This window comes from Myotis myotis, unplaced genomic scaffold (genome assembly GCF_014108235.1).
Source record: "Myotis myotis isolate mMyoMyo1 unplaced genomic scaffold, mMyoMyo1.p scaffold_m19_p_3, whole genome shotgun sequence".
NCBI classification, from domain to species: domain Eukaryota; kingdom Metazoa; phylum Chordata; class Mammalia; order Chiroptera; family Vespertilionidae; genus Myotis; species Myotis myotis.
In genome coordinates, this window is record NW_023416335.1 from 189,826,906 (window position 1) to 189,971,084 (window position 144,179).

The 144,179-nt window shown below is 40.7% G+C and overlaps 4 protein-coding genes and 2 pseudogenes across 17 annotated transcripts; 4 read left to right on the forward strand and 2 right to left on the reverse strand.

Annotated features, from left to right (window-relative positions):
- Window positions 1-2,732: 2,732 nt before the first annotated feature.
- YBX3 (Y-box binding protein 3) lies at window positions 2,733-29,715 on the forward strand. Of its 3 annotated transcripts, XM_036296843.1 has the most exons (10): window positions 2,741-3,232; window positions 6,988-7,051; window positions 8,246-8,279; window positions 11,564-11,653; window positions 15,813-15,935; window positions 19,097-19,300; window positions 25,657-25,754; window positions 27,380-27,551; window positions 28,066-28,165; window positions 29,142-29,715. In XM_036296843.1, the coding sequence occupies exons 1-9, from the start codon at window positions 2,971-2,973 to the stop codon at window positions 28,129-28,131; spliced, it is 1,113 nt and encodes a 370-aa protein (XP_036152736.1). In that variant the 5' UTR covers window positions 2,741-2,970; the 3' UTR covers window positions 28,132-28,165; window positions 29,142-29,715. The 3 variants fall into 3 exon arrangements, with proteins under 3 accessions (XP_036152738.1, XP_036152736.1, XP_036152737.1); XM_036296844.1 differs by lacking the exon at window positions 19,097-19,300 and having other exon boundaries at window positions 2,743-3,232; XM_036296845.1 differs by lacking the exons at window positions 27,380-27,551; window positions 28,066-28,165; window positions 29,142-29,715 and adding an exon at window positions 26,534-26,620 and having other exon boundaries at window positions 2,733-3,232.
- Window positions 29,716-35,913: 6,198 nt separating this feature from the next.
- STYK1 (serine/threonine/tyrosine kinase 1) lies at window positions 35,914-80,057 on the forward strand. Of its 9 annotated transcripts, none has more exons than XM_036302144.1 (13): window positions 35,914-36,262; window positions 37,157-38,327; window positions 50,359-50,417; window positions 53,200-53,339; window positions 62,898-63,046; window positions 63,475-63,609; window positions 66,880-67,146; window positions 67,871-68,052; window positions 69,747-69,830; window positions 73,646-73,854; window positions 75,434-75,474; window positions 75,783-75,879; window positions 78,668-80,057. In XM_036302144.1, the coding sequence occupies exons 5-13, from the start codon at window positions 62,983-62,985 to the stop codon at window positions 78,870-78,872; spliced, it is 1,284 nt and encodes a 427-aa protein (XP_036158037.1). In that variant the 5' UTR covers window positions 35,914-36,262; window positions 37,157-38,327; window positions 50,359-50,417; window positions 53,200-53,339; window positions 62,898-62,982; the 3' UTR covers window positions 78,873-80,057. The 9 variants fall into 9 exon arrangements, with proteins under 9 accessions (XP_036158037.1, XP_036158042.1, XP_036158046.1 ...); XM_036302153.1 differs by lacking the exon at window positions 35,914-36,262 and adding an exon at window positions 76,349-76,446 and having other exon boundaries at window positions 36,633-38,327; window positions 78,668-78,832; XM_036302145.1 differs by lacking the exon at window positions 35,914-36,262 and having other exon boundaries at window positions 36,636-37,530; window positions 37,668-38,327.
- Window positions 43,578-43,877, reverse strand: LOC118652162 (annotated as a pseudogene).
- LOC118652160 lies at window positions 72,517-73,268 on the reverse strand (annotated as a pseudogene).
- An 864-nt stretch (window positions 80,058-80,921) lies between the features above and the next one.
- Window positions 80,922-91,375, forward strand: MAGOHB (mago homolog B, exon junction complex subunit). 4 transcript variants are annotated; one of them, XM_036302154.1, is made up of 5 exons: window positions 80,922-82,295; window positions 85,379-85,437; window positions 86,368-86,478; window positions 88,615-88,697; window positions 91,007-91,375. In XM_036302154.1, exons 1-5 carry the CDS (start codon window positions 82,202-82,204, stop codon window positions 91,104-91,106), a joined length of 447 nt encoding a protein of 148 aa, XP_036158047.1. In that variant the 5' UTR covers window positions 80,922-82,201; the 3' UTR covers window positions 91,107-91,375. The 4 variants fall into 4 exon arrangements, with proteins under 4 accessions (XP_036158047.1, XP_036158050.1, XP_036158049.1 ...); XM_036302157.1 differs by lacking the exon at window positions 80,922-82,295 and adding an exon at window positions 82,424-82,534; XM_036302156.1 differs by lacking the exon at window positions 80,922-82,295 and adding an exon at window positions 82,560-82,611.
- A 13,645-nt stretch (window positions 91,376-105,020) lies between these two features.
- Window positions 105,021-119,239, forward strand: LOC118652116 (killer cell lectin-like receptor 2). The gene is made up of 7 exons (XM_036302045.1): window positions 105,021-105,309; window positions 106,630-106,746; window positions 108,393-108,482; window positions 109,679-109,921; window positions 111,867-112,009; window positions 114,348-114,451; window positions 117,044-119,239. Exons 2-7 carry the CDS (start codon window positions 106,632-106,634, stop codon window positions 117,180-117,182), a joined length of 834 nt encoding a protein of 277 aa, XP_036157938.1. The 5' UTR covers window positions 105,021-105,309; window positions 106,630-106,631; the 3' UTR covers window positions 117,183-119,239.
- Window positions 119,240-144,179: the final 24,940 nt, after the last annotated feature.

Genomic DNA, 144,179 nt, shown 5'->3' on the forward strand with positions numbered 1-144,179 from the left:
GGAACTGAGTGGCTTTGTTTTCATGACCAAACCAGTCAGTGCTTAAAAATGACTGCTGTCAACAACTAGATGACGATTCTTCTCTTGTTCCACTTAATCTCCAATATAATAAATACCATTTCTTTACACTAGAAATAATAGGAAAACAATTCTTTAACATCACTTGGAAAAAGCCTTAGTGTAAGCTCCATCTTGATCAACACTGGATACTCAGTGTAGTGCTTTGTCTAGCACACAGTGTGTGTTTAGTAAATGTGTGCTAATGAGTGTGTGAATGAGTGAGTGAAGGAATGGATGACTTTATGAGCATTTGTATCCAAGTTGGTCTCTTCTTATGATTATTAAAACAATATAGATTGTGTTTGCTCTAACTAATTCTCTCTAGATTTATTTAGCCCAGTATCAAGAACTCCCAGCTGCTCAACTGCTTTTTTTGGGATGAAAATAAGTAGATTCGGGAGCCAGTCCAGCACAAATTCTAGGAAATTCCAGGATGCATCTGTAATTATGTTAGTGTCTTCCAGAGGTTGGAGGCCACACCTGTTAGTTATGAATTATTTTCCAAGGGTGAATATATACATACATACACACACACACACACACACATATATATCCTATATAATAAAACCCTAATATGCAAATCGACCAAATGGCAGAATGACCAGTCGCTATGACATGCACTGACCACCAGGGGGCAGATACTCAATGCAGGAGCTGCCCCCTGGTGGTCAGTGCACTCCCACACCGGGACTGCTCAGCCAGAAGCCGGGCAGCAGTGGTGGCAGCAGCCTCTCCCACCTCCGCTGCAGGTGGGCGGTAAGGAGCGAGGGGTCCAGGGCTACAAGAGCCCTGGACTGCAAGAGGGATGTCTGACTGCCAGCTTAGGTGTGATCCTGGGGGGGGGGGGGGCGGAATTGGGCCAAAGCCGGCAGGTGGACATCCCCCAAGGGATCCTGGACTATGAGAGGGCACAGGCCGGGCTGAGGGCCCCTCCCCCCTCCAGTGCACAAATGTTGTGCACCAGGCCTCTAATATATATATTTTTTCACATACCCTCTCTTTGTTTTTCCTGCAATCCAATTCTGCATAGTAAATAGTAATGATAATTATTTTGTTGGATAGGAAAGTCAATGGCCAGTCCTCAGGAGAATAAATCATGCTTTATAATTCAAATTAATGACTATAATCTTAAAAAAAATTAAGAAGTAATTTAATCATGCTTAGAATTAGACCAGCATTTTAAAATTATTTTGAGTCCAGCATTTTTTAAGCACCCACATATATATAACATTCTGTATACTCTAGATTGAAGTCAAACTAAAATATGACTTTAACATGTAGGAGTTTGTAATTTTAAAACTATTGAAGTACATGGAAAAGTAAAAAATACTATATTTTTCTATTCTTTTCTAAGAATTAATTTAATTAGTATTTTCCATGGCTGGAGTAAGAAAGTAATAATGCAGATGATTTCATAATTATTGATAATGAATGTATTGATAAGTAATTAAGTTTAGAACAATTTGGTCTTTTTGTTTGTTTTCATTTAGTAAGCATTTACTGTGCTCCAGCTCTATGCTAGATTCTGTGCTAACCAGTGGAAACATAATGAATTACACCTCCTGAGGTAGGGCAGACAGCCACAGATAATTCCGGGGGGGAAAATAGGTAAATGGTTTGGGGAAATAGGGAAGGGGAAAAAAAAGGAGGTTTTGTGAGACCAGACACTGGAGTTACATATGATTATCTCATCTACTTTCCATAGCACCTTTCAGAAACTCCCATGGAGGAAACCGACTTTTGAATACCTAGCCCAAGTTAACTCCGTTAATAAAGAGCAGCACTAGAAATGTATACCTACGTTTCCCCGGCCCTAGAGGCAAAGGCCAAATCGTTCTGTATTCCAGATAGTGCTTGGGTACAAGTCATAGTCCCTCTGGCATGTACATGGTTTAGCATAACCCAGTCCACTCTCTAAAGGCCATGTTGCCTCTTTCAACTGAGATATCGTTTATTGGGTGATTTGTCTCTGGACCTGCCATCCCTGAGGCTGAGGGCTCAGCTGCTTAAACTTTCACCAGATGGCCCAGGCAATGGGAGCCGAAGGGAGGATGTGGATTTATTCAGGTTTTTTTTTTTTTTTAAAACTACATTATTTAAAACACATTAACAACTCATTATTTGTCTGTTAAGTGGGTGTAAATTAATTCTCCGAGGGCTGGACTTCCATTTCCTCACCTGTGGGTAGTAGGTGAAATGATCGGTAAATGATCTTTCAGGAGTAAGTTGTCAGATAGTCTTAAGATTTTATCCCGTCAGCTCTTAATTGCTGTAACCAAATAGTTTCCGGTGCCCGATCAACGTTGAGTAAAAACAAGTGTTTGGGGGAGACAAGCGCGGCGTAATTTGGTTGCCCTGTTTTCCCCTCCCAAAGGTCAGTCTCAGGTGGCCCCGAGGTCGTGGGGAAGAGAGCCCTCCGGCCTCTCCAACAAAGGGACAGCAGGACGCGCTCCTCCGACGCCCTCAGCGCGCCGTGCAAGCCTCAGCCCGCCCCGCGCGCCCCTGTCCTCCCCGCCCCGGCCCCTGCGCCCCAGCCCCGAGCGGCCGGGTGGGGAGCCAAGCGCACCAGGCGCCTTTAAATGCTAATGAGAGTCGGTGCCCAACTCCGGAGCCAACTTTCCCCACCCTCTTCCCTCGCCCGCCCTTCCCTCCCCGGCCCGTGCGCCGCCTAGAAAAACTTGTGCGGGGCCATTTTTGGGGCAGTAAGATCGAGCGAGGAGCCCAAGAGCGAGCGCGCAGCCCGAGAGCTCGAGCCGCCTCCGCCGCGAGACCCCACCCCGGCCGCCGCCGCCTGCGCCGCGAGATCCGCACCGGCCTCCCCGAGAGCGAGCCCGGCCGCCGCGACCACCAGCCGCGCTAACCGCCGACCAACCGCCACCGAGGTGCCCGAGTGAGAGCCCAGGAGGCGGCATGAGCGAGGCGGGCGAGGCCACCACCACCACCACCACCCCCGCCCTCCCGCAGGCTCCGGCGGAGGCGGCCGCCGCGGTCCCCCAAGACCCCGCGCCCAAGAGCCCGGGGGGCGGCGGCGCGCCCCAGGCCGCGGCCACGGCGCCCGCGGTGCTCGTCGCAGGGAACCCGGGTGGGGACGCGACCCCCGCCCCCACGGGCCCCGCGGCCCCCGCCTCTTCAGCCCCCACCGGCAACGAAGACGCGGAGAAAAAAGTTCTCGGTGAGTCAGTCCCGGGAGCGGAGGGGCTGCCCTGGGCGGGGCGGGCGGCAGCCGGCCGCCGAGCACGTGTGGGCATCTCCGTCTGCGTGTCCTCCCACCCCTTCCCCGGGGAGGGGACGCCGGACGGGGTTTCCAGGGCGTCGCACGGGGTTCCCGGGACGTGGGGTCCCTGCGCAGGTGGCTGCAGCAGCCGGTCCTGCGGGCGCTCCCAGGTGAGCGCGTGGCGCTCTGCGCTCCCGGCCGGCCGGTGCGCGTCCCCCTGGGTCCTGGGCCGGCCAGTGGCGTCCCCACTTCGGTCACGGCCGCGCATTCCTGCAGCGGCGAAGGCTTCCGTCCCGGGAGAACGGGGGCGGCGGGGAGGGCGAGGACCCAGGGCGGGGATGGAGGTGGATGGAGGGTCGGGACGGACCCGCGGGGCGGCCACTTTGGAGTGGACCCTGCGGCTCCGGGTGGGGAAAGGATTTCCTTTGGGGAAGAGCGGGGCGCTGGTTGGAGACGGAAGGGAAAAAGGTGAACAGGCTTCCTGCCGGGAGGCTCAGGTGTCTGTCCCGGACGCCCTTCCCACTTTGGCTCGGGAAAGGCGCCATGCTTCCGCGGGCCACATGCTGGGAAGGGGAGGGGGGGTGTCGCAATCCTCTTGGGTCTTGGTTTCGTGTCTTCCTCTCTCCCCGGTGCCCACTGCTGCAAAAACAAAACAAAACAAAACAAAAAACCTGTTTACCAGTCGCTACCCCGTTTTCTTCTTCCCGGGCGCATTTGGTGTAGCAGCTGGAAAAACTTGGTGGGAAGTGTGGGTATGACGTCTGCTCGGTACCTCCTTATCTTAGGACTGGTAACAACCTAGGGAAGGAAGTTGGCAGATAAGACGTTCGGGTTCAAGGGGGGCCGAGCACCAGAAAGGGTTTCTGTGGTCGTCGTCGGGGTGGGGTGTGCCACACACATTTCAGCCTTCTCTCCAGTTGGGCCCCGTGTGGGGCCCTCAACGGGCTTGCAGAACAGGTGGGTCACGGTGGAAAGCTTTCTCAGGGGTGTGTGCCTGTCTCATGCGCGCCCTTCCAGACAGGAGAGTTAAGAGACGATGTAGGAGCCTTCGGAGACCTTTTCAGAATTGTGGGTGGGGTGTGTGTGGATCCCTCCTCGCCTTCCCAGGTTTCTAGGAAGAAAAAGGAAGGGAATAAGGTGACGGAAGTAATATGGATTCCATGCCACTCATCGAGGGGCCTGTTTTCCCGTTTGATTCCCAGGGCTTTCTCAGTCACTGCCAAAACCACGTGCCAAATGCAACCTGTGTAGGTTAAGACATAAAATAGCCCTCACGTTGCCCAACTAAAAGTCGCCGAAGCCTCGTCAGGGTGGAACGTGATGTTTCCCACGTGTGTTTCTTGGAACACTTTATGCCAAATATCTGAGAGCGTCAACCATGGGTTATCCAAAGTGGGTGTGCAGATACCTCCTCTTTTTTCTTTTTTCCTTTTCTGTTGTAGAAAGGGAATTTTGAGGTTTTTCACTTAATCCATCTACCCTTTTGGATGTGAACTAACCCTTTGGATTGTTAAAGATGAAGGAAACAGATAAAGTTAATTTTGTCAACCACCAATTGCTATTAGCCTCTATCTACCGCATCCTGGTGACCAGTCTGGAAGTCTGTCATCTTTCCACTATAACTCCAGCTCTCAAAATGACGTTTTCACCGTTTGTCTCCGTCCACTGTGTTCTGCCTTCCCCTTTCCTTTGCCAGGCAAACACGTGGATGCCTGAAATGTGCCAGGCACAGGGCTGACTGAGATGGAATTTGGGGTTTGGGGTCTCCCATTCTAGTTTTTACAGTCAGTCTTTAACTTCAGCGGACATACAGCCCACCATCGGCCAGGAAAAGCAGTTTACCTGAGTGAGACAATACTCCCTTCTGATGAAAAGCCGTACGGTCTTCCTCTGCCTCCTCTTCACCCTGTGTGTGTGTGAGTGAGTTTGTGGTGTTAAAGCAAGAAGTGTATATGAATGTGTTTGGCCATATGGAGCCGTTAGAAATATTTGTGGAATTAGGAAGCATTTTTAAAACTACATTGGGGAGTAAAATAACCTTCGGCCTTGATTGACGTTAGACTTGGAAATCATTTTTTTTTTATCTTTTCCCCTATTATATTAGTGTTGGCTTTCTCGTCAAGGTTTTTCCTTTGACAATGGTAAACATTTACTTACATGAAAATGAGTCAGAAGCGGGTTTCCTTATATTTTCCTAGGTCGCTAGGGCAAATGAAAGGAGGCACAATGACAAATCATTTGAAATAATGTATGGCTGAAAAGCATATGGTGTATCAAAAACAGGCCACTTCTGTGCACATTTGGGTCTAAAACATAATTTTTTTCCTCCTTGGCCCTACTGCTCTAGTTAGAATGGCCTAAAACGGAAGCTTTAATGGTTTAATCTCTTCATTGGGAGATCTTTCTTGCTCAGTCAGTAGTGGGCTGAATGACTCTAGAGGCGTAAAGAATATAGTTTTTTTTTGTTTTTTCTTTTTACAAAGAGAGCTAAAGTATTTCCTCAAGCATATCAATCTAGCAACACTCAGAATTAACCCTGCCCACAACAAAGCAAGTCCCAATTACTGTTTTAGATTTGGGTTAAAAGAACTGAATCCTTATTGTTTATCCTTGCAAGTTAATCTCATAGAGAGGCAGCATGAATTAATGTTAATTGTTACTTTGATTCTCTGCTAAGTTTTTTTTTTTTTTCTTAACGTACTTTATTCCCAGGGCTTTCTCAGTTACTGCCAAATGATTGTCACATTTCCTGTTTCACTGAGTCTTGATAATTGCTTTATACATTTTTCTGAATTTAGGCATAGGCATTTCCTAGAGATGCTGAATTTGACATTCACGGTTGATTTAAAGGAGTCATCTCAAATTATACTTGATGGCTGAAATAATTATGAATCTGCAGAGTACAACTTATGTGTCCATACTATTGGGTTTTCTCTTAAATTCTGCTGAAATCTGGGGTACAGAAATGGTCCTACCCTTGTTGCAAAGTAAAACCCATAATCAAGTTTAAGAGGGAATTTTATAGAAAATTCTGGGTTTTGATTCCCACCAACTGCAGAGAGTAGGGTAAACAGAAGCCCAAATTCATCACTGTGGTTTGAAAAGGCCTGTTACATCATGTCTCAGGGTGGTGAGTACAGAACCAGGTTGAGACAGCACCAGTTCTATTATTACTCTTGACTCTGATAGGCCCCAACTGGCAACTAGACAGGCTACTTTATGTTATATCTTTGTAGATTAACTAGGAGCTACTATTTCACTTACGGAAGTTTGCCAGTATTTCAAAGTGTGAAAGCCATGTGTTAAGGTCACTTGTACTTACCTTGTTCATCTACCTGCATTCTCTTTCATTGTGACCCTTGTTTTGCACTAATAACATTTTTCAGTGTTAAAACTTTAAAGGCCCCCCCACCCCTCTTAAACAGTGTTTCTCAATTTTAATTATTGCAGAAGTAAATAGACTTATGACCACCCTTATCTTATGACTCTACTGAAAAGTTTAACAGGGAAGAAAGGTTTATCCTGCTGAAAAGTATTTCCCCTTGATATCTTCACTTGCTCCCTTTTCTTTTTCTATTATATTGTGGACGTAAGCTTTTCGTGGTTTCCTCAGGTATGTTTAGGCTTTGTATAATGCTGTCAAGACCTTAAGCGATATGAGCTTTATCTCTGGGTAGGTCGGCTACTAATTTATCTGCCTAATCCTATTTCAGCCACCAAAGTCCTTGGCACTGTCAAATGGTTCAACGTCAGAAATGGATATGGGTTTATAAATCGGTATGTATGTCTTGCCATGTTTTAAATACATACTTATGTTATGGTACCGATTGTTATAAATTTTTTTTTTTTACCATGCTTTATTAGTGACTTGTATAAGTTTTAAGATTTGTAAGCACTGTCAATATTCTCATTTCTAAGCTACTGGTCGTTATCAGAACACTGATTAGGAACTTATTTTTATAAAATCTAGTCATTAAAAGAAACAAGGGTGGGGGGCGATAAGTCAGAAGTGGGAAGAGCCTAGGGTGATGGAGTCATATCCATAATCCCAGATGGAGCAGCAGAGGCTTAGACTGGTCAGGCAGCTTTCCTAAGGTCACACAGCTAGCGCGTAATTGAGCTGCAACTATTACCCAGGTCTAGGCCAAGTGCTGTGTAGGAACTGGAGTGTTTTCTTTTTTTTTTTTTTTTATTGCTTAAAGTATTACAAAGGGTATTACATATGTGTCCATTTTATCCCCCCGCCCTAGACAGTCCCCTAGCCTCCCCTATCCCCCCATGTCTTATGTCCACTGGTTATGCTTCTATGCATGCATACAAGTCCTTTAGTTGATCTCTTACCCCCCTACCTCCTGCCCCGCAACCGTGGTAACTCCTAACCATATAGGAAGGAGAAGGTAAGTACAGGCTGTTGGGGGCATTACGTTTTCACATGATACTGTCGTTTGCTTTGCTCCCTCTCCTACCTCGCTCCCCAATTCTGGAATCCTCCGCCCCCCCCCCCCAATTTCTGTTTTGGTGAGAGTGGGGGGATGAGTTAGGGTGGGGTGATGTTGGGGCGGGTGGGGGGGGGCGGTGACTGTTTTTGGTTTCAGTGTAAGGAGAGCCTAGATCACAGCTGTGCCTTGTCCTTTTGACTGTCTTGCTATGCTTTTGCCGGGAGGGAAATCTGGGGCTCTGATTACATCCCACGTGACTTAGCAGGAGATGGGAGGGGAGGGATAGTTCAGTGTGTGGCCTCTGTACACTCGCATCTGAGCGCTGTGGTGATGTGGAGGAGCAAGGTGGGCGCCTTGGGGGATTAGAAGCTCTCGGTGAGGGTTGAGTCCAGGCATCTGAGTTGAGTTTAAAGGATAAACAAAAGTCTGTGGTATGTTTTGATATCTGAACTCTTATAAAACATTTGTTCTTTTTAAGTTTTTCTTCTCATACCTAGTACCTATTAATTGTGTCCTTTTTCTCTTCCAACAGAAATGACACCAAAGAAGATGTATTTGTGCATCAGGTAAGAGGGGTAATAAATGTTACATTTTATATGTGAAAAGTGGGGTGTCGGTAATGTGCTGTTTCCCATTCCCAAAGGTAGTCATGGACATCATCATTCTACCCTAAACTCTTTGTTTAAATTTTTTGTTTTGAGAGTATGTGTATTAGAACTGGGAACAGTGAAACAAGGAAGGGCCTAGGATGATAGAAGCAGCAACAGGAGAGCCTGGGCTGGGCTGCTTTGGCTCTGCCGAAATGTTATGGGAAAGAAGTGAGCCAAGGTGGGGCTGCTGTCAGCTCACTGGAGAGTCGGGAAAAAGGGTGCCTTGGAGACAGGTTCGGGTTGGCCCAGGACGAGCTGCTGCCGCCCATTGCTCCCCTGGTTGCAAATGTCCTGGGGTCCCTTAGGGTTTAGGACAGCAGTTATCAGCCTGTGGGTTGTGACCCCTTTGGGGGTCGAACAACCCTTTCACAGGGGTCACCTAAGACCATCAGAGAACACATATAATTAATTACATACTGTTTTTGTGATTAATCACTATGCTTTAATTATGTTCAATTTGTAACAATGAAATTGGTGGTCACAACATGAGGAACTAACTGTATTAAAGGGTCGCGGCATTAGGAAGGCTGAGAACCACTGGTTTAGGAGATGCATGCCTGTGGGGGAGGGGCAGGGAGAGGCGTGGGTGTGCTCCTGGGAGGAGAATGCACACTGCCCTAAACCCTTTCTGTGATTCTCATTTTGGCAGGAGAGCTCAATCCCACATGTTAAGATGGGCAGATTAGCGCTTCTGTGCCATCATAGTAGCTGTTTTCAAACAGTTTTTATTTTCGAATGGCATGAAGTAATATTTAGTTAGGCCACTTTTTAATTTTTGAGCCCTTGGAGTCCTTAGCAAAAACGTTGTTTCTGTGGTTGGGTGTTCCACCCTCCGGACTGTGTGGTTCCCCCTAGCGTTTGGCCAGAACCCGTTTGGCTTTTGCCTGGGTGGGTGTTGGTTAAAGCTCCTCTATCAGAGCAGCTCTGACTTGAAGTAAACAGCACAGCAGCAAAGCGGACGGTTAGGGCGTGTGTGTGAGACGTGAGGAAACTCCCCATTCCCAGGACTCGTCCTCACCCCTGTGAAAGGTAGGCATGGCTAGCACATGGCCAGGTCAGAAGGCCCGCGCTGCCCTAGGAGCGAAGCAAATGTAGAAAATGGGTAACATGGGAAACACGGGCGTCTCTGCTCCAGGATCTCAGTCTCCTTCACATCAGTAGCCTAGGATGTTCTTCATCCTATTACCACGTATCCTGGACTGACTTTACAAAAGAGGCGAAAAGAAAAAAACACCCACCCTTACTGTTCTTTGTATAGTCAGTTTCCAATGAATTGCCCCAAATATGTGTGTAGTTCTGAGTGTATAGCAGGGAAGCAGAGAGGCATGTACTACCACCAGCGTATTTACCTGCAGGGCTCTGTCAGGCATCTGGTTTTCAGTGTTTTTGTTCCCTTCTGTTTAGGGGTGTGTGTGTATTGTGTGCACGTATGTGTGTTGGGGTGTGGTGACTGGAGGTAGTGATAGTTAAGAAGAAGCTCTCTGGTTGTGGTTTTTATTGTTTACATGTCCACTTGTCTGGATATATTTCAGTTGTACCTAGATAACTTGGGTAGATTTTTTGTTGTTGTTCACATACATTGACTTTTAAAGTCATAGCAGGCTGACAGGCAGTGTTGCTTATAATACCAAGAGGTTAATAGACCTGTTGGGGAAAGAACTCTGCGCTGGGTGACTGCTGGAGTGAAAGGACCTCACAAGTGTCTGTGCTGGTGGCCAGCTCTGTGGGCCTGTGAGTGAGCGTGTGACCTGATTCCTGCCCCTGTGAGGCTGTGTGGTGAGTCACCTCCCTGTGTTGAGGCCTGCCTAGTCTAACAGGAAAAGGGGAAGGAGCCGGCAGGGAGGGGCTGGCTTTGGAATGGCTGAGTGTTCGGGCGGCAGGCTGCGTGCGCACATATCCTGTCCTGAACTGCCTTTTTCCTCTGTGGGTGAAGTCTCTGCTCTATTGGCTCATTCTTTTTATTTTTTTTCCCCTCCCTCCTACTCAAGAGTAAGGGAAGGGCTGGATTACACATGCCTAATCGCTTTATAAAATAAGGTTGACCTAGTTCCATAGAAACTCAGAGCCCCTTTAACTATTTAGAGATACCAGCTAGAGAAATGGAAATTCATTGCAGGAGTCATTCCACTTCCCTCTACTGGTTGAAAAAGAAAGGTCTGTTCACGAGCAGATGTGTAGGTGCAGATGTTTAATGCAGGGCAACATCTTTATCAACCTCTTACTGTGTTGTCAGGGACACAGCGTGGTGTGGTGGGGAAAATATTGAACACATATGTAGATGCAGTACCGGTATATGAGTTCCGCCACTTACCCCCATCCACCCTCTCCCCTGCTGCATCTTGAATATGACCGTGGATACATCACTTTTAGCCTCATGTTTCCTCATCCATAAAATTGGGGGCAGGTTGGGGGAAAGGCCAGATTATCAGCAATGTTCTGATTCCTGAGGTAACTTTGCATATTTTATCAGAAATATTTACACCTTGCCATTTTCTGATTCATTTTTCCTGTTCATCATTCCTCCCCGCCTGCCCCTTCACACACATTCTTTAATATTTTTTTAAAATATATTTTTTATTGATTTCAGAGAGGAAGGGAGAAGGGAGAGATAGAAACATCAATGAAGAGAGAGAATCTTTGATTGGCTGCCTCCTGCATGCCCCCCACTGGGGATCAAGCCTACAACCCGGGCATGTGTCCTGACTGGGAATCCACCTGTGACCTCCTGGTTCATAGGTCGATGTTCAACCACTGAACCACACCAGCTGGGCTCTTTAGTACTTTTTGAGGTTAGCAGTTTCTCTTGTCTGCAGAAACCTTTATCCCTAAAATGTGTGCGTGTGTGTGTGTGTGTGTGTGTGTGTGTGTGTGTGTAAGATTTCATAAAGGCATCCCCACTCCTACTCCCACTCCCACTGATAGAGCCTACAGTCTGAATCTCCAATGATTACTAGTTTGAGGGAACTAATATATCCAGCATCACGACTAAGTGTTCAGGCTGTAACAGAGTACAACTACACATTCTGTTTTTTATAGTGTTTTTTGTTTTATTGTTATTTTAGAGATTCAGGTTAGTAGGAGAATGATAATTTAAAAAGTGTAATAGGTCACCTGTGTCTTCAGTATACCCTGTAAACTTGAAAGCAGTGAAATGTTACCAGTACTGACATACACTTTATTTCGAATTTCTCTTCTTACAGACTGCCATCAAGAAGAATAACCCACGAAAATACCTGCGCAGTGTAGGAGATGGAGAAACTGTAGAGTTTGATGTGGTCGAAGGAGAGAAGGTGAGAGGGTTGTGGTTGGGTCTCAGAGTGTGGGCACTTAGTTTTCTTGCAGAGTAAATGCTCTCTCAGCCCCTTTATGAACTCTCATTACTTTGGATGTTTTTGTGTTAACAGGAAGAAGTGACTTTTAAGTAGAAATATTTTTGATTATTGGATGTCATTATAAGCATTCTTTGATATATATTATAAAAGGATGTTTTAATTTCTCATTGAATAAATGATGAATCCTATTTAATTATGGAAGGAAAAGCAAATTTTAAATGGGGTGAAATTTGACTTGTTTTATACAAATAAAATTTTTCAGGCTGTGATTTTTAATAATACAAGTAATACACAGTGAAGAATGTTTTAATCTCCATAAAAGAAGATTTCAATTGAATCTTTGAGTTAGATTTTGGAAAGCTGGAGGCTTTTTGATAGACTGTATAACAACTTTATTCTGATGAAGCTAATTGATCATCTTGAAATGTACTTGGATTTTTTTTTAATGCTGTTATATTATTTAATTCCAATATTAGTAATGTGCTTTCTGTTTTGCTTTTAGACAGCAGTCTATTATAGATATCAATAAAACACCATAGCATTAAAAAAACATCCTAAAGGCATATATGTTAGAACCACCGTGGCATTTAATCGTGCCAGCTGAATTATAAACTAATAATGGAGTGAATTGCTAGTTAACTCCCTGCATGTGCTTTTCCCACACACACGCATACATACATACCATTCCATACTCTGTATTTTTAGTCGCTCCCAACCTGTTCTGTTTTAAAAGGAAAACTTTATTTCATTTAATATAGCAATTTAAATGATGTCTGTACTGATTTGATCCCCATGGTATCTTGCAAATCTCTTGGAGTTTTGAATCATCCACCAACAAATGCTGGCCTGTAATGATCTTTAAAATTTTGCTTTGTCAGGTTTATTTTATTTTACCTCTGTATGTTCTGTCAGGTAATTTTACCTCTGTTTTCAGAACTTGAGGTTTTACAAATTGATACAGTGTGAAATAGACTCTTTTGAGGCTTTAATTTTTTATATGCTTGCAGCATTATTTTATTCATTTGTCTGTAAGAGAATAAGAATGCTAAGTCTGCTCTGAGGAGAACAGGAAGGTCTAAAGAGGGACGACATGTATGGAAACTATTACTAAATCCAGGGCCCTTCTTTCCCGTTGCTCCCAAGTTTCGCTCTTGTTCATCGCTGGACAGAGACACATGAGTCCGTGAATGGGAATTCTCTTGGTACCTCCAGGGTCACATAGGTATCAACATTTTCTAGCAAGATACCATTATCTCAGTTGTTTTCCACTGAGGAATCTTCCTTCCTGGTCTAGCATTCTTTCTTTTACAGTTGTGTTATATTGACCAGTTTGTGTTCGTCAAAGAGGTACACACTGCTCTTGAACCTAGTATGACCAGCCGTGAAGGCAGAGTGTAGGCCGCGTGAGCAAACAAGCTGTGTACATTTCAATCAGAACGTCAGTGACCTTGCTCACCTTATTAAAACTTGGGTGCCGGGGTCCTGCCCCAGCAGGTCCAGGGGTCCCCAAAGGTGTGGACGGAGTCGGCGAAGAAGGAATGACATGGAGACAGCGTTCAGTTGATCCGCAGGCTAGCCAGGATCTCCAGCCAGGATCTCCAGCCAAGTTCTGGTCTGGATCTCCAGAGAGGTTCTGCTTAGGATCTCCAGCCAGGGTCTGTGTCCATGTTCTCTTGCTAGGTTCTCCAGCCAGGTTCTGTCCAGGTTCTCCAGCCAGGGTCAGTCACCAGGTTCCAGTCAGGTTCTCTTGCCAATTTCTGTAGTCAGGTTCAGTCTAGGATCTTTTGCCATGTTCTCTCCAGCGAAGTTCTTCTGTCTCTAGAGAACGTTCTGTGTAGGTTCTGTGCCTAGGTTCCGTCTCTCCCTTCTGTGTTCTAAGTTCTGTGTTCTAAGTTCTGTGTCTTTCTGTCTTGTTACATCTGTATTTATACCAGTTAATTCAATCCTATCAATCTCTATTACAAAGGTTAGGGCGTTTCTTATCTCCATTCCAGGGAGTAAAGATTATGTAGCTTAAGCATGATTGTTTGTAGTTAAAGTGATTAATTACCCGCCTGGCACTTAGTTGAGGGGTTTTATTCCCTCCCTAACTTCAGGGGAAAATCCCTACCTGGGGAAACAACCTTTCTCAGAGAGGAGACCTTGGTTAAAACACATAGTGCCAAGAAGGTGAGCAAACATATTAAGAACAGTATGCTATATATGCCAGGTCCCTTGAAACAGCAAGCATGGACCGGCTCCCGGCAAATTCCCCCTTTTTTATTTTTTTAAAAGCAGGCATTAAAAAGAAAAACCTGAAATGCTCTCTTGTATCCATTTTAAGAGTAGGATTGGCGCTTTCCGCTATTACCTGAGTCCTGATCTATCACCCCAGGGAGAGCTTGCCAATCCTGCACTTTCCCAGGGTGGAAAGGCTGCAGTGGGGTTAAGGATAAGGCTCCTTGGGCCTACCTCCTCCCATGCCTTTACATTTACCTTTCCTTCCTCAGAAAAGCATGGACATACTTCTTGTATAAAACGTTCTGTCTGACTGGGAGTAACCTTAATTCCTCTGCTAGCAAGCATATGTGTTAAAAGATCAATACAGAGTCTTATTTCTTTAGACTCAGTATGGCACATCTTCTTAATCTAAAGATCAATACAGAGTCTTCTTTCTTTGGACTCAGTATGGCACATCTTCTCAATCTAAGTTCTGTACTATCCACCTTCTTACCCTACTTATCCTCTATAGGGGGGTCTGCAGTACCCTGGTGGAGTCCTATCCGTCCTGAGTGTGGGGTTCTCAATGGGGAGGGCTTACCTAGGGGAATCCTGTTCCAGGGCTTCCCAAAGGTGTGGACGGAGTCGGCGAAGACTATCCACCCTCTTCCTACGGTGGAGTCCTATCCATCCTGAGAGTGGGGCTTACCTAGGGGTCCCTGTTCGGGCGCCATATGCTGGGGTCCAACCCCAGCAGGTCCAGGGGTCCCCAAAGGTGTGGACAGAGTAGGCAAAGAAGAAGGAATGACACGGAGACAGCGTTCAGTTGATCAGCAGCCTCGCCAGGATCTCTAGCCAGGATCTCCAGCCAAGTTCTGGTCTGGATCTCCAGCGAAGTTCTGGTTAGGATCTCCAGCCAGGTTCTGTGTCCATGTTCCCTCACTAGGTTCTCCAGGTTCTCCAGTCACGTTCTGTAGCCAGGTTCTGTCTAGGTTCTTTTGCCAGGTTCTGTAGCCAAGTTCCCTCACTAGATTCTCCAGCCAGGTTCTGTCCAGGTTCTCCAGCCAGGTTCAGTCACCAGGTTCTAGTCAGGTTCTCTTGCCAATTTCTGTAGTCAGGTTCAGTCTAGGATCTTTTGCCATGTTCTCTCCAGCGAAGTTCTTCTGTCTCTAGAGAACGTTCTGTGTAGGTTCTGTGCCTAGGTTCCGTCTCTCCCTTCTGTGTTCTAAGTTCTGTGTTCTAAGTTCTGTGTCTTTCTGTCTTGTTACATCTGTATTTATACCAGTTAATTCAATCCTATCAATCTCTATTACAAAGGTTAGGGCGTTTCTTATCTCCATTCCAGGGAGTAAAGATTATGTAGCTTAAGCATGATTGTTTGTAGTTAAAGTGATTAATTACCCGCCTGGCACTTAGTTGAGGGGTTTTATTCCCTCCCTAACTTCAGGGGAAAATCCCTACCTGGGGAAACAACCTTTCTCAGAGAGGAGACCTTGGTTAAAACACATAGTGCCAAGAAGGTGAGCAAACATATTAAGAACAGTATGCTATATATGCCAGGTCCCTTGAAACAGCAAGCATGGACCGGCTCCCGGCACTTGGGCATATTTTTGATGTCTGGCAACAGGAATTGAGAGTGTAGTCTGTCTGTCTGTTGTCTAAGGCTGTTTTGGGGGGGTTTAGCTTCTTTTTAAAAATTTTTTAAAATCTGTTTTTATTGATTTTTAGAGAGAGGAATGGAGAGAGAGATTGAAACATCAATTGGCTGCCTCCTGCACACCCCCTACTGGGGATCGAGCCCATAACCCACCTGGTCATTTGCCCTGACGGGAATCGAACTAGCAAATGGATGCCCAACCACTGAGCCACACTGGCCTAGCTTCTTGTAAATTTTGAGGGTGTCTTTGTTCTGTCTCAGGGTGCCGAAGCAGCCAATGTGACCGGCCCAGATGGAGTTCCTGTGGAAGGGAGCCGTTATGCTGCTGATCGGCGCCGTTACCGACGCGGTTACTATGGCAGACGCCGTGGACCTCCCCGTAATGTATGTTGGCCTTTCTTCCCGATTGGTGATTGCAAAGATGTTCACATCTGAAACTGAGTGTACATACTTAGAGCAGATGAATGCTGTGTCTTCTCCTGGCAACCTAAACACAAAATGGTGGTTGTTTTTTTGTTTGTTTGTTTTGATGGGAAATTTTCATACCCAGAATGTATCCATAAGCACTGGTCTCATTAGAAACTTGCCATTGAAAAGTTACATCAGTTTGTATGTACTTGGCTGCATATAACAGACATTTAACCATCTTATAACAAGAAAAGTTAACTAAGGCAGGCTGTGCCAAGGTTGTCAAAAAGGCGTTTTCTTCATTGGGCTCTTTCCCGGGACCAGAACCTGGCCTTAGGCATTCACTGGTGAAGGGGAATGGGATTTCTGGGATTGGCTCAAACCTGTGGCTCATCTCTTGCTGCTGACACTGGCACTGCTGGTCTCTAAGAGAATCAGCATTTGGTTGGCAAGGAAGAGTAGGGATAGCTTGGGAAGAGGCAGTAAACAGTGTTGGCTGCAGAAATATTAAATTTGCCTCAAGTAAGTGGCTGTTTTATTTAGCATAGCATTTACTTGATATTAAAGTGTAGAAGTAGTAATTGTCTGGATGTATAGTTCTTCAGATTGGTTATCAATCCAGGTGAAAGGCTTACAACCAAGTCTGGCTAGAGCTTTCTTAGGAGGCGCAGTATCAATACTTTCAAAGCACCCAAAAAGAATCCCATTTATGTGTGGCATGAGGATTCTATAAATTTGAGTCACTTTTCGATGTTTCTAGAATTAGTATCTGGGACTGGCACCATAGAATAAAACTCCAGATGTTTTGTGAGCACAGGGTTGTGGCTATGCCGGTCACCCAAGAAAAACTTGAAAAAAATCTCACCAGAATAAAATATATGCAGGTTGAGAATGATTTATCCCCATGCTTTGATAAGCTTACATCTTTCTGCGTAGCAGATGCTTTCCCCTTCATTCTGTCATCTTCTCACCCTGCCCAAATTGATTTTTATCAGATTGCTTATGGCATCTTATTTTCCTGTTTCTATATTTTTCTTACCCACATTTTGCTTATTCTGTTGTGTTTTTTTCCCCAATAAGCTGTGCAGAGGGTAGAGGTAGGAATGAGCATTTACTATGTCAGGTTAACGCAAGTTCATCAGATTCATGGAGCTGTAGTTGTAATTATTTTGACTCCTAGAAATACAGTGGTAGAACCTTTAGTGAAAATTTTCCCTTTAGAGCAGGGGTGGGCAAACTTTTTGACTCGAGGGCCACAATGAGGTTCTTAAACTGGACCGGAGGGCCGGAACAAAAGCATGGATGGAGTGTTTGTGTGAACTAATATAAATTCAAAGTAAACATCATTACATAAAAGGGTACCATCTTTTTTTTTTTTTAGTTTTATTCATTTCAAACGGACCGGATCCGGCCCGTGGACCGTAGTTTGCCCACGGCTGCTTTAGAGACTATTCTCAGCTGGAAATTTGAAGTCATGCATGTAAAAGATATTTAGAAATGTCAAAATTCTGAAAGTGTACCTAAATGTTTTTCTGTTATAATGTTTTAAGTCCTTAGAGTTCAAGAGCATGTTTGTTAATGATGCTGCCATTATTCTCATTTTGTAAAAATGAGAGATTGTCTGTCTACAGCTCAAAAAGATACAAAAAGCCTAAAAGAAAAAAAATGTATGAAGTCTCACACGTAATATTTTGGTGAACATTTTTTCTGCTAATACATCATTACATAATTGAGGATCACATCTGATTCAGGTTATACGAAGTTTATAATGGCTTGATTTGTCTGAAATTGGATGAGCTCAGGCTATCATTGAAGCGTTTCCTGTTGGGGAATTTAGTTGCCCATGTTGGCTTGAACTGGACAGTTCTAAAACTTAAAAATCCTCACCCTCCAGAAGAAATGGGTCATTATGTTAAATTTTAATTTAGCTATTTTTAATAACTATAGTTACTTCCCATAAGACTACTTTGGTATCTGCATATCCCACTTTAAGATTTTAAATAAGTTTTTTAAGGGATGTTTGGCTATTAGCTTTTATTTTTAAATATAAACTACAAGTATATGATATGGTAGTTGAAATACAGGAAAAGTTACATAATGGGTCAATAATTTCCTTTGCTAATAAGACCTACATTTAAAAAAATATATTTTTATTGATTTCAGAGACGAAGGGAGAGAGAGAAACATTCATCAGCTGCTTCCTGCATGCCTCCCCACTGGGGATCGAGCCTATAACCCAGGCATGTGCCCTGACCGGTGATTGAACCTTGATCTCCTGGTTCTTAGGTTGACACTTAACCACTAAGCCATGCTGGCTGGGCAGTAAGATCTATATTTAGAAACTACCTGTATCTTTTACTTATTACTATCTGTTAATGTACAATTAAAACTTTATTCTTGAACATATAAAGAAAATCTAACTTTCTCCCTGAAAAGTATATATTTCAAAATTGAGTGAGAAGAGTGGGGTTGCTTGATGTTTTCTGCAAATCTCTGATGTTTGATTTAGTAGAAGACAGCTGAGTTCTCATATCTCCCGCATTCAGTCTGCTGAGACCACATGTCTTTATTGTTCTGGGAGACCCCACCACACACTCATGAGATGATGAGATGGGAACAGACAAATAGCATCCTCATAGCATTATGAGAATAGTTGGACCTTGATAACCCCCCGAAGGGTTATAAAATAGCTGTAGGAAGTATACTATGTGGAACAAACTGTTCATAACACTACAAAATATATTTTTTCTTGACTGCCCTGACTTTGCCCCTGTGAATGGCAAATGTTGGGAGACACACATGTGGCCAAGGTAAATATTGTAAACATTGTAGATGTTCTTTGGGTGGTTGGTCAACTGATACTTATCAATCCTAATTAGATGACTTAACATTATTATAGAGTGATTGCTTTTGCTTTTCTGCTTCTTGGTATTTTATCTGCATAGATCTACTTTAATCTGAATGTAGTTTATCCCAGGTTATCACATAATGATCTGGGTTAAATGCACTTCGTATAAAAAAAGGATTATTCCTTTTGGGAAGATATTTTTCTTTTGGTGATATTCACCCTAAGTGGTATTCTTTGGTTCTTTCCTTGCTGAAACTTCTTCTGAATCTCTGTTTCTTTGCTTCGCTAGTACGCTGGGGAGGAGGAGGAGGAAGGGAGCGGCAGCAGTGAAGGATTTGACCCCCCTGCCACTGACGGGCAGTTCTCTGGGGCCAGGAGTCAGCTGCGCCGCCCCCAGTATCGCCCTCAGTACCGGCGGCGGTTCCCGCCTTACCACGTGGGACAGACCTTTGACCGTCGCTCACGGGTCTATCCCCATCCCAACAGAATGCAGGTAAAATTGCACCTGGGACTTCTCTTCAGCAATCCTCACCCTTCCGTCCTTCCTCTGCCTCTTCCTCCTCCTCCTCCTCCTCCTCCAACACCAGCCGCTGGAAACAAAACCTTGCTTGGGGCTTCCTGGTGCTGCAAAAGCTGAGGCAAGGCCTTGAGTCTTTCATTCTAGGAACATTTCTGAGAGCACAACCACATGAGCTATGCCTGTACTTGCCTTACTAGTGGATAGATGACAGTTTCTAGTTTATGGAAGAATAAAAGTAGAGAGACCAGTGATATGCTTAAGAGCTTAAACTCTGAAGTCAGACAGACCTGGATTTAAATCTTGTCTCTGCTACTTACTTTCTGTGAAATTTTGAGAAAACCAAACTTTAGAGAGATTAACTTATTCATACATTAAAAGGTAATAATAATGTGCCTCCACCGTGGGGCTCACTATGAGTAAATCGAAGGTAAAGACTTTAGTGTGATGCCTCAGGATAGCTAACATCTGTAAAGTCCTTAATTTAGGTGAGATGGTGTTGCTTAAGAAACCCTACCAGAGGGTGGGGATTGTTGGTTATTGATTTACTCCTCTTTTTTTAATCACAAAATATTGATACAACTATTGTGAACTTGACTTGTAATTATTGAGCCTTATAGCAACTTCCCAGTCGCTGGGAACTTGGAAAACTTAGGACAGGGCATCATTTTTGTTATCACTAGCTACAAATACTGCCTCTTAGTGTCCTTGGGTTGTTTTTCCACGAAGTGTTTTGACTGAACACTATGTTCAGTCTGTTCTTTGCTACCCTTCTCCTGTCTCATCATGCATGACTGTGTTCTTTCTACATTGCTTCTTGTTTTTTCTCTTCCACTCTTTAACAGCTGTCCCTGACAAACGTGCTAAAAATAACAAGTAGACTTGCGTATATGGAGAGATTGGGTACATGAGGCACAGGCATAGTAGGTTCCTGTAGGGCAGCACTTGGAGCTCCTAGGAGGACAGGAAGAGTCAGTGAGATTGTAATGCACATTTATTTTCAGTGTTGATGGTACTTTCCTGAAGTAACCATTTTTAGTATTTAGCATATATACATGATGATTCTTTTCTGTATTTGAAATAAAGTATATTTCACCTTAGGATTTAAAGGTTGAGAGTAAAGTGAGTCTGGAGTGCCATGTAGAACATTTTTTGCAGATGCTGGTTGAAAACTAATTTTTGAAATATATGCTTATTCTGATAACTGCATATAGTTTTTTAAACGTGGCCTGGATTTTTTTACTTTACGTTTCATATCTGAAGTAAAAACTGTCTTACACTTTTTTTCTTTTTCTTTTTTTTTTTTTTTCTTTTTTAAATATATTTTATTGATTTTTTACAGAGAGGAAGGGAGGGGGACAGAGAGTCAGAAACATCGATGAGAGAGAAGCATCGATCAGCTGCCTCCTGCACACCCTCTACTGGGGATGTGCCTGCAACCAAGGTACATGCCCTTGACTGGAATCGAACCTGGGACCCTTCAGTCCCCAGGCCGACGCTCCATCCAGTGAGCCAAACCAGCTAGGGCACACTTTTTTTCAACAGTTTTCCTTATACTCTTTCTAATATACATGTTTGGATGTTCACTGAATGAGTTAAACAATAGCATCAAGTGAAAATTCCTGAAACTGCCTTCCATAAAACTAGGCTACTTCTAGGTTGTCAGTGTAATGACTTACAAGTACTGAGAGATCTCTAGATGGTAAAAATTACTGAGGTCATATAGAAAAATCTTTCTAAGATTTTCTACAATATACAAAAACTATGACATTTATTGGACACAACAGGGAAAACTAACACTATGCAGGCCAATAGTGTTTCCCTTATGTACCAAGAACATAATATAGCATGGTCAGTGACCAAATGACTTCCAGGTTCTTAAAGATAATCAGTGTGTTTGAAAATTAAGTGGAATTGGTTACTGAGCTAATGTCAAGTATTTGTAGTCTTTGAGAAAATATATGATAGAGGAAAGGGTGTAACATTGTTTGGCATCTGCCAAATGGTTGGCATTTGAAATCAGTTCTTACTCAGTTTTCCCTGCAGATTTAAGCTGGTGTTGGGTTGCATACGGTTGTTGTGGTTGTTACAAATGAAGGGATTTGAGTACTTTAAAAAGTTAGCAAGTTTTGCCTAAGGTTACATGGGCAAGAAGTAGTAGAGCTTCAATCCATCTATGCATGCTTTTCCCACTTTCTCATTCTAGTCAGCTTTCATTCTCTATATGTGTTGCTCTTTCTGTCCCCCCCCCCCCCCCCCCAAAATCAAAGTTCCCGAGGAAGAACCAGGTTTGCGTGTTCAGAGAACGGAGGGGAAACTCATGTGGCTGGGCTGGGATGAGTCAAGAGAAGAGGGCTAGGGGCTCAGGGCAGACCAAGCATGCCTGATAGACCATGATAGGGACTGTTAACATACTCTAAATGTGATAAAAAACCAATAAAGGAATCTAAACAGGGAAGAAATATATTTAAGCGATCATTGGACGGTTTTTAGAGGCTGGACCACGGGAGGCAACAAGTAGGAATATCAGCGACTATGGAGAGGTCATCCCTGTGGAGAGATGATCATGCATGGATTAGAGTGCTTGCAGTGGAGGTGTGGTAGGTGGTCAGATTCAGAAAATGTGTTCACCATGAAAGTGACAGCATTTGATGCTGGAGTGCATGTGTGCTTTTAGGAGTAGAGGATACCTCCAAGTTTTTTATTTAAACAAATACAGGAAGGCTGAAGAAAGATAACGCTTAGGAGAGAGGTGGGAGTCATTTGGAGGTCTTTTCTTCACATTATATTTTACCTCCAAGTGGAGATGTCAGGTAGGCAAGAAAATAAATAAATAAAATAAAACAGAGTCAAGAGGTAGAAAGTGGCTCGAGTTAAGAGGGTTTCATTTTAAAGAAGTTGGTTGACAAAGTCTTTGGTGCTGTATTTGGGAAGAGACCTAGGGGAGCAAGGCAGCGAGTTATTGGGGTACTGGTAATGGCATGCATGGCAAAGGGATTGGCAAGTACAAAGGCTGAAGGGAACCTGAAAAAGAGAAATGAGATTGTAGATAAACTTTGGAGTCACAAAACATTGAAAGGCATATAGGACGATATCCTATATAATAAAACCCTAATATGCAAATTGACTGAACGATGGAATGACTGTTCCCTATGATGCACACTGACCACCAGGGGACAGGTGCTCAATGCAGGAGCTGCCCCCGGTGGTCAGTGTGCTCCCACAGGGGGAGTGCCACTCAGCCAGAAGCCGGACTCATGGCTGGCGAGTGCAGTGGCGGTGTCGGGTGCCTGTCCCACTTCCACAGCAGCGCTAAGGACCCCTCAAGGGTGTCCTCGTGCCGGCTTAGGGTGGAGATCCCCTGAGGGGTCCCGGACTGCGAGAGGGCACAGGCCAGGCTGAGAACTGACCACCACCACCGCCCCCCCCCCCCGCCCCCCCGCAGTGCACGAATGTCGTGCACCTGGCCTCTAGTTAACTATAAATGAGCATAGGTAGAGAATTGACCCTGGGAACGAGTTCTGAGGCATACCAATGGAAGATTAAGAAGATGAGCCTAGCAAATGACATGAGAAGGAGCAGGTAGGGGGAAAAAAAAAGTATTTTAAGAAGGAAGTGCCGCCAAAAAATAGAGGAAGTTAGGTTGAGAATTGATTACTAGGTTTGGTAACTTGGGAGGTTAGTGATATGGTGAGAACAAAAATCTAGTCAGAGTGAATTCAAGAGTGAGCCAAGCGGGGGTGGGGGAGAAGAGGTATTTTCTTCCCCTTTGAGGAGGTTTCTGTGGTGGTGATGGGTTTCCTTTAGCATATATTTCTGTAAAGGAGCTCAGAGAAATGGGGCAGTATCTGGAGGAGGATCTGAGGTTAGGGCAAGGTTTGGGGTTGATTTTATTTTCACATTGAGTTCTGTCCTGGTTTCCCTTAGCCCTTCCCTCACCAACTACTTACCCATGATGCATTAGATGGGCAGATCAAATGCCACACACACACACACACACACTCATACATTCATTCATACACTCATTTATATATGTATAGTTTATAGAGTATGTGCATATATATTTGTATGTGGTGGTCCTTATTTCTGTTCACTGAAATCAGTGACACCTTGATAGCACTGAGCTTCCTAAACACCATTCTCCAATGAAAGGAAGCTCCTTTCGAGAAATGGCTGATTTCAGATCTGAACCAGAGAAAGGACAATATGAACCTGGAACATCTTGTCGTGCCAGAAAGCAAGGAAGTACTCAGAGAATGTTGGAGACATGTCAAAAGGACATGAGGAGCTTGAATGGGTTCCCATTGGCCAGTAATGATAGTAACAGATTATAACCCATTGAATAAAATAGGAAACCATGAGTCTGTATAGATATAAATGAATGTATTGAGAATTTGATGAGGAATGAAATATTTATAGACTTTGAAATTACTTCACAAACTTCTTAATTACAAAGGAGAAAAGAGTAAACCTAGCCCTGGCCAGTGTGGCTCAGTTGCTTGAGCGTAGTCCTGTGCACCAAAAGGTTGCTGGTTCGATTCCAGGTCAGGCACATACCTAGGTTGCGGGCTCAATCCCTGGTCTGGGTGCATGTGGGAAGCAGCCAATCAGTGTTTTCCTCTCACATTGATGTCTCTCTCCCTTCCCTTCTCTCTAAAAAAACAAATCTATAAAAACATATTTAGAAAAATAAAAAGAGTAAACCTAAAGCAGAGGAGTCTTAGAAGATAGATACCACCTCATCGACCGCTCAACACTGCCACTGTCAGTTGGGTGCAAATTGAAGCCAGACTCCACCTGGCAGGAGGCAGTGAGAAGAAAGGTGTCGCTTTTGTGGCTTCCCTGCCATCCACACATACACTAGAGCATGGGAAATACCAGCAACCCACACTGAGGTGTATTTTACAGAATATCTGGCTTGTAATCTTTTTTTTTTTTTTTTAAACAATTTTATTATTTTTATATATTTTTGTTGATTTCAGAAAGGAAGGGGGAGAGAGCTAGAAACATCAAGGATGAGAGAGAGAATCATTGACCGGCTGCCTCCTGCACACCCCCCACTGGGGATCGCGCCTGCAACCCAGGCACGCGCCCTTGACCTGAATAGAACCCAGGACCCTTCAATCCATAGGCCTACGCTCTATCCACTGAGCCAGACCAGCTAGGGCTGGCCTGTGAGCTTTAAAAGTGTCCTTCACAGTCATGGAAACCAAGTAGAAATTGAAGAACTATGTCAGAAAGAGAGACAACTAAATTCAAGGCATGGTGCTAAGTGAGTCTTTTTGCTAAAAAGGACATTATTGGTGAGACTTGAATGGGGTCTGAGGATTAGATTCTACAAGTTTGATTATTTCAAAATAAAGTAATTGAAAACTATGGGTGTTATTTCTGCATGCTCATGGGCTGGGTGGGAATGATGGAGCAGGAAGGGGAGAAAATACATAGTGAAGGGGGATAAAGAGTAAAACTCCTCTAGGATAAAGAGAGGGGTTGGCCATGGATATGAGCTTGGACCACTTAGCCAGTGTAATGAGAGAGAAGACAATTATTATAAATTCTAGTATAGGTAACTTAGTAGATTCTGTAGTGAAAGAATGTAGACGATATTTTCTGATTGCTTCTTAGTGAAATATGGAGAAGGAAGGGATGTTAGTTTTGAGGGGGGAAGATGATTGACATTGTGACTATTGTAATGAATTTCAGAGATTGATGGCATTTCAGAGGTTGGTAGGCGGGCTTTTTTATTTTAGCTTTTAGTTATTCTTCCTCTAGAAGTTCTACAATACAATTTTTTCCCACAGCTTACAATAAATTTATCATCAAGAAAGTGTACTTTATTTTTTAAATGTTATACTTAAATAGTGCAAATAGATACACGGAAGAAATTGTGAAAGGAAGAAATCAGAGGTGAAAGCATGGTTATAAGGTGTGAGAGAAACTTCGACTGTAGAAACCATTAGTGATACTGAAGGGATACCCAGTTTGTAGAATTAGTGAGTCTGAGTTTGAACAGATCCTCATTGCTCAAAAGTAGCAGGTTTTCTTTGAAGAGATGAATGGAGCACTCTAAATGTTAAATTAACATTGTGAAATGACTTTAATTGCTCTGGAACAAGGCGGAATACAGCCCTAGTGGGAGCGAGTTTTTCTTTCTTTTCTATCCTTCACAAAGATCTAGTCAGTAAAAAGTTCACTGTTAGAGTTGAGTGTTCTCGCAGCTTTGTAAGGAAGCATTTTTATTTCTTTTCAAAAAAATTCTGAATACAACCGTGTGCTCTGTGTTTCCTGTGTCCTGTAGCACGACACTCATTTTCAGCCCTGTTCCCTTCTAGGCTGGTGAGATTGGAGAGATCAAGGATGGAGTCCCAGAGGGAGCTCAACTTCAGGGACCGGTTCATCGAAATCCAACTTACCGTCCAAGGTACCGTAGGTACGTCACGTTTCACTAAGGCATGATCAGCTGAAGGACTCGGGAGTGACGGTAGAATGTGTGAGGATGTTGTGGGTCTGTTCTGGGGATTTATTATGTCATAGAAGATGTGCCTCCTTTCACTATGTGTCCAAGTTTAGGGGAGACTCTGCAGTATATGTTTTCAGATGGCCTGTGACACTTCCCCCTTACTTAAATAATTATAACTTTTAGTTACCCCAAAGCATTATTTGTATCTGATAGCATTCTTATTTTTTAATTATAAATTAATACTTATTTTTAAATTACATTTAACGAAATAAGCAGAAATTAATTGATGAGTAATTCACTGGTAGTGCTACAAATGGAGGGAGATTGAGTGCCAGAGAGTATTTGGGATACTACATATTCTGTTAACTGAGCCAGTCTAGAGTAAGGGTTAAATCAGGCTACAGATCACACTGTCTGTTTCAATTCCCACCCTGCAGGTGGTAGCTATAACTCCTTTGACAAGTTTGCGAACTCTCTAAGACTTAGTACTAGGCCTATAAAATGGACATTAAGGACTATCTACAGTTGTCATTAGGGTTAAATGTATAAAGAAGCGACTACCTAAGATAATTAGTATGTGGCCTGGTATGGTAAGTGCTCAGTAAATGTTACTACCCGTGATGTTAAAGTTAGCGAAGGAGCGGGTTATTTTATTTGTGCTCTGTCCCTGTAAAGACTGCAAGTTGAACTAGATTCCCTGAGATCCTTTCAGCTTTTTGTATTATAAGCCTTCCTGTTTGTTTACTTAGCCTGCCCTTGAGGTAAGTGAAGAAGCATCTTCATTCCTGAATCACACGTAGACCACCGTGAAGTTCGGCACTAGGGGTTTATTGAAAGGAGAGAACTAGTAAGTGTGGTATTGGGGAAAGGATTTGTGCCACTCGGCACCCTTTTTTCTCCCAGGTCGTTCCAGTTTTAGGCATAATCACTCTAAGGATTGATTGCTAAGGACTTTCAAATAAGAGAGACTTCAGAGAAATGTCTTCATGAAAACTGAGGAGACGGGACAGTATTTGAGTCCAGCTCTGTCAATTCCTAGCTGTGTGATCCTGGCAGAGTTACCGTTGACCTTTTTGACCTATAAAAGCAGCCATCCCATGTGATTCAAACAAGCACTTACTCTCTCTCAACCTGTTGGTTTCTCACTGTGAATCTGACTCACAGAATTGGTGTTGAAATTAAATCACTTAACGTGTAAACACTCCGGCACAGGCTCTGGCACGTGGTGCGTGCTTTCTTCCCTTGTTTAATCCATAGTCTCCACGGAGCTCTGTTCCTGGAGGGCAGACACCAGACCACTTTTCTCCTTTGGTTTTCCTCTCCTTAGTGCCTATCGGAGTGCCCGGTAGGAATTTAGCATGTGTTCAGGACATGTTTATTCACTACAAATAGGTGTCAGATGAAAGGGGGGAAATGGTGGGGGTTTTTCCCACCAAAACTTTGTTCCATTTGCTGCGTTAGCCTGCGCATACTTCCAGTAACAAGTACCCGGTCACTCTGACTCTCTAATCTCTAAGCATGAATGAAACCTGTGTTCTTGAGAGTCCCTGTCTCGTTGGACTTTTTCTCTCTTTGTTTTGTGATCTCTGTTCTAGGGGACCTCCTCGCCCAAGACCTGCCCCAGCTGTGGGAGAAGCTGAAGATAAAGAGAATCAACAAGCGGCCAATGGTCCAAACCAGCCATCCGTTCGCCGCGGGTACCGGCGCCCGTACAACTATCGGCGCCGTCCCCGTCCTCCTAATGCTCCTTCACAAGATGGCAAAGAGGTAAATCCAGCCAGCCGGAGCGGGTGGTACCAGGTCATTCTTAATCCTGTCAAACTTCAGTGTCTATTCTAAGAGTGGTTTTCTAGTCTGATAGCCTATACTTAAATATATGTAATATATAAAAATATGTATATTTACATATAATCGTTTATGTAAAATGTTATTTATAAATAACATATATAATTATTTACACATAACATTTTATATATAAGTAGTATCTATTCACATATATTTTCTATGTATCTATATGTATATTAACATTTTGCTTAAGGTCCATACATATATATAGAGAGAGTATATTCTGCACATAACACAAAAACCAAATATTTGAGTTTAACTAAATTGACATTCTTTGAAAGAATTATCCATCCTGGTGGGGATTCAGAGCCAGAAGATTTAGGGCTGTGCAAATAAAGGACCGCATTTAGAGAGGAACCCGCCTCTAGGTGTGTGGAAAGTAATTACTGTCACCTGAATTGCTTCATTTCTGGTTTGTGATTTTGTTCTGTTTTAGACCAAGGCAGGTGACGTGCCATCTGAGAACCCTGCTCCGGCCACCGAGCAGAGCAGTGCTGAGTAACACCAGGCTCCCCAGGCACCTTCACCATCACTAGGTAAGAGCTTGGGCAGCTCAGGCTTATGTTGGGGTGTGTGTGTGTGTGTGTGTATATTATTTTTGAGTCATTGATTTCTCAACCAGAGCACAAATCAGTCTAAACTAGTTCTGTGATTTACCTGGACCATCCCCTCCTCTCCATTGGAATTTTGAAGAGTGGTTTTTGAGATGTACTTTTTTTTTTTTTTTGCTAAGCTTTAGGGACATAAGCATTCAGAAAGTTAATGAGAGCCAAATTTTTTTCTAGACAGTTTTTTTTGTTTGTTGTTTGTTTTTAGACAGACAGTTTTAAACTATTATAGTATTAATATGGTATACCAATAAGAAAGTTTTTGGAAGTTTTACTTTTGTGACACCTAGTGGCCAGTTTGATCAGTTTCAAGTGCCTGACCAGGCCTTATTTTAATATCTGGAGACTGATTTGTAGAATAAATTAGAGGGTTTTTTCCTTCCCTTTTCCCTTTGACAAGCAACATTACTCATTTGGAGGCAGTGGGGACAGTGTGTAGGAGCCAGAGGCCTGTACAATCCAGTGCGGGATCTGCTGCTCATCTGCTAGGTGATCTGGAGCAGTTCGTGCACCCTCTGCCTCGGCAGTGTCTGCTGCTGGGAAAACGGGAACACCAACAGACTATCCACCAAGGTCCTTGCAAAGACTTAATGAGATAACACCTCTGAAGTGGTTAAACAGAGCGGTAAAGAATAACCTCTGTGTACAGGTTAGCTTGTTAGTCTTCATTGGTTTCATTATTATGTCCTGACTGTTCTCGTTTATAAAAATATTTTATAAAAGAGTTTCCATTAAATCAATGTACAGTTTACAAATCTAGAGAAGATAAACATGTACATTTTGCTTAGAGCTTTTGAAATACTGTTTTTTTATGTTCAAGAAAACAGGCTGTTTTTTGTCTTCTTATTCTTTAACTCTTGGTCATTTTGCCACTTTTTCAAAGTTTGACTTTAATTTTTTCCAGGTGACCTAAAGAATTAATGACCATTCAAAAAAATGAAACAAAAAGCAGACACGACCTTACCAACACCAAAGAAACATCCAAGCAATAAAGTGGAAGACTAATAACCAAGATGTGGACATTGGAATGTTTACGATTATTCTTTACGAAACAAGTACAAAACGAGAATGTCAGCCAATGTTTCCAGCAATTTTTCTGGAATGCCTGCACAGAAGACAAGAGAGCAACCTCCCCAGTTTCGGCAACCACTAGGTTTATATTTTTTTCCTGGTTTTTACTGTTTTGGTAATATGAATTGAAAGAAGAAATATTAATACCACATGGGGAGTACCCCAACCAAAGAAATCTGAAATATATAGTAAATGCTTTTTTGTTCCCTTTTCTAGTTCATTTTGGATGCTGGTGCTAAACTTCCAAGTGTCGTGATTTAAAAAGAAATTTTATGCTCTTCTTATTTATTTCTAGATGAGGGGAGGATAACATTTTTGCTTTCTTATGCGACTCTCTGAAAATGTGCAGCATGAAGTTCCTCAAAAATAAAATTTTTACCCTTGAAAGGAGAAGGTGTATAACTAGAGTATGTTTTCCTGTCTCAGCGTATGTTTTGTCTTTTCCCCCCACTTAATTCATTTGACTTAATAGTAAGCTCAAAACCAAACGTAAAGGTGCACTCGTGCTATTTAATAAATGTAGGCATATGCGTTTGAGATGGTGGTAGATGCATTTGGAATGTGCGTCTGGGAATGAAAAGTGGTGTCTGAGTTCAGCACTTAGGCATCCTTTTGTTTTTCTGGTCCTCTGTATCTCTTGAGTAATCTTCACTGAGGTGAGTGGATGGCATGCAGGTTAAACTGCTTCCTTTAGATTGATGGAAGAGTTAGTTCTGACATCCTTCAGCTTCTAGCCTGAGGTTGTATTGTATGTTTATATGTGTATCTTTCAGAAAGAGGAACGGAGGCTCTTTGCCACCACATTAGAAATTTCTTCCCCCAGAGGGTAGATGGTACCTCCAAGTTGAGAAACCAAGGCATATATCAGTGCTGTGTAGATAATGTCTCAGACCCACTGCACCTTCAAATTACTTGTACTTATCTCAGTACATATTGAGCCTAGGGTTATGCCAGGCACCATTTAGTGGCTAGGAGGGAAAAAATGAACAAAAGATTCTAGTTGCAATGAACTTACTATATTTTAGTGAGTGATATAGAGAAAAAGCAAATATGTAAACAAATGTGTAATGTCAAATGACAAATGTTGTAAGGGAAAAATCAAAAGTAAAGGGATAGAAATTGGCATAATTTCAGGAAGTATGTTTAACTAGAGGGAGAGGGGTCTTTTCTAAACAATAATAGAATATATACACGGAAGATCAATAACCACTTGAATATCTTGAGAGAAGAGCATTCTGGGTGGGGAGGGGGCATTTAGGGGGGAGGGTAACTCTGAGGGACCATATGGGCCTGTTGAAAAAACAGCCAGCAGGAGAAAGTGGATTGCTCAAGAGTATTGCCTTGCAAGCTTAAAAAGAAATCAAAATTGGTAATATGTACAAGGCAAAAATATTCAAAGGTATAAAAAATACTTCATAGAAAAGTCTTCAATTTCAGTCCTGATTCCCTCAAGGCAACCAATTAGCGTGTGCGTGTGCGTGTGCGTGTGCGTGTGTGTGTGTGTGTGTGTGTGTGTTTAAATACTTCTGTTTCAGATACTATGGGAATGTGGCAAAAGATTGGTAAACATTCAAAAACTGACCCAAATTCAGGGAGAGGGAAGAGGTTTTAACTGAGGTGACCCTAACCATTTAATAATCATTAGAAATAACTTTTTAAAATTCTGTGGATCTCTGCACTCCAACTGGTCCTTGTTTAAATGTCTTAACAATGTGCCATATACTGTACTTTTGGCACTGAGTTTTGTTTTCACCCAATATTTTTACTGCTTTTCTATTAATGTGTGTAGCATGCATTCATCATTGTACTGGCTATATACCATTTAATTACAGCTTTCTATAATTTTTTTCTCTTACTCTTGGATATTGAGGGCTTTTTAAATTGCAGTTATAAACACTTTATCTCATGTAATTCCAAGACCTTTGCTTCTAAATACCATCTGCTTCAGGGTTACAGCTATTTCTACAGAAAAAAAATAACGCACAGTTGGGCATAATAGTCTTGGCTTAGGTCGTTGACATGAGTACAAACTGAAACACGTTGAAAATACACAAGAAATCACATGATCTCACTTATTTGTAGAATCTGATGAACAAAATGAATTGCCCAACAAAATAAGACCTGAAGCAGGGAGGCATGGAACAGACTGACATACCTCAATGTGGGGTTGGGGTGGGTGGACGAGAAGAGATAAACCAAAGAACTTATACTTACATGCATAGCCCATGGACCTGGGTAATTGGGTAGTAAAGACCTGGAGGAATGGGTAGGGGCTGTGAGCAGGGTGGGTAAAGGGGGAAAATGGGAGATAACAGTAATACTATCAACAATAAAAATACACAAGAAAGAAGACAATTGGATATGATTTGAGGATGGGTGTGAAATAAGTTCTTTCACAGCAGGGGATCAGGGACTTGAACTGTTTACCAAGAGACACAGGCTACTTGGGTGATAGCATAGCCAGAGATGAGCTAGAAGACTGGCATACCATGGTCACACATTAGCTGTGATTGATATTTGAAGCTCATGAATTTTGCATATGTGTTGGAACAGCGCCTATTCAGAAAGTAGCCATGTACCACTGAAATATTTGCCTATTATTTGCCATGAATGATCTGGGAGCTTTCATATCACAAATACCTCAGCCAGATCAGTATCATAGGGGCTCCAGTGTTGAATGCATAGAGGCAATTTTTGAAAGTACTATTGCTCCATATGGAGTGTGAAAATGTATTTATAAAGGCTAATACTTTGAGATTTGAAGTAATGAAGTTCTTTAAGGCTTAGAGTTGACACAGATTAAAGCTTCTGGGAGCTAATAGTACTTGGTTTCAACTGAAAAGAGGAAAAATCTAGACTCCAGAGGGGTGATTTTTGCATATCCTATCTAATAATAGAGAAACAATGGTAATTAACCATAACTTTGCTACCCTTCCCATTGGCTAATCAGTGAGATACGCAAATTAACTGCCAACCAAGATGGAGGCCAGCAGCCAGGCAAGCTGAAGAGAACAGGAGGCTTGCTTGCTCCAGTGATAGAGGAAGTCAAGGTTCCCCGCCGGCCTCTGAGCTTGCACTCTAAGCAACTATGTTGCAGTTATAGAAGTTAAACAAGCTCCAGAGACCTGCTTTCAGTCATCAGAGCTGGAGTGAGCAGGACCACAACAGTGTTACAATTATAGAACCCAAACAAACCCAGATACCTGCTTTCAGCAGCCGAGGTCTCAGAGCTGGAGCCGAGCCTCAGAGCTAAAGCCGGCTCTCAGCTCCAGTGACAGCCATAGAAGGTAAATAAGTCCCAGAATAAAAGAAAAAAGGAGAGATTGGGAGCTTCAGTCACCCGCCAGCCTGAAAACGGCCCTCAGCCCCTCACCCAGACTGGCCAGGCACCCCAGTGGGGACCCCCACCCTGAAGGGGGTGTGACCAGCTGCAAACAGCCATCAGCCCCTCACCCAGGCTGGCCAGGCACCCAAGCAGGACCCTTACCCTGATCCAGGACACGCTTCAGGGCAAACAGCCGGCCCCCACCCGTGCACCAGGCCTCTATCCTATATAGTAAAAGGGTACTATGCAAACTGAACCTAACAGCAGAAAGACTGGGAATGACTGGTCACTATGACACACACTGACCACCAGGGGGCAGACGCTCAATGCAGAAGCTGCCCTCTGGTGGTCATTGTGCTCCCACATTTTCTACTTAGTATGAGGAAAATTTTTGACAATGCAATGAGCTATTTGGTAGCAGGTCCTCAGCACTGATAAGGTTGAAACAGAGCTGGACTACCTGCCAGAGATGTTCTGCTGTGGTAAATGGCTCGGGGAGGCAAGAATTTGGACCAGATGAGTTTGTGTGTGTTCAAGGATTAGAGAATCCTGGGATGTGAAAATTGACAAGGATTTGGGGCTAATTTACTCCAACCTCTTCATTTTACAAGTGAGAAAACTTGTGGCCCAGAAAGGTCAACCTGTCCATGTTGATATAAGCTATGGAAACTAGCTGTAGGCCAATAATCTCTAAATTACACTGAAGGATTCTGAGAATCTTAGGGAAGCGGGGGAAAATGGAAGAAGAAATGAGTGGAGCATATGGTTGGCATAATGTCCCGAAATGTGACATTTTTTTATAATAATTTTGTATTGTTTAGGTCACCAAGTTTGTAGTAATTTGTTTCATCAGCAACAGAAAACCAATACACAATGTAAAAAAGGAACAAGTATACATGGAAAGTTGTATACCTATAATCAACAATCCCTAGGACACACCAAGCTGGGGTAAACATGAGGGCTTACTGAGAGTGATAGTCCATGTTCTCTTGTGTTTGCCTTTAGTTGGTTGCAGAACCTCTGGTTTATCTTAAAAACCCTTTTCTCAACTGTCCCTGGGGGTCCTCAAGGTCGTGGAATGCCTCATAAATTTCACCCACTCAAATCCCACCTACAATAGAGTCCACCATTTTCCTGCTCTGACTTAGATCCCCTCTGTTGCTGTCTACTGTTCTCTCAGTGCCTTAGAAGTCCCATACAGGTGCCGGGCATTGCTGCTGACTCTACTTACAGCTTCCATCATGGTCGCTCAGTTTCCTTGTGCAGGAAGCCTTGCAGGTAGGCCCCAGCACCTTGTGGAGCCCCTGTTGCCTACCTATAGTGAAGCTGAGCCATGTTTTCAGGTAAAGTTGGAAGAATCTGTCTCCCTCCCTTGTGTGTCAAATTCCTTTGGAACAGTTCCAAAGCAATGCTAACCAAGGTCTAATGTAATTTGTTTTGTTGGTTTATTGTTTTGTGTGTGTGTGTGTTTTTATGTGTGTGTGTGAAATAACTCTATCAATTATACTTACAGTTTTGTTTCCCTAGGACTCAATTGTAAATCATGAGGTCTTGGCCAAAGGAATTTAAGATACAGACATAATGCTGAACACCAAGCTATTCTTGTTATTAAGCAAAGCTTTCATGCTCTATTTTTCTTTATAATGAACTAGAGGCCCAGTGCATGAAATTTGTGCACTTGGGGGGAGTCCCTCAGCCTGGCCTGTGCCTTCTCGCAGTCTGGGAACCCTAGGGGGATGTCTGACTGATGGCTTAGTGGGCCTAAGCATTGCCCTTAGCATTGCCATGGAGGTGGGAGAGGCTCGTACCACTGCCGCTGTGCTCGTCAGCCGTGAGCCTGGCTTCTGGCTGAGCAGCGCTCTCCCTGTGGGAGCACACTGACCACCAGGGGGCAGCTCCTGCATTGAGTGTCTGCCCCCTGGTGGTCAGTGCGATCATAGTGACCCGGTCATTCCACCATTCGGTCATTTGTATATTAGCCTTTTATTAGGTAGGATGATTTCCCAGGGATTTCTACATGCCCCATATAAATAGGTTTCGGGACTATCCACCTCACCAGACTTCGAGCAGAATTGTACAAGAGAGAATACACTAAATAACGTGACTAAATGGCTGTTAGGAGATTAGAGGAAAACAGGATCTAGTAAAGGTTCATGTGGAGGAAACTGTAGAATGAAGAGGTTCCCCAGTGTAAATCTCAGTATGACTTCCTACTGTTCAGTACTTAACGTGAGCAGAGCAGAGAACAAGCACTTTTAAATGCTTATTGAATTAATACTGAGGCAGAAATAACCACTGACAGGATGGTGGAACTGAAGCATTGCTGAAAATGAGTTAGAGGTAATAATTGAAATTATAAGGTAATGAACACTTGGAGAGAAAAGAGACAACAGATTTCTAACCACCTTATTCATTAGTATAATGTGTGGGACCTCCTGTTTATGTCTTCTGTTGAACTAGCACTGCATTTAGTACGTACTTAGGTGTTTCTGTGTCTTGCTATTTCCAGGGTTTTCTCTATTTCAGAAATTTAAAAATTCATCATTTGTTTGAATTGCCCAATAACATTTAGGGAGTAAGAAAATTTTTGCCTGTCCCTCTTTGTTAAATATGTATATTTTTAAAAGTCCTTATGTCTTAGAGGTTATAACTTCTATCATTATAATGGCTCCTTGACAATATCAAGATTTTTGAATATTTTGTGTATCAGAATGGCTATCTAGCAATATGCTAGGGCACTGTGGGAATTACAAAAATGAGTAAGCCACAATCTCTGCCCTCAAGATTAGGGTCCTTGGGGAAGTAGAGTGGGAGATTACATAATATAGAGCTTCTACCAGTTCATCTGGCTTTTATTAATCAATTATGACATAAACGATGGGAAGAACAATTGACCGATGAGACTTCATCCTTTAAAAAAAATTGAGGTAAAATTTATGTAACAGAAAATTAACCAATAACCATTTTAATTGTACAAGTCAATGACAATTAGAACAGTTCATCCCGTTTTAAAAGAGCTCTAACGGAAATAAATATTTTGATAGGGAAGACTAGAGCACTGAAGTATCTGAGTCTCTACATACTCCCCATTACGGTGTACCCTAACCCTTTCCCTTCTAGTGGATGCCCCTTTCTGCTTGGTATGCTATCAATGCTGAATCAAGTTACCAATGACCTGTATTTCTTAAATTGAACTTGTTTTAGGTGTTAATATCTAACTTGGAATTCCTTCTTTTTTTTTTTTTTTTTTTTTTTTTTTTTTTTTTTTTTTTTTTTTTTTTGGTGTTTCCTGTGATTGTAAATTCTATGTGGGCAGGTAACGTAACTACCTTGCTCACCTCTGCATTCCCTGGCATGGAGAGTATTTCAAAAGCATATGTTAATAACGAGTTACCTAACTGTGGGATTTTTATTTCCACTTATTCCTCGATTCCCTCCTGCCATAGCAGTGGTCAGACTATTTGGTACACCCAGCAACAACTCGGTTGCGATTGTCCCCGATGGGATTAATCAAGCTGAACCTCAAATCCTGACTATTTTCAGCACCAACGAAGGCAGCTGCGTTGGGGGCGGACCTGAGGTGGCACTGTTGCGCTTCATCAGGATTGAGCAGTTTCACGCGGAAGGAGGTTTGCTTTTATACCTATCAATCAATCACTCGGGAAGGAAATGAGTATGGAGGTCAGCAACAAGGCCAGCTTTCACAGTTTCAGCAGAGGTTTCCCGCAGGCTAGTGTGTGGTGAGCCCCAGAAACCTCAGTGCCCACAGACTTCCCTTGTGGGAAGCCCGCCCAAACTCCATCCTTCGCCGGCAGCCACGCCCCACAGGGAAGGAGGGACTGAAAAGCATTTCCTTGAGGCTGGCACACCTTGCCCTACCCAAACCGGTCAATTTTTTTCTTTCTTTCTTCCTGGCCGGGCCAGTTCATCTGAAACCAGAGTGACCGAAGGAGGGACACGGTAGAGAATAGGGGCTTGGGGGTACAAGGGTGCGGGGTGGAGGAAGCAGTGATGCAGGTAGGGGTGGACTTTGGCATTCGGAAAGAAAAAGAGGGAGGAGGCCAGAGTGGGATGGTTGTGAGCGGCTGCATTGCATGTGAGCAAACAATAATCACCAGGTGAATGAATCTGTATTTCTTTGGAACAAGCATCTTGCGGGCTTTGCTTTCAATGCTTTTATGACAAGAGACTAAACTTGCCTTAGCGATTTTGGCAAAGAGCAGCAGCAGCCAGAAAGCCCAGTGATGAGGGGCCTCGGTGTATTCCTGGAGAGGGGGAGTCAGAGAGGGGAGGTAGAGAGAAGCAGGGGACAGGAATTACTTGTCACAAGACTATATAGTCACGCATGTGTGGCCTTGGGCAAACCGCTCTCAGCTTCAGCTTTCTCATCTGTAAAGTAGGGTCATTGTGATGATGACTGTGAGATAATACCTGTGCAGTGTGATAGGCTGTTCCCTGTTGACTGAACTGTTTTCTCTTCATCCGTCTTCTCTTTCTCTATCTCTTTCCTTTTTCATCATCAGCCCTTCAATCTCAGCCCCATTTTGTCTCCTTTAATTTCTGTGATTGTGGCCTCTTTCTGCTGCGAGTCCTTTCCCCATCAGAGTTTCTCCTATATTTCAGCCCAAGCTTCCTTCCCACTACTTAGTGAGAGCCATCAGGGGTTGTGGAAATAAAGCTACAGTAACGTGGAGCACACCGACCCTGAACTGCAGCTGGAAACGGCTCTGTGCTGTCCCCCTCAGTCACCCTCCTCGGTACAGCAGGCGCTCCACTCACTGCCCGCGAGGGGCCATCCATCTCTTTCAAAGAGACCTGACAAAGTATTGGCTTCAGTGAGCATCATAGACTCCGTTGAGCGGCTTGAACAATGGAAATTTATCTCACAGTTCTGGAGGTGAGAAGCCCTTGATCAAGGTTTTGTCAGGGTTGTGAGGGAAGGATCTGCCTCAGGCCTCTTTCTTTAGTTTGTTGATGACTATTTTTATGTTCAGCTGGTATGCGTCTATCTTCGTATTTCTCCCCCTTTTCAAGGACACCAGTCATATTAGATGAAGGCCCACCCTGATGAAGTAGTTATGATGACCTCCATTATCTCCCAATGAACAACAAGGTCACATTCAGAGGTACTGGAAGCTAGGACTTCCAACATAGGAATTTTGGGTCAGCACGTTTCAACCCATAACAATGCCTAGTTCTCTAATTATGCACATGCTGAAAGTCAGTTGAGCATCACATCTATTTGAGTTTTCTTCTGCAGAAACTTGGTTTTCCCACCTTTTGCAACTCTTCCCAACCAGCTCCTGCAAGTATGTGCTCCAAACGCCTACCGGGAGTTACATGATTCTGCAGCTCTGTTTTGTTCTAACTTGAGTGAGCTATTTTCCTGTTCTTGCGTTAACAAATTACCACAAACGTGATGGCTTCCAACAACATGGATTTTGTCTTACATTTCTGGAGGTCGGAAGTCTGAGAGGGGTAGGCAGGTCTGTGTTCCTTCTGTAGGCTGGAGGGAAGAATCTGAAGCTGCCTGCATTCCTTGGTTCATGACTCCCTTCCTCCATCTTCAAGCCACATCAAGTCTTTCTCACATCCCTACGCTGACACCAACACTTCTGCCTTCTTCCACATTTCAGGATCCTTGTGGTGACATTGGACTCAATGGGGAATCCAAGATAACCTTCCTATTTTAAGGTCAGTTCATGAATCCATCTGCAATCTTAATTTCCCGGTGCTAGTTTAACACTATTAAAAACTAACGGATTCACAGTTCTGAAGATTTGGACATCTTTGGGGGCCATTATCTGCCTGCCACACTGAGCTGTCAATGCCTAGGTTTTCTTTGTTGGGTTTATTGTTCTGTTTTCACTCTGAAGAGTCACTATTTTGCTTGCTATGTGTAGTAAAAAACTTTATATTCCTTTTATAGAGAAAAATAGCATCCTGCCTAATGGTAGAACTAAAAATGTTTCCCCACTGAGCAGAAACCTGGGTACCATGATCTTCCCATGTAACACTTCAAAATTACTCCCCAACCCCACTTGTACTTTTAGTAATACCTAATGAATTTGTTTACATTATTTTCTGATAAAATTTATGTTATTTTTTATTTATTTAATTTTTTGAGGACAGCTAAACAGTTTAAGCTGAAATATTGAGGAAGAAAAATCTAAAGATTAGAACAGTAAAATTCTTTTTTTCCTAACTTCTTTTTTTCTTTATTGATTAAGGCATTACATATATGTCCTTATCCCCCTGTTGCCCCCCCCCTTAATGCCCTCATCCTTACCCCCTGTTGTCTGTGTCCATTGGTTATACTTATATGCATGCATACAAGTCCTTTGGTTGATCTCTCCCCCTTACCCCCACCCGGAGGTTTGAGCATCTGATCGATGTTTCTCTGTCTCTGGATCTATTTTTGTTCATCAGTTTATGTTGTCCATTATAATCCACAAATGAGTGAGATCATGTGATATTTGTCTTTCTCTGACTGACTTATTTCGCTTAGCATAATGCTCTCCAGCTCCATCTATGCTGTTGCAAATGGTTATTTTAGATCCAATGCTATTTTTATAGGTGAATTTAGTGATTTATTTATTGAACAAGCATATTAATATTTTTAAAAATATGTTTTTATTGATTTCAGAGAGATAAGGAGAGGGAGAGAGATAGAAACATCAATGATGAAAGAAAATCATTGATTGGCTGTCTCCTACATGCCCCCTACTGGGGATCGAGCCCTGACCAGGAATCCAACCATGACCTCCTGGTTCATAGGTTGATTGCTCAACCACTGAGGCACACAGGCCAGGTAAGCGTATGAATCTTGATATGTGCCTGACACTAGTCACCCTAGGTGCTAGGGGATATAGCAATGAGTAAAGAGTACAGTGATGAAGAAAATAGCCTAAGTCCCTAAATTCTTTCTTTTTTTATGTTCCTAAATTCCTGTTGTCATGAAGGTTTCATGGTTTTTCTTCTAACTCTGTCACTTCATTTTGTTTTCCCTACCAACCTAGTTTGAGTGGTTTAGTTTCCAAAATGCCATGACTTTAGATGTGGCTATTGCTCTGTGCCTACTTCTTGGCTCTGCTCATAAAGGACCTAAAGAAGCTGACTGGGCCCTTAAGGAAATTACTGTCTGGTTGGGAAGAAACAGATAATAAAAGTCAAACTAATTAAGTGCAGATTAAATAGGCTGGGTATTCAATGATTACACTAGCATATCATTTCTTGGACAAAGTTCCTAACCGGGGAAAATGAAAGTTGAAGGGAATGAATGTACACAAAGAAAAAGCAGCTAATTGCACAGACATCAGTGTAGCGTGGAAAGAGTCCTGTCTTGAGTCCAAGGGCCCGCATTCTGTTTTAAGCTCTGACTCTCTTTTTGTGAGCACAGAACAAGGCACTTACCTCAGTGTTCTGAGTTTTTTTTTTAAAAAAATGTGTTTTTATTGATTTTAGAGAGGAAAAGAGGGAGGGAGGGAGGTGAGGAGGGAGGGAGGGAGGGAGGGAGAGAGACAGAGAGAGAGAGAGAAAGAAACATCAATGAGAGAGTAACATTGATTCTGTCCCCTATTGGGAATGAGCCCACTACCTGGGCATGTTCCCTGACCAGGAATTTAAGCAGTGACCTCTTGGTGCATGGCACGATGCTCAATCCACTAGTCATACCAGCTGGGCCTGAGTTATTTTATTCTTATTACTTTCTTCTCTTGGAAAATGAAGGGTTGATGTAGATTGGGAAATCTCAGGGGATTCTTTCAGGCTTAAGAAAGACACAAAATTCTTTTAATTTTTAACTTCTCATAATGTCTCTGAATTTCCTAACCAGAATAGTCGTGAGGAGATAGGTTAGAGTTTAATCACTTCTGCATATGGGAAGGAAAATGGGGTGGAGTGAAGGAGTTCCTATCCATCCCTTGACTCGAGCTTTTCCTGAATTTACTCTTACCCTCTTAACTCACTATCCATCTCCACTACTTTCCCTTCCTACAACTCCAGCTGAATTGGGCAGCGCAGATCCCAGCTTTATTATGCTGTGAATGCCACTCCCTAAGGCAGTGGTTCTCAACCTTCCTAATGCCGCGACCCTTTAATACAGTCCCTCATGTTGTGGTGACCCCCAACCATAAAGTTATTTTTGTTGCTACTTCATAACTGTCATTTTGCTACTGTTATGAGTTGTAATGTAAATATCTGATATGCAGGATGTATTTTCATTGTTACAAATTGAACATAAAGCATAGTGATTAATCACAAAAACAATATGTAATTATATATGTGTTTTCCAATGGTCTTAGGTGACCCCTGTGAAAGGGTCATTCGACCCCCAAAGGGGTCTCGACCCACAGGTTGGCAACCCACAGGTTGAGAACTGCTGCCCTAAGGGTTAGTCTTCAGGCAACAGAATGATTTCCTGATGTTTCCACTTTCTATAGCCCTCAGCTACATCTCAGCTTCTAAGCATTGTCTGCCTTTCAACTCAACCTGTTTTCTCATGTATAATAATAAGCCTTCTAGACACTGCAGTAGCAAGGTATATGGACAGCCAATTGCTAACAATGCCATGGTCAAAGCAACTTGAAGATAATGATTGCTTTTTTTTTTTAAATCCTCATCCAAGGATATTTTTCCATTGATTTTTAGAATCAATTGGTTGCCTCCTGCACAAGCCCTGACCAGGACCTGGGCCAGAGAGGAGCCTGCAAACGAGGTATGTGCCCTTGACTGGAATCGAACCGGGGACCCTTCGGGTCAGCAGGTCGACACTCTATCTACTGAGCTAAACCAGCTATGGTATGATTGCATTTTTCAGTCCTTCTCTTTCATACTTTTGCGGACTAAATTACTGGCAAGAATTATAAATGAAAAGGAAACCCATTTTAATGTTTCATTCTACAGCAGTTAACATGTTATAGCCTCAGCTACAGTAAACAGGCCCATCTTTATATATTTAACAGTGATTCTTGAAGTTGTCTGGTAACAAAATACATAGAAATATGGTGCTATTTTTAGAACACTGATCTAAATGAGAATTATCATATGTATACACTAGTAATTGTAGGCTGTGTGAGAATTCTACTAAGAACAAATTGTAGCAGATGCTAAAGGTTAAGGGGAAACATATGTGTTTCAAAAGGTACATTGTGGCCACAAGAAAATCTCAATAATACACATATAATACTCAGAATTTAAGCCAGGTAGCTTTCTGGAGAAAGCTTCAAAATTATTAGTTTTTGTCTTATAATCAGTTGTTGAATGATTTAACCAGATATACTATATTATTAGGTAAATGCAGGGTATTATGTTGAGTGACTCCAGGAGATGTAATTTATGTTATATTCATATGCTAGCAACTGAATGATGAAAAATATTTGCCCAAGATGATAATTTGGACTTCAGAGAAGATGATCCTATGCACCTTTTATTCTGATAATAATCAGCTATGAGAACCAAATGTATGTTGAAGCCATGCCTAGAAGTGTGTGTCATTAGAATCAACTTCTTCAGAGTCCCTTTTAAGGCAGCTGGGCCTGGCGGGGCCCAGACAGGAAAGCTCCAGTTGATCCTTGTCTGAGTGCTCACTGATGCCCCTTCCACCGGCTCCAAATTAGTGCTGCCTCTGGCCAGTTAGAGGGAAGGACTTGCTTATCTGAATCTTGGAAGTCACAGTCTTGGCTTGTTTCAGGAAGGAGCGGGGCGGGGAGGGGATGAAGGGAATGCTGACAATCTATCTGGCCTGTCTGGTTTTCCCTCAGATTTATAAGCAGATGCAGCAAATCTAGTCAGTCTGATCTGAACCTGCCCTGCCTCCTACATCTGTGATTTCTCCGTCGGTCTCACTGACTGACCCCTTTAGTGTTCTTTGGGGATGATATCTGACTATGAGTCAAAATGAGTTCTGATGGAGGAAGAAGAATGAAGCAGAGTAGTTACTCGAATATTCTTAAAGCCCTGCAATGCCACCAGTGAATATACAACTGGAATGTATACTAGTAGTCTCTGGTCTTCAGCCTTGGAGGTATGTGGGGAAGATTTCCAGAGGCTAGTCCAGATGCATTTACAGCCCAAAGGCCTGGCAGGCAGAAGAAGCTATGAAAGTCTACGCACATGAGAAATTTCAAGAGCTAGGGTCTTCCTCCTTATCCTCACCCCCACAAAACTTAACTGAATAAAAAGAAATCAAATATCCAGTCAAATATCCTGAGTAATGGAAAATGATAGTGAAAGAGCATAAGATGGCCATTCAAGACACACAATACTAGTCTCAGCTTAGGTGCTAATTAGCTGTTGGAAGACACCTAAATTCTGTGGCTGTTTCCTCATCAGTAAGTTATGGAGGTTAGGTATTTTGGTTGCTTTCAAAGGGCTCTCTGGTTGTGCGCATTCAGAATTCTACGGAATCTGTGGAACACGCATTGCATTCCATAGTGTGCTTGCCAGGCAGAATAAGAAATGGAGCCAGGGTTGCTGTTTTTATTGCTTCTTTAGCAGGGAGATATGACTATAGTGGCACAGAAGATATAGCTACTTCATTTAGAGTGTGGGGAAAAAACTGATTTTTTCTGGAAGGCCACTAACTTTATTGATTTAAAAAACTTTATATGGACAGTGACTGTTTTGCCAAAAGAGAAGCCAAATGTCATTAAACAGACCAGAGGTGAGAGTGGGGGTGAGGGAAGGGGCCAGAAATCCACTCAGAAAAGCTGATTATTGGCCTGAAACTGGCAGAGGAAAGAGAAGGGAGATGCATGCAAGAGTGAGAATTCCAAAAAAGTTGAAATGATGAGGGGAGAGAACTCCCCCAAAGACCCGGAGGACATCGGTGGTGAGTAGACAGCAATCCTTTCCTTTGTAGAGGACAAGGGAGTAACCCCCACTCAGCTGCAAACTCTGAAGACTCAAGGCTGGGGTTTGGGATTGGGGGCTCCCCAGAGAGCATCACAAGAAGGTGTCACACCACTCTCGAAGGCACCCAAAGCAGTCCTGGGACTGCCTGGCATTGGGGCCACATGTGTCCTTTAGCCATTCCCAGAAGAGTTCTTCATCTTCTTTAGCACCAGAAACTGGCCAAGGACCACATAAGCCTTGTCAAAGCACCTTTCCTCCAGCTTCTTGCCCAGGACTTCACCAATCCCGGCCAGGCTCCCCACTGGCTTTTCCCCCATGGGCTCTGCCACGAAGTCTCCGTGCTTTTGGGAGGCTGTCATCTTGATCAGGATTAATTGGCAGTTCCAGCTCCCGTAATGGCTCCTCCAAAGAATGGCTTTTTGCCACTAAGTTGAACTTGCTGTCTTTGCATGCCTTCTTGGAGCCTAAGCAGTTTCCATAATACCAAGTGTCCTCAATTTCACTCCCTGTCTTTCATGTCCTCACCCATGTTCTACTCTTAAGATGAATGGATTCATAATCAGGAGGTCCCACATCTGATTAGATCTCTGATTTATTTTCCTGACCCAAGGCCAGTCACCTTTTCACTTAGATCTTAGTCTCACATGCAATATGAGGTTGTTAAAGCAGCCACAAATTATTCTGAAGTGGCTTTCTATTATAAATTTGAAGATACCAGTAGCTTTGAAGGCTAATTCAATTTTTGTGGGATTAAGAAAAAAGAAATGCAGGTGAACCAAATGTGATTTTATTTTATTTTTTCAAATGTAATTTTATAATGATCCATAAATCATCTCCTCTTCACCATCACCACTTTTATCTTTCTAAGTCTACTCTTCTTGGGCTGATATTAAAATTGATTATTTTTAATTCACTGAGTTAACATGGATTGAGAAACAGACACACTGACTTAAAAATGAAAGTATGAGCTTAGGTTATCTACAAACTGATTAGCAATAAAGATTTGATAATATCAGCAAGGCCACAGGTTGTGAGTTCATAGATATTCAGATCATGTGTGAGATAAATCACTCACAAAAAGAAGTTCAGTGAACCCTGGATAGATCTTTCTGTGCCAGCTGGAAATCCCCATATCTTCATACCTGAGTTACGGGGTTCAAAAATGATATTGGGGACTGCACCTTTATGGCTTTTATTTAAACCTCAATCAAACATATTTTGGGTACCCAGAGAGCCGTGCTCTCTGTAGGTTAGATATGTAGAAGCATTTATGTTGATAGGAATTTAGAGATGTGATACTTTGGATATTCTCTCTAGTTCCACCATTTCATGGCAACCTGAGACATGTAGACCAACTCAAGGCTATCGAAGAAAATAAACTAGGTCTGACAGTCAGAGCTACAAAACGTAGGGCTCTGTGTACTTAATCGGATATGAGAAGATCAGTGGTGGCCTATGTTATGCCGCGGTGCTAGACGAAGATGGCGTGTCTGGCCAGTAATTAGGAGGCATGTGCTGCCCAACCTGATCTAGAACTGATTTTCTTAGAGACAGGACAGACCTTGGTATCACCAAATTGCACACAAATTCTTTTTTAATCTTTAGAGGACATGGAACTGTAAATGTTATCATCAACAACAAATGAGACTTGTACACTTGAAACTGAAAACTATCATGGAAAGAAATTAAAGAAAATCTAAATAACTGGAAAGGCAATCTGTGTTCTTATGTAGAAAGACAATATTTGTAAGATGGCAGTACTCCCAGAATTTATATATATATAACTGCCAAAATTCCAGATGGATTTTTTTTCTGAAAAAGGTCAAGCTGATTATAACATTCACATAGGGAACAAAGGGATTTAGACTATCTAAAACAGTCTTCAAAAAGAGAACAAAGTTGGAAGACTCATACTGAACGATTTTAAAACTTACTGCAAGCTCAGTAATTAAGGCTGTGCTCTTGGCATAAGGATACACATATGGACCAACAGAATAGAATTGAGTCCTGAAATAAACCCATATGCCTATGGCTGTTTGATTTTTGAGAGGGTGCCAAAATAATTCATTAGGGGAAGAAGTGTCTTTTGACAAACTGCTAAAACAACTGGATATCCACATGCAAAAAATGATGGTGAATCCCTGCCTCACACCATATGCAGAACTTAACTCAAAATTGATCAAAGACCTATATCTATAAATTTCTTAAAAAAACATAGGTATAAATCTTCATGATTTAAGTTAAGCAAGTTTCTTAACTATGACACCAAAAGCACAAGCAACCCCCCAAAAATAGATAAATTGGACTTTATCAAAATTAGAAATTATTGTGCTTCAAAGGACACTATCAAAAGTAAAAAAAACCCAAAAAAAACAACAGCAACCCAAAACACACAAACAGACAAAATGGGAGGAAATATTGCAAATCATATATCACATAATGGTTTAGTATTCAGAATATATAAAGAACACTTACAGCTCAACAATAATAGACAAATAGCCCAATTTAAAAATGGGTAAAGGATTTGAATAGACATTTCTCCAAAGTATATATATAAATGGCCAATGAGTACATTAAAGGATGCTCAGTATTATTAATCATCAGGGAAATGCAAATCAAAACCACAATGAGATACCCATTTCACATCAGTTAGAGAGGCTATTATAAAAAAAGAAGTTTTGAATAGGACAAAAAGGCAACCTGTGATGTCCATCTTTAAAATATATATCTATATATCTATGTGTCTATATGCCTATATATCTACATATCTATATACCTATATATCTATAGATATATCTATATCTATCTATATATATTATATATATAATACATATATATATATATATATATATATATATATATATATATAGAGAGAGAGAGAGAGAGAGAGAGAGAGAGAGAAACTTTAGAGAGGCAGGGAGAGGGGGAGAAAGAGATAGAAACATCAATGATGAGAGAGAATTGTTGATGGATTATCTCCTGCACTCCCCACACTGGGAATCAAGCCCACAACCTGTGTATATGCCCTGACTGGGAATTGAACTGTGGCCTCCTGGTTCATAGGTTGACACTCTGCCACTGAGCCACTCTGGCCAAGCGTGATATCCATCTTTATTTCCCTCTAACATTGGAGCCCCTGTTTCTCTGACCTTCTGACTTTAGGACTTAAATAGTGACCCCTGGTTCTCAGACCTTTAACCTTGGACTGAATTATGCCACCTGTTTTCTTGGTTTGGCAGATAATGGGGCGTCTTGGCCTCCAGAACCTCATGAGCCAATCCCTATAATAAATCTCCTCATGACACATATGTATATCCTATTGGCTGGGTTTTTCTAGAGAACCCTTACTAACACAATAGATGAATCTTCAAAACAGGTGAATGTTAAAGAAGCTAGATACAAAAGGCCACAAATTGTGTGATTCAATTTACATGAAATGTCCAAAATAGGCAAATCCATAAAGACAGAAAATAAAGTAGTGATTGCCAGGGATTGGGCATTGGGGAGTGATTGCTATTGGTACTAGTTTCTTTTTGGGGCTGATGAAAATATTCTAAAATTAGATAGGAGTGATGGTTACAAAACTTTGTGAATACACTACAAATCACCAAATTGTACATTTTAAAAGGGTAAATTTCATGGTACGTGAATTATATCTCAATAAACAAAAACCTAAAGCAATGTTAAAGATAATTCTAATTTGAAAAAAAAAAAGTTTATGAGAATCTACCTGGGAAGCAGATTTTAAAGCCACAGGACCTGCCTGAAGATCCAAATCCCTGTTTACTAGCTCTGGGATCTGGAGCAAGTTACTTCTCTGTGACCCATTTTCTTAGATGTGAAATACTTAGAACAGTGCCTAACACATGGTGAGTGTTATATAAATGTTTGTCACTTTAACTATATGCCATAAAATGTACTAAGCCATAGTGGAAAGCAAAATCCAGTATCAAGGAAGCAGGGCTGGGCATAAATGTCAGTTAAGGAGGAGCAGAGCAAGGGTGGAGTTTAACACTCCATTTGATTTATTGCCTGAACTCTGCCCCATCTGACACATGGAAAGAGACGAGGTTAGTGGAAAAGAAGGGAGAAATAATGCGGATTGAGGACACAATACCTTCTTACCAGGACACTGGAGAAAAGGTCCAAGAATATGTTAGGGGAGACATACAGAAGAGGAAACCAGAGCAAGAGGTGGTGACCAGCATTTAATATGTTTTTGTTCAGTTTAAATAAATATTAAGCAATGACTTTTGAGGGTTTTCTTCTGGAATTTAGACACTAAACTCATTATCTTTGTTCTGTCCTGTCTTTATTGGGATCCTTGTTGCCTCTTCATTTCAAAAGATAAGATCAAACAAACCTTTAAAGTTCACGTTACTGTCACAGTTTTGTTTCCCAGGACAAATCAAGAACCCAGAAGAACCCAGGGAGGTGGCAGGTTTTTTGTTTTGTTTTGCGATGCTCATATCCCTTTGCTTTGAGCTGCTTTCTGCGTCTTTGTAGGGATACATCTACAATTCTTGATCTCTTTTTGTAGCTCTTGCTCTTCCTGTTAACAGCAAATACAGATTCTATTAGAAGGACTGGGTTACATACCCACGTTGAGGGATGGATATAAGGTACTAAATTCCTCACTTAAAATGATAGAGAAAAACTGTTGTCCACCCTTCCTCTTGTTTTACACTTCTGAATCCTCTTGTATGTAAATATGTTTTTTATGTTTTTGGTTTCATCATAGTTGTGCTTTCTGAGATATTCTGCACTGGATAGCGATAGATGCCTTGTCTTTTTACTCTTTATATGTTTCATAATCCTTTACATACAACCCTCTGACAGAGATGTTAATTAGCTCACGGTCACACACAGGAAGTTGTTGACCCAGGGCCATAACAGACCTCATGATTCCTTTGCATGTATTGGGACAGAATTACTCCCTTTCACTGTACATTTCTTCTAGAACCTTCTTTTTTCTTTTTAAAAAAATTTTATAAGAGTTTATTTGAACCAAACTGATGATATATGCCAGGAAGCAAGATCTCAAATGCCCCTGAGAATAACAGTTGCAGTTTCCTTTATGTGTCTGAAATTACGTGGAGGTGGAGGAAAACAAATCAGGGATTAGTTTATAGGATAGTTAACAAGACTATGTTCTCTCTTGAGTGTAGTTATTTCAATAGTGTATTAACTCAGATGCATAGAAACAATGGACAAGGCTTGCTTAAGGCAATGATAAACTTTTTTACTAAAGAAGTTATGTGCCTGGGACATGCATGACTACCTACCATTACCTGCCTAGTTAGGGATTTATGATCAGATTACCCTGCGAGGTTGCTTTCCATAGAACCCCTCCCCCACCCCCAACCATCACTTTATTTCATTCAGTTCCATTTTTTTTTGGTCATAAATCAACCTAAAGAATGAATTTAAATTCAAAAACTCTGAAGTAATTTATATAAAAAAAGAACAGGGTAGTTGAAAATTTAAGATTTGAAAGAAGCAGATACTTTACAGAGGAAGATGAGAAAATTATAGTAGAAGCCCAGGTAAGATTTACTGTAAGGATGCATTAATCTTAGATCTCAGGAAATAATTATCTTATTCCTATGTGATATGTAGACATATGAGTATCTTAATTATGGTGTTATGTCATCATAGTTATGCTGCATAGTATGAAGTTCTTATCCAAAAAAAGGAGAGGTCATTTGAAGATGTCATAATTAGAAAAGTGATAATAATAATTATTACAGGAATATTTTTATTCCTATACTTATACTACTATGCACTAGCTATTGTTCTAAGTATCATTTACTTTTTACACTGGCTCTTCATGAGATAATATTGTAAACCCAGTTTAACGGATGAGAAAACTGAGGCTTAGGAGAGCTGAATTTGCTCAAGAGTACACAGCTAATTAGTAGTAGAGATGGGTTTACTGGATTTCAGAAATGGACTGGGCTATGCTTCTGAAACTGGTAACAAAAATGAAAGTGAACTGGATCCTAGAAATATGCCCTTTGGCCTTTATTGTGGAAGATGTACTAGTAAAAAGACCTTAAGGAAAGAAGTGCCTGAAAACAGCATCTTATGCATACACTAGTAAATTCAGGAGCACTAAGTAAGGGATTAAGGCAGATGGCTGAGGGTGGCAGCTGTTGGGCTGCAGTGTGGTTAATGAAAGTGTAATATGCAAATTGACCAAATGGCCAGACAGCAGAATGACCTTCCAGATGACCTGACGGACGAAGCTGAGGCTGCGAGGGCCTACCCTTACACGAATTTTGTGCATTGGCCTCTTGTATGAAGATAAGAAGTCAGTTATAGTAGAATTGCAATTTTCTACTTAAGAAAATACATGCTTACACACCTCACACACCCACATCCACATCCATGCACATCCACACTGGTTCTGCACTTTTAGCTCATTGAATTTGTTTTCCAACTATTCTCTCAATATTTAGTTAGTCTTTTGACACTTTCATTGCATTACACCAATATTAAGAGGAAAGGGATTTTACCCACATTTATGCCAATGCTTTGCAAGAAAGCCACATCCCCTGGAGACCATTGTGGTGGGGTAGTCATAGTTAAAGTTAGAGAACCTCCAGTACAACATAATATTCAGAAACACTGAGCTGGAACCCTTGGTCTGAAAAGTAATTATGGTACACTAAAGAATTCTTGCTAGAACAGGAATATGTAACTGTTACCACTGAAGAACATGTTTATGTTCTCATTAATTCTCAATAGAATCCTTTCAGGCAAGTGAGCATAATTATCTTAGTTGTAAAAATTAGGAAACTAAGGCTTTACAAGGTTAAGATACATCCATTCATCTCTGACACTGGCCCCTGTGTTTTCTCTACCACAGTTTCCTGGAGGTGATACATTAACTTTGTTCCTGGAAGTTCCAACTTGGCTCTCTCCCAGGTAGGAAGGATAATGCCTTTACCAAGCAACAAGAAGAACTTAACTCCAGGTCTTCACCTTGACTTTAGGACAACAGAACCTTCTAAGAAGCCACAAATCTTGATTTAGTGCTTCTCCCTCATCTTTAATTCTGATCACCAGGTCTTTGGGAAGGTTCCCTCCCCTACCTTCTGCGTTTTCTGTCACCCTCAGCCAATTTTCTTCTTTGATGTCTCTGCTTTCAAACACTAAGTTGGAGCCCTTGGTCTGAAAAGTAATTACAGTACACAAATGAATTCTTGCTAGAACAGAAACATGTTCCTGTTCTGCCTTCCAGCCTTTCTACCTTTCCATTTCCTTATTATGAAATACTAGTGACCCAGTGCATGGATTCGTGCACATTGAAAGGAAATTAATTAGAAAGTGGCCAGTGGGGCAGGACTGGGCTAGATGGGCTGGACACGCCCTGGAGCCAACCTCCTGAGGTCCCTCCCCGGCATCTGTGGAGTGAGCAGGGTCCCTCCAGCAGGTAGGGTCCCTCTGCCTAGCCTGCGGGGATCAGGTCGAAACCGGCTCTCCGACATCCCCTGAGGGGTCCCAGAGTGCAAGAGGGCGCTCTGTAAAGTTGCTGTTGTACAGGGTGTGGAACACAAACGCAAGTGTGCAGTAAACCAGATTCAGGGCCGACAGTGCCTCAGCAACAACATCACCCATTGCAGAAGGTGGAATCATACGGCCCCCATGAGGAATCGGGCTCCCTCCTCTCTGGTTTCAGGGTGCATTACCTGAGAACAGCTGCTGCCAAGTCACTGCAGCTCAGCAGCTCCTGTATTGAGCATCTGCCCCCTGGTGGTCAGTGCACATCATAGTGACCAGTTGAACTGTAGGAGACTTTGCATATTTGCCTTTTATATACATAGATTAAGACTTAATTCAACCATTCCTGACTGGTACAGCTATATGACTGCCTCTCAGTATGGGAGACAGGTGAAGAAGGGAGGGAGGACGGGAGAGACTGGTGCATATTGATTGTAATCGGCCTGGCACTGTGTTAGGTACTTTACATGAATTATCCTATATAACTTTTGTAGATTAAAAAAAGGGGGGGAGGGGTTTCTATGGAAAGTAACCTTACAGGGTGATTTGAGCATAAATTCCTAACTGGGCAGGTCATGATGAGTAGTTATGCCCCAGGTAAAACTTTTTAGTAAAAGGTTTATCTTTGCCTCAATCAAGCCCTCTCCATTGTTTTTGTGTATCTAGGTTAACACACTTTTGAAATAACCACCCACAGGAGAGCACATAATCTTAACTATTTTGTAATCCAACCCCCGCTTTGCTTTCTCCCTTTTCCTTCATTTCAAATGCATAAAAGAAACGGCAAAACTGTTATTTCCTGGAGCATCTTAGATCTTGCTCCCTGGCATGTGTCAGTTTGACCCATATAAACTCATAACAATTCTCTATAGGTTTGGACTTTTTTATGTCAACACTTTTAACAGTCTTGGATGGTGGATTTTTTGTTGTTGTTGTTAATCCTCACCTGAGGATCTTTTTATCATTGCTTTTCAGAGAGAGTGGAAGGGAGAGAGGGGGAGAGAAACAGAAATGTGAGAGACACATTGACTGGTTGCCTCCCACAGGCGCCCCAACCAAGGGCGGGGAGCAAACCCACAACAAAGGTACGTGCCCTTAACCAGGAGTCAAACTTGTGACTCTTTGGGCAACACTCTAACCACTAAGCTACACTTGCCAGGACTTGGATGGTAGATATTCTTGTCTCCACTTTTCAGAGGCTCAGACAGTTAGAATACCTCGTACACAGTCATGATGGCTGGTAGAACTCAGCTTTCAAATAGAAGCCCGACTCCAAAGCTTCTTCTCTTACTACTACCTCTTAGGAAATTATAGGCAGAGTAGGAATAGGAACAAACACTTGTGAGATTCTGGGGCTGCCATGACATGGATAGGAAGATGAAGAATTTGAGAGAGGCAAGGTGGAATAACTGGTTGAGGGGCCTTGTTGGTTGGCCAGCCCTGTTCCGGTGTGATTCACTTCCTGCTGCTCTCTAATGCTTCTTCACTGCCCGCAGGAGGGCCCTGGTCCTTAAACTAGGAAGGGAAGGAATGGCAAGGTCAGGCCTCCAGACATTCAACGAATTACTTACCAAACCAGAACTAGAACTCTGAACCTCCAACTCGGTTATCTTAGCACCAGGTCAGCGCCCAGAGGCACCCAGCTCTGAAGCAAGCACACCCACTCCTGAGGGGACATCTGCTGTTCGCTCCTGGCTGTGTAGAATGAGCTGGTTAAGTGTTCCCAGAAGTGTCTTTTTTATCTTGCCAGGTATTTGTTTTTGTTTACCTGGGATTACATTTCATGTTTGGAATCTTTACAGTGACACACCCTGTTTGACAGCAGACTGAGTGAAACAGCAGCTGAGTGGATTTCCTGATTGTGAAATCCCCTGGCCATTTGTGCCTCTGCCTGCCTGGGTCTGGGATGCGTTTACCAGAGAATGAGAAACTGTGTGCACGCACTGTGGGACACGTGCCTGTGAGTGTGTGCTGTGTGTGTGTGTGAGTGTGTGTGTGAGTGTGTGTGTGTGTGTGTGTGTGTGTGTGTGTGTTCCTGAAATCATTTGCAGGCTGTCTTTCCATCCTCCTCAGCTGGGGCCTCCTCTCTGCCAGAGGGCAGTGTGCTAGAACAGGCTGGAGTAGAGGCCAGAAAACAGAATTGGTCTCCTTACTTAAGAGGGGAAACACCAAAAGATTTCGAATGTACCAGAAATCCTTCTTTTAGAAGGAAAAGCCGAGCGGGATGAGTTGCAAAGAGGGAGGCTGATCCCTGAAAATACAATGTGACCGACAACAGTAGGAACAAGGTGTCTGAAAGAAGCCAGGAGAGCAGCACACCCAGGTGTCTTCTGGAGAGTTACCCAGGTAGGAGGAAGGAGACACAGATGGGTCAGGGGCAAATCTGTGTTTAGAGGGGGGTGCTCTTTGTGTGTTCTTGACTTTTTCCTCTTCTTTTTAAAATTTTTTTAAATTAATTTCAGAGAGGGAGGGAGCGAGAGAGGGAGATCAAAACATCAATGATGAGAGAGAATCAGTGATCAGCTGCCTCCTGATCATGCCCCACACTGGAGGATTGAGCCCGCAACCTGGGCGTGTGCCCTGACTGGGAGTCAAACCATGACCTCCTGGTTCATAGGTCGACGCTCAACCAGTGGGCCACACCGGTCGGGCTTCCCTCTTCTTTCTTTAAATTTATTTTTATTGTTGAGAGTATTACAGATGTCCCCCTTTTCCTCCCCTTTGCTCCCCTCCATCTGGCTCCTACCTCACCCCCGGCCTTCACCTCACTATTGTACGTGCCCATGGGCTATGCGTACAGGTATATAGGTTCTTTGGTTAATCTCTTCCTGTTGCCTCTCCCACCTTCCCTCTGAGATCTGTCAGTTCCATGTTTCTATGTCTCTGGATCTATTTTGTTCGTCAGTTTATTTTATTCTTTAGATTCCACATATAAGTGAGATCATGTGATAGTTGTCTTTCTCTGACTGGCTTGTTTCACTTAGAATAATACTCTCCAGGTCCATCCATGAGGTCTCAAAGAGACCCTTCATGTTTGCAGCTGCATAGTATTCCACAGTATAAATGTACCACAGCTTTTTTATCCACTCATCTATTGAAGAGTACTTGGGCTCTTTCCAGATCTTAGATATTGTAAATAATGCTGCTATGAACATATGGGTGCATATATTCTTTCTGATTGGTACTTGGGATTCTTTTTATATATATATATATATTTTATTGATTTTTTTACAGAGAGGAAGGGAGAGAGATAGAGAGTTAGAAACATCGATGAGAGAGAAACATCGGTCAGCTGCCTCCTGCACAGCTCCTACTGGGGATGTGCCCGCAACCCAGGTACATGTCCCTGACCGGAATTGAACCTGGGACCCTTCAGTCCACAAGCCGACGCTCTATCCACTGAGCCAAACCAGTTTCGGCTACTTGGGATTCTTAAGATATATTCACAGAAGTGGAATCACTGGCTCAAAAGGCAGTTCCATTTTTAATTTTTTTTAGAAACTCCATACTGTTCCCCCCACCCCCCACTGTGGCTGCACCAGTCTGCATTCCCAACAGCAGTGCATTAGGGTTTCCTTTTCTTCATATCCTCTCCAACCCTTGTTATTTGTTAAGCATTTTTTTTCATATGTCTATTGTCTATCTATATGTCCTCTTTGGAGAAGTGTCCATTTTTTTTAAAAAAATTGGATTGTTTGTCTTCTTCTTGTTGAGTTGTACGAGTTCTTTATATATTTTTTAAATTAACCCCTTATCAGGTATATCATTGACAAATATGTTTTCCCACACCTGGCTTCCCTTTGCATTTTAAGGACGGTTTCTTTTGCTGTGGAGAAGCTTTTTGACTTTTTCTTCTTCTGGACATCCCTTATTCTGGGCTGGGGAAATTGCTATCGATTAGTAATCCTAGGAATAGAAAATAATCAGAGGGAGAATGTCTAATTTAAGATATATTATTTCTGAGTCAGAGAAAGACAAATCCCATCTGATTTCCTTATATGTAGAATCTAAGAAAACAAAATAAAAAAACATAATACCTGATATATATATACATATAGTAGTTGTTCAGTATATGTTTGCTGGATCTGAAAAAAGGAAGGACAGCTTACCTTCAGAATGTTGGAGATAATTCTGGAATCCTCTAGATCTGAGCAGTTCTCTATTTTTCCCCTAATTTAATATGCTCATTCCACCTGAGTTTTTTGCTTGTTTGTTGTTTCTTTTGCTAGAGAGCTCACGGGTAAGGATGAAAAGGGGAGGAGAAGGGAAGACTGAGTGACGGAGCTAGAAGGCAGACTCTCAGTCTGGGGGCTGCTATCTCCATATATTTTACCTCCCCTCACTTTAGGTCCTTGTGTCCTTTGCCCCATAGCCCATAGCTTTTAATAACTACCTTAACCCAGGGTGGCATCCATCCAGAAAGGTCTGTCACTTATCTAGGTAAAAAGATATGGCTGGCAGGTCTACTTGTGTGGATATGCAGGCTGTAAGGTTAAGGGTGAGGCCAGCATAACAGATTTAATCACACCTTATGGGGATGGGACCAGATGTTATACAGCGGTCAGTCAAGGGATTTCTCACAACACATAGGCAGATAGTGTACAGGAGAATGGATCATTTTTTAAAAGTTTTATCTGTAGGTATATTTTGGTAAGAAGAATTTCTTCTGGACACTCATGGGTAAACTGTTGATTATGTCTGGGAGACTAGATGTGCTAACTGAAGAGAAATGTCACTATGAGAGTTGTGTTATAGTTGCAGATAAAATGCTCTGTGTGTGTAAAACAGATGTAGAGATGCATCGTAGCATTGTGCTGACATTGTGAGCAGGTGTAAGAGTTTGGAGAGTTAACATTACTATTTAGCTCAATTCTAGTTATAATTATTAACTTCTATGGTCTCTAGACTATACGTTTGCAAAGATTTGGGGTGAATTTCACTTCCCATTTTACTCTTATTCTCTTCTTATTAAATTTATCTTAGTAAATTTTGAGTTAGCCAGGATTAGAAAAAAAAAAAGCAAGTAAATGGCAGAGCAAGGTTCCATATTCCAGTTGTTTAACTACAAACCCAATACTCCATAAACTACTTTACTACACACATGTCCTTGTCACTCAGATGGACAAGATCAGTAGTGTCAAAAAGAATTTATGTCAGAATCCAAAAGAAACATGGAAACCATAATGTTGAAACCAAACTTCATCAATGAAAATACCATAAATTGGAAAGAACAGATGAGTCAAGTCTGCCTGCAAGTCATAGGGGGGCAGATGATGTCTGCATGTCTGCCTTCAAAATGTATTCTGAAGATAAGGGTGGAATCAGAAATTTTTCCCAGTACTCACTAGATTATGGGATCTCAGATCATTTTCTTTGCTCACTTCCCTGGTTCTGGTCCCAATTCTATTTCTAACTTCTGCTTTTTGAAGGGAAAAGCCTCGTTTCTAGGACTAGCAATGTTTTGCTGTGAGCCTGAAGGGTGGGAAGGGGCCAGAACACCCGGAGGATGAAGCATTAGCCTAAGAATCAGGGTCTCCATGCTGGATCACACAGTGGCCCAGGCTCAACCTTCCCAAGGAAGCAAACTTGTGAGAGGAAGAATGAATGGAAGGGCACTTGAAAGAGGTGACCTTCTTTAAACCCAGAGAATCAGACTTGTGTAGATAACTTGCTTTATGACTGGTGATATCTACTAATGTGCATGAGGCAAAAAGGGAGGCGATTACCCAGAGGGATTGTTCTAATCTCCACCCTCCACTATTTTCCCAGGGACCCCGACCCTGAAATGCACGTTGAATGGGTTGGGAAACAAGCTCTCCCATGGTGGTTGTAGTCCTGACGCTGTTCAAAGAGATCTTTTGACACTAAGACTCAGCGTCATCCTTTTTTCTTGCTTCTTATTGTTAGCTGTCTGCAGGCAGCCCTGCAGCAAAGGTGATCTACAGGACAGATGAGGAAGACTAATTTGTATCTTGGTTCCTCCTGAAAAGTTGGCTTATGTAAAGGAGCAGAGTGATTGCAGGACACACAGGCCCCATAACATAAAAGTGCAGTGCCCACTAATGCTACAAGTCACCTAGGATTTTAAGTATGATCACATAGATGAACACACTTTATTTCCTTTGAAGTGTTACACAAATTTAAGACATTTATTTGTTTTTAAGCATATTTTTGTTGATTTTAGAGAGGAAGGGAGAAGGAGAGAGAGATAGAAACATCAATGATGAGAGAGAATCATTGTCCGGCCACCTCCTGCCCACCCCACACTGAGGATCGGGCTTTTGACATAGACCAGAAAGGAAAAACAAAAGTCCAAACTGCTAGGGGAGACTAGCATAGGGTCTCTGGTGGGGTCCTTAGAATGAACAGATCCAACTGTAAACGGCAGGGACCTGGCAGGTGGGGGTGGGTGGGCTAACTTCAGATCCTAGACCAGTGATGGCAAACGTTTTGAGCTCGGCGTGCCAGCATTTTGAAAAACCCTAACTTGGGGAAAACCAAGATGGCGGCATAGGTAAACACCGGAGTTAGCTGCCTCGAACAACCACTTCACAAATACAAGTAAAAGACGGAACGGACATCACCCAGAACCATGGGAAAGCTGGCTGAGGGGAAATTCTTCAACTAGAAGGAAAGAGAACAGCATACGAGACTCAGAGGAGGCGCAGTGCGGAAAATACAAAAGTGCTGAGGTGCGTGCAGAGCAGGCTGGTAGCTGAGGGCGCGGTTGTCTGTTTCAATCGGGATGGAGGCTCAGGCTCGGAGCTCCAGTTCTGGGTGAGTCTCTAGGGACCCAGACTCAAACGGGAGAAGCGGGGCTGTCTAGCATCGGTCGGAACGCGAGGGCAGCTTTCTCTCCGAGGTTTGCAGAGGGTGCTGGGACTCTGAGAGGCAGAGCCTCTGGGGACGGGACTGAGAGCAACCATAACTGCTCCCTCCGCCCGCTCTGTTGATCCCCTGGCACCCGCCCCGCCCAAGCCCTGCACAGAGCCATTTGCCGGATAGCCTCAGGCAAAGGCTAGATTAGCACCTCCCTAGAGGACAGAAGTTTTCCCACTGCAGACACAGCTGATTCTCACAGCCAGTTGGCCTGGAGGTCAAATCCCCCCAGTATTAGCTACAACAATCAAGGCTTAACTACAACAAGACTGCGCACAAAGACCACTAGGGGGTGCACCAAGAAAGCATAAAAAATGCGGAGACAAAGAAACAGGACAAAACTGTCAATGGAGGATATTGAGTTCAGAACCACACTTTTAAGGTCTCTCAAGAACTGTCTAGAAGCTGCCGATAAAGTTACTGAGATTCTCCAGAAATCTAATGAGACCCTCGATGTTATGATAAAGAACCAACTAGAAATTAAGCATGCACGGACTGAAATAACGAATATTATACAGACTCCCAACAGCAGACCAGAGGAGCACAAGAATCAAGGCAAAGATTTGAAATGCGAAGAAGCAAAAAACACCCAACCAGAAAAGCAAAATGAAAAAAGAATCCGAAAATACGAAGATAGTGTAAGGAGCCTCTGGGACAGCTTCAAGCCTACCAACATCAGAATTATAGGGGTGCCAGAAGATGAGAGAGAGCAAGATATTGAAAACCTATTTGAAGAAATAATGACAGAAAACTTCCCCTACCTGGTGAAAGAAATAGACTTCCAAGTCCAGGAAGCTCAGAGAACCCCAAACAAAAGGAATCCAAAGAGGACCACACCAAGACACATCATAATTAAAATGCCAAGAGCAAAAGACAAAGAGAGAATCTTAAAAGCAGCAAGACAAAGAAACTCAGTTACCTACAAGGGACTACCCATATGACTGTCAGCTGATTTCTCAGCAGAAACTTTGCAGGCCAGAAGGGAATGGCAAGAAATAGTCAAAGTGATGAATACCAAGAACCTACAACCAAGATTACTTTATCCAGCAAAGCTATCATTCAGAATTGAAGGTCAGATAAAGAGCTTCACAGATAAGGAAAAGCTAAAGGAGTTCATCACCACCAAACCAGTATTATATGAAATGCTGAAAGGTATCCTTTAAGAAGAGGAAGAAGAAGAAAATGTAAAGATACTAATTATGAACAACAAATATGCATCTATCAACAAGTGAATCTAAGAATCAAGTGAATAAATAATCTGATGAACAGAATGAACTGGTGATTATAATAGAATCAGGGACATAGAAAGGGAATGGACTCATTATTCTTGGTGGGGAAAGGGGTGTGGGAGATGCGGGAAGAGACTGGACAAAAATTGTGCACCTAGGGATGAGGACAGTGGGAGGGTAAGGGCAGAGGGTGGGGTGGGAACTGGGTGGAGGGGAGCTATGGGGGGAAAAAAAGAGGAACAAATGTAATAATCTGAACAATAAAGATTTAGTAAAAGAAAAAAAAAAAAAAAGAAAAACCCTAACTTAACTCTGGTGCCGATTCACATATAGAAATTTTTTGATATTTGCAACCATAGTAAAACAAAGACTTATATTTTTGATATTTTATATATTTAAATGCCACTTAACAAAGAAAAATCAACCAAAAAAATGAGTTCGTGTGTCACCTCTGACACGCGTGTCATAGGTTCACCATCACTGTCCTAGACCTATGCCCCCAGTCTCCCAAGCTCTATCTCTGGCAAAGTATGAACTAAAGCTTGGTTTGACTATTACCTATTGGATGCTGCTATGTTGCTAATATAGTGTGTCTCCTTGGCTGTGATTTTGATGGCTTGTTGAGGAATCTCTTTTCAGTATAATTTTTGGTTAAAGCATTTTATCAATAACCACAGCCTTTCAATTGCTCTCTTGGTGGATGTTCTATGAGGAAGATGCTGATGTTCTGCTTTTTGTAATTGTGAAATCTAAACCTAATCTCTGGATTAGAATACCAGTTGTCAAGTATAAATACTGGAATTGTAGCTAAGTATGTGGTGACTGGGCTGCTTTTCTGTATCATATAAACATCATTCTGGAAATTAAAGAAATTTAACCACAACAAAATTTTTTAAAAAGGACTAACCTCTTTAAACTACCTATGCACAAATAAAAGTGAGGTTGAGAATGTTTTTCAGTAAATGCATATTGTATCCAAAGGTGGGTGCTCTGTAATGCATGTGCTCCAGGTACAGGGGTAGAAACATGAGTGTGAGACTTTGGGTGTAGGTATGTTGGGCCATGTGCCTATAGTTGAGAGTGGCCCACCATGAGCAGTTCTGTGTGGAGATATGTGTGCACACTGGGCTTTAAATAGCTTCCTTCAGTATGTATTAGTGGGTGTGTTTGGTTTCTGGGCAGAGTACGTGCGTTTGAACTGGCTGCTGACTGACCTATCTTTCGCTTGTACTCTGGTAAGACAGATTATGCTCACAAAAGCTATTCCTCAGAGAGCCAAACTCACTAAACTGGCTGCTCCCTGAATGAAAATAATTACTTTTGATAATGCACTGAAAAGGAAGTAAGAGGCAAGGGAAATAAGAATGAGAATGGCAGTGAGAAATTTTCAAATAGCTTTTGAATTTTCCTGGTTGAACATGTTCATTTTTAAGAACTTCTTCTTCATTTCATCCTCACAAGGCTCTCTATTTTTTGCCCTATTTTTTTTATATTTTTCCTTCCATGTGGTCTTATGGAATTGTGGAAACTTTCTCAACTACCTTTCACCTTGCCTTTTGGGCTTACAAACTCAATGAGATGGACTTTGCTGTCTTATTACTCATTGACTTCACAGATCCCTTGTTATATACAAACCCACGGGTAATAATTTACTTTTCTTCTCTGCCAATTTTCTTCTGTGGGTTACTCCTCTGTTTACCTGGGCTTCTGTCAACCAGCTACACACCTGTCTGTCTTTTTTTAAAAATATATATATTTTATTGATTTTTTTTACAGAGAGGAAGGGAGAGGGATAGAGAGAAACATCGGTGAGAGAGGAACATCGATCAGCTGCCTCTTGCACACCCCCTTCTGGGGATGTGCCCTCAACCAAGGTACATGCCCTTGACCGGAATTGAACCTGGAACCTTCAGTCTGCAGGCTGACGCTCTATCCACTGAGCCAAACTGGTTAGGGCACACCTGTCTGTTTTATAAGTTATAAGGAAATTGTTTAACTGTCATCCCCCCATACAAGGTCACGGGGCTGCAGGAATAGTGAAAAGGTGGTTTGGCTGGAGCTGAGAAACTTCTTTACCTAAAAGACTCTGCCTTAGTAGATAGCACTGTGGTTATTAATATCAATAATAAAACAACATGTAATTAGGCTAATGTAACATGTATAATATCATATAAGCTACAATTCTAGTTTTTTAAAAAAATATATTTTATTGATTTTTTACAGAGAGGAGGGGAGAGGGATAGAGAGTTAGAAACATCGATGAGAGAGAAACATTGATCAGCTGCCTCCTGCACACCCCCCACTGGGGATGTGCCCACAACCAAGGTACATGCCCTTGACCGGAATCGAACCTGGGACCCTTCAGTCCGCAGGCTGAAACTCTATCCACTGAGCCAAACCAGTTAGGGCTACAATTCTAGTTTTTAAAATTCTGCCTTGTTATCAAATGACTACAAAAGTAGACCACACACTTAGGATTACCTAAACAGTGGAAAATAAGCATATTTTCTTTCATATCAATCAGAATTAAATAAGAAGGCTTTGCCGACCATAGAGCCAGGGGAGATTCTTGTTAACAAAAATAAAGTTTGTAGATATATGGGAGGGTGGTAACTGCCAGTTCTTTTCAGAAAGAAAGATCCAGGATACTGGAGGAGTCATTTCAAATATATACTTGTTATACAGAATTAAAAGTGATTCACATGAAGAATCTCTATTGTAACTATGATGTACTTGGAGGAGAACTGGGAACTGTACAAATGGAGAAGGATGAGTTGAGAGAAAGATTTTTATGTTATATTATTTTATATTTTTACTTTTGAACAATGGAGATATATTTCCTTTTTGTTTAAAAGGGAAAGAAAGAGAAGTTGGCTTCATACTGACACTCTCTTGAATCTATATAAGAATGAATGTCTGTGTTTATCTGCATATGGTGGGCAGGGGAAGCTCTTTGGAGCTTGGAGAGTTGCAGAATTGAATAGCTTTTATTGATAAATGCTGATTGTTCATTGGTTGTGAAGGAAAGCAAATGCACAACTCTTCTCTCTTGAAATCTGCTAACTGTTTATTCATTGCCTTCATTAGCATTGTATAAAAATGAAGTGAAATACAGGGTGGGGCAAAGGTAGGTTTACAGTTTTGAGTACACAAAACACAGTTTATTCTTGTACTGTTATTTATTAATTATTGTATCATTTTCCATATGAACAATTGTAAACCTACTTTTGCCACACCCTGTATTTTATTTTAAAATTAAATGAAAAAGAACATTAGACCTGCTTGAGGACTATAGAGGAGGTAGATCTTCCCCTCATAACTCATGTACTTGAGCACTGGAGCAGGGTCTTGGGTAGGAAGGGAGCCTTCAAAAACATTTTGAGAAACAATGACATGAAAAGGTAAGAGATCAGCGTTGTACTTGGTATATAAAAGAGAACAATGCTGGGAAAAGAATAAAATTCTTGCTCTGGCTGGATAGCTCAGTTGGTTAGAGTGTTGTCCCCATATGCCAAGATTGAGGTCCCTGCGCACACAAGAATCTACCAATGAATGCACAAATAAGTGGAACGTCAAATCAATGTCTTCTCTCTCTCTCTCTCTCTCTCTCTTTCTCGCCTTCCCCCATCTGTATAAAAATAAATAAATAAAATAAAAGAATTAAATTCTTCCTGCCTGAATATCAGGGACACTGACAGAGATGAATGTATGGCTCAGAGAGTTCCAGGTAGCCATGTATTTAATATCTAGTGATCTGTTTTAAAGTTCTCTGTGTGCTCCATTTTATTTATTTCAGAACGACTCAATCCTTGTGAATTATTCTCAGCCATGTTCTGTGCATTCTCTGTGGATCAAGCGTAGGAGTGGACAGCTGTGTGGCAATGGGAGAGGAGAAGGCCATGACACAAATGCTAAAGGAATGCAGTCTCAGTGACAAATTGTGTAGTAAGTACACATGTTTATATTCTTCTCTTAGAATAATGAAGACAAAATCTGGATAGATTCTAGGAGGAGAATAATTTGATTTGTAGTAGAAATGAAGACGGTATTGATAAAGAAATGGACAATAGGGGCCATTGTTTAAAAAAAAAAGGCAAGGGCCAATCAGAGATGCAGATGCTGCATTCTTCATCTCAGTAGGAAAAATAAGAGAAGAGGCACAGAGCACACTTGCTGGGCTAAGAAAGAGGGACATGGGCGGTTCTGATGAGAGAGTTGCTCCCAATAGGGTTTCCATTGAGAAAGTGGAGTGGAAGAAAGAGATCACCATTTATGTCTGATGAGCTGAGGACTGGTGGGTAGGGGAACTTGTGTAGACATCAGGCTAGGCTTTTTCTTTAATCTCTTTTCTTTCTGTTTAATTTCCTACCCAGTTGTCTGGCACCAGCAGTATGAAATCATCATCATCCCAGCCTTTCTGGTTGGTGCCACCCTCATCATTCTTGGGGTCATCCTGTGGCTTTTTATCAGAGAAAAAAGAGCTCAACAACAGTCTCCTGGACTCCAAGGTAAAGCTAAAACTGGGGCTGGACAGAAGCTCAGGGAAGATAGAGATTGCAGAAAAATAAAACCCAAGTCTCAATGGGTCCAAGTCTAGAGGTCTCGGTTCCTGCAATGGAAAAGGAGGCCGGGTCCCCTCCTGTGGAGTTGAGAGACAGGAGGAAGTAGAGGACTCACGAGTAGAAACTCCACATATGCTTGTTAGCTGAAAGCAGAACAGGCAAGAGAGGCCTCATGTGAACTGTTTCCGTCCTCTTGGTCTTATTCAGCCGTGGGCAAACTACGGCCCACGGGCCGGATCCGGCCCGTTTGAAATGAATAAAACTAAAAAAAAAAAGACCGTACCCTTTTATGTAATGATGTTTACTTTGAATTTATATTAGTTCACACAAACACTCCATCCATGCTTTTGTTCCGGTCCTCCGGTCCAGTTTAAGAACCCATTGTGGCCCTCGAGTCAAAAAGTTTGCCCACCCCTGGTTATTGCACTATCAAATGACCACATGAATGTCTAAGGATCTGGGAGAAAAACCTAGTAGGTTTTGTTACCAGCTTTGAAGGATGACATCTTACTCTCTTATACATTCCAGCCCTACTCTGTGCCCCTGGAATATATGATGAAAAGGGGTAGCTTTCACAATAGTCTTTGAAGTGCTAGGCAGGAGATGATATCATGCAGTTCTGGAGTACCACTGAGCATATAATGAAAAATAATCAGCTAGTACATGAAACTAAGAGTAAAAATAAGGGGAAAATCTGACAGCAATATGAAACTTCATAGTGGCTGGTCCCTAATCCCGCTCCAAATTTTACCCCAAGGCTCTTATAATTCATTCTTGTAGAAAACCTTTTCAAAGAAATTGTTTGAGTTCACTCTCGAGAAGGCCAGTTACCCTTCAATTCCCAGTCAGGGCACATGCCCAGTTTGCGGGCTCAATCCCCAATAGGGGGCCTACAGGAGGCAGCTGCAAAATGATTCTCTCTCTCATCATTGATGTTTCTCTCTCTCTGTGAAATCAATAGAAAACATACAAAAAACCCTACCATATATTGCCCTGGCTGTTGCTGCTCAGTGGATAGAGTGTCAGCCCGCACACCAAAGGGTTGTGAGTTTGATTCCTAGTCAAGGACATATACCTGGGTTGCAGGTTCAATCCCTGACCTCAGTCAGGGTGCATGTGGGAGGCAACCAATCGATGTGTGTCCCCCTTCATTGATGTTTCTCTCTCCCCCCCTCTCCCTCCAAACCTCCTTTTTCTCTAAAAATCAATGGGAAAAATATCCTTGGGTGAGGATATTTTAACCAAAAATAAAACAAAAAATCCTAAACTCACTCTCACTAACACTTGTTGCATTCTCTTTTGAATATACGAAAATATGGCTTTCAACCACACCACTCCACCAAAACAACTCTTTCCAAGATCACCAGTGACTGCTGTGTTGAGTCCTCATCTTATTTGACCTGCTGAAAACATTTGAAACAATTTTGTACTCCTGTCTTCTTGAAACACTTTTTTTCTTTAAATCTCCAGTCACTTTCTAAATGATCTAATTTTAAGTCTATAGATTCAAATGCTTTCTCTATTTAATTATAGTCCCCCTTGAATCCGGATTCGTATATCAAATCACCCATCTTGCAGTTGGACTCTAATACACATCTCAGATGTAATATGTCCAAAGCAAAGGTTCTGAAATTCCCTCACAAAATATCCTCTGCCAATAGTCTTCCCCTATCTTAGTAAAAGGCAATCCCAGATTTCTCCGCGTTCAGTCTAAAATATTAAAGGTTTTCATCCAGTCCATTAGTAATTCCTTTAACTCTATCTTCAAAATAACTTATACCACTCTCACCTCTCATAGACCATTGTAATACATGCCTAACTGGTTTCCTTGCTTCTAATCGTATCCCTTTATGGTGTATTCTCGTCGGAGTAGCAGAATGATTCTTTTACAGTGTAAGTCAGTCCAGTCAATTCTCTGCTTGGAAACTCCCCAATAGCTTCCCATCTTAGAATGAAAAAAGACAAAATTCTTTCAATAGTCCTACATGATCTGGGCCCTCTCTGGCCTTTTCTCCTATAATTCTCCAGTTATTCCACTTGATTTCGCTGCACTGACTTCATTCCTCTTCCTCCAGTATGCCATATGCTCCTTCTTCAATACCTTTGTACTTCCTGATCCCTTTGTCTATAATACCCTTCCTGATACTGGGATATAGTTTACTCTCTTATTGCTTCCAGGTTATTTCACATACATCATCACAAAGGCCTTTTCTGACCTTTAAACATGAAACAGACTCCTTGAGGCTCTGTTTTCTCCATAGCACTCAAAACCTGGTATGTTATTATCTGCTTCCTCTCTCCTACCACTAGATAATAATCTTCATAAGAATCTGGACTTTATCCCAAAGCTACAACAGTGCTTGGCATGTAGGAGGTGATATTTGTTGAATGAATGAATGAATGAATGAATGAATAAAGATTTAATACAAAGAATGTATCTCTCTATTCCAATAGAGAAAAGTTGACTAAGGAAGGGAGAAAGTACCAGAATACTTTTTGAATAAAACTAAGAAGTATGGAATAACATGACCCTGGGCACAATATGAAGGTGGAAGAATAGCCATAACTTAGAGTTAAGTAGTTATTCATACCTCCCCTTTACCTTTGGGAGCCATTTGATTGACTTAAATGATATTCCCCACTGGCAGTTACCACCACCTTTAGGTATCTGTGGTTTTAAATATGTTTTTTATTGACTTCAGAGAGAGGAAGGGAGAGGGAGAGAGAGATAAAAACATCAATTGATAATCATCAATTGGCTACCTCCTGCATGCCTCACACTGGGGATGGAACTTGCAATTGGGGCATGTGCCCTGACTGGGAATCTAATGGTGACCTCCTGGTTCATGGATTGATGCTTAACCACTGAGCAACACCAGCTGGGTTAGGTATCTGTGGTTTTAATACCTATTCAGGAACTTCCTCAATTGTCTCCATATTACATTTATATTGAACTGTGATCCTGAGAAACACAGAAAAGAAATGCCATTACCACTTTCAAGAGGACATCTGGGTTGTCTTAGAAGTAATAGAATTACTATAAAAGTTCTAAAGGTTGATATTGATGCTGGTTCACAGAGAAGCATCAGAAAATATCCCCACAATGGGTGGCAAAAAAATTATTAAAGGAACTTTCTTTCCAGTTTGTTCCAAGCTCTGCTTTCCTGGAGTTTGGAGGGTAGGAAAAAGCTGGTTGGTATCATCTCTTTGTTCTAGGCATTGCTCCTGTGCCTCCATTTAGGGGCCAAAACGGGGAAGCAGGAGGACATGAAGGAAGTGTATTTGTTCCACTTAAGGAGACATCAGTGGAAAGCCTTCTACAAACATCCACACATGCCCTGGCTAAGCTGCAGATACCCCGGGAGCAACTCTCTGAAGTTCTGGAGTGGATCTACAATGGTAGTTGTGGGGCCATCTATCGAACCAAGTTGTACCCTGGGGACCCAGCTAAGTCCAAGGACATTGTCCTCAAGGTTTTAAAAGGTAAAAGGAGAAGTGTTAGACTTCTTATTTCCCTTTTTAACTTTCTCCTGTGAGCACCCCTAACAGTAAATGTTAATGGGCTTTGCAGACATTGAGATGTTAATCAATAGATAGTTGTGATCACAATTGTGTGCAGAAGAAGAAGAGGTGAGTTGAGAAGAAATTCAGCTTTCAAGCTTTTGTACCTCAAACTCAAGAAGGGATTAGAAAGTGAAAACCCAAGACATGTTTTCTTGGGGCCTTTCTTTCCCATAGCTCAACCTTGCCTATCAAGACTGTTACTTGGATGAAGATGTTGAGGTTGATTCTTCATTTTTCTCCACTATATCTCTTACCCTGACAGCACTGTATTTATTTTCTTTATTCCTTTTTTTTTCCTGATGCTCATAATATGGACACGTAATGGTGGATGCATAGAACAAGGATAGAATAAACAAAATTATTAATCCAAAGGCCTAGACTGTGATAACATTTTAATGTGAACACACTTGCCCATTTAGGGAGATGAAAGCCTACCTAGTTGTAATACCTGTAATTCTGTTACCTTTGACAAAAGATCAGTGAGAATCATCGTCTAATTGATTCCCTTTCTGTTTACTTTTTGTCTATAGTCACTCCCCTTTAGATCCTTGAGAATTATCATCTCAGGTTGCTTCCTGCCGCAAACTTCCCATTTTCTCTGAAATGTTGTGACCACTGCCCATGGCTCTTCTGTTCTCCACAGAACCAGCCAGGCTCCATGAGATACAGGATTTCTTAGGGCGAATCGAATTCTATCAGTACCTGGGGAAGCACCAAAATCTGGTACAGCTGGAAGGCTGCTGCACAGAAAGAGAGCCGCTCTATATGGTGTTGGAGGATGTCGCCCAGGGGGACCTGCTCAGCTTTCTCTGGACCTGTCGCCGGGTGAGCGGTAGGGTAGACGTGTTAGAAAGGAAAGGCTTTACCTGGCTGATTAGCTGTTCACATGGCAATGAGCCTGACATGTGACAAAGTAAAGAGACATTATAATAGCATAACAGAGTGATTGAGTATCACCATCCAATGGAACGTTTTATGATAGCTATGTTTTATATCTGCCCTGTCCAATATGGTAGCCCCTAATCACGTATGGCTATGGAACACTTGAAATGTGACTGATGTGACTGAGAAACTGAATTTTTAGTTTTATTTCATTTAAAGTGATACACATGTAAATAGCCACAGGTGTCCAATGGCTACCATATTGGGTATTGGGGATTTAGAGTATGGACTTTAGGTTCCACTTCCTACCAGCTATGTGAATTTGGGCAAGCCACCTCTCTCAGCCTGAGTTTTCTGAATCTGAATCTGTAAAATGGGAGTAATAATAAAAGAAATTATGTATATAAAAACACAGCAGTGATTGGTATATAGCAAACACTCAAAATGGTAGCTGTTAATAGCGATAATTGCATAACAACATAACTGTCTAGCACTGATTGTAATTTTGTTGTTGTTATTGTTAAGTGTGTTTTCCATAACATTCCATAACATCATCCTAGTATGCCAGGGCTGAGTTGAGGAGAAATTCAGCTTGTAAGTTTTTGAACCTCAAACTCATATTTTAAAAAATTAATTTCCAGACTAAAGTGCAAACCATTTTCTTTAGTTTTCCTACTTGTCTATGTATTCCTCTTTCTCAAGCACTATACGTTTCCGTGGTTAGTTCTTTACTTGCCAATGAGCAAGTTCAATATTAAATAAGCCTCCTCAATGTGCTTATTTTACTACTAAATGTGTATGAAAAAGGACCCTGGTGGCATCTTTCATCCAGTGAATACAAATAGGACAATGTGCAGGTCTCTAGGTATTTAAAACCATTTAAAGAACTTATCCAAATGTAACTTGTTTTATGCTCTAACCTCACTAGCTCTTTTGTTTTTCAAAATTGCTCTGCTTCTCTATTTTAGATCACCTCCCATGCTTTTCTCATTACACCAAACTTCTCCCTTCTTTGCGTAGTCAATGGCCACTCATCCTTCAGATTTCATAAAAAAATGTCCTTGTCCCCCAACTGAATCAGCTCTCTTTCCCCCACCATCATATGCTTTCTTTTACATTTCCTTCATGGTGCTTATAGATATGTAATTACACATTTATATATGATTATTTTATTCTGATTCATATGTGTTTGCCATGCTATAAACTCCAGAAGGCAACAGACATGTTTATTTTGTTCACTCTTATATGCTGTGTCCCTAAGATGAAATCTGGCACATAGTAGGCATTCAATAAAAATGTGTTGAGTTAATATGCTTAATTAACCACACACACACACACACACACACACACACACACACGAAAATTGATGCTTTATCCATTGTCTTTCTTACCTGCTATTCTGTTCTTCCTTCATTCTTCTATTTATCTACATTCTTTATTATTTTTTTCCAGTCCAATAAATCATTGTATTTCTCTTCATATTTGAGAATCTCTAATATCATTCTATCCTTGAATCTTACAGTTCTATGTTTGTTTTCTTAGCTTTGCTATCTGCATTTAAGAATATCTCTGCTCATATATTTTTTTCAAATCTGTTCATGTCATTTTGACATAATGCTTTTTTTCTGTCTCTGTAGGATGTGATGACCATGGATGGCCTTCTCTATGATCTCACTGAAAAACAAGTATATCACATTGGGAAGCAGGTTCTCTTGGCTTTGGTAAGCTGAGCAAAATGATAACAGATAGTAGGGATTTTCTTGTTAACTTGGTATTTGATGTCATATTTTTTAATATTTATATTTCTAAAGGGTATACATTATAAAGAAAATCAGATGGAAGTTAGGGGGCAGAAACTCAAGCACTGAAAAATTATTTTCAGTTCTTTATGAAAGAATTTAGATTATATACTACAGGACTGGTAATTCTGGGCAGAAATTAGTGAATTTAGGGTTTTTAAACATAACAGTAAGGGTTTTAAAGGATTTCTCAGAATTCAAAAGCCAGGGCTAAGAGCTTTATGTCCGGTTGCTTAATACTTTTATTTCCCCGTATATACTAATATTAATAGATGTAAAAGGGGAAAATAGGGAAGCAAATTGGGAGAAGAAATGAGAAGATTAAACTGAATGGGTAAAAGGCTACAGAACCAGAAAGAAGTATACCATTTTATACCTGAAAAACAAGAAATACTAGTTCAGAACATGTTTTGTTGGAGACTTGCTTTGATACTGAATGTGATAGGAAATACATATACTTTAAAAAGAAGGAACAAGTGGAAGAGGAGGAATAAAAAGGGGACAATAATGAGATCATTCCTTTATTTTAAACCAACTCAAAGAGGTGAGACAATAAATATTTTAAAAATTAATACATAATAATAAAGAATTTAAAAAACAGGTAAGAGAAAGAACTCAGGGTTTAAGAGAAAAAATTTATCTTTACCATAATTACTCAGGGAAATTTAGATGACTATGTCTATGAAATTATTTAAATAATTTTATTTAAATTAGCATTTGTTATAGAAAACCAGGCTCTGTGAAGCTTCCACTTTCAGTTTTTTTTTAATGTATCTTGCCATCCAGATGTGTGAAATATACCAGGTATCTAAATGGAATAAGGGAAAGCTTAGAAAAAAAGTAGTGAGATGAAAAAAGAGCAGAGTTAAAATTGAAGTTCCTATGGGGCAGGGGAGAGAGAACATCACATTAATGAATATTATCTCTGGTTTTGGAGGGCCTAGTTGGTATAGTTCCTTGATAAAATTAGGGTGTCAGGATACAGCCTACCTTGTATTCTAAGCCATAATTGCAGAGGTGCCCCAGTGAGATGCATTGATTCTATGGCTGCATTCATCAGGGCTCTAGGTTACCAGTTATAAGATAATAAAAATTACTTTTCACAATCTCAAAGTTACTACATTCTTTAATTCTTGTCATTATAGTTTAACTTATTTGTTCTAAAACTCTACCAGAGAGGGGGTAGGGGGTAGATGGAGGTGGAAAATGATACAGCGGGGCGGGGTAAGTGACTATGGAAAAGAAATAAAACTCCACCAAAGACAGAACAATTGCTAGTCACTATTTCCTTCATCATCAATGATTGGGAATTACCACCTTAATGTTTTATTTTTTCATACCATCTCGTTTGATAGTGATATACCTCAATCTCCAGCTTTTCGGTCATGTATTTTTTCAACTTCTTCATAAGCCTTGAATACCTTGTTATTGGGGCAGATGATTCCAGCAAACCAATGTCACCCTGGTGCAATGGTTCTCAAATGCCTTGTTGGCATTAAACCCAGTATTAATGTTATTTGGATTATTTGCTCAGTTTGGTAATCTTAAACACTTTCCCCCCACAAAATAGATATTTATTTACTAAGAATTATTTAGTTTCCGTATAAAAATCACCAATTGTTCCTCATTGTTTTTTTGTTTTTGTTTGTTTGTTTGTTTGTTTGTTTTTACAGAGAGGAAGGGAGAGGGATAGAGAGTTAGAAACATCGATGAGAGAGAAACATCGATCAGCTGCCTCCTGCACACTCCCTACTGGGTATGTGCCTGTAACCAATGTACATGCCCTTGACCGGAATCGAACCCAGGATCCTTGAGTCCGCAGGCCGATGCTCTATCCACTGAGCCAAACCGGTTAGGGCCTCATTGGGTTTTTAACACACATCCGTTCTTTCGGGATTCTTCTATTCACCCCAACACTTTTAAAAATACAGCTCTTGTTAGCACCAGGAGGGACAGTTAAGGCAGCGAGGTGTTTCCTTGGGTCTCAGCATCTGGAGGGCTCATGGTCTTCCCCTTGAGAGAATATACATAGTAGGTGCTTTCTTAGGTTGGAAAGGCTGTCCCTGAAGAAAACCATTATGCAAATTCAGTTATCTCTGGTCAATTATTTGTACCTGATAGCTTTAAAATAAAGTCCCTTTGGTCATAGTCATCAAAGGCTTGCTGGTTGTTTTCAACTGTAAAAAAACTGTCTGGAAAAAGACAGTAGGAAAGAGCAGGGTCGATAATGACAGTGCTGTGAGGCTGGGCTGTGCAACCACCTGAGAGCACACAGTAGTTTGCTTTAAAAAAAAATTCCCACAATCGGGGTCCTGTATAATTTCAAATCACATTCCTCCTTGTCCTTAAACTAACCAAAACGTCACTGCACCAGATCCTCATTTTTAACGTGAGGTATATGTCCTCAGAGTCATGCACCATCTCGGGGGTGGGGACAAAAAACCCTAGGTCTTGATTTATTAGCAATATTAATTGCTTTTTACCACACTGAAATGAAGGTATAGTCCATCTGTGCTGTTGTGAAATTCAAAAGTGATTCAGAAGTAGGACAGTTATTGTTCCATTAGGATAGAGGCCAAAAATGACTTTTCAGAAACCAGGGCTGTCTTCCGCAGACACCAGCCGGACTCTGGCTGCTCTGGGGGAGGCAGGCCAAGGGCAGCCTGCCAGCTAGATTCGCAGTGATTCTGGTTTGTCTGTTTCTATGAGCAGCCACATGTGGGGCGGCGGGTGGAACAACTACACCTTGTCATTGAGACCAGGGTTCATCTTGGTGACATCTCCTAGGTGATTTCAGTGGTGGCCCTGTAGTTGACCAGGAAAAGGCAGACCTTCTCCAGGCACTCCTCCTCCCTCATGTCTGGCCCTTGGCTAGTGCTTTCAGGAAGTCGGACTTACGGGGTGTTGCATACAGTGCTGCCTGGAAGATCTTCTGCAAGATCCAGCTGTGATGCTTCTTGAGGGCCATCTCCTAGGCTCTGGTGGCATTGATGTGGATGAAGTTGGGGTGGTTCTCGGCCCACTCCCCATCACAGATCTGGAGGAAGATCTGGATGAAGCGGAGGCCTCTTCAGCCACATCAGCACCAGCCTAGCCCCACTTTGGGCCACTCTGCTCCACACATTTCCTTCTTTGTCCTCAGGATATTCTATATGGTCCAGAACTTGGCCAGTCAGGGTCAATCACAGCTTTAATTTTCATAATGTTGGCACTTAGGTCTGCCTTGATGGGTGTCAACACTGTGGAATCAAGGCAATCAAAGAAGGGTGGCAGGTGGGACAGCACCTAGAGGAAGGGCCCCATCTCAATCTGCTTGTCCTTGGGCAGTGGCTTCAGCAGGTCCTCAGCCAGCAGCACCATTTCAAGGTCAAGGCCAGTGGTGATGCCCCAGCCAGCGCCATGGGTGTCCATGCCATACCCCCCTGCTATCACTGTCAACACTGGGGACGTCACTGCTGCCTCCACACAGAGACTCTGGGGATGTCCTCGAGTGAAGCCAATGCTAAATAATTTTATACCTAAAAACCAAGAAATATTAGTTTAGAACATGTTTGGTTGGACTTGCAAAATGTCTGATCCATTATCATGACTTGGAAGTGATATAAAAATGTTAGAGAGACTTGCTTGGAATAGAAAATGTCCTTATCTTTTTGATGATCCCTAGCACTGCTTCTCCTTGGGTGTGATCCAAGCCATGACCTCAGACAGCTGATCTACCTTTGATCTTAAATTGATAGGAATTTCTTCAGGATAAACATCTGTTCCATGGGGATGTGGCAGCCAGAAATATTCTGATCCAATGTGACCTTACCGCTAAGCTCTGTGGACTGGGCCTGGCTTATGAAGTCCACACCCAAGGGGCTATCACCTCTACTCGCACTGTGCCCCTCAAGTGGCTTGCCCCAGAAAGGCTACTGCTGAGACCAGCCAGCATCAGAGGAGACATGTACGGTTTGTTCCTGCCCTTGGGATTTCTTCCCTTCTTGACCTGAGTGTCCTCTAGTCCCTGACCATGACAGCGTCTGTTGTCAATTATGTTTACTTAGAAGTCAGACAGACTCTCAAGCAGAAATATGTATTATGTGACAGAGCTCGTATTTGGCATCTGGCTGCAATCTTTTTTAATGCCTTTCGAATTACTCCTTCAGTATTAGATTAGCAAACTTACTTAGAAAAGCAAAAAGAAAAATGAAAAGATTGTTTATACTGATATCTAGTAGAGTCCTTTTAATTTGAAGGACGTGGGTCCACTTAATCAAAAGTTCAGTTAAACCAGGAATTATTAAAGTAAAAAGAAATATACATACATGCCTCAAATAATTTATTTTAACTAAAACATATAAATGGATATATATTGATTGATCTTTGGAGGAGGGTCAAGACCTTTTTCATGAGGATGGACCTGCTGAATGATGTTACATGTTGTTTCTTGTATGAATAGTATCCGTCATAAATTATTTTTGAGTTTCAGTTTAAATTCTGAGCGAGAAACTTGAAAAAACAGTTGTGAAACAATTTGACCGCAGACATTTATTGTTATTTTTCCTAATTTTTTTACATTTGTGTCACCCACACAATTTGATACCACTTTCTTTTTAGCAGCTTATTTTTATAGAATATTTTCAAAGCATTCAGCCTACTTTTCATGGAGCTAATATTTTTTTGCATTCATATTTAATTAGCTTGCATAATATTTAATTGATTACATAATTATAGCTACATGTATGCTTGGTATAAATAGGACTGTAAAGAATCACAATTGAATTTTGATAACCATATAACTCAACTGCTTGGAGAAGTACATAGGTGTAAGATGGACTATCTTACTAACCATGAATGTCATGAGCAGCAGAGAAAATGTAAAATGTCAGTTAATATGGTAAGTCAATTAAGAGACTTCCATTGCTGCTCCACTGACATCGGCTTCTCAGTAGAAGTCTGGGAGCAATACACTGAACTGGGAAACATTACTCATTGAATGATGGTGTTATAGAATAGTGAAATATACATCTCTCAAATTATGTTGCATAGGGAAATATGTATTCCGACTATGTATAAAGCTTGTTCTGTTAATATTTTTCCTAGGTTTGGTCAATTAGATATGCTGAGGAAAGAGTAGATAAATGATAACCCTCCCTTGGTCTTGGGCTAAAAATAAAGGCTGGAATTTCAGCAGGAAGGAATGGAAAGGATGAAAAATATGCTGAGGGGAATTTCTTTATGTTTGGGTGAGAATGTGTTTGCATAAACACACCCATAATTTAGCCAATAAGAGTAAATATCTGTTAATATGAAATATAGAAAAAAAAGTAGACATGAATCCAGTCCTCAAAAGGATTACACTCTAAGGGGACTGGATAGAAATGCTTTCAAATGGCACTCTTACTTGGCTTATTTTATCAGACACTCTCTGTTCCATTACTTTGCCTTCTTTATTTAACATCTGAAGGCCTCTGATGTTTAAGTGAGTTCTCTTTAGGAAAGGAAAAACAGAGATTAATTAAATGACTTTGTTTCTTTTATAGCTGGTCCTTTGGTATCCTGCTTTATGAGATGGTGACTCTAGGTATGTACCTGTATGCAAGTAGGTTTGAGTGATGGATGACATATTCTATGAGAAGGGGTTTCAGTTGAATCTCTAAGGTTTAAACTGGGCTGACATGAAATCCTTCTACTCCTTTTAATTTTTTTTTGATTTTTTTTCTCTTTTCCTCAACACTTTACCAATTCAAAGGATATTTTAAAATCCAAAGGATAAAGGATAATTCCAAGAGTGATCTTGCATAAACATAAAAATGTTGTCTTCAGATTTATAGTTTGTATTCTAGAGGACCTAATGTTCTCTTGCTACTCTCATGCCTTCCCTACCAACAGGGGCACCACCATATCCTGAAGTCCCTCCTATCAGCATTCTACAGCATCTGCAAAGAGGGAAGATCATGAAGAGACCCAGTAGCTGCACACAAACCATGTAAGTGGCTTTTAAGGCCTACTCTTCTCTCATTCCAAATCTTTTATTGCTCCCTATTAATCATGCCCTTTTCAGAGATCATCCCCAGCTGTCCTTTATGTGCTAATCTACATCCCTATATCAAACTTATGCAGGAAAACACATCTGCTCATATATCATATATATCATATGTACATGTGTGTGTGTGTGTGTGTGTATATACACGCACACACCATGTTGAGGCAACCACTGAGAACTATGTTAGGAATCCAAGTTTGGTTTAGTTCCTCTAAGCTTCCAAAATAGGTATGAAGCAGACCAAAAACAATGCAAGTACAGTAGGGTTTTACTTGTCTAAATGTCAGTCTCAGTCAGAGACTGCCAGCCTTAGTTCTAATATAGCTGTCATAAAATCCATTGCACCAGAATTATTCATTGGCTCTTATTTACTATTTAACTTTTAAAAATTATTGACTATTTGTTTTCCCAGCTCTGAGCACATTAGAAGTCAACCAGTAGGAGGAAATTTTAAAGACAGGAGAAGGAGGATCCAATATTGCCAGCAGAATGGGATAACTGGTGAACCACGTAGGTGCAAAAAAAAAAAAAAAAAGGAAAAAATAAAAATTACACTCAGAATTTTATGACTAATAAAGTACAAAAAGGGATAGTTATAGGACATACAAAAAGGTTAAATTATTTACAAGAAGGCAGGAAAGAATATAATATACTAACATACATTTCCATGACAATTTTTGCTATTTTGTAAAATCTTCAGCACTAAATGGTAAAGTCCAAGTAATCATTTACTGTATAGATTATAAATATCCACAGTATTGTGATACTGGCTGTGTATACTAGAATAAAATTGCTGCCAAATATTTCTTGCAGGCTTTCTATATATAAAAGGCTCTCTTTGATACTGGGGGGAGACACTTAACTGATAAGATCACTACTTGAAGAATTTAACATTGGATGAGGAGATATCTGAAACCGAAAGCTCAGATTCATCTCAGAGTCAAAAAGACATAAGTTCAGTGCTAATCCTGCTACTTTACTTTATATTGTTTACTTATTTTGAGATAGGTATAATGATAATCCCACCTCAAAGTTATTGTGAGGCTAAAATGAAACAACGCATGCTAAGTTTCACTCCAATGTCTTATATAAGTCAGCTCTTGGTAAATGTTAGCAGTATAATTAAAGTAGCATCTTTTACAAAGTCTCACGGTTCAACATTTACAAGTGTGGGAAATACAGAGGGCACTGAGGTTTATAAGGGAAAGCTTCACAGAGGAACTGAGATTTAAAACCAACCTATAGGAAATGATGACCACAGAGAGCATATTCAAGGAGTTGGGCACAGCATGTGCAAAGACAGAGTAGGGTGTTGATAACCACATCTATGGCATAGTGAGACACTGACTTGGCTGGAGGAGAGGGCTTCAGTTAGGCAAGGCCTATGTGGTAGAGAAGCTAGAGGGTAGGATGTCTACTTCATATGGTAGGTAGTGGGAAACCACTGTAGGTTCCTCAGCAGGGATGGGACATGATGAAAGTGTTTGAAAACAGACAGCATTATACATTCTCTAAACTCTTAAAGAAAAGATAGATGAAAGGTGGTAAATACTTTTCTAGATTAAGGCAGTTTTTTGAAGAAGGTAAATTATAAAGGGGGGAAATGATCTGGATTTATGGAAGGAAAAACCCAATTACACTTTCCAAAATTAGGATGAATAATATTATTCCATAACTTCTTATATATATTTTTATAATTTTTTAATTTTTCAATTACAGTTGACATACAATATATTAGTTTCAGGTGTACAACATAGTGATTGAACATCTATATAACTTAGGAAGTGATCACCTTGATAAGTCTAGTTCCCATTTGGAGCCATACATAGTTATTACAATACTAGTGGCCCAGTGTACGAAATTTGTGTACCAGGTTGGGGGTGGTTCCCTCAGCCCAGCCTGCACCCTCTACAATCGGGGACCCCTTGGGGGATCCTAAACTGGCAGTCAGACATCCCTCTCACAATCTGGGACCATTGGCTCCTAATTGCTCACCTGTCTGCCTGCCTGCCTGATTGTCCCTAACCCCTTTGCCTGCCTGCCTGATCGCCCCTAACCTCTCTGCTTGCCTGCCTGATTACCCCTAATGCCTCTGCCTGCCTGCCTGATTGCCCCTAACTTCCCTCCCCTGCAGGCCTGATCTCGCCCCCAATAGCCCTCCCCTGCTGGCCTGATCACCCTAACTGCCTCTGCCTTGGCCCCCACCACCATGGCTTTGTCCGGAAGGAAGTCAGATGTCCGGAAGATGGCCAGTCGACCTGGTCTAATTAGCATATTACCCTTTTATTAGTATGGATTATTGACTATACTCTCTATGCTGTACCATGACTTTTTATTTTCCTGGCTGTGATATACCTTTTATTGGTAGATAAGTTGTACCAATGGTTTGGAATGCTTCAAGTTAGTAATATCTAAAGATGAGAACACAACTTCTGAGCTTTTGGCAACAGAATGGGGGTGGGGTGGGAACTGTTCTGTCATACTGACTGTACCCTGAGAAATCTTCAGTCATTCCTATTATTTTAAAGGGCCCTATTGAGAAGATGATATTAAGAGATTTACATTAAGAGCAGAAGAGAATGTTAATCTCTGGGAAGAATATGAGTCAGGACAATAAGAAGTAGATTAAAGAATTTTAGGGTTGTTTTTGTTAAGATTTGTTAGGTGAGGAGACATGTTCCTCAGACATTTGCCTGGCCAAGGAAGTCAGTTTCTCTTATTTCCCTTTCAGGTATAGTCTTATGAAATCCTGTTGGCGCTGGAAAGAGGACAGACGCCCTTCAGTTAGAGAAGTATGCTCACGCCTAGAAACTGCCTCTCGAACTGCAGATGACAAAGCTGTGTTGCAGGTACCAGAGTTGGTGGTGCCTGAACTGTATGCAGCTGTGGCGGGCATCGGCGTAAAGAGCCTCTCCTACAGCTACAGCGTCCTTTGAAGATCCTGGGGCAAGAAACATTTATGTGTGATCATATACCCTTGGAATTCCTCTAAGAAGAGAGGACGGACTTTCTAGTGGGACATAAAGGAAGAAGTGGGACATGGAGCTGGATCTCCCCCTATATATTTTCCTAGATATGTGAAATGATGCTGGGTGAGACTCTCCACACCAGAGTAGAGAAAAACAGTTTCATTTATGTTGTCCCAAATCCTAAAGAGTCAGGGTAGAAGTGGTAGATAATGTCACTGCAAAGGAGGTTTTATAAATCTGAAAAAAAATTTTTTTGCAGGGGGGTATGGCAAAAATAAGCTGGTACATCCTACCACTGGCTAGTTTCCTCCTGAAACATGCTTTTATCTAGACTATTATAAGGTCCAGAGAAATTAGAATCAAATGAGGAAATAGAAAGCCCCAAAAGGAATTGATGAGAAAGAAAATTAAAGGTCCTACTTGCTCAGGGATATAGATGTGAACCAAGGTCATCCTTCAAAGAGAAGGTGGAGGGAAGACATAAAGTTCCACAGTAATGATCCCTTCATGCAGGGCTAGAGGAGAACCACGAAGGAAGATTTCCGAGTTTCCCCTGGGTACAGGTAAGAGAAAGATGGCCCCCTTTTATCTAATGCTGAGGCAAGTGAACTCTGTTTATGCTATTTTTAACCAGAAGATGGAGAGGTCATTTTATGATTAAGAGCATTCAATATATATTGTTGATCAGGCTTGCTTCCTGGTCCCTATAAGATTAAGGAGACTGAGCCTAGAGTCAGTCAGGAACATGAATGATATACTATGTGTGTTTAATAAATATGAAAGGTGGAAACCAAGTAAGAATACTTAGTAGGCCAGGTCTTTATCAAGGCCTCGCAAAGTATATCCAAGACAGAAGGACAATAGTTTCTGATTTCAATTATCCATTGATTCTGTGAAACTTATTCCATTAAATTAATATTTGAGTGAAAGTAGGCTCTTCAGATATACAACTGCCAGAATCTCTATAGGAGGAAGGATAAAAGTGAATGAAAGATAGAAAAATTAAATAATCTACATTGTCTGAAAAAGGATGAAATGGGTATAATACTTACCTCACAGGGTTGTTGTGAGGACTGAAGGAGAATAAGTATTTATATGATATCTGGCATATAATGTATGCTCAATAAATGTTAATTTCCTTTCTTTCCCCTTCCTATTCTAGAATCTTTCTTACCTTTTTCTTTTAAAATCTACTGTAGCCAAGAAGAAAACCTTGGTCATCAGTCATGCTGATATAGGACATGTGGTCAATTACCACATGACTAAAATGTTGAAGTCATCATTTTTGTGTGAACTTCTGGATGATGATAGTAATCTCCTACTACTGCAAAATAATGAAAACATCCCGATGATAACACTTGAACATGTGATCTGTGATTTTAAAGAATGCTCACTCTGGGTACTCTGGAAAGGACATCTAAGGCTGGTGTAGGAAAGATGACTGGCTGTCGACAACTTTGTAGAAGTGAGAATCCTGATGGAGTCATGATGAATCATCAAACTAAATAATGATTCTTGCATATGTAGGAATACCACAATGACTAGTCAGAATTTAAGTTAAGTGGCAGTAGAGAGAAGGAAGGTTGAGTGGCTTGGTACTAAATAATCAAGTCTTATGGAAACTCATCATTGCTTCTAGGTTCTTCATTTAAGTCAAATTTACACAAGATTTCTTTAATCATTCAAATATATGTAAATATTTTAAGTTGAGTGTTAAGGACAACAATGCTAAAACATGGTGCTAGGTGATGAATAAAAGAAATAGAGAGCTTTTGATTACAGTCTGGAAATTAAGATACATTATATACATATTTGTGTGAGAATTCTTAAATTACACCAGGGGGTCCTCAAACTACGGCCCGCGGGCCACATGCAAATACAAATATTGTATTTGTTCCCGTTTTGTTTCTTCACTTCAAAATAAGATATGTGCAGTGTGCATAGGAATTTGTTCATAGTTTTTTTTTAAACTATAGTCCGGCCCTCCAACGGTCTGAGGGACAGTGAACTGGCCCCCTGTTTAAAAAGTTTGAGGACCCCTGAATTACACACTGTGGTAAGTGCTACGAAGAAACAGAGGCTCAGCCTGTGTGGCTCAGTTGGTTGAGCATTGGCCCATGCACCTGAGGTCACCAGTTCTATTCTGGGCAGGTCACAGGCCTGGGTTACCAGCTCAGGTGTGCAGGAGGAAGCCGATTCCCATTGATGTTTCCCTCTTCCTCTCTCTGAAATCAATAAAAACATTTTTTAAAGAAACAAATAGGATAGAGGGGAATATAAAATGGGGAGCTCCCTGAAGATATGCCGTTTAAATTGAGACCTTATTTTCCATCATCTTATTTGATCCTCTCACTAGTTCTATGAGCTTGGCAACTTCGACTGCAGTGTAATCATTTGGTTTATGGACAAACAGGCTTAGAGACAGTGACTTAACCGAGGTTAGGTAGAGGGAAGTGCTGGGAATGAATCTCAGGTCTTCTGTCACTCATTTTACTAAATCCTTCTGAAAGTCAAAGGTCATCAATAGACAGGATTACTCTGTGTGCTGTTTGAAATATAGATTGTAAAGTTCATCTTGTCTTCCCCCACCCTTCAAAGCCCACCCCACACTAAGTCACTGCCACAGCTCCCCAGGCCGCTAAAGATGAGCCCTGACTGAATGGAGTTTTCCTATTGAAAGGAACTGTTTTCATACTATGACTGTCGGGATTTTTAGTTTCAACGTGCTTTCAAAATTTCAGACCCTGTGTTTGAGACCTGCCTGCCTGCCTGATCACCCCTAACTGCTGCGATTTGGGGATTCTTTGTCTCTATTATTTATAGGCTTCAAGTTGCCCGATGACTCGCGTTGTCCAAAGGGAGAGCCCTGTTTTAGGTAGAAATCCAGCTGGAAAGGGGTCGTATCCAGGCCTTACAATCCGATTTCGGGCTTTAGCTTTACCCACCAGTTAACGGGGAAAGGCCACGCCCCACTCACAAAACGCCCCAGGACCCGACAAGGAAATGCGACGTGCGATCCTCCGTTCCCGGCCCATAAAAATGCCGTCAGAGGCTCACCCTTCTGTGCTTTGGCCAGTATAATGTGATTTACGTAATTTTAAAAATAACATGACTGTCCGCACTAACGCGAAGCTGAGCTACCCGCTCCGGTGCGGTCAGGTCCCTCCCGCTACGGCAGCCGGACCGGGAGGCCAGCGAGGCGCGCCCGCAGTGACGCACTATCCTGGGCGCTGACGTCACTGCCAGGCGCCCGGCGGCTCGTTGGCCGAGGCTACGGCGGGCTTTCTGCGAGGAAAATGGCTATGGCCAGCGATTTCTACCTGCGCTACTATGTAGGGCACAAGGGCAAGTTCGGACACGAGTTTCTGGAGTTCGAGTTCCGGCCGGACGGTGAGCGGACGAGCGGACGAGCGGCCCCCTGCGCGGCGCCGGCCCGGGAAGCGGGCGGGGAGCCCGCGGGGAGGCGGGGCGGGGCGGGGCGGGTGTGCGAGCGACACGGGGGCTGGGCCCGTGTCGTAGGAGCTGGGGAGTACAGGAGGCATACATAGGTTTTGAGATAAGAGAATTAATCGGTGTGAACTCATCGGACAGGCCAGTCCCGGCCGATGCGACCCGCAGTTGAACCTTCGGTAATGGGCATCCGGCGTCCGCTCGCCGGAAAGGGCCTCCGGGGCATCTGGTTTGTCCACCTCATGCGTGAGCATTTGTAAGACATCCCCGGCGTGCGGTGGTCCCGTGGATGCTTCAGATGCTCTGTGGGCTAATAATCTGTGGGCGACCCATTCATTCATCTTATTCATTCCGGCGCCATGAGTGCGTGTCTAGAAAAAAAGAATAAGCCCCGCCCTGAAGGGGAGGAGCCCAGCATGTGGAAAGATAAGCGTGATGACGTGTTTTTGGGGTGTTTCACATAGGATGCATTCAGAGTGCAAAAGAGGGGAGTGGTTAGTTCCACCAGAAGGAGTAAGGAAAGCTTCCCAGAGAAGGTGACAGCTGAAATGACTCTTGAAATAGGTGTTTTCTTAGCTTCTGCGGGGGTGGGGGGGTGGGGGAGGCGGGGAAAGCGGGGCGGGGGGTAGGGAGCGAGGCGCGGGGGGGTGGGGGTGGGGGCGGAGACAGGGCAGCTTGAGCAAAGGGCGAGGTAAGACTGCCTATGCCCATAAGGCATGCAGCACATCTTACCTTTTGACGTCTCTGATTCTTTTTAGAGAGTGTTATTGTATATTGAACCCTTCTTCTTGCAACAAGGACAGTCCAGCTGCATAGACTTCTCTGTTTGGAATGCCCATTATGTGTTGGGCAACATGTAAATACAAAAATGAGGGTACAGTAATGAACAAGACTCTTTCATTTCCCGCTAGGAATTATGCCTTGGTGGGCGGGACAGACATGACTCAGGCCATAAATTAGTATGGATGTTAAGTGCTCATGTTTTGGACAAAGTTCCGTGAGGGTATGAAAGACAAATTAGGGCAGGATCACATATTAGGAAAGGGGAAGAGTGTCAGGCACTTTAGGCAGAACTCATGGTAAGGACAACCCTGCAATGATTTAGAAACTGTAATCACCTTATTCTCCCTATGTTTCTTCTACATTTAGCAAAGGAGAATTTATATGAATTCTCGATCCTTTTTTTATGTGATACTGTTTTCAGTGCCTTTGCCTATGAGTAGTTTTCAGCTTGTCCATATCTCTTTTAGTCAGTCACATAAATTAAGTAGTCTAATGTTATTTGGGAAATTTCATGCCAGAATAGTGGTTCTCATCTATTTATCTACCACCACAACATCTGTACACTTCCATCAAAAAGAGTGAGTCACAAACCAGTGATTCCTGCGGGGCTCACCTCATTAGGTTTATCTGGCATTTTATTTTAATTGTACCGATCACTGTATTTTATTTTTATTTATTTATTAAATATATTTTTATTGATTTCAGAGAGGAAGGGAGAAGAAGAGAGATAGAAACATCAATGATGAGAGAATCATCATTGATTGGCTGCCTCCTGCACTGCCCCCTACTGGGGATCAGCCGAACCTGGGCAGGTGCCCTGACAGGGTATCCAACCATGACCTCCTACCTAGGTCAGTGGTCAGCAAACTCCTTAGTCAACAGAGCCAAATATCAACAGTGCAATGATTGAAATTTCTTTTGAGAGCCAGATTTTTTAAACTTAAACTACATAGGTAGGTACATTGTTATTAACTTAATTAGGGTGCTCCTAAGCTGGCCTTTGCTGAAAACGTCCTCAATCTGATTGAGAGCTGAGGTCGACCCCTTCCAACTCTCCCATCCACACTCGTCTTGTAGCCAGTCTCACTCAACTCCTGCATGAATCGCGTGCGCCTCCCCGGCGCTGGTGTCCCGCAGCCCGCCTTCGGGTGTCTCCGGTTCCCCGACGGACCCACACTCCCCACTTCTTCTAACGCCACTTCTTCAAAATAGACTCGCCCAAGCTGAAAACCAACTTCTGCACATGGGCCACGAAGTTTCAATCGCACTGTATGTGCGTGCCCACACATGGTATTTTGTGGAAGAGCCACACTCAAGGGGCCAAAGAGCCACATGTGGCTCGGGAGCCCAGTTTGCCAACCACTGCCCTAGTTCATAGGTCCACGCTCAACCACTGAGCGGCACCTGCCAGGCTTTACCTTTCATTTTAAAGGATCAGGACCACATTACATGTTTACCTGGGTAACTGACTAGCCATGAGGAGAAGCATGCATCAGGGAGTACAAGTCATGATGGATTAAAATTAAATATAGATCAGTTAACAAACTGACGGACTTTTATCGAGGAGCAGCACATAGTTTGTGTGCTTCCTAATCACAATTCTAAAATATTAACATTGTCATTATGCATACATTAATTTGAAGGAAAATGATTAAAAGAACATTTTGGAGTAATGGGGAAAGCATGAGTTTTAGAAGAAGGTAGAACTAGATTGAATCTTGTGTAGCCCTAAGCAAGTTACTCAACTAGGAGTATGTGGGAGAATAAAACCTACCTTTTAAGGTTGTTTTACTGGTTAGATTAAATGCTCTGGGCTAATCAGCACCAATACAGACATAAAAATAAACTAAAATAAATGTTTGTTTCTTTGTCTATGTCTAGATCAAGACATAGCTTAAGAAAATGGGCCCTAAAATGGCCTTCCCATTATATTGAAAACATCAAATATTAAAAATTATATTGAATATTTAAAAAATTATATTGGGTATTTAAAAATTACATCAAAGGCATGGAGTATTTAAAAAATTGACTAGCTTCAACTGCAGCGAACTTACCAGCAATTTTTGAATGTCTACATTCTAGCATTGGTCTTATGCTAGGATGGAAGAAATATTAATAAAAGTAGTAGTATAAAGTGGTGTTTATCTTCAAAATTGCTTACGGTGTCGTTCCTTTATTTTTTATTTTTTTTTTTAGCAGTTTTTGCTGTTATAGATTGAATTTTTTTCCACTCCCCACAGGAAAGCTTAGATATGCCAACAATAGCAATTACAAAAATGATGTCATGATCAGAAAAGAGGTAAGTTCTTTTGGAATGTCTAATTGTTACAGTTAGCCATTTTCCTTATGTCTGTTGAATTTACAAAAGTATATATAAGGCTGTATTGTAAAGAAGAAGCCAATTTATGTGTTGAAACGGAATTCTGCTTAAATTAGATATAATTGTAGCATCTGTAACAATAAAAGAAGCAATCTGAATACATTAAGCTGTAGTCCCACATTTGAACATATCATTTAATTCATTTTATAATTAATTTGTCTTTTTACTCACTATTTAAAATGATAATCATGATTTAAGCACACTAAGAATTTTAAATGAAAGGCTTAAAAGTTAGGGATAAGAAAAAGTTCAGTCACTATGATGTGTACTTTGTCTCTGTTCAACTCATAGATTTTTTTGTTGTCACCATTAACCACTTGGAGAGATTTGAGTCCCATATTTCCAGGACAGAATACAGGTTTTTTTTTTTTTTTTTTTTTTTTTTTTTTTTTTTTTTTATATTTTATTGATTGTTTACAGAGAGGAAGGGAGAGAGATAGAGAGTTAGAAACATCGATGAGAGAGAAACATCGATCAGCTGCCTCCTGCACATTCCCCACTGGAGATGTGCCCACAACCAAAGTACATGCCCCTGACCGGAATCGAACCCGGGACCCTTCAGTCCACAGGCCGACGCTCCATTCACTGAGCCAAACCGGCTACGGCCAGAATACAGGTTTTAAAAGGGGCTGAGTGATGTGAAGAGTGAAAAGAAAGGGCAAGAGAGTGAAGAAACATGATAAGAAGGATGAATGATTCTAGCTGATGTTATACTTTGGAATCAGAATTAAATTTTTCTTTGATATTCTCTTTCAATAGTTAAGGTTTGTAACTCCATTTTATCATTTCCTTTTGAGTCATGGGAAGAAATAGAGAGGCATCATGAAATTTTACTGCAACTTATTTCAGGCTTATGTACACAAGAGTGTAATGGAAGAACTGAAGAGAATTATTGATGACAGCGAAATTACAAAAGAAGATGATGCTTTGTGGCCTCCCCCTGACAGGGTTGGCCGACAGGTTTGTATATAATGATTCCTTAAATGCATAAATATTAAAATTGATAATATCATTGTTATGTTTCTCCTTATTTATTTATAGTAGCCACTCATTGATTCCTTAGTTTTTTATTTTAGACTATTTTTACAACTGGTAAATTTTCTTTTTCTTTTCCTCATTTTCTGTGCTACCTCCTAGTAGTAAAGGAGTTGATATATAGCTCTAAATTTAGACATCTTTCTGATCAGTCTTCTGTAGCCACCCCTAGGATGTTTTCACACTGTTGTGAGTAATTTCTATTACATGTTAATTACTTTTTTTTAGGAATAAGTATAGGTATTTGTTAAATTTGGGATTTAAGTTTTTCATTGACTATATAACATTTCCTTTGTAACTCTGAAAACTCTTATTTTCATCTCTTGCCCCAGAGAGGGATTTGATAGGTTTCTTTGTTCAAGCTGACCACTGCCTTTGCCTCTCATACTCTCTTCAGAGCAATTGATGTATGTCAGAGGGCTTCTGAAGAGTTCTGAAGGCTGATTTCACTCAGTAGAAAGATAGTTTAATTCCTAAATTGGGCTTTTCAACACTTGGAGAAAAGAGATAATGGCCCTTGGAGGAAGAAACATTTAATTTCACTTTTGTTTGTAATACCTTCGACTAGAAGAAAATGTGGAGAAATCTTAACAGATGTTGACCCTCTGTAGTAGTAATTTAACTCTTCTATTTAAAGAAACATTATTTAGGAAGCAAACATAATAGTTAATAGTATTTATGCATTGCAAACACTTTTAAAAAGTAAATTTAGATCTGTTTTATGCATATGTGCATATGTACAAAAAACAGAAACAATAAGTAGTAAACTGTATATCTCTTTTATATGCAGGGAGAATCTAGTTTATCTACCCACTTGAGGATGTGGTCTTGTGTTTTGGTCATTGGGGAGGATTAGACATGCTTCAGAAATTGTCTGTCGGTCTTTAAGTCTTCTGATCAGCCTTCAACGGCATCTGTTATTTAACTTGAAAAATGACCACAGATATAGTCTCTTATTTGTTGGTTTTAGGTTTGCAGATAAAATATAGAAAAAATATTATACAATAATTATGGCACACTGGGAACATCTACATTATGTTATGTTTAATTTAGTAGTTTTTAATTTTGATGTTTTGTGAAGTCAAAGTGTATCAATCTTTCAGTCTTACAGTTCACGATTCAAATATCCTATATAATAAAAGCCTAATATGCAAATCGACCAAATGGTGGAATGACCAGTGGAACAACCGGTCACTATGATGCACACTGACCACCAGGGGGCAGATGCTCAATGCAGGAGCTGCCTCCAACCTGCAGGCCCCAGGCCAGCCAAGGCAGGTTCCAGCAGGGGCCCCAAATCTCCCTGCCGGTCGCCCTGCAGAGGGAGGTGACAGGCAGTGGTGGCGGGGGGTGGAGCCAGCGAGCAGGCAGCACCAGGTCGGCCAAAGCAGGTGCCAGTGGGGGCCCCCATCACCCCACTGGTTACCCCACAGATCGGCCCTGATCGCCGGCCAGGCCTCGGGAGCCTACTCGTGCACGAATTCCGTGCATCGGGCCTCTAGTCAGTTTATAAACAAGATTTTTCCTATGACTTCTGAGTCTTGGATTTCATAGTTGTAAAAGTAGTCTAATAAAGCCTATTTGATAAGCGTATTTTAGAGATTACTGATAATATTAAAGTATAGCACTATTATTAATATTATGCATTTTATTTTTAGAGCCTGGTGAAAAGGGTAAATGTGTTTTTATTTATTATAAGTAAGCGTAAAACCGTATTATTTTTACAACATTGTGCTTCAAAGTGATGCCTTTAATGTTTACTTGATGTAAGAAATAATTGTGTGTCACTTTTAAGTATGTCATTCATTTTTTAGTATATTTTTTAGATCTCTGCAGAGTAATTTTGGTAGTCATAATACTGGGGGACTCCTGTGCAGGTGTTGAAGTTCTTATTGTTTTATTTCATAGACACAGTTTATGCCTAACAGATTATGTCCCACCTGCCCTTCTCTATTATTGTTAGAAAACCATCAGCTAAAATTGGGACCCCCTTAGTATCAAGAATATAGATATCTCTGGGATGGATTTCTACATTTAATTATATTTCTTTGTTTTCTTCAGGAGCTTGAAATTGTAATTGGAGATGAGCACATTTCTTTTACTACATCAAAAATAGGTTCTCTTATTGATGTAAATCAGTCAAAGTGAGTATGTTACAGCATTTTCACTAATGGATAACATTTATTGGAGAGGTTCATTTTAGAACTATAGCGAGTTTGCTAAGATTATTTCATTGGCACCCTGTCTGTTTATTATACAGATGAAATTCTGATTTCTATGTCATTAAAGACTTGCTGTCAAAGAAGGTAGCAGTGTATTTATTGATTTACACAAAAAAATCTTAATCTGATAACTATGAATAATAATGCCCAAATTTTATTACCTACTTTGTAAAAAAATCTGGACACTCACAAAATTTAAAAGAAATTGTTATTGCATATCAGCCTCCTTCGCTCCACATCACATCATTCTCCTCCTTGGATTTAGTCTTCAGAGGAATAAAAAAAAAATCCAGTATAGCTTAATGGCTTTAGCTAGGTATGTCTTCCCAAGTTGTGTTTCCCTGCCTGTTTTTGCCTGAAAAATCCCTTTGCATTTATTTCTTTCCACTCTTTACCTTTAATTTAATTTTATTTTTTTCACCCTTTACCTTTAAAATGTCCTCCTGGTGTCCTTTTTTCCCTATCATTCTAAATTGTAATAACTTAATTGTTTGCTTTACTGGTTTGTATGTAAACTCCATGAGAACCTTGTGTATTTCCAAAATTAGCACAGTGCCTGGCACATAATAGAGACTTTATGAATATTTATTAGAGGAGAGAGGAATGAATGCCTAATTACTATTGGGTATAAAAGGCTATGTTCATAAAGACTGACCAGATACTTTTAAATTATCAAATTTATTTTCCCATAGTTGGTGAGGGTATGGCATTCATACCCTACTGGGATTATAAGTTGGTACATGTTTTTTAGAAAGCAATTTGATAATTTGCTACAAAAGCCATCAATATTTTGTTAAATTTTCACCCATCTTCACTGTAGTAATTTCATTTCTGAGTGTCTAGTCTGCGAAAATATTCTCAAACTAGAAGCTCAGTGCATGAAATTCATGCAGTCGGTGGCGGGGGTGGGGAGTGGTCCCTCAGCCGTGGCCTGCACCCTCTCACAGTCAGGGACCCCCTCGGGGGATGTCTGTCTGCCGGCTTAGGCCCACTTCCCATGGGGATTGGGCCTAAGCCGGCAGTCAGACATCCCTCTTTCAGTCTGGGACTCTTGCAGTCCAGGACCCCTTGCTCCTTACTGCCCACCTGCAGTGGAGTGCACTGACCACCAGGGCGCAGCTTCTGCATTGAGTGTCTGCCCCCTGGTGGTCAGTGCGCATCATAGCGACCGGTTGTTCCGCCATTTGGTCAATTTGCATATTAGGGTTTTATATAGGATAATGAAAAAGCTTTATTATTCATAAAGATGGTCATTGAACCCTTATTTATAATTGGAAAAATGTCCAAATGTCTAATAAGGAGAGAACTGTTAAATTGATTAAAAATTATTTGTGAGTTCTTTTTAATGTAATGGGGAAAGTAATGTTAAAAAGGGCCCAGGGAGCCCTAGCCGGTTTGGCTCAGTGGATAGAGCGTCGGCCTGCGGACTGAAGGGTCCCAGGTTCGATTCCGGTCAAGGGCATGTACCTTGCTTGCAGCAACATCCCCAGTAGGGGCTGTGCAGAAGGCAGCTGATCGATGTTTCTCTCTCTTCGATGTTTCTAACTCTCTATTCCTCTCCCTTCCTCTCTGTAAAAAAATCAATAAAATATATTAAAAAAAAAAAAAAAAAAAAAAAAGGCGAACTTACCTTAAAAAAGGGCCCAGGGAATAATTTTCCCTAGCTTGTTTAGCTCATTGGATAGAGCTTTGGCCTATGGACTGAGGGTACAGGGTTTGATTCTGATCGAGGACACATACCTTGGTTGCAGGCTTAATCCCTGGCCTTGGTCAGGCATGTGTGGGCGTCTCTCTCTCACATCCATGTTTCTCTCTGTCTCTCCCCATCCTTCCACTCTCTAAAAATCAATGGAAAAATATCCTCAGGTGAGGATTAACAACAATAAAAAAGGGCACAGGGATTATTTTAATTAGTAAAGAAAATAGAGAAACACCAAAATGTTTATAGTTATTCTGTGAAAAGTGACATTATATAGTATTTTGAACATTATTTTTTCTATTTTTATAATTTTATCTGCTTTATACATTTTTGTGATGCATTGCTATTATAAGAAAATAAACACTTTAAATATGAAATACTGGTAAAGAAAATTTTTTATTTTTTCTCTTACAGAAAAGATGCATTCCTTTAATTTGTTTTAGATTATTGTTTTGTTTTAGGAATTAATTTATAGAATTATGTTGTTGCCTTTTAGGAACAAAAAAGTAACTTTTATCTCTTTCAATTTTAGGGATCCTGAAGGCCTTCGAGTTTTTTACTATTTGGTACAGGACCTGAAATGTTTAGTTTTTAGCCTTATTGGATTACATTTCAAGATTAAACCTATCTGAATTATGCTTTTTGTAGCTATTTTTATATTTAATTAAGGGATGAGTAAGGGAGGGTTTATTTGTCATTTATAATATTGGGATTTCTATGAATGTGAAGCAAACAGATTTTTTTTTAATGCAAACTGAAAATAAGAAAATACATAAACAGGCTTAATGCTTATTTTTACTTGTGTCCAAGAGGGTTGGACAGTCCCCACACGCATTGAATTCTGTAAATAAAAGCCACCTTTTGTTGAAATTTTGCTTCAATAAAACTTACCAAACCTGGATGGAGAGTGCTTTCTTTCAGGAGACCGTGTCTCTTGCCATTTAAAGATAATAAAAATTGTTGTAGGAGGCACATGTGTTGGCAGAAATTCTTTCAGGTAGGAATATGTATCCAGAATAAAGGTATCAGGCACATTATAGGCAAAAAATTAAAAAAAAAAAAAAAAAAAAAAGATAAAGGCAATTGTAGATCTTCCCTTATTTCTTCCATACCTGATGGGATTTAAGGTTTTGGTAATTATAGAGGTTGTTCACAGAAGGCTCTGAGGTTTTTTTTTATTTGTTTGTTTACGTTTATCACAGATTCTTAGGGATTATTCACATGTAAATGTTTTTGGTAAAAACAGTGATTTCCTCAAGGATTACAAAGGTAAAGTCAGTATCCCAAGTTATCTTGTATTATGCTCTTATTCCTTATTTCACAAATACATATTTTGTATCTCTGTGGAAACTAAATGAGTTCTTAGCTTAAAAATTATTAAAAATTTAGACTTAAATGTGTACCTATATATATTTATATTTTAACTCCCAATGAGCACAGGTCCCACTCCTATTTCCTAGTTCTCTTCAACCGTTGCCTATTAGACTTGACCTTTCATTTCTTCTCCTGTCAGTAACCATGCCCTAGTATTCTGTTACTCTTTAAAAATGTGTAGTCCTGTTAGTATGAACCACCTGCCCCAGGGACCAGTCGGGCCTGACCTTAAGGTGAAGAATTAGTCTCAGCAGTCTTGCCTGGGCTCCTGAGCAGCTAGACGAGAGCAGCTCTGTCCAGTAAACTTCTTTGAGATTATGGAAATATTCTGTGACTGTGCAGTACATTAATGGCCACTAGCTACTACATGTGGCTACTGAGTACTTGAGATTTGTCTAGTGTAATTGATTTTATTAGAAGACATTTTTTCCAACATTGTGTTATGAAAATTTTCAGACAATTATAAAATGAACATTCATACGCCAATCTAGATTCTATAATTGAATTTTTTGAACTGTAATAAGTCTTATAATAAATCATATCCTGTTGCTGATTTTTCACTTAAGGGTAGAATACCTGGTATAATTGGTGCCAATAGACGACTTTTCTTTAGTGCTATTTAAAGTTGGTTAAATTTAGATAGTCACATGTGGCTTGAAGCTACCCTTTGGACAGTAGCTCTAGAGCATGGCTTGGTAGCCTGTTTGCCATGGAGTGCTCTCTGGTCCTTTACATTGCATGAAGATGCATGGCCATCTTCACAGTTGCCATGGAAAGTCACCTGATCTCCACTGTGTAAGACCACTTTATCACCTTTAGGTTCCTTATGTGAAAATAAACATTTCTGCTCAAGATGTAGACCTCGAGACTTTTGAAAGAGCCTCCCCCTGGCCTCTCGGCTATCAACATGCCATCCAGACTGAGGAAGACCTGGGAACTTCAGAGCTACATGAGCCGTAGCCAGAGCTGCACCGGCAAGCACAGGAAGCCCCCGGGGGCCGAGGTAATGCTGGTGGCTTGCATCACCACGGGATCAACTTCGACAAATATCACCCAGGCTACTTTGGGAAACTTGGTATGAAGCATTACCACTTAGAGAGGAACTAGAGTTTCTGCCCAACTGTCAAGCTAGATAAACTATGGACCTTGGTCAGTGAGCAAACTCGGTAAATGCCAAAAACAAGACTGGAGCTGCTCCTAACATTGATGTAGTGCGATTGGGCTACTTCAAAGTTCTGGAGAAGGGAAAGCTCCCAAAGCAGCCTGTCATTGTGAAGGCTAAATTCTTTAGCAGAAGAGCTGAAGAGAAGATTAAGGGTGTTGGTGAGGCCTGTGTCCGGGTAGCTTGAAGCTACATGGAGAGAAGTTCATTAAAATGTCCACAAGTGAAAAAAAAAAAGATGTAGACCTCGATGGATATGCAGTATAAAATCATTTTACAATTCTCTTAACACTTAACTGTCAGAAAAAGGGAGCAACAATCACCCTTTGAGCCTCATGTAGGCCCACAATTTTTGGTTGCTCCTCAAAATAATCTTTATTCTGTGGCTCCAGTTGAATAAGATGATCCACTCAAGACTAAGCAAGGTTGGGGAGAAATAGTTCTTAATTAAAAAAATCTTTAACATATTAACACTTTGTCCCCATTATCTAACTTCCCTGTAGTGCTGATTTATTTATACTCTATCCCCACTCCCTACTACATTCTGATATTCAAACCAAGATGGTCATTAGGATAAGTGTTTCATATTGTCTCTGATTTTCTTACACCTATTTGAGCTGGCTCTTGATTGTAAGCTGCTGGTAGACAATGATCATTAAAAACTGAATTTTGTGCAACATTAGTTTTATGAGAAACGATTTTTATAGTACTTGGGTCAGCAGAACCTTGTCCCCACCCCAATGTCCCATAATAAAGGAGTACTTTGCAATAAGCAAACATCTATTCCAAGTGTTGGTACAGCGACCCCTTCCTCCTTTTGCCCCTTCATGGGATATAGTGTCACTACTCAGCATTTAGCACAGTCTTTCCCACACAGTAGGTGTTTTGTAAAAGTTAATTGAACTGGTTGTCTTACTGCCTTCAGATTATTTTTTTTGTAACAATCAGAGATGGGAGATTTTAATTTCTATTGCTATGGAAACCTTTCGATTACCATGAATTTTGCATACGTGCATACTTATACCGTATATTCAAACACACTGAATAAGGCTGTGTCTTGAATGTAGCCTAACTGTGATACTGATTTCTCATATATAGTGTGAGTAGAACAGTTTAACCTTGATCTGGCAGGCTCTATGCTTCTATTTTATTTGTTTATATATTTTTATTTTGAGTTTCTGGGTTTTGTGCCTCTGCTTTTTTTTTTTTTTTTTAAATATATTTTATTGATTTTTTTACAGAGAGGAAGGGAGAGGGATAGAGAGTTAGAAACATTGATGAGAGAGAAACATCGATCAGCTGCCTCCTGAACACCCCCTACTGGGGATGTGCCTGCAACCAAGGTACATGCCTTGACCAGAATCGAACCTGGGACCCTTCAGTCTGCAGGCCGACGCTCTATCCACTGAGCCAAACCGGTTAGGGCAGTGCCTCTGCTTCTTAAAACTAAGAGTGTAGCCAGACATTTCAAGTTCATTCACATGGACATTTTAAATATGAATATAAATGATAGCTGAGATCTTATATAATAAAAGGCTAATATGCAAATTGACCAATGGGGAATGACTGGTTGCTATGATGCACACTGACCATCGGGGGTCAGATGCTCAATTCAGGAGCAGCCCCCTGGTGGTCAGGGCACTCCCACAGGGGGAATGCTGCTCAGCTAGAAGCCCTGAGCCGGGCTCACGGCTGGCAAGCACAGTGGCGGTTGTGGGAGCCTCTCCTGCTTCCGCGGCAGTGCTACGGATGTCTGACTGCTCAGGGGAGTGGGCCTAAGCCATCAGTCAGACATCCCCCGAGGGTTCCCGGACTGCAAGAGGGTGCAGGCCAGGCTGAGGCACCCCCCACCCCCGATTGCATGAATTCATGCACCTGGCCTCTGGTTTTATATAACCTATTAGACTACTTTATTTTGATTTGAAATGTATGAGACTGTGAACATAGATTATGCTATAAGTTCAACCTCTGATCCGTATGATTTATTTTTAAATATTTTTATTGATTTTTTACAGAGAGGAAGGGAGAGTGATAGAGAGTTAGAAACATCAATGAGAGACAAACATCGATCACCTGCCTCCTGCACACCCGCTACTGGGGATGCGTCCGCAACCAAGGTACATGCTCTTTACTGGAATCGAACCTGGGACCCTTCAGTCCGCAGGCCGACGCTCTATCCACTGAGCCAAACTGGTCAGGGCCGTATGATTTTTTAAAAAGACTTACTTAGAGCAGTTTTAGCTTCAAAGCAAAGTTGAGAGGAAGGTACAGAGATTTCCTATATACCCCTTCTCCTCCACACATACACAGTCTTCCCATTATCAACATCTCCCACCAGACTGGTACATTTGTTACAGTTGGTGAACCTTCACTGACACATAATGATCACCCCAAACCCACAGATTACACTAAAGTTCATTCTGGTGTATATTCTATGGGTTTGGACAAATGTATAATGACATGTATCTTCCATTATAGTACCATACAGTGTTTTCACTGCTCTAAAGTCTTCTGTGCGACACCTATTCATTTCTCCCTACTGTCAGCTCCTGGCAACCACTGATCTTTTTACTGTCTTCATAGTTTTATCTTTCCCATGATGTTATTTAGTTGGAATTATATGGTATGTAGCATATTCAGATGGACTTTTCACTTAGTAATTTATATATATAAAAGCCTAAACAACCGAATGACCGGTCGACCAGTTGCTAACACATGCACTGACCACCAGGGGATAGATGCTCATGCACAGGATCGGGCTCCCTCCTGTCTGGATTGGGCCTGTGGGGATTGGGCCAAAATCAGCTATCCGACATTCCCTGAGGGCTCCCAGATTGTGAGAGGGTGCAGGCCAGGCCGAGTGACCCCACTGGTGCATGTACCAGGCCTCTAGTACATATATAAGTTTCCTCATGCCCTATGGCTTGATAGCTCATTTCTTCTTAGTGCTAAATAATATTCTGTTATCTGGATTTATCACACTTTATCCCTTCACCTTTGAAAGGACATTTTAGTTGCATGGTTGCTTCCAAATTTTGGCAATTGTGAGTAAAACTGCTATACACATGCAGGTTTTTGAGTAAATTTTAAGTTTATTGACTATTTTAATAATCTGTTTTCTAGCATTGCATGGTAATGAGCTGAAATAGAACATCCCCCCCCCAAAAAAAAATTAATAAAAATAAACAGGAAAGGTAAATGAGTGCTTTTAGGGTGATGTTAGTGTCTGAACTATGTGATACTTTGGCAAGAATATTAAAGAATCAAAATTCTTAATTATTGGACTGCTTCACAGAACTATTTTCTCTTTTAACCTGTGAATAGACTCTATTCTATTCACAAAACCCAAATAGTCATCTGAGAATCCCTTTGGCCATTGTTATTATTATTTTTTTGTTAACTCCCACTCAAGGATATTTTTTCATTTTTAGAGAGAGTGGAAGGGAGGGGGAGAAAAGAGAGAGAAACATCGATGTGAGAGAGGTACATCGATTGGTTGCCTCCCGATACCCTGACCAGGGATCGAGCCTGCAACTGAGGTACATGCTCTTAATGGGAATTGAAGCTGGGACCCTTCAGTTCTCAAGCCAATGCTCTATCCACTGAGCCAAACTGGGTAGGGCTAGCCATTATGTTTTCATACTTATTTCTTGAGGTTTCACTCTCATTTAGCTACTTAGAAATTGAAGGAAAGATGGTTACTGTTTGACTGCTAAGGCCAGGTAGGACAATTTAGAGGATTTTTACTCTCCAGTAGTAAAATAGCATTTATTTATTTATTATTTTAATTTTTATTTATTGAATTAATTAAAGCTGACATTGATTAATAAAATGATATCGGTTTCAGGTGCACAATTCTATAATACATCTTATGTATATTGTGTGTTCACCACCCAAATCAAGTCTCCATTATTTATCCCCTCTTTACCTCTGCCTCCCCCAACCCTTTCCTCTGGTAATCTCCATATTTGTTGTCTGTATCTATGAGGGTTTTTGTTTGTTTGTTTGTTTGTTTAATCCCCTCAAAGACAGGAAGGACAAAGGAAGTAGCTAATTATGGGCGCAGGAAACCTCAAACAAGAAGTCTTTTGAGGTTTTAGAGCCAGGAAATACAGTATTGCTCAGTGGCATAAAGGTTAGGTATTAGCATTGCTCAGTGGCATAATGATTAGAGCCAGGAAATTTAACATCGCTCAGTGACATAAAGGTCTCACCACGGAGGTGAGAACCTGGCCAGGTGAGGTGACTGCTCCCAATAGGATGATGTAGACCACCTTTCCTGAGGAGCTGGTGTTTACTCTAGACATTATTTACTTCAGCCAGGACAGGAAGAATAGCATGATGCTGTGAAATGATAAGCCGCTGAGGTTAGAAGGTGTGATCAGAAAGCTTGAAGATACCACTATCCGCTATGTGCGTTTGAAGTTAACATCATCAGGAACAAATGTGTAAAACATGTGGTTTCCTAAGTGAAGAAGAAAAAGCAGCCATTAAATAAATAAATAAATGCTTTATATATTCATATTATGTTTGCATAAGTGTATTTTGCACAAAAGTGAATTTGGAAGACAAAGTATAAGCATTTAAAATATTCTTGCCCAGCTAGCATGGCTCAGTGCTTGAGCATTGATCTATGAACCAGGAGGTCATGGTTCAATTCTGGTCAGGGCATGTGTCTGGGGTTGTGGGCTCAATCCCCAGTAGGGGACATGCGAGAGGCAGCTAATCAATGGGTCTCTCTCATCATAGTTCTCTTTCTCTCTCTCCTTCTCCCTTCTTCTCTGAAATCAATTAAAAAATATAAAATAAAATATTATTAAAATTCTTCATCTTTCTGTTTTATTAACAAGTGATTGTGATGAAGTTTTGTGCTAACAGTGGTTGTGATGAAGTTTGGTGCTTCCAATTTTGTGCATTTAATGAAAGGGCCATACTAGGAGTTTCAGTTCGGTCTGAAGTTACTACTATTTTCTTCTGATGCTGGTTATCTTCTCATTTAGGAAGAAATCTGTTTTTGTTTTGGTTTTTTCAGAATCAGAATTTAGGAAAACAAACAAATGAACACACAAATCAACCCAAAACAACAAACAACTGGAGCTTAGAGGTAGCTGCTACACAGTTTGGGTTTTTGATTATTAATCTCATTCTATATCTCTCTATAACTATGAACAATCTAGATTTTGTAGTCAGTTTCTCTTCACTTGAACCACCCTGCTTATCAAGTGCATGTGTAGGCATCGTATCTCTTCTATGTGCTGCAGTGACAATAATGAACAAGACGATGTGGTAACCCCCCTATGGAGTTTATATGGAGGGGCCAGACAACCATGTACGTGAAAAAATGTGTTCCACACTAGTGGTTCTGGGGAGCACACTGTGCCCTTCCCCATCCCCTTCCCCCTGGCACGCTTTCCTTGCCTCTCTCTCCGAAGCTCCAAGGGTCCTTCTTTTACCTCTGTAACTTTTATCCTTAGTTCATGTCTTTTATGGCTCACTTCTTCTACCTCTGTGACTTCCTAAGTAAACTTTCTCTTATAGTTTTGGAGGGAAAAAAGTGTTCCCCGCACCTGTGTGGTTTCCACCATGAGACCTCCCCATTCTCTCAGCAGCTCTAAGGATGTAAATTAAAATAGAAGAAGGCCCATCCTGGCCAGTGTGGCTGAGTTGGCTGGGAAGGGTGACTGTAGGGGGCCTGCAGGAGGCACTCTCACATAGATGTTTCTATCTCTCTCTTCCTCTCCATTTCCCTCTGTCTAAAAATCAATAAAAGAACAAACAAAAGAAAAACAAAGGAAAGACTCAACAACATCAATGTTTCCAAGGGCAGTAATATATAAATAACCAGGTCTGAGGTCATAGAATTTTTTTTTTTTGGGAGATAAGCAGTATGCTGCTACATGTTTCCCAGATCCTAAATCATATTAATGTGTCCTCTCCAAACCCCTCTTCCCAACACACACTCTTTATTTCAAGCACCTGCACCCTAAACCTGCCACATTAGGGTAGAGAACCTAGCTCAGTGTCAGGATTTCTGGATTGTAGTCCTGCCTTGGGAGAGATAGAAAAGAAGAGCATCCTAATATATAAAAAGCCAGGGGCCGTCATGACCTAAATGACTGGACAGATGACCAAACAGCAGGCTGCGTGGGGGCGACCAGGCTGGCAGGGGGGTAGTTAGGATAAACTTGATGGATCTCAGCGTGGTGGCGGGAGGGAGCTCTGGGCCCTGGCTGGGGTGTGGTGGAACTCTGGGTCTTAAGTGATCAGGGGCATGGACAGCCTTCAAACTGGACCCTGACAGGAAGAAGCCTCATTCCTCACAGAATCGGCTGTTGGTCAGCTTGCTGTCAGCGGACTGTCAACCAGGAATCCCATTCCCCTGAACCCAGACCCTGACAGGAGGGAGGAGGGAGCCCCATTCCCTTTTAATGTGCACAAAATTTCATGCACCGGGCCACTAGTTTACTTATATTAAGGTCTAAGAAATCTTATATGTAATGCTAATCTCATTGAATTTCCCCAAGTCTGTGAAGTGAGTACTACTCTTATGAAACATACTAGAGGGCCAGTGGATGAATTTGTGCATGGGCAGGGTCCCTTGGGGTTGCCTGAGGAGATCGGGCCCCAGCTTGTGACCCTAGCCTCGCAGCCCCAGCTTGCACTCCCAGACTCGCAACCCTGCAGCCCCGCCTGGCACCCCACCTTGGCCTGGCGCCACCCCCTCACCTGCTCCACTATCCCACTACAGGGCGACTGATTGGGGCTGGGCCTGGGAGCCGGGCCATGGCCCCACCCCCACTGCCACCACTGGTCACCGTCTGCAGGGCGATCGGTGGGGTGATTGGGTCCCTACTTGCACCCACCTTGGACTGGCTCCTCCTGCTCACTGCTCCACTATCTCACTGCGGTCCTGCTCTCGTCAGGGCCCATCGGGGCTAGTAGCACCTCCAATGACACCCACTGCCAGCACTGTATTGATGACGCCCACCATGTTCTGTGCTGCCCCCTGGTGGTCAGCGCATGTCATAGCGAGCGGTCGAACACCTGGTTGAATTCCCGGTAGAACGACTATCCGAAGGGGACAAATTGCATATTAGGCTTTTATTATATAGGATGATAGTGACCCCGTTCACGGATCTGTGCACATTGAAAGGAAATTAATTGGAAGGTGGCTGGCAGGGCGGGACTGGGTGAGACAGGCTGGACACACCCTGGAGTTAACCTCTTGCAGTCCCTCCCCTGCATCTGTGGAGTGAGCAGGGTTCCCTCAGCAGGTGGGGTTTCTTGGACTGGCCTGTGGGGATCAGGCCAAAACCGGCTCTCCAACATCCCCCAAGGGGTCCCAGAGTGTGAGAGGGCACTCTACAAAGTTGCAGTCGTACAGGGTGTGGAACGCAAATGCAAGTGTGCAGTAAACCAGATTCGGGGCTGACAGTGCCCCAGCAACAACATAACCCATGGCTGAAGGTGGAATCGCATGGCCCTGCAAGGAATTGGGCTCCCTTCTCTTTGGTTTTGGGGTGCGTCAACCAAGAACCTCCTCTGCCAAATCACTGCAGCTCAGCAGCTCCTGCATTGAGAGTCTGCCCCCTGGTGGTCAGTGCACATCATAGCAACTGGTCAAATGTAGGAAGGACACCTTTTATATATATAGACTAGAGACCCGGTGCACAAAAATTTGTGCACTGCCGGGGGGGTGGGTGGGGGGTCGTGTGTGCCTCAGCCCCACTTGTGCCCTCTCACAGTCTGGGACCCCTCAGGAGATAACAACCTGCTGGTTTAGGCCCACTCCCAGGTGGCAGAGGACAGGCCCAATCCCTAGGTGCAGCCCCTGGTCAGGCTCAGAGCAGAGCCGATTGGGGAGTTGGGGCGCCGCCCCCTGTCATGCACAGAGCAGGGCGGATTGGGAGGTTGCGATGCCACCCCCAGTCACGCTCAGGGTAGGGCCGATTGGGGGGTTGGGGCGCCGCACCCTGTCACACACAGAGCAGGGCCGATCAGGGGTTGGGGAGCTCCCCACTATTAGGCACAGAGCAGGGTCGATCAGGGGGTTGGAGTGCCTTCCCCTGTCAAGAACAGAGCAGGGCGGATAGGGAGGTTGTGGCCCCACCCCCTGTCACACACAGAGCCACAGGGAAATCAGGGGTTTTGGGCGCTGCCCCGTCATACTGCTCCCGGGGCCAGGAGGCCTCGCTGCTCTGCTGATCCCGGGTTCGGGAGGCCTCGCGGCCCCGCTGATCCCAGTCCTGGGAGGCATATTACCCTTATACTATATAAGATAGAGGCCTGGTGCACGGGTGGGGGTTGGCTGGTTTGCCCTGAAGGGTGTCCTGGATCAGGGTGGGGGTCCCCACTGGGGTGCCTGGCCAGCCTGAATGAGGGGCTGAGGGCTGTTTTCAGGCTGGCGGGTGACTGAAGCTCCCAACCTCTCCTTTTTTTCTTTTTCTTTTTTTTTTAATTCTGGGATTTATTTACCTTCTATGGCTGTCACTGGAGCTGTGAGCCGGCTTTAGCTCTGAGGCTTGGCTCCAGCTCTGAGACCTCAGCTGCTGAAAGCAGGAATCTGGGCTTTGTTTGGGTTCTATAATTGAAACTCTGTTGCAACTCCGGCTCAGCCGGCTGGCTGAAAGCATGGGTTTTATTTAACTTCTATAATTGCAACATAGTTGCTTAGAGTTGCAGCTCAGAGGCCGGCAGTGGCAGGTGGGGACTCTTGGCTTCCTTCTTCGCTGGAGCAAGCAAGCCCCCTGTTCGCTTCAGCTGCCTGGCTGCCGTCCGCCATCTTGGTTGGCAGTTAATTTGCATATCACCCTGATTAGCCAATGGAAAGCATGTTCGAGGTACGGTTAATTACCATGTTTGCGTATTATTAAATAGGATGAGAAAACTGAGATTTGGAGTGACTTGTTGAAAATTTTATAGCTAGGCAGGATTTGAATCTTGGATTTCAAATGCTAACATTTCACACTTAACGAGAGCCTGCTATATATTTTCCAGGTCTGCTTAGGCTCTTTATATGATCTATCTCATTTTATCCTCACAGTATCCTTGGAAGGCACATATCACTGCTTCACTGGTGAATTTGAAGGTTTAGAGAAGTAAGTGACGTGTCGCAAGTCACACATAGAAGCTAGGACTGGCATTTTAAGCCAGATATTTCTGTTTCCAGAATTCATGCTTTGTGGCAAAATATTTGTTAAAAAAAATCCATAGTCTGTAAAATCTATAGCCCTGCTAAATTCATAATCTGTATTCTAGTCAGTCAGGCCTGATGGAACATGGGTCAAGAACTAGCAATAACCTGTTCTTTGGCAAGTCAGTTAGCCTCTTATGGTTCGTTTCTTCATTTGTAAAATGGGTGCAATAAGAAATAGCTGTCAGCCCTAGGTGGTTTGGCCCTAGCCAATTCCTGTCAAGGGTACATGCCTGGATTGCGGGCTTGATCCCCGGTGTGGGGCATGCAGGAGGCAGCCGATCAATGATTCTCTCTCATCATTGATGTTTCTATCTTTCTCTCCCTCTCCCTTCCTCTCTGAAATCAGTAACTCCCTATCTCTCCTCAGCAGAAATTCCCTCCCTCCCTCCCTTCTTCCCTCCCTTTCTTCCTTTTTCCTCTTATTTGTTAGTATTTATGGCATTAGGATAGAGGGCCAGGGATCTTCTTTCTCTGTTTTGAGATTGACAAAGCCAAGATTAGGGTAAAGGGAGAAGAAAATGCCCAGCAGCAAGTATTCCTGTAATGTCCAGGCTCTGCCCATAAAATTTTGCTTACATTATGGAAAGAAATTCATGTCTGGGAGGTATTTCAGCTGCCTGCTGCACATGATAGTGGCAGGCCTTGGTAGTGATTCAGAGATTAAGGATTGCATTGGAGGACAGAAGTTGAGGGTCAACCCTGGGCAGTATAACCTAAACTGGGTCCGTGCATTCAGTAGATGGTGTTTGTAATTAGTTTGGAGGGGAGGTGAGAGGCATGAGCAAACAAGAGCAGGGAGGTCATCTCAAGCATGATGTTTGCTGGTGGCTAGAGGTTGGTAAGGAAAGAAAAGAAGAAGCAAGGCATTGGGTCAGATCCTGTTGAAATAGGGGTGGGCGTGTTTCTGCATTATTAATTTCCCCTTTTTGTTCTCCACCTCACTCCTCTTCCCCACACTTCATATTAACTACTATCAGCTGATTTGAGAAGCAACTTAAATTGGTTTCATAGAACTGTATGCCAGAAGATTGACAAGGCCCGTATGAAATGAAAGCGAATATCTGGCTGATAGAAACAGAGAAATGTATTTCTTTTAGCTGGTAGGTTGTCGATATCTATGAAGTAAGGTTCGTGGACAAAACTCAAGTATAGAAATAACTCATCAGCATCTCTTCTTAAATAATCAAATATGAACATTTTCACGCACAGCTTGTAGTGTATAAATGGAACAACTTTTCTGGAGAGCATGTGGTAATATGTGTCAAATTCTTTAATGTATATGCACTTTGACCCCCTAATTTCATGTTTAAAAATTTTCCTAAGAAAATATTCAAAGGTACAAGCCAAATATTTTTTATACTAGCAAAAAAATGGGAACAACCTAAATGTCCCACAGTGGAGAATTGCCTAAATAACTTATGATATAGTCCATGTGGGTAATAATTATACAGCTTTTAAAATGACACATATTTTCCAAATAGTAATAAGAGAAAGTTTCTGACAGATGGGCCATACTGGGTATCCCCAAAAATGTATATACATTTTAACAGTTGATAGCTCAGTTTTGAAAATGAAATGTATTTTAATAAGCACTACCTTTATAATTATTCAAAGTATGTGTATACATTTTTGGGGATACCCTATATTTTAGGCATATTTTTTAAAATGAGAAAACATCTATACTAATAAAAGGGCAATATGCTGATTAGACCGGACATCTTCCAGACATCCTTCTGACGTCCTTCCGGACAATGCCATGGTGGCAGGGGCTGAGGCAGAGGTGGTGAGTTGTGATCAGGCCTGCAGGGGAGAGCATTTAAGAGTGATCAGCCCGGCAGGGGAGAGCAGTTAGGGGTGATCAGGCAGGTGAGCGGTTAGGAGCCAGCAGATTGCAAGAAGAATGTCCAACTGACGGTTTAGGCCAGCCGTGGGCAAACTACGGCCCGCGGGTTGGATCCGGCCCTTTTGAAATGAATAAAACTATTGAAAAAAGACCGTACCCTTTTACGTAATGATGTTTACTTTGAATTTATATTAGTTCACACAAACACTCCATCCATGCTTTTGTTCTGGCCCTCCGGTCCAGTTTAAGAACCCATTGTGGCCCTCGAGTCAAAAAGTTTGCCCACCCCTGGTTTAGGCCCTAAACCAGCAGTCAGACATCCCCCAAGGGGTCCCTGATTGGAGAGGGTGCAGGCCAGCCTGAGGGACCCCCCCCACCCCGCCATGCACAGGGTCTCTAGTGTATTAGATAATAATAGATCAAAAACATTGTGTAAAGTGACATCAACACTGATAGTAAATGAATAAAACATACATTTTGAATCCAGCTAGCATGGCTCAGTGATTGAATGTCGACCTATTAACCAGGAGGTCATGGTTTGGTTCCCCATCAGGGCACATGCCCAGTTTCTCAATCCCTGTGTGTGTGTGTGTGTGTGTGTGTGTGTGCAAGAGGCAACTGATCAATGATTCTCTGTCATCATTCATGTTTCCCTCTCTCTTCCTCTCTGAAATAAAAAAGATATTTAAAAAAACCATACGTTTTGATAATGTATGGATAAAATGGTAGAAGTACACCAGATATTTTATAGTGAAATTATGAAGAAAGTTTCTGACTGATGGGCTATTTAAGTCATGATACTTCTTACATGTATGTATATAGACATATTTATACATTTACATTTCAATCATTTATTTTTACTAGTAGTATCTTTTAAGTAGGCTAGTTTTTGTTAAAAATATTGGTATTTGTTTTTTTGAATGCTGTGTACCTTTACCTTTTTAGTCCTCGAATGTTGCTTTTTAAATGCAGTCTTGCAGATAGTAAGTTGTTGGTTAGTTGAGATGAAGGAACATGTAGCTCGTGACCATCTTTCCTTCGCATCAACACCAGCTTTCATCGTACAATTTCCTTTCGTCACTTTGGTCAAGAGGAGGGGCAGAAAATTTTGAGCTGGAGTATTATTCAGAGATGATTCACTTCTGCCTTCTAGCTTACAGCCCTCATGCACTCAAGGATCCACAGTTGGAAACGCTAACATCTTCCACCTCATTTTTGGATCAGCTTTCTCCATCTGCATCACTACATCCACAGATACAGGTAACATTTACTACTAATCCTACTAATCCCTCAGTTTTTGTACCTGAGTATCTTACTAATCCTCCTTATAAAGTAAAAAAATATCTAAGAAACAAGAATTTTAGGAATATGTTATTTTATCAATTACAAATGACTAGGCATGAGTATGGGATTGGTTAAAAAAGCAATCTCGATTGCATTAAAACAACATCATCTCTGAAGGGAATGTGAAAACTAGTTCAGCATTCACATTTAATGTGGACTTAATGATTTGCATGGTATCTATTCCATCTTGAAGGATTCTGTAATGGAAAATACCTCCTTTCCTTAGGAAATTGGAGAAAATGTGAATAGTGAAGTCTAGAAAATTTTGTAAATTAAAAATGTAAAAGAAAAGAGTTACATATGCAATTTGTTTTCCATACTATCTGTTTTTTGTATATCATCTTTTCACATGGTTTAATGCAAGGAGCAAGGTACATTTTAAATACTTATTATTTAATAATTCCTTTTTAATATTTATATTCATTAATAAATTAAATTCTTTATAGATATTTCCTAATGACTGCCTTAAAAAATTTTTATTTTAACATAGACCTCTCAGGCAGCCTCATACACAGGAAGGTTATTTCTAGAATTTTAATGTATATGCAGTCATTTGGGATTAAAAATGAAGGCGTTTGGCTCCAACCTGCGATTTTTATTCAGCATATCTTGCCTGGGGCACTGGAATTTGAAATGTTAACCAATCTGCAAGGTTAATTCTCAAATAGTTCTTTTGCAGATGGTGTATGGGATACACTTTGGGAAACACTTTGATCGAGTTATGTTATAATTGAATGGAACGAGTGAACCTTCTAACAATTTATATGCAGAGTTGAACAGTGGATATTGTTTTTTGAAGTCAAGATATTTATATTTTCAGAATTTCAAAATGTAGAATTTTGGTGTTTTAAATTGATAATTTTAAAGGTCTTTCAGTCATTTGGGATGGTACCAATTTTGGTTAACAACTGTATGTTTATGTTGAACATTTTGAGCTAGATTGGCTACGTGAATAGGACCCAGCCTATTCAATCTATTGATAAATATTAATTTTTTTCATATTTTCTAATAATCATGAGTGTAATATTATATAAATTTCTTATATAAATCAGTCTCAGTTTATGTGCTTTCGGCATTCCAATTAGTTAATGAACACACATTGATATCACAGGCAGAGATACACACATACCTCTCATTTCTGGCATGCTCCTATAGACTAACATTTTACACTTTCTTTAGACAGAAATCATCCTGATTAAGGTTTTAATGCAAAACATTTTTCTCTTTGTACTCTAGAGATGAGCGATGAGGAAATAATTTATTCAACCCCTGCATTTCTTCAGAATCCTTCAGAGCCACAAAATACATTAAGGCCTGGTGGTACTCAAAGGCCTGGGAAAATTGATGGCAAAGGTATATGTTTTAAGCATCTGGATTTACCTGCTCTTATAGCTTGTCAAATGCTTGAAGCTTGAAAAAATGTTTTTATCTGTACTTTAGGTTCCTAGATGGTAATACAAAACCATAAGTTTTGTAGTAGTAGAACAGTCTTTTTTTCTTTTTCTTACATTTGTGAGAGTGGAAAAATTAGTGAATTCTTTAAATTTGAGGAGCTAATAAAATATTTTCATTCAAATTTGGTCAAGTAATTTTTGAGGCCTTTAACCCCCGGCTCAGTGCCTCAGTTGGAGTGCTGTCCTGTATACCAAAAGGTTTTGGGCTCTATTTACAGTGGACTGTGTACAGGAGACAACCAATCAATGTTTTTCTCTCCTCTCTCTCAAATGAAAAAATAAAAAAAATCCTCAGTGAGGATAAAAAAAAAAGGTAAATAATAGACTAGTATCTCAAGAAAACATTGCATTTCCTAGACAAATAAAAGTCTAAGAAACATTTAAGAGATGAAAAATATGATTTTATTCAGACAAAAGATATTTTAAGTGCTTTAAATATTTACCAAACCTTGATGGCAATAAAGCTGTAAATATGTTAAAATCAAAAGGTGCATACCAATTTTTCTATTCTCTCTCTATCAAATATTGTCACAATTAAACTTTAAATTGAGAATAACGTTTACTATTTTAATATAGTGATGATAAGAGATACAGCTTACAGATATTGAGGACACAAATGTAGGAGGCTAAAAATAGCATTGTCTAGTGGAAAATAAAGTTGATGAGAAAGAAAGGAAAGTTGATTTCTAGAAATATCTTTAAGAATGGATCCCAATCACATTTGCAGCTTCAGAATATCCACTATTGGCTACCAATTTCTCACCAATATTGACTGTGCCCAGCCGGTGTGACTCAGTGGTTCAGCATTGGCCCATGAACCAGGAGGTCATGGTTCAATTCCCCGTCTGGGCACATGCCTGGGGTGCGGGCTCTATCCCCATTAGGGGGCTTGCCAATTGATGTTTCTTTCTTATCCGTGTTTCTATCTCTCCCTCTCCCTTCTGCTCTCTAAAATAAAATATATATATATATATATATATATATATTTAAAAAAAGAATATTGACTGCTTTCCTTTCTTCTTCATGATAAGTTGTGATCACGGCAAGGAGTACACACACTAGTGTGGCTTCTCATAAATGCATGCTGTGTCTACTGTCACCTGTACCTTTGAAATCCTATAGAACTGTTTTGTGTGTAGGATTTCTACCATGGGTGTATGCCAGTCAGAAATCTGAAATTTTAAAACTGTGACTACTAGGTTCCAGATTTAGATCAATTTGTATGATATCATTTTATAACATTTGTAGAAAACATTTATCCCTTTGTTGCAAATGGTGTCCCAGTAAAGGTTAGTAGTGGGCCAAGCTCTACTCCTGGTGATTTTTTTTTAAATTTTAAAAATTTTTATTTAATGGCCTTAAATGTATGGTATATCCTGGACCATACAAGGGGATTATGACTTATCTTAAATTACATGTAGATTAAATTATATTTTATCACACATGCAATATATATATATATATACATATATATATATATATATATGAAATTCTGTTAAATATATCCTTCTATCCTGATGATTACTTTTTCTTCTTTATTTAAAGAGTTTTCGGGACCCTCACGTCTCATTGCAGTGGCTCTTGGGATCCTCTGTTTACTTCTAATCATGACAATCATAGTGTTGGGAACAATGCGTAAGTAACTGAAATACATCCTTTGAGTCTGAGTAATAGCACTAATCACCAATGTTGCAGTTATTAACAATCAGTTGTTCCCTGGATATCATAAGGGAATGTTTCAGATGGCCTTTTCTTGGTGATTTTTTCCTAGACACAGCACAGTATTATTTTCACTTCACTTACCCATTTCAATGACTCTGCAGCCTCATTCGTTATCATACAGGCAATATTCCTTTTGATATAGGACTTAGTAATATTCTGCATTCTGAGTTAAACATTAAGAAACAACTGTTTGAAATAAATTATGACTTTCTTTTATTTTTCTATGATCTCATTTATATGTGGACTGTAATGAACAAACTAAACTGATGAACAAAATAGAAACAGAGGCATGGATACATGGAACAGACTGACAGCTGTCAGAGGGGAGGGAGGATTAGGATGGTGGATGAAAGAAGGTGAAAAGATTGGCCAAAGAACATATATGCATAACCCACAGACACCGACAACAGTGTGGCGATTGCCAGAGGGAAGGGGGGTGGTTGCTGGGTAGAGGTGGGCAAAGAGGTGGGGGGTAGGAGAGGGGATATTTATAATAGTGTAAACAATAAAAATAAAGCTAAAAAAGAATACAATGAAGAAATGATTTAGTAAAAATTTAGAGTGATTCTGTACATAGATGTTAGAATATTGAGTTCATCAACTTTCATTTTTTATTTGAATTCCTTGATATCTTAGAGAAAATCAGTAATATATTGCACTCAGATAAAGAGACATCTTGGGATCTTCCTCCTTTTTCCTGTGTTTATCCTATTTAATAATAATGATGCTATTTCTTCATGTGTCTTAGTGCAGATTTTCATACTCAGAAGATGTGTTGCTAAAAGTTGGCTAACTGATTTTTACTTTGGTACCTATTTTTAAATAATGTGCTAACTATCAAAATGAAACTAAACTGAATGGTAAGGTGTTCTATCATTATTTTATTCAGATCTCTTATTTTATTTATTCTAGACTTAAATTGCTAACAGTAAGAAGTTTGGTGTTTTCATTTCTATCATCAACTTACTGAGGTGTTACTTTCTAAATGTCAAATTGCTAATTAAAGTAATGAAATCGGTTGATTGTCGAAGTGAGATTTTTTCTCTTTACTTTCAGCATTTAAGCATTATGAGTACAGTTTTGCATTTTACCTATTCTATTAATATTAGTTTTTCAGTATAATCGAGAAAAACATCAACAAGATGAAATTCTACAAAACCTCAAGCAAAAGTACCACATTATGCAAAATGATAACTACTTAACAAAGCAACTTTTGGCAAATATGACTCTAGAGTCTGACATTCTCAAAAATAAAATGGTTTGGTGGGGAAAGAAACCAGTCTCACCATTAATAGAAGAGAAGACGTGTCATAGAAAAAAGAAAATCTCTTCAAAATCATTGCAAAATACAGGTATGAAGGAACTCTTCAGTGAGAGATTGCATGATTTTACATTATTTCTTCTTCAGAAGCTTCAAAGTTAATTACAGGCTTATGATATATGCTAGTTATCTAGGTCTACTGGGGAAATTTAATTTATGCCTCTTAAAAATAATATGGGTATTTGAGATTGCTTATTTTGAATATGGGATTGAGACCCCAGGAGCCATGTTTAGATTAGCCGGCCCCTGTATTCCCCAAAAGTTAATGGCAGTTCTTGCATTTCTACTGCTTCCAGAGGTGAAATAATATGTTAGCTCCCCTGAAAATTCAGATCATTTTGGACCTGTGGGCAAATTAGTCACTTATACTTTGTTGCTGAAGTGGATGCTATCAATAAAAATAAACTTAGGCTGCAATGGGCATAAAGCCTTTTATTTGGATGCTGTTGTAAAGATAATTGTAAGTGTGTGTGTGTGTGTGTGTGTGTGTGTGTGTGTGTGTGTCTTGTTTTTCCATTCTGCCTTGACTTCAGATTTTTGGTCGGTTGTGATCAATATGCATTCCCTACAATACACCTGCAAGATTTGTCATAGTGTTGATGTTTGTGCAACTCTGTGTGGTAATACCTATAAAAAATTACAAGAGGTAAAAATATTAATTTTATACAATAAATTCTGCTATCATGCATAAAGATGGAGTGAATTGACCTGTTTATCAGCAATGAATACATATTTGTTTAGGATTTAGAGTTTACAAAGAGCTTTTGCATATTTAATCTCACTTAGGCATGGTAATCAGTGGAAATTATTGTATCCATTATTAAAGCATAAATAATATTTTTAAAACTTGGTATATTGTAAAACACATGGGAGATAAAGAAAAAAATTCCAAATAATGTTTATTTAGAAGACATTCTAGAAATTTATTTGAATTTTATTATTCTTTAAGCAGCTTATTGAGGTATTAATAATATTTTTAAAACTTTATATATTTAATGTATACAATTTGATGACGTTGGATATATACATACACTTGTAAAATGATCCACAATTAGGGTAATATCTCCCAAAGTTTCCTCATGTCCCTTTTTTATTTTTGTGGTACATATGATCTCTCCTTTTACCAAGTTTTTATTTTATTTTTTTAATCCTCACCTGAGGATATTTTTCCATTGATTTTTAGGGTGAGTGGTAGAGAGAGGGAAAGACAGAGAAAAACATCAGTGTGAGAGAAACACATCAATGGGTTGCCTCCTGCGTGTGCCCTGACCAGGGCCCAGTGTGGGGAGGAGCCTGCAAGTAAGGTATGTGCCCTTGACCGGACCGAACGTGGGACCCTTTATCCTCAGGCCAACACTCTACCCACTGAGGCAAACTGGCTAGGGCTTCTTACCAAGTTTGTAAGTGCACAATGCAATATTGTCAACTATAGGCACTATGTTGTATAGCAGATGTCTAGAATTTATTCATCTTGCATAACTAAAGCTTTATACCCATTGAGCAACTACCCATCTTTCCCTCCTACTTGCCCCTGGTAACCGCCATGCTATATTCTGTTTCTCTGAGTTTGTTTAAAATACCTCATGTAACTGCATTCATGTAGTTTTTGTCCTGTGTCTGGCTTATTTTACTTAGCATAATATCCCCAAGGTTCATCCATGTTGCTGCATATGGCAGGATTTCCTTCTATTTAAGGCTGAATTGTACTTCAAGTAGGTATAGACCACATTTTTAAATCCATTCATCTGTTGATGGACATTTGGGATGGCTCCATATCTTGGCTATTGTGAATAATGCTACATTGAACATGGGAGTGCTGATGTCTCTTGGCATTCCAGAATTTTGATGAACCTCATGTTATCATTATTGGTAGCTATTAAGATTTTATTTAGTTATATCAGGCTGATAAATATATTGCTGTGCTTAACAGAATGCCAGATAACAAGAAGTTTAATGTTTTACCTTATATGTTGTAGGCAAACTCAGTGAAGAACTCTGGTCCTGTTGTGGGGTAAACTGTTACCTTTTTACCACTGAAAATAAAAACTGGAAGGAATGTAAAGAGACTTGCCAAAATAAAGGATTATCTCTTTTGAAGATAGATGATGAAGTTGAACTGGTATCATGGATGATTATATTCACTTTTATTCTCTTGGACTTTGTCTCCCACTCTCACACCCAAGAAATGGAGGACAGGGGGAGGGGCCCAGAAAAAGGAACCTTCAGCTATTCTTTGTGTTGTGTCTATTGAGTGAGCAAAAATAGTACAGTTAAGAGGCTCTCAGGAGACTATGCCTGCTCACAGGAACACGATCTTGTTATTTACTAAGCATGCAATACATATTATCTATCATGATCATTATTATGTCCAAAGTGGAAATGCCTTTGAGGATGCATTTTGAGTCTTTGCAATCATCTTTCTTCCTTTCTTCCTTTCCTTTCTTTCTTTTCTTTCTGCCTTTCTTTCTTCCTTCCTTTCTTTCTTTCTTTCTTTCTTTCTTTCTTTCTTTCTTTCTTTCTTTCTTTCTTTCTTTCTTTCTTTCTTCCTTCCTTCCTTCCTTCCTTCCTTCCTTCCTTCCTTCCTTCCTTCCTTCCTCCCTCCCTCCCTCCCTCCCTCCCTCCCTCCCTCCCTCCCTCCCTCCCTCCTTCCTTCCTTCCTTCCTTCCTTCCTTCTTTCTTTCTTTCTTTCTTTCTTTCTTTCTTTCTTTCTTTCTTTCTTTCTTTCTTTCTTTCTTTCTTTCTTCTTTGTTTCAAATATATTTTATTGATTTTTACAGAGAGGAAGGGAGAGGGACAGAGAGTTAGAAACAACGATGAGAGAGAAACATCGATCAGCTGCCTCCTGCACACCCCCTACTGGGCATGTGCCCACAACCAAGGTACATGCCCTTGACCAGAATCAAACCTGGAACCCTTCAGTCCACAGACCGACGCTCTATCCATTGAGCCAAACCAGTCACAGCTGCAATCATCTTTTTTTAAGAAAAACACTCACAGAGAAATATGCCTCACTTTTGATGAAGTACTTAATCGCACAGGCTGGAACCAGCAGTTATTTCTCCCAATGAGGTGACAACTGAAATCCTGGAGTAACATGGTCGAGTAGTTACTACAAGGAATCCAGGAGCCAGGCTGCCTGTGGGCAATTCCAGCGCTGGCACTTACTGGTTTGGTGACCTTGGTAAATGGCTTAACCTCTCTTAGTTTCAGTTTCCCCACCTGTCGAAATGGAAATGATGATGAGAAACATAAAAGTGATAACAATTTTATAGTTTTAGCCTCATGGTGATTTTCATTGCATCTGCAGGCAACATTTACTAGATCAATATTCTTTAAAAAGTTTTTTTTATTGATTTCAGAGAGGAAGGGAGAAGGAGCTAGAATTAGAAACATTAATGATGAAAGAAAATCATTGATTAGCTGCCTCTGGCATACCCCACACTGTGGATTGAGACGGCAACCCAGACATTTGTTGTGACCAGGGATCAAACCGTGACTTCCTGGTTCACACAGTTTATATGCAAATCCAACAGATGTTTTAAATCATAATGCAGAAGATTTTATGTTGTCATAAAATATTTTCTGTATTTGATGCAGTAAAACAGTTAAATTTAAACCTATATTTACAAAACACATTTAGTCATTTAATTAGACATTATGTATTATGTCACTTTGATTTTACATTTTTGGACTAGTAAATATTTCTAAATTCTCCCCCATATTCCTCTACCCCTTCCAACTACTAAACTGTAGCAAGGTTTCCTCTTATGAGGCTGAAGGCTGTAATGTACACCTCCCACATACTCTTATTTTAATATATTTGTTTTGAAGATTCCTTCTTTCACTTAAAACATGCATAGTTATTTTTCTATATCCTTAAATATTTTTATGGAGCATGCTTTTGAATCAGTTCACAAAGTACCAAATTATTTTATGTCTCCTATTGTTAGATATTTAGATTTTAATTTTTCCCATGTTTTAAATAATCTATGATGCTTGCAACCATTTTTTAGAAATATATATTTTTATTGATTTCAGAGAAGAAGAGAGAGGGAGAGAGAGATTGAAACATCAATGATGAGAGAGAATCATTGATTGGCTGTCTCCTGACCTTCCCCTCGCCCCCGACTGGGGATCAAGCCTGCAACCCGGGCATGTGCCCTTGAGAAGAATCAAACCCGGGACCCTTCAGTTCCCACACCGAGCTCTATCCACTGAGCCAAACCGGCCAGGGCTCTTGCAGCCATTTTTGATACAAATAATGAACTAGGAGAAAATTATGTTGGAAATGAAAATACAAGGATTGAGGGTAGAAGGACCTTTCTGGAAAGGAGGTATATAGGATGATGTGGGGAGCAGCAGAGGACTGGCCACCAACTCAGCTGGCTGCTTTTCCTGTCGTCTCCATTCATCTAACTGATGGAAATTTAGTCACACATGTTGTGATTCCTTTACAGGCCTTCCTTCAATCCCAGACTTATAAAAATACCTACTGGATTGGATTGTCATTTAATGAAGAGGGACGTAAATGGGAATGGATTGACAAGGGCACACCTGGAATGTAAGTCCCTGAAAGGCATCCAAGCTGTAACATCGGTGTTGGGGTTGGAAGTATTGTTTCTAAAATGTATCTTCTCTCATTTCACACAGCTTAACTCATTTTCAAGTAGAGGTTATTGGTAAGATTAAGCAGAATGAGTAAGAAAGTGTTTTAAGAAGCATAGTTAAAAAAGAGAAGTATCATGTAGAGTTATTAATAATAAAATTATGATGCTAAAGCTAAACACATGCTCAGAAGAATGTGCTATGAAGTACACAGAATTTTAAAAATCATAAAGTGATATGAAATGATTGTATCATCCTGATTTAGTCATAGTGATCCCTCCCATAACTGCAAATGAATATTTTGAGTATCCCCAAAATTCATTTTAAACTCTTTTTTTTTAGTTTACATATCTATGATTATATGTTATTTGTAAAATATAAATCTAAGCTATTATACACACACAGACACCTTCCCCATAGTCCTATTTAGAACTATAGTATTTTGTAAACTCTTGGGTTTACATTAAGATATAATCTACTGTCAAACTGTTCAATGATTAAAAAAAAAATCATAACTATTATATTTTTATTGCTAGGAATTGTGTTTTATGTTTTCTTTTTTTAAATTACATTCTTTATTGTTGAAAATATCTTATTTTATCCTTGATATGTGATCATTCTAATATTTGAAATTTTGTGGGATTAATCTATTGTTTCTGCTGGTTGCCATTCATAATGCCATTTTCTTTGTAGTGTTTAGTGATAGTTTTTTTTCCTTTTTGAGTTGTTATGGAAATTATTTGAGAACCGAGAAGACAGCAACTTCCTCAAGAAATAATCTGCTTTTATTGGATACCTCGGGGCATTATAAATCTGGGCCACTTCTAATTCTAAAGTTGGGCCCTGCAAGTCATGTAGTTCTGGGCTGCAAACCTACACAAGATGTTATGCAGGAAATTACCTTGATGTAACTAAGGCCTGTGAGTATCCACTCCAGTCAAACTATCTCAGAGGTCACAGAGCAGAAGGCTCATGGGCCATAGTAAGATGCTCAAATTGCATGGTTAATTAAACCGATCACGCTCTGCAAAGGGGAAGAAATGGGATAGCTTGTCACACTGGGGTGGGGTTGGGTAGGCTGTCACACTTAGGATAAAGTGCAAGTAAATGAAGGGATCACTTGAATCCTGGGTTGTACCGTCTTCAAATGGCCTGACTCAACCTGCTGCAAAACCCTTTCGTGATGGTGTGGTTTCTGGAGCCTGACTTGAGGTTTGAGTAATGGGCAGAAGGTTCTGGCGGCCGGCACACTCCTTTTCTGTATTGGGGCGATGCAGGAGTAGGTTAAGCCTGGCCACAGCTGCAGCTTTCCAGTTAATCTGATGAGCAGCCATGGATTTTATTTTTTTAAGGGCCAGAATAAGTGTCGCCAATGGATGGTGAGCTTAAGACCTCATGAATTTTGAGTATTGTGTGCATCATTATTTTGTGTATGATATTTAGTATTTAGATGATTCTTCCTTTTCTATGCTCAGCACACATAAGCTCTACGTACTGTATCTATAGCTCAACATGTCTCCTGGTTACTAACGTACTTATCCACATTTAACATATCTTATGTGTTCTGCCCATGCCTCACAAGCTGTCTAGTGTCATTTATCTTATTTGTTTCTTTCCCTTTTATCCTGCAGCAGATTTGAATATTTTTAAATTATACAGCAAAAGCAAATTACATGAGGGATGGCTTATGATTTTGGATTCTTAGGTGGGCTTGTTCTTCTGGTCTTCTGCTTAAACCTAAGGTTGAAGACAATTCTAGGCTATTTATAATGAAGATATATCCCTTTGGCTTCTCAGCCCTATGTAGCTTGTCTTCTATTTAGGACGGTGGGTGGAATTCCTTATTTGGCATACTCACTCTTCTGGGTTCCCATCCTTTACTTAATAACTCAGCCTGCGTGTGAATTTGCTTCTTGCCTGCCAGTTCATAAATTTATTCAAGAAAGTTTAAATCATTTTTGTAACCAGCATCTCTTTTTTTAATAGAAAGATTTCTGGCACCTAATCCACCACTTTTCTTAAGTAGAAGTCCTGCTTTTAGACATTTTTCAATGGATTGTCATGTTTTAGCTAATGATTAGCTATGGAACTGGGAAGAAAAAGAAGCAAAGCAAATAAAAAGATTGATTAAACCTCATTTCTGACTATAATCCAATTCTACTTTTTTCTCCATAGAGTATATACACATGAGACCTGGTTATCTGTATTATAGAAATTCTTCTCTTTTTAATCTCTCACTTTTACTGAAAAAATTAATGTAACAAAACTTGTTTGCTACATTATAATCCCGTAGCAGTATTGCAAGGTAGTTTTGCCGTCTGACCAAAACCTTCCAGAGTGGAATAAAAGGGGAGACTGTGGGTGGAATCAAGAGGCTGAGTGAGATTCTCTCCGATGGATTAAGAGCCAAAGACAATGTTCTAGTGATGATGTTATGATTAACATTTGTGTAATCCTGGTCTGTAGGCAACTGACTTAAAAATTATGATTTGTGTTGTTGTAAGCTTCAGAAGTAAACAGTTGACTACACATGTTTTCTGTTTTACAGTAATGTTTCAATAATGAATAGGACCTTCGTGAGAAGAGAATGTGCATTTTTAGCCCCAACGAGAATAGCAAATATTGATTGTTCTAAAACCTACAATTGTATCTGTGAGAAGAACGATGTTGTTAATGACATTCACTAACTACTAATGAATATACTAAGAGGAAAAGGTAAAATGGAAAGTGGCCATTTTTAGTGTGCTTCCTGTAATAATCTGTGATTACTTAACAAAGTAATGTTTTTGACTGCAGGACTTAGTCCACTGCAGAAACAGAGATGAGCTGGAAGAGAAGAAGATGCTCTTTTGAACAATGATTTGAGAGATCAGATGGTCTTCTTGGATAAGAGGGGAAGATTTTGCTTTTGGAGAGTAGTTACCCCTCTCTTTAATGGACCTGTGGAATTTTCTGTTTCTCTTTCCTGGAACTACACACAGAAACAGTTAGAAAACTCATAAATACCTAGGTCTTTTCCTTATTTGTAGGATAAGTCATTGCAATAACCTCTGATTTTGAGAGATAACACAATTAAGAATTAAAAAAATAGTTATCTTCCCCCCATGTAGATGCTTACCTCTCATCTCTAAAAATATATTTTCCTATAATTTCAAACTTACTGAGTAGTTAAAACAATATAAGAAACTCTCATCTAACCTTTACCCATAGTTACCATTTGTTTATATTTTACTATCTGCACTTTATTACAAGTTCTCTCTCTCTCTCTCTCTCTCTCTCTCTCTCTCTCTCTCTCTCTTTCTCTCTCTCTCTCCCCCTCTCTCCCCTTGCTGATCCATTTGATAATAAATTAGGAACATTATGTCTCTTTGTCTAAATATTTTACAAAAACAGGAACTTAGTCTTGTATAACCACCGCAAAATTATCCAAATCAGGAAATTTAGCATTGATATAGATAGTACTATGCTTTTGTCTACAGTCCATATTTAAATTTTGTCAGCTGTTTCAACAATGTTATTATAGGTGTGTTCCTTCATATTCAGAGTCATGCAATGTATTTTGTCCTGATGTCTCCTTAGTCTCCTTTAATCGGGGACAGTTCTTCCTGCTTCCATGGACTTTCTTGACCTTCACATTAAAAAAATAATCAAGCTTATTGAGTTAGACTTTGCAGGCAATAAAATGCATCCATTTAAGTCACAAGGTCAGTGGGTTTTTGACAAATGTATACACCTCTTAAATGCCGTCAAATCAAGATATATAGCATTTCACCATCTCCAAAAGTTCCTTTTTGCCCCTTTCCACCCTCCCGGAGCCAGGCAAGCAGTGATATGCTTTCTGTCACTATAAGTTAGTTTGCCTATTCTAGAATATCACACTTCATGTACTCTTTTTGTCTGAATTATCTCAGCATCTTTTTTGAAATTAGTTTTTCTCCTATCAGTAGGTTATTCTTTTTGTTACTGTGTAGTATTCCATTGTACAGATAAACCCACAATTTGTCCATTCACCTATGAGCATTTGATGTGTTTCCAATTTTTGACTATTATTAATAAACCTGCCGGGAACATTAATGTGCAAATACTGTGTGGACATGCACTTTCATTTCTTTTGGTTAAACACCCAGGAGTTGGTTGCTGAGTCCTATGGCAAGTGCATGTTTAATTTTATACTAAACATCTAGATTCTAGATAGTTTTCCAATGTGGTTGCATCATTTTACCTTTGTAGTAGCAACAAATGAGAGTTCATTTGTCTCCATGTAATCTCCAAAGCTTGTTATTGTCAGGCTTTTAAATTTCAGCCATAACAACGGGTGTGTAGTGGTATCTCATTGGGGTTTTCATTTGTATTTCCCTGAAGAATAATGACATTAGCATTTTTTATTTGTTTATTGCCATTTATATATCTTTGAATGTGAAGTATCTATTTAATATTTTGCCACGTTTCTTTTAAAATTGTTTTCCTGTCTTCTTATTGTAGAATTATGGGAGTTCTTTATAGAATTTGGATACAAATTCTTTGTTAAATATATGTATTACAAATACTTTCTCAAAAGTATACAAGTATTTGTATTTGTGTTACAAATACAAATATGTATTACAATACAGTCTTCGTGTTGCCTTTTCATTTTCTTAATAGTGCCTTTCAAGAGGTGAAGTTTTAAATTTTTTGATGAAGCTTAACAAATCATTTTTTCTTTTATTGTCCTAAGAAATCTTTGCCTATATCAAAATCACAGTGGTTTTTGTCTTATGTTAGCATCCAGAAGTTTAATAGTTTTAACTTGTACACTTAGATTGTACACATTTCAAATTAATTTTTGTGTGTGAGAAAAGGGTAGGGGTTCACTGTTATTCCATATTGAAATCCAGTTGATTTTGTACTACTGTTGAAAGACTTTCATTTCCTCTATTGAATCACTTTGGTGCCTTTGTAGAAAATTAATTGGGTCTACTTCTGAGTTCTCTATTCTGTCTCAGTGATCTATATGTCTATTCTTATAGTAATACCATACTGTTCAATACTGTAGCTTTACACTATGCCTTGGAATCAGATGTGCTAATCCTCTACATTTGTTCTTTTTCAAAAGTATATTGGCAATAACAAAAAAAATAAACAACCCAATTAAAAAATGGGCAGAGGTCCTGAACAGACATTTCTCCCAATAGACATTCAAACAGTGAACAGATCCTATAGAATAAAAGCCTAATATACTAAGTCTCCAGTCATCCAGTTGGCCTTTCAACCAATCAAAGCATAATATGCTAATGATATGCTAAGGCCCCTCAACTGCTTGCTATGATGTGCACTGACCACCAGGAGTTAGACGCTCTGACAGGTAGGTTAGCTTGCTGCTGGGGTCCGGTCAATCGTGACTGAGTGAGATGGGCCGGACATGCCCTGGAGCCCTCTAGTAGTCCTCCCTGGCTGGCCAACCTCCTGGGTCCCTCCGAGGCCCTGATCGTGCACCAGTGGGATCCCTTGGCCTGGCCTGCACCAGCAATCCAGGACCCCGCAGGGGATGTCAGAGAGTTGGTTTTGGTCTGATCCTGCAGGCCAGGCTGAGGGATTCCATTGGTGCATGAATTTGTGCATCGGGTCTCTAGTATATGATAAGATGCTTACCTTCACTAACTATTAAGAAAATGCAAATCAAAACTACAATGAGATTCTACTTCACACTTGTTAGAATGGATATTATTAACAAGATAAGTATTAACAGTGTTGGAGAGGTTGTGGACTAAAAGGAGCCCTCACTCACTGCTGGTGGAAATGTAAACTGGTACAGCCATTGGGGAAAGCAGTATGGATGACCCCCCAAAATTAGAGTTACCATATGAACCAGCAACTCATCTTATGGGTGTCTATCTGAAAAATTTGAAAACCTTTATTTGCAAGGATATATGCACTTCTATTTTCATTGCATCATTATTCACAGTGACCAAGACAATGAAACAACAGAAGTATCATGCCTCTCTATAGATGACTGGATAAAGAGTATGTGGTACCTATATACAATGAAATACTACTCAGCCAGAAGAAAAGATGAAATATTACCATTTGTGACAATATAGATGGATCTGGAGAATATCATGCTAAACGAAATGTCAGAAAGTCAAGAACCATATACTTTCTCATACGTGGGAGATAAAACTAAAAGCAACAAATGAACAAACAAGAAACAAAAAACAAAAACTCATAGACATGGCAACAGTACAGTGGTTACCAGAGGGAAAGGATGGTGAGGAGGGTAGTGAAGGGTAGAGGGGTTTGACTGTATGATTGTGGAAGAAGATTTGACTTTGGGTAGTGGAGACACAATGCAATACACAGCTGATGTTATAGAATTGTACACCTGAAACCTGTATAATTTTATTTACCAATGTCACTCCAATAAATTCAATTAAAAAATGGTGAAGCTTCCTTTGGGTACTTGAAAAGAATAATACCTACTACTTTTAGTCACATAACAATGATTTAAAAAAATAAAACAAGTGATGATTTGCCAAAAAAAAAGTATATTGACTATTCTGGAATCTTTGATTTTCTCAAAATTTCTTAAAAAAATGCTTGATTGGGATTGCATTGAATCTGTAGATTAATTAGGAGAATTGATGTCCTAACAATGTTGAGTATTAAAATTCATGAACATGATTTATTTTTCCATTTAGTTAGGTCTTTAATGTCTCTCAACAATGTAGTGCATTTCAGGATACAGATCTTATATGTATTTTTAAAAATTTATATTTTTGATGCTGTTGTAAATGACATTTAACATTTTTTCAAATTATTTGTTGTTGTTTATAGAGATAAAGCTGTTTTTCTGTAAATTATCTTAACTTATTACTTCCAGTAGTTAAAAAAAAATTCTTTGTAGATTTCAAAACTAGGAGGGTCCAAATCTAAAGCTAATGGGTGGGACTATATATCACTTGGAGGCCTGATATTTGAAGTGGATACAATGACTACTTGGGTTTTGTATTATATTGGAAGAAACAATTCTTCTACCCTTCTAGATTCTAAGACTAAATTGAGATGAGACAGATTAACAGGCCAAAAACCACATTTAATTATTTATGAAAGGGGGATCCATCAGAATATGAAGTCAGGCAATCAAAGCTGATAGCTATTCTGAGCGAAGTTGAAGGGCGTAGGGGGTCTGGGACTTCAAAGTGGAGGAAAACAATTTATAGCTAAAAAAACACATGTTGTTGTTTTTTATGAAGCTGTGGCCAGCCTGAAAATGTACCATCTTGTACTTCCTGGAAAAACAAATGTTTGGTAAACGAATGTCTGTCATGTACAGACAATGGGACACAGAGACGACGTGGTCCTTTCAAGCTATCCCCACCCCTCTCCTCCTCCCCCTCTGCCCCGCTCCCCAAGCCCACCACATCCAGCCTATGTTCTTCGAAGTTATTCTAATAATAGCTCTCTTCCTGGAACAGGCCCTCTATCTATTATTTTAGTCAGTGAAGGGGAGGAGAATGAAATACTTCCTGAGTTTTCTGTTTCTCAAAAATAATCAGCCCGAGAAAGAGACCTATTTTGAGGTAGTTTTGCTCCCCTGCAGCATCTGTCCTTGGGGGGAAAGCGGGGAGAGGGAGAGCCTCTTTCTTGGTATAGCAGACAGTGCCTCATAGTAGGTGAAGCATGAAGTGGTCACATAGACTTTAATATGAACGCAAGGATGGCTATGGGCGTTGAGGGAGCATATGCCTCTCGGCCTGTTTGTGCTCAGACCTCTTTCCCCCCACCCCCCAGCCCACCCAGCTTTGCCTTGAAGGGGGAGTCAACCCCTTCAGGCTGCATTTCCCAGGATCTTAACCAAACAAAGCTCCAGGTGAAACTTAAGTGCTCTCAATGCTTGACAGGGCAGCAAAAATGAGGAAAAAGGGAAGTTCAGTGCGGGAGGATGGGAAGCCAATTCCAGGTGATGCACACCTGGGCTGGCCGCTGCTCCATGAAAAAACAAAGCTGGTCATTTGGCTATGGGGAAGGTGGCTGCACAGACACGCTGTAGTTGTGGACAGTGCCTGGAAGGGAGGAGTGGAGAGGAAATGTGTGTGCCGATTTCATCTCGCTTCCCATTGGTTATAGTTCATCCGAAATGAAAACATACCTGCACGTCCGGCATGCACAGCTGCTGGTGAACCCAGCTCTCACACCCTCCGGTGTGGTGCTTCTCAGGGTCTGGACATGGCGTTCAGAGCTACACAGTTCATTTGTAGACTTCAGACGGTGGAAACACTCGCCTTTGCCTGTAAGTGATCATTGCAGGGACAACAGTGTAAAAGCAAGTGACATATGAAGCTCAGTGGAGAATCCGTGAAGGTACATGAGATGTATTCAGTAAAAGCAGGCTCCCAAGTTCAAGTGGGTTTTGTCAATGGGAAATTGGACGATGGGAGAAAGGGTAATTTCAATCCTGCTCTACTTTAGTTTTCCTACCCAGCAACAGCTACATTTCTTCTATATTCCTATGTCTCTTTGGACAAAGCTTCTGTGGTTCTAGCTTCTGCGAGTGATCCTGACTCCAAGGAACCACCTCCTTCTTTTATCCCTAGCATAGGAAGTAGTGGAGGCTTTCTGGTATTGTTAAACTGTTTTCTTATTGATTCCTGGGCGGTTTCTTAGCATCATCTTTGTACCTTCTTTATCAATTCTCTGAGTTAAATTCCTTCTGCTTTAATACTCAGAGAGATTTCTGTTTTCCTTTCTGGACTCTGACTAATACACATATACTTTCTCATTTTATGATTCCAACAATCCTATTCCCACAATCCTATAAGCTAATTCCATTAGCATAATTTTACAGAGGATGAAAGCAGAGCTTAGTAAGATTATTCAATTACATAGTTGGAGCTGGGTTTGAATCCTGGCTTCCTGACTCCACTCTGACAGTGATGTAGCTCGGATCTTTAGTTTTAGCTGAGCTATCTTTACATTATCTTAATAGGCTATGAGTAATCTAATGTAATAAAAGACAAACATGCAAACTGACCATACCTTTGCCACACCTTAAGCCCCGCCCACCAGCCAATCAGAGTGACTATATGCAAATTAACCCAACCAAGATGGTGGCAGGCAGCCATGGAGCTGAAGCAAGCAGGAGGGTTGGTTGTTCCAGTCATGGAGGAAGCGAAGCTTCCCGGCCGGCCCTGAGCTCCACTGAAGGGAACAAAGTTTCAATTATACAGTGGGGCCTTGAATTATGAGTTTAATTTGTTCTGTAACAGAGCTCGTAACTCAAATTACTCTTATGTCAAATCACTGTGACGTTCTCTGCGCCAACTAGCGGTGGGGTATCAGAAGCTGGCTCGTACATAACCTGAATTTTAGCTCACAGCTCAAAGCAAAAAATCTGCCAAGAGATGGCGCATATCTCAAAAAACTCGTTAGTCGGGACACTCGTAAGTCAAGGCCCCACTGTAGAAGGTAAATAAATTCCAGAATTAAAAAAAAAAGAAAAAAAGGAGAGGCTGGGAGCTTCCATCGCCGGGGGGCTTGGCCAGCCCTCAGACCCTCACCCAGGCTGGCCAGGCACCCCAGCAGGACCCCCACCCTGATCTGGGATACCCTTCAGGACAAACCAGCTGGCCCCTATCCTCTATAATAAAAGAGTAATATGCAAACTGACCCTAACAGCAGAAAGACTGGGAATGACTGGTCACTATGACACACACTGACCACCAGGGGGCAGACGCTCAATGCAGGAGCTGGCCCCTGGTGGTCAGTGCGCTTCCACAGGGGGAGCTCTGCTCAGCCACAAGCCAGGCTGATGGCTGCCAGTACAGCGGTGGTGGTAGGAGCCTCTCTTGCCTCCTCAGCAGCACTAAGGATGTCTGACTGCAGCTTAGGTCTGCTCCCTGCTGGCAAGTGGACATCCCCTGAGGGGTCCCAGACTGAGAGAGGGCACAGGCTGGGCTGAGGGACCCTCCCGAGTGCACAAATTTTTGTGCACCGGGCCTCTAGTTAATACTAATAATAATCAAGTGCCGGGGTCCAGCCCCAGCGGGTCCAGGGGTTCCCAAAGGCGTAGACGGAGTCGGCGAAGAAGGAATGACACAGAGACAGCATTCAGTTGATCAGCAGCCTAGCCAGGACCTCTAGCCAGGATCTCCAGCCAAGTTCTGGTCTGGATTTCCAGAGAGGTTCTGCTTTGGATCTCCTGCCAGGTTCTGTGTCCATGTTATCTTGCTAGGTTCTCCAGCCAGGTTCTGTAGCCATGTTCCCTCGCTAGGTTCTCCAGCCAGGTTCTGTCCAGGTTCTCCAGCCAGGTTCAGTCACCAGGTTCTAGTCAGGTTCTCTTGCCAATTTCTGTAGTCAGGTTCAGTCCAGGATCTTTTGCCATGTTCTCTCCAGCGAAGTTCTTCTGTCTGTAGGTTCTGTCTTCTTAGTTCTGTCTTCTAAGTTCTGTCTTCTTAGTTCTGTCTTCTAAGTTCTGTCTTCTAAGTTCTGTCTTCTAAGTTCTGTGTTCTAAGTTCTGTGTTCTAAGTTCTGTGTTCTAAGTTCTGAGACTTGCTGTCTTGTTACATCTGTATTTATACCAGTTGATTCAATCCTATCAATCTCTATTACAAAGGTTAGGGCGTTTCTTATCTCCATTCCAGGGAGTAAAGATTATGTAGATTAAGCATGATTGTTCGTAGTTAAAGTGATTAATTGCCCGCCTGGCACTTAGTTGAGGGGTTTTATTCCCTCCCTAACTTCAGGGGAAAATCCCTACCTGGGGAAACAACCTTTCTCAGAGACCTTGGTTAAAACACATAGTGCCAAGAAGGTGAGCAAACATATTAAGAACAGTATGCCATACATGCCAGGTCCTTTGAAACAGCAAGGATGGACCGGCTCCCGGCAATCAAGAATAATGAATATTTTTCTGGATATAAAAACAGGTATATATGTTCTCATAGGCATTTAAAAATGGTAGGTGCAATGCTTTCATGCAAGTATTATGTTAATTATTTAAAATAGTCTGTTACAATAGCAGTAAGAAAAAGAAGAGACCCAAATTGAACCTGATTCTTAAAAAAAGTTGAACCTGATACTGAATTCATTATCAGCAGGTGGGCGCTGACTCATGATGTAAAGAGATGGTTATCAGAAACCAATAGCGTGGAACTGGTTGTTTTCAGATTTTCCTTCTTAGATGTTTATCTGCCACTTGTTTGTCAGAATCTCAAAGTAGAACCCAGATATTTTCCACAAACATCCCTGAGATAATTCAGTATTCTGGGTGGTTATCGGGCCCTTTGAAACCTCTATGCTCAATGCAGGTGTTTCACCCATTATAGGCTCCCATCATGAGTTTCATTTGGCCTCATATGCTTTTTCCTTTCCCATTTTTCTCTTGGTAATTAGGGTAAATGGCACGTGCTTGTACAGTTGCTCATATTCCAGCCCAGTTAGAATGAACTGTCCACTTTCCTGCTCCATTAAACTCTTTGTCCCCTATTATGTCACGTTGGATTGCATTAAGCAAATGTCTGTTTATCTGAATTGCACCGAAAATGGCTTTCACACCCTCTTTCCTAATTTGTATACATTTTCTTGCCTCACGTAGTAGCAGTTTGCTTTTGTTGTGAATGAAAGCAACACAAAGCAAGCACACTGGTGGCTTTTACCAGGGAGATCTTAGAAGAGAAGTGAGCATTAAAAAAGAAGACATTTCTTTGGGTGAATGGGAAAAACACTGTCTTGCAGTGGTGAGACGTGCAAGCAGAGGAGTGGTAGCTCTGATTTCATTTGAAGACTCTCAGGGTGTTTATGATGATGAAACGAACAGAGAAGTAAGGCAATGTCTACTTTAGGTGTCAAGTATGCAAAAGGTACTTCAAAGCTAAATAACAAGGAAACTGTAGAGTTAATTTTTATTGAAGAAATAGTAATTAGGCAACTACTGTGTATAGAAAACTGGGGTAGGTACTAGATATTCAAAATGATAAAACAAAATAAAAGAAATAACTAGCTACATATTTACCTTGCTGCTTGTGTGGATTATTGGCAGTGGCTCTCGAGATTTCCTGAGCACAGGGTTCATCTAGAGCAGTGGTTCTCAACCTTCTGGCCCTTTAAATACAGTTCCTCATGTTGTGACCCCAACCATAAAATTATTTTCGTTGCTACTTCATAACTGTAATGTTGCTACTGTTATGAATCATAATGTAAATATCTGATATGCAGGATGGTCTTAGGCGACCCCTGTGAAAGGGTCGTTCGGCCGCCAAAGGGGTCGCGACCCACAGGTTGAGAACCGCTGATCTAGAGAGTTTGTCAAAAGGCAGATTTGACCCCGTTCATTCTGATTCTTGGTTGGCAGGGCAGATTGGAAAAACAAGCACAAAAATGCAGCTTCAGGGTGGCACAACTTTGCTTCCCTTCCCATAACACGTTGCTCACGAGGAACAACACAGTGACTACGTTCCGTCATGTCATTGCATTGTGTGGGGGCACAGAAAATATTAATACTTGTCCTCCTGTTTTCAAACTTCTTCTGGCTGGGCTAATTATCCAAAGAACAGAGACAGATTAACAAGAGAAAAATCAAATTTCAATGGGTTCCTCATCTCACCTGGGAGGGAATTCACAGGGAATTAGTAGGAATGGACTTAGGAAAAACGGTGGAGAAATCAGGATCATTCTGGATTTATTGTCACTGTGGCTACAAATTGTGTCCTTCTAATCTGGTGTACAGTATACAGAGAATGTGGTGCACTACAAAACAAGATGGTTTAAGGTTACAAACAGCACAAGACAAACAGGAAACCCTTGTGATTTGTGGCTTCAAAAGAAGAGGGTCTTAAATCTCTCGGGCAGCCAAATTGCAGCTTCTCAGCTGACCTTTTCCCTTACAGCTGTTTTCGTGTATTCTGACCTGCTCTTTTAATACTTTTCCAGTCACAGTAGGAGGAGAGCCTCTTCAGATGATAATCTTTTGTCTTAACGCCTTATAGTTTTGCTCCCTGCAAATTAAACAATTTTTCCTTCCATCATTGGCATCATTGGCACAGAAGCATCCCCCAAGCTTACAGAAGATCACAAATGGTGAGGAATTCCAACATAAATTTCACCAAAGGAAGGTTTTCAAAGGAATTCTCATAAAAAAGGAAGAGCATTTACTCAACTATGACTTTTATTGAAAGCTAATTCTGCTATTGTAGAAATTGTAGTGATTTTTTTTCTTTAATAATAATGGGTCTCCTTTCCCCATATCTTATCTCAATATATTTCTTTAGTTTCCAATAATATTGGAGGGGGATATTTTCACAGAAGTGAAGTCTGATGACAAAAGGAAGAAAATAAAATCCAGAACTTCTGGCAGGAAATATGATTTTATTAAGCATCTATTTTCACAAAATCCTAAAATTATAGGTTTGAACAGGGTCTTTACAGGTTTAACAAGCCAATGTGTGAATATATATATATATATGCAACTGTCCGACCATCCAACCAGTAGCTATGATGTATAATGACCACCAGGGGGAAGATGCTCAACATAGGAGCTGCCAAGCTGCTGTGACTTGGTAGTGGCAGTTCTTGGGTGACACACCCTGGAACCAGAGAGGAAGAAGCCTGACTCTGGGGTGTGTCATCCAAGAACCCACCTCTCACAATCTGGGACCCTTCGGAGAATGTTGGAGAGCCAGTTTTGGCCCGATCCCCGCAGGCCAAGCCGAGGAACCCCACCTGCTGGAGGGACCCCACTCATTCTGCAGATGCCCTTCAAGCTGCAGCCACCCAGGTGTGGCCGGCCAGGGAGGGAGCATGGGAGGCTGGCTTCAGGAAGTGTTCAGCCCAGTCCCGCCCTGCTGGCCACCTTCTAATCAATTTCCTTTCAATGTGCGCGAATCTGTGCACCAGGGCACTAGTTAATTTATAAACTTCTCTCTATAACTTCCCTGCCAACTGTTTATCTATTGTGTTTGAACACTTTCAGGAAAATAGAACTCATTTTTTTTTCTTGAAGGTAGTCAATCACAGACTTTCACTGCTTCTAGAATATTTTTCTTTATTGCAAATTAAAATATTTATTCTTGCATCTGATAATGACAAACACTACTTGTAACTCTTTTTACTGCTAAAAACAGGAGTAATTCTCATTATACGCCTTGTGACTTTTGAGGCTGAGTCCAACATCCAGAGCAACCTGTTATCATCTCTTCCTAGGCCTGTGAATTAATCACATTAGAGAAAATTCAGGAAAGATCATCTTGCTTTATTTGACATAGAGTCAACATATACTAGTATTTGCTACTTATAAACATTGTATTATTTAGAAAGGTTGATTCTAATGCCAGGGAATTGTGTGTCTGTCTTATGCAGTCATGTGTGGTTTCTTATCACCATTCTTCCAATTGTTCTCTTCTGACCACCCTTCACAGTAATGCAAGTGGAGACCGTGTGCTGGGCTCATTTCCTACATCAGCAGATGGCCTTCGCAGTGGAAGCACTGACAGAAATATCTTGGCTTTTATGGCTTTGGAGATCTTCTAGAAACTCTGCACATAAAAATCTGAATTGTCATTATTTTTGCTCTTGTAGTTGCAGCAGTCCTAAGATAATATCAAAGAAAATAAAAACACATGCTGTCATTAGTTGTGAGTGGTGTTGGGAAGGGGGGCCCAGGACAAACATGAATCATATCTTTCTATTTGAGTGATTTATTAAATGTTAAAATTCTGTACATTAGCCATTTATTCTTTTTTTTTTATTAAATCTTTATTGTTCAGATTATTACATTTGTTCCTCTTTTTTCCCCCCCATAACTCCCCTCCTCCCAGTTCCCGCCCCACCCTCCGCCCTCACTCCCCACCCACGGTCCTCATCCATAGGTGCACGATTTTTGTCCAGTCTCTTCCCACATCTCCCACACCCCCCTTTCCCCCCCAAGAATAGTCAGTCCATTCCCTTTCTATGTCCCTGATTCTATTATAATCATCAGTTCATTCTGTTCATCAGATTATTTATTCACTTGATTCTTAGATTCACTTGTTGATAGATGCATATTTGTTGTTCATAATTTGTATCTTTACCTTATTCTTCCTCTTCCTCTTCTTAAAGGATACCTTTCAGCATTTCATATAATCCTGGTTTGGTGGTGATGAACTCCTTTAGCTTTTCCTTATCTGTGAAGCTCTTTATCTGACCTTGAATTCTGAATGATAGCTTTGCTGGATAAAGTAATCTTGGTTGTAGGTTCTTGGTATTCATCACTTTGAATATTTCTTGCCACTCCCTTCTGGCCTGCAAAGTTTCTGTTGAGAAATCAGCTGACAGTCGTATAGGTACTCCCTTGTAGGTAACTTTCTTTCTCTTGCTACTTTTAAGATTCTCTCTTTGTCTTTTGCTCTTGGCATTTTAATTATGACGTGTCTTGGTGTGGTCCTCTTTGGATTCCTTTTGTTTGGGGTTCTCCGCGCTTCTTGGACCTGTAAGTCCATTTCTTTCACCAGGTGGGGGAAGTTTTCTGTCATTATTTCTTCAAATAGGTTTTCAATATCTTGCTCTCTCTCATCTTCTGGCACCCCTATAATTCTGATGTTGGTACCCTTGAAGCTGTCCCAGAGGCTCCTTACACTATCCTCGCATTTTTGGATTCTTTTTTCATTTTGCTTTTCCGGTTGGGTGTTTTTTGCTTCCTCGCATTTCAAATCATTGACTTGATTCTTGCGCTCCTCTGGTCTGCTGTCGGGAGTCTATATAATATTCGTTATTTCAGTCCGTGTATGCTTAATTTCTAGTTGGTTCCCCAATATAACATCGAAGGTCTCATTAGTTTTCTTGTAGATCTCATTAAGTTTATCGGCGGCTTCTAGACAGTTCTTGAGAGACCTTAAAAGTGTGGTTCTGAACTCTATATCTTCCATTGACAATTTTGTCCTGTTTCTTTGTCTCCGCATTTTGTTATGCTTCCTTGGTGCACCCCCTAGTGGTCTTTGTGCGCAGTCTTATAGTTAAACCTTGATTGTTGTAGCTAATACCAGGGAGGGTTTGACCTCCAGGCCAAGTGGCTATGAGAATCAGCTGTGCCTGCAGTGAGAGAACTTCTGTCCTCTAGGGAGGTGCTAATCTAGCCTTTGCCTGAGGCTATCCGGCAAATGCCTGTGTGCAGGGCTTGGGCGGGGTGGGTCGCACAGGATCAACAGGGCTGGCCGGAGAGAGCAGTTATGGCAGCTCTCAGTCCTGTCCCCAGGGGCTCTGCCTCTCTGAGTCCCAGCACCTGCTGCAAACCTCGGAGAGAAAGCTGTACTCACTCTGACCGAAGCCAGACAGTCCCGCTTCTCCCGTTTGAGTCTGGGTCCCTAAAGACTCGCCTGTATCTGGAGCTCAGAGTCTGCAACTCCCTCCCGATTGAAAACGCCAACCACGCCCTCCGCCGCCAGCCCGCTCCGCACACTCCGCACCTCAGAATTTGACTTCAGCACTGCACCTCCTCTGAGTGTCCCTATGCGTTTCTCTTTCCTCCTAGTTGTAGGACTTCCACTCAGCCAGTGTTCCTGTGGTTCTGGGTGATGTCCCTTCCGTTTTTTAGTTTCACTTTTGAAGTAGTTCTTCAAGGCAGCAAACTCTGGCGTTAACCTATGCCGCCATCTTGGTTCTCCCCATTTATTCTTAGATATTGTAGGAAGTCATTATTTGTTGATAGATATTTACATATATAAAATTAATAATAATCAAGGGTAGACATGCTCGTTAAGTAACCCTGAGGCAGAGACTGCAACACATGCATGGTAGGTATCCATGAAAAGATTTTGTTAAACTCATCTTTTTCAGTGTCTTTATTGAGCAGTGTTCACGTCACACTGCAGTCATCTCCCATAATTTCATGCCTCTGTATTTTTTGACCTATATAACTAATATTTGTTTTATTGGAACACTGCTGCAATAATATATTTTTTAAAATTCATTTCAGAGAGGAAGGGAGAGAGAGAGATAGAAACATCAATGATGACAGAGAATCTTCAATCAGCTGCCTCTTGCACGCCCCACTCTGGGACTTGAGCCACAACCCGGGGCATATGGCCTGACCAGGAATCAAACCTTGACCTGGTCCATAGGTTGATACTCAATCACTGAGTCATGTCAGCCAGCCTGTTGCAATAATACTTTTAATTTATACATGAATTTCTTTATTTGGCTTAGCATCCCAATCTGCTCTTACTTTAAAAACACAATGGTTATTGCAGGTTAACAATGTTCCATGTGCTACGCTAGGGGGCAGTGATACTTAAAAGATATTGTGTTTTGGTTGTTGTGTATTGCAATGTTTTCTTCCACTAAACTAAAAAAAACCCCCAAAATTCTCAAGAATGGAAATTATGATCAAATACCCATCATAGTACATTTGAGATCTCAAAGGAGGCCAGTCTGAGAGGAAATTACAGATAGTGGGGAGCGTGACAGAAAATGAACATGCAGACATGGTCAGAGGCCAGATAATGAGATACCTTTGGTTGTTTAAGTTCAAAAGGAAGCCATTAAAGCCTTTTTAATGGATGGGAAAAAGAATCAGGGATCTTGGGAATTTAGGTGATTTCATGTTTTGAAGAAGCAAAAATTAAGTTGTTATCAGCCAATAAGGAAACATTTAAGACAAAGTACATGGAAGTCAGCTTGAAGGGGCTTTTTGGGGGGCAAATTGTGATACTCTGATCATTAATAATAATAATAATAATAAATTAATTAAAACTAAGGAACGTTTTACATGGCATGTTCATAATTATACTTAGAAAAGTTTACCGACATAGGTAGTTGTAACCTGAAAGCAGAAATATAATAGATCCTATTTTTTAAATGTTTTATAATAAGTTAATCATTTTATTAAGGGTGTTGATATATCTAAATGAATTTTTCCTGTTTGAAAATATCTGTGTGTTTATAAAGCATAGAGAAGTTTTTGTTAGCTGTATAAGTAAAGAAAGGAAAATGTTGGGAACTGTAAGCCAAATAGTTCAGAAAAAGTAGAACCAAAAGCAGGATGATCATATACAATAAGAAAGTAAGAATGGGAAAAGTGTACAATATTACTGTGTTTGAAAATGATGATTTAGCTAACTATCTTAAAAAGGGAACTAGATACAAAACTTTGATTCCTCTTTACTAGGACATAGAATTTCTAAATTTAAATAATTTGGCCCTAAATTTAAATAATGCAGCAATGCATATGTAATTCAAAATAGTACTAACACATTATATCAATATATCTTAATAGGATAATGCATAATGAAATGTTGGCTAAGTGAGATTTAAAATGTATCACTTTTAATGAAGATTTTAGGTTATAAAAATCCAAAACCTATGTGAAAGGTGATAATTTAAAATGTTCTATGTTTATTTAAAAATATATTTTTATTGATTTCAGAGAGGAAGGCAGAGGGAGAGAGAGATATAAACATCAATCATGAGAGAGAATCTTTGATTGGCTGCCTCCTGCACAACCCACACAGGGATCCAGCCCAAAACCCGGGCATATGCCCCGACAGGGAATTAAAATGTGACCTCTTGGTTCATAGGTTAATGCTCAAGCACTGAGTCATACCACCTGGGCTAAAATGTCATATTTTTATAACAAATGAAGTTTAATTCCAAAATAAGTGCTAACTTGGTGGGCTGCTACTTAAGTTAAATCACTATCAGAAAAACAAACAGATCCCAAACTCTGACTAAAAACCAGTTGTTTGGAAAACCATTTCATGAAATATTTTGCTTTTGGTCTGGAGACATTATTGCAAGCTCAGAAAAGTATCCGAGGATGTAGTAATGCAACTATTGAAAAGAACAAGTCTAATCACAGCTGTAGAGAAATAGAAAACATTATAGGAATAACAAAGAAAGTGAAGTTTAAAAGCTGTAATTATATTTGAGCACTAGAGGCCCGATGCACAAAATTCATGCAAGGGGCTTGGTCCTTGCAGCCCTGGCTTCATCTGGAAGGTTGTCTGGACAGTCGTTCTGCTGTTTGGTTAATTAGCATATTAGCTCTTTATTACATAGGATAAGTTTAAATATAAGGTTAACAATAGAATTTGTAATTATTTTGTTTGTGTATATTTGCTACTTAAGATGGTTGAAGTGTTCAAAAGAGTTAGCTAGGCAGACTCTTTAATTGTAGATTAAATTTTGTATGGGACATAATTTGAGTAATTACATTGAAATTAGTGTTCAAATGCTTAAATAAGTTTCAAATTCTCTTTATTAGTGGACTAGTGGCCCAGTGCACGAAATTTGTGCGGGGGGAGGGGCGGGTTGTACCTCAGCCCGGCCTGTACCCTCTCCAATCTGCAACATACCTCTCACAATCCGGGGCTGCTGGCTCCTAACCACTCACCTGACTGCCAGCCTGCTCGCCCCCAACTGCCCCCCTTCTGGCCTGATCACCCCCAATTGCCCCACCTGACCTGTTCACCCCAACTGCCCTCCCCTCCTGGCCTGATCACCTCTAACTGCCTCTGCCTTGACCCTGCCACCATGGATTTGTCCAGAAGGTCTCCCGGTCTAATTAGCATATTACCCTTTTATTAGTATAGATTAGCTATTTCTGTATAATACATTGCCCTAAGATTTATCTTACACTGCTCCTGGATTAGCAGCTAGGCATGGCTCAGCTGTGTGGCTGACTCAGGTGTGGACCCCTGGCTGGGGCCTCATCTCAAGTAGCGATTCGGATCTGCTGGCAAACTCACTCATGTGGCTGTTGGCTGGCTTCAGTCCTCACTAGCTGTTGATTGGAGAAGTCAATGACCTCTCCATATGAGGTCATTGATATTCATATCATAACAGTTTGTTTCCTGTGGGGGTGGGGTGGAGATGGAGAGAGATATGGAAACCATAGGCCCGTGAAGAGGATTACACAATGGCATGAATCCCAGGAAGAAGGGCTAATGATTGGGGCCATTTTAGAGTCTGTGTACACAATTAGATATCATACATTTTATAAAATAGGGATGATTCAATTTACAAATATGAGTAAATAATATTTTCCTTTTGCAAGAGGCTTTGGTCAAGTTAGCAATGATCAGTTTGCTTTTATGGATCTCTGAGGTAATCTATTGTACTCATCTTATCTTCAGTACTTGATAGAATAGTCAAAGGTGAGAGGAGGTAAGTGGTGATGGATAAAAAAAAAGAAGAGAAAAAAGAATAGTTACCAGGTGAGAGGTGCTCCAGATATTCAGGTGAATGAATGAGAATTATTTGAAACAGTTTGTAAGATTTATTTTATATGGATACTGGGAATTTTTAGAAATCCAAATAGCAAGAATGCTTTTTGAAAACGTATAGACCTGTGATATTTGCTGCCACTTTATAAATTTAAGTTTGCTTACTAGTTTCCAAAGGATCTTTTTCACTTCCGATTTTGTAATTTTGTATTGTGGCCACCAGATGGCATCACCACACAAACCAAGCTCTAAAATTAAGGCTCTTAAAAATATGTCTTGCTGGTAAGAACAAAGTAATAAATATATTCTTATACACTATTGTATTATGAGCAAATGTCAGTTAGCATACAATTACTGTAAATAAAATTTAACAAAATATATTTTTATTCTTAAAAAGGAAATACTTTTTGAGCTAATGATTTCACTTCCAGAAAATTATCTTCAGAAAATAAAATGTGCAAACAAAATGCTATACACATTTAACTTTTTACTTAAGGATTCTTTGAATTGCCAAATACTAGAGAAAAAAAATCTTGTTTCCAGCTATAGTGTGAAGGATTAAAAATATATGATTCAACCATACAATTGAAAAATATAAAAACTTTTAAATTATTTTTATGAAGTATCCAAAAATATGAGAAATGCTTCTGTCATAACATTAATTGAAAAAATTAGATTGTAAAATAAGGTGTTATTCTTACTATGTATAAAATATACATAGGATAGGTGGATAGGAAACATATTGAAATAATTTTATAAGATGATTTTAAGGTTTGTTTTTTTTTTAGATGTTTTGTGTTGCCCCAAGTTTCAACCATGTGTAGCTGGAAATAACATAAAAAGTTATTAACAAGAAGAGATCAAGTGTGAAAACAACAAAGCAAGGGAACAAAAGTTTTTTGTGCTTACCATAATTTAAAATTCTTTGTCTTCTGCTATGCTCAGCCACAAAAATATTTCTTTAGTTAATAATCATCTATTTTTGTTTAATGCCAGACATTGCACTGAGTGTTAGCTACACAAAAGTGAATGAGACAAAAATTCAGCCTTCACTATATAGTCAACTTGCATATGTACATATACATACATATATCTACACATACATACATACACACACACACACACACACACACACACACACACACACACACACACACGAGACCCAGTGCATGGGTTTGTGCATGGGTGGGGTCCCTTGCCTGGCTGGTGATCAGGGCCAATGGGGGCCTGCCAGGGTTCTTGTTCCAGTATTAAGAAGGGTTCAGGAAATCTGGAGAAGGCTGTGAGTAGATTAAATAGGAGTCCAGAGATGAAGCATAATTTTGAAAGGCATTTGGGGGTCAGAGGAGCCTAGTTTAAAAGGAAACAGATCTCTTTGTCTCAGGACCCCATGCTTTTTATTAACACAATTTGTCCTGAGGCGAAGCAGAGATATACACTTCAAAGGGTCAGGGTTTCCTATACAGAGTCCCTTGTTAGAATGAGGGAATTAGCCTAAGGCTGTTCAGGTGTTTGGCCAGTAAGAAGCAATAACATGTAGATTAAGATGCCCTGAGCTGTCTGGCAGCAAACAATCAATTTAATGTATCCTATTCAGGTTTGGGGAAATGCCATCAGCCATTCCCAGATTCAGCCCTGCAGTCATGCTGGAATTGGCTTCCAGCAGGGGCCCTCTTGCCCAGTCCTGATAGGGGCCAATCTGGGCCTGCCAGCCAGGGGGAGGGACCATGGGAGGTTGGCCAGTGTGGGAGATTGGCTGTGGGAGTTCCCTGACCCCCAGGGGCAGCTCCTGCATTGAGCGTCTGCCCCGCCCTAGTGGTCGGTGTGGGTCATAGCAACCAGTTGACCAGTCATTTGTTCGTTCAGTCCTAAAGGTCACTTAGGCATATATATATATATATATATACACACACACACACACACACACACACACACATATATAAAGATATGTTGTAATTTGACAGATGTAAATCTAAGGACTAATAATGCTATGGTAAATTTTCTTTATCCCATTGAATAATTTCCATTCTCCTTATTTGAATTCTTAAATATTGATATTATGACTGTGATTTACTGAACTTTGTTATATATATTTTATTATTTAAGGACTTCCAAGAACATACATGACACATTAATAAAAAATATTTGCATTATATACACATTATAAGTATTTATCTGCTGGAAAAGAAATTATCTACCTGTGAGAAATGGATAATCGATGCTGTTCTTAAGGCAGATTATGGTATAGAACCCTGTAACTGAAAAACCTAATGGTTTGAGTTGACCAACATTTGGATTGTGAGGCTGAAATGAGTTTTGCTAATATGTATTTTCCTTCTCTGGAACTCTGTATTTTAGCACAACAGAATGTATGTGTGAGAAAGGACAACATGTGGGTAGCTTTTTTGGAAAAGAGGAGTTACCCTTCGAAAGCTGCCTTTTCTGGTGTTTTTCCTTTTTCTAGAAATGGATGACCATTACTCTGTACAAACATTGGGGCTTGAAGAGTTCTGAGCCCCATAGCCAGCTAAGGTACTGTTAAGATCAGCAAGGACCCAAGGGGGTGTTAGGGAGATAAGGAAATCTTTCTCCCTAATAACAGAAGCATTGAAGGTCTTATCCGTGGCCCTTTACTACCTAAACATTTAAGATGTACTCCTGACGAGGCGGGACATTGAACAATCATTCTGAAAACTGAGAGCTGAATGAAATGCTTTCAGTGCGGTAATAAAAGTGAACACATTTCCTTATTTAGGCGGCATAAGGTGCTCAAGTTTAGTGGCGCTCTCTTCATCCTCCACAGTTCTCCAGAGAAGTCCCGATTGGCCTACTTTTGGGCTCCTGAACTCAACACTTCTTTTCTGCTCATTCATTTCCTGATATTACTGTGAGCTTGTACTGGCCATCTGGAGGCTAAGATCTAGCCTACCCAGTTTTGTCTCCCATAATTTCATTTTGTGCATGAATGGAAAAATGCCTTGAATGTGCCTGGCCAGCATGGCTCAGTGGTTGTAGCATTGACCTATAAACCAGGAGGTCACAGTTTGATTCCTGTTCAGGGCACAGGCCTGGGTTGAAGGCTCTATTCCCAGTGTGGGGCATGCAGGGGGCAGCCGATCAATGATTCTCTCTCATCATTGATGTTTGTCTCTCTTTCTCTCTCCCTTCCTCTCTGAAATAAATAAAAATATATTTTTAAAAAATGCCTTGAATGTAAAAAACAAAATGATTTTGTAGAAAGCTCAATTTTTTTTCCAGAATTTGATAAAACATTTTCTGTTATGAATTATAGATGAGATTAATAATGGAAGCATAATTATTAAGTGGGATGAGAATGGACTCATCATTCACTCTCTTATTTTTTATCTCTAAAAGTAAATATGAGTATTAAAATATACTTCATATAAAGTAATATAGATGTATCTATGTGTCCTTTTGTGAGTACCTATGAACCTAAATCTGAGTTTCTTCACCTATAAAATGAGGAATTCAACCTATTATCCAGTTTCTTGAGGATTACATGGTGTGATAATACAACGAAACACCTAAACCACCCAAAACTGTACTTGACACATTGAATTCCCTAAATGTTCATTTACTTCAGCTAGTAAATGATGAAATATAGATCACAACACAAACTCACTCATCTTTGAGAGAGTAAAAAGATACTAAACAATAGCAAATCAAATTCTGGGCCCAAACATGACATTTCCAATCATCAGACACTTAAAGACAATGTCCTATTCTCACATGAATGTTTGTTACCGTGACTCTACTTAAAAAATCCATACCCAAGTGCCGGGGTCCAACCCCAGCAGGTCCAGTGGTCCCCAAAGGTGTAGACGGAGTCGGCGAAGAAGGAAGGACACGGAGACAGTGTTCAGTTGATCAGCAGCCTAGCCAGGATCTCCAGCCAGGATCTCCAGCCAAGTTCTGGTCTGGATCTCCAGCGAAGTTCTGCTGTTTATTGTCTTGTTACATCCGTATTTATACCAGTTGATTTTAATCCTGTCAATTTCTATTACAAAGGTTAGGGCGTTTCTTATCTCCATTCCACGGAGTAAAGATTATATAGCTTAAGCATGATTGTTTGTAGTTAAAGTGATTAACTACCCGCCTGGTACTTAGTTAAGGAGTTTCATCCCCTCCCTAACTTCAGGGAAAAATTCCTACCTGGGGAAACAACCTTTCTAGGAGAGGCATCCCCTCCCTGACTTCAGGGAAAAATTCCTACCTAGGGAAACAACCTTTCTCGGAGAGGTGACCTTGGTTAAAACACACAGCGCTAAGGGGAGCAAACATATTAAGAACAGTATGCTATATACGCCAGTTCCCTTGAAACATATGCTGTGCAGATGTTTCTTTCCTGCAGCGACTGTGTCAAGCAGCAAGGATGGACCGGCTTCCGGCACCCAAGAGCCCTAATTTAATGTAAGCCCAGGATTTAAAGGTAAATCCTGAGTTAATGTATTTTAAAAATGTCTCTCTTGGCTTGTTTATAGGCCTTGCATGAAAGTGAGGAAAGTGAGGAAAGGGAGGAGGCCCGAGGAGGCCCCGCCTCCCGCAGTGAAGCATCCCTTGCTCTGGGCCGTGTGGTGTACTGTACCTTCCCTGAGCTTGAGATTTCCTGTGTGGCTTTAGCTCACACACATCTGAGGTTGTTCTAGCTACTTTTCTTCCTCTGTTGGGCTAGATATGTTGACAACCTCTCAGGAAGTATCTATTTTTAAAATAAACACCCTCACCCTAAGGGAAGATCTATTCTTATGTCTTGTTTTCATAGAGCATTTTATTGTGTCTTTTTTTAAGATGTGTTTTTTATTAATTTTTTTTTTTCTTAGAGAGAGAGGAAGGGTAAGAGATAGGGAGATGGAAACACCAATGAAAGAGGAACATCATGATTTGGCTGCCTCCTTCATGAACCCTAACTTGGGATGGAGCCGCAACTGGGCATGTGCCCTGACCAGGAATTGAACCACTAAGCTCCTGGTTCCTGAATCGACACTCAACCACTGAGCCACACCGGCCTGGCTGTTGTGTCTTTTAAAATGGACTTTCAGTTATTCTCTTGATGATGGAAGGTTGAGGTGGCATAGAAAATAACAGGTGATCTAAAATTCATTTATATGTTATTTAGCTATATTTTATACTAGAGGCCCGGTGCATGAAATTCATGCACAGATAGGGTCCCGAGGCCTGGCCAGCAATCATGGCCCATCAGGTTCCCTGCCTCCCCGCTTCCTCCTTCCGTCACTCCTCAGTGCCCTGATGGTTGCCCATTATGTTCCATGCCACCCCCTGGTGATCAGTGCACATCATAGTGAGTGATTGAACTCCCGGTCTCCGAGTGGAACTCCTGAGGGGACAATTTGCAGATTAGCCTTTTATTATATAGGATTTTACTATGGTTTGAATAGATATTGACAAAGCAGTATGAAATGATGGCATTCTCTGAGCTTTTGCCAATTGATAACCAGTGAAGGTGGGCCATGAAGGTTGAGGTGCTAGTAGGAACCTAGATGAGTATGCAAAAATGCAAATGTAACTGCCTTAAGTGGAGCAGCCATTGAGAAGTTCACTGAAGGTGACTTCAGAGCTATATCTCTATCTCGGCTACAAATGGACCCCGAGGCACTGTGCCTGCTCTGGATGTATTACTATCAAGGGAAAGGTACTGGTCTCTTAGCCTGGATCTGGAAACTACCTTCTTCAGGTTTCAAGATCTGGGATGAAGGCAGAAGCATAAAGTGTAATTTCAGCCTGGGTCTCATTCTATAAAAGTATAAAGAAATGCCACATACATGATTCGACATATTCCCATTTTGTATCTAGGTTAGGGAAGAATTTTATAACCAGGTACATTCTTTCTTCTATGGTCAGCCTCTGATTATTTAACTTTTTAGTTTCTCCCTTTTTAAAGTCTTATCCACAGGTGTAATGTCAGGGATTTTTCACAGATATGACTTACTTGCTTTTGACATTAGTATCAGTGAATTCTAAACATCAGTTACCATCAGAATCATCTGGAGAGCTTGAAAAAATACAGATTGTTGAGCCCCACCTCAGAGTTTTTGATTCAGTGACTCTGGGTGGAGGCCAAGAATTTGAGGTTTTTAACATTCTTGGGTCCCTGGGCCACACTTGAAGATCTTCTGCTCTTGTTTGTTTGCAATTAGGCCACAATGAAAATATTAAATATGCTTACCAAGACCCTTTGGTCGATAGGAGAATTCCTTCCTTGGAATTGCTTTTTCTGACAAGAAAAACTGCTCATATCTTTATTGATGCTGTTCATATCTTTAGATAAAATCCCAGTTAGCCCTCCCAACTTAGAGCCATGTTTTCTGATTAAGTATTTCCCCAGTAAAACCTGTTCTCAGAATGAAGGCTTATATATGTATCTATATTCCCCTCATTAAGGTTCACCTCTTCCCCTCTTCTTTTGTTCACAGGGAATCCTCACTTTTAAAGAAGAAGTTCACTTCAGCTCCAACTTGCTTAGGGATCAAGATTATCCCTTTGTGATTCCATCCCCACACAGGATGTCCGAGTTTCCTACCTTCTCTCTTCCATGATGGTCCAAGGTCAATTGTTAGTATTCATTCCCACCCTATCTTGTACTCTGCTTTTCTGCCTTTCTGTTCCCCAATAGTGGAAAAAAGTACCTGGTTTAAAATTCACTTCTACAGTACTTTATTCTCTTAGAGTACTTTCTTAGAAAATTAGTTTCAGCTTTGCCCCAGGTTGGGCAAGAAAGAGTGCTTTTCAAGATATGAGTGGGAGAGAGGAAAAAACCTGGAGGTAATATCTCCATAACTCACCTGGCTATGTTATGTACCCACTCATATATATATATATATATATATATATATATATATATATATATATATATATAATGTAGCTGGAAAATTATGAGAATAGATGGGCCACAAGGTAAGGAGTTTAGCTTTAGGCAGTGAGGTTTCTATACCCGTGGAGAATTCCTGTGAGATTCCCAGTGAGAAATCATATACACGAGTCTGCAGATTAGAGAAGCGATCATGTCTGGAAAAATAAACCTGGAAGTTACAACAGTATATGATGCAGAGGAAGGCATGGCAATGAATGAGATTACTCATTGAAATTTTGCAGATTAGTGAAAGAGAAGGGACCAAAGACAGAAACTGGATCAAAACCACACACACACACACACACACACACACACACACTCACACACACACACACACACACACACACTCACACACACACACACACACACACACACACCTAGGTAGTGACGTGAAGAAAACTCTGTGTGTCATGGACAATAAGGGAGAAATATTCTTTTCTTTTCTCTCTCAGGCACAGGATTTTCTTATTTCATGATGAGCTGTGGATTATCCGCCACCCTGACTCTGTGCTGTTTTTTGTCCTCTTACCATTACATGTCTAGTCTAGAATATAGTGCCTCTCAGTTTTTGTTCACCCACAGCACACAACACTAACACCTGGTGGTTTCTTAACAAAAATTTAAAACACTGTCAATATGGATTTTAATAACATTTTCTAGCTTTGCAAATATAGATAGAGTAGCTAGAAACATCGGGTTTCAAGGACTTGTCTCATAATCTAAATCAAATAGGTATATGGTATTGTGCTGTATTTATCTTCATTCTATCTAAATAGTCTTCAATATCTAGCAAAGCACATTCCCTATCACAAACAAGTATACACTACCAGGTAAAAATTTGAAAATGAGTTGGATTGGGCTCAGTGTAATTTTTGTCCTAGTTTTTATATTATATATGTATGTTTATGATACATGGAATCATAGAATTTTAGAACTATATATAATGTTGAAGATCAGGTGTATTTTTTTTCCACATGCTAAATATTCTAAGAAAGTCCTAATAACTATTAATGGCCAGGTTGAGGATGAGGTCACATATTTACCTGGATTTGGTCCTTTGTATACTCAATGGTCTATAAAGTGCCTTTGTGCTAAAATGAATTTTTATTCCAAATCTGATTTGTCACATAAGATATGCTGTTTTATGTGTCTCCACATTTTTATATGCTATCCTCCTTAAGTCTACTCTTCATCTGGTTAGAGCCTATTCAATAATTTATTAGATAACTAGATCATTCACTTATTTGTTCCCACACTCATTTATTTAATTCTTTATAAGCCATGTGCCAGTTTCTGTGCAATCTCTGTATACATAATGGAAAGCAAGGTGGACATAGTTCCTTCTCACGAAGTGTATATATATCTTCTTCAACACTCAGCTGCAGTGTAGCCACATCCAAATAGCTTTCCCTGGCAACTTCCTTCCCCTTGTCTGAGTTAGAAGCCACTCTTCTGTGCCCAAGTAGGTGTCATTCACTCAGAATGTCAACCCCTGGAGGACAGGAATAGATTTCTTCTCCATCTATATTTTAGGGCCTTGAGGTATGGTGGTGCTCTAGAAATGTTTGTTGACTGAATGAACAAACAGAGAAATAGCTGAATGTATAAATCTTCTCCTGTCTGTGGTAGTTCAACTACTGAAAATATGATTTATATTTGCTCATTAGGCTGTTTTTTTTCCTTTATTCATTGACAGTGTTCTACAGGGTTAAATGAGAAACAACTGTGCATATCAGAACAACCAAAGTGATTGTCACTTCCTGCACTAAATAGTCTTTCTTTACTTTTGAGAAGAATTATACTAATTTTGATCTCATATTGGGTGAAGATAAATGAAGTAATGAACAATTTCATGCTTCTATTTTTTACCTGCAGGATGCAGGTAAATGCTCTGTGCTCTTGACATTGCTCTATTTGTGATATTAATTGCATGTATAAGAGAACGTGTAATTTGATGTTGATATTTTGAATGTCAGAGTTTGATTTGCATGGGAGGGGGCTAATGAATAGCTTCTTTGACTTGATTTCAAGTGGAACTTATTGTGAGGGAAGAATAAATATTATCATTCAGAAACTATTAATAATATTCCTTTCCCCTCTATTTTAGCTGGATTTCCTTGGAACATACTGTATCCTTTATGTACTTTGTGAAGAGATGGCAAATACATTTGAGTTATTTTTGAATTGATATTCAGAAAATTCACATTCTGCAATCAAGGTGATTCATGTGATGACTACTTGCATACTTTTATTTTTCCTGGGAAATATAATAGTACTTTCAGGCAGAATAAGTGTCATTTCTATGACTTTTATTTGATCACTTTTAGGTTTCAAAATTTTCACAATTAATATAAGAATTAATAGTTGAAAAATAAAAAAATAATATAGAAGCACAAGTTTTAAACTACAGTATCAATTTCTTTAAAAGACATAGGATTTATTCAGGTTATCTATTTTTTCTTGAGCAAGCTTTGTGACTTCTAAAATATTTGTCCATTCATGTAGGTTGTCAACGTTTATTATATAAATTTTTTAAATATGTAATAGTGTCAACAGTAAAAATAAAGTTAAAATTGTTGATGATATTATCTTACTATTTTCAAAATATATGTGGAATCTTTAGTCATATA

What these genes read in the sequence shown, in the direction of transcription:
- LOC118652116 (XM_036302045.1), top strand. Translation starts at nt 106,632, where the DNA reads ATGAGCGATGAGGAAATAATTTATTCAACCCCTGCATTTCTTCAGAAT. An exon ending in TGGGAAAATTGATGGCAAAG is followed by an intron (nt 106,747 to 108,392) that starts GTATATGTTTTA and finishes CTTTATTTAAAG; the next exon opens with AGTTTTCGGGACCCTCACGT. An exon ending in CATAGTGTTGGGAACAATGC is followed by an intron (nt 108,483 to 109,678) that starts GTAAGTAACTGA and finishes TATTAATATTAG; the next exon opens with TTTTTCAGTATAATCGAGAA.
- YBX3 (XM_036296843.1), top strand. Translation starts at nt 2,971, where the DNA reads ATGAGCGAGGCGGGCGAGGCCACCACCACCACCACCACCCCCGCCCTC. An exon ending in CGCGGAGAAAAAAGTTCTCG is followed by an intron (nt 3,233 to 6,987) that starts GTGAGTCAGTCC and finishes ATCCTATTTCAG; the next exon opens with CCACCAAAGTCCTTGGCACT. An exon ending in CCCATCCCAACAGAATGCAG is followed by an intron (nt 19,301 to 25,656) that starts GTAAAATTGCAC and finishes GTTCCCTTCTAG; the next exon opens with GCTGGTGAGATTGGAGAGAT.
- MAGOHB (XM_036302154.1), top strand. Translation starts at nt 82,202, where the DNA reads ATGGCTATGGCCAGCGATTTCTACCTGCGCTACTATGTAGGGCACAAG. An exon ending in GTTCGAGTTCCGGCCGGACG is followed by an intron (nt 82,296 to 85,378) that starts GTGAGCGGACGA and finishes CACTCCCCACAG; the next exon opens with GAAAGCTTAGATATGCCAAC. An exon ending in ATTGATGTAAATCAGTCAAA is followed by an intron (nt 88,698 to 91,006) that starts GTGAGTATGTTA and finishes TTTCAATTTTAG; the next exon opens with GGATCCTGAAGGCCTTCGAG.
- STYK1 (XM_036302144.1), top strand. Translation starts at nt 62,983, where the DNA reads ATGGGAGAGGAGAAGGCCATGACACAAATGCTAAAGGAATGCAGTCTC. An exon ending in TTCTCTGGACCTGTCGCCGG is followed by an intron (nt 68,053 to 69,746) that starts GTGAGCGGTAGG and finishes CTGTCTCTGTAG; the next exon opens with GATGTGATGACCATGGATGG. An exon ending in AGTAGCTGCACACAAACCAT is followed by an intron (nt 75,880 to 78,667) that starts GTAAGTGGCTTT and finishes TTTCCCTTTCAG; the next exon opens with GTATAGTCTTATGAAATCCT.